Source organism: Falco rusticolus, chromosome 8, assembly GCF_015220075.1.
Source record: "Falco rusticolus isolate bFalRus1 chromosome 8, bFalRus1.pri, whole genome shotgun sequence".
NCBI classification, from domain to species: domain Eukaryota; kingdom Metazoa; phylum Chordata; class Aves; order Falconiformes; family Falconidae; genus Falco; species Falco rusticolus.
In genome coordinates this window covers 21,047,116-21,169,011 of record NC_051194.1, presented here as the reverse complement: position 1 = coordinate 21,169,011, position 121,896 = coordinate 21,047,116, and the positions used below count along the sequence as shown (strand labels likewise).

Here is a 121,896-nt window from a genome sequence, read left to right as displayed (position 1 = left end):
GAAGAGATACCTGTATGTGCTCCCAGAGCAGCCCATGTGTCTACACCTGCTCCGTGGGCAAGGCATCCATTCAAAGCACGGGCAGGCCAGTGCTTTTGGCACCCGGCAGGGTGGCTGAGCTGGCAGCCCACCTGTGGAAAGGCACTGTGGTTTTCTGGTGCTGTCTGTCTATAGGAACGGGGCTTTCATTTAGCAGGTGCTGGTGGAGATCTGTGTCAGCCTGGCCATCTAGGTCTGGGACCATTCCAGCACACAGTGGAACTGTACTTCAGACCAATTCTCTTTACCAACAGATTCAGCTTTATTGTTATTCTTTTTTACATGATTCTTAGTGCACCATTTCAAATAAACTATCAAACTGTACAAAGAAACAGAGATAAAAGAAGAGGTGACAAAGTTGGGCAGAGGTTTTTAGTGCCATGAACTGTCATGGAAAACAGCAGTCCATAGGCTCTCAAACACTGAAGGTCCAAATAAATCTTATCTTGTTTGTTTAAAAAAATGCTGCAAAATAGAAACAATAAATGACTGTAATTAGCAGCTACAAGATCCTTCAAAACTGGAATTTGATTACTGTGAATGCACCTAGGGGAAAGAAAAGCAATCTGAGATAAAGGACCAAAGCAAACAGCGAAATAAATAAATAAAGTATGGAAGGGCAGTTGTGGCATTGAAATGCAGAGGGATCACTTCTAGCACAGCAGTAAATCATTGGACCACAGACAGCAGAAAGGAACAGAAACACAATTCCCCGCTTAAAACAGTATAGCATGTGCATTGCAAAATGGAGGAAGTACAACATTGATGGGCAGGTGGAATCGCTCCTGCACACAAAGGTTCAGCTGGATCTGAAGCACAGCTCCAATTATGCCTCAAACCCAAAGTGGCGGATGCCATGGGTGCTAAATAAGCAGCCACTTGGCCAGTTTGTCTGAACAAGCAGGAACAGGAGAGCGATGTTTCACAGCAAAGCCAGGTGGGATTTCCATTTGAGTAAAAAAGGAGGGGAAAAAAAAAAGAAAAGATACATAGGCTACTGAATTTTTTAAAAAACATCCTGGTGGGTTGGTCAGACCCTCCATGGTCCCTAGTGTCTTCCCCAGGCAGCTTGCCTTCACTTGCACACTGAGGTTAAAAACCCACATTAAAGTTTCCTTATATATATATATTTATTTATATATATTCATATGTATATATATATATATATATAAAACGGATAAGGTGACAGAGGGCACTTGAGGGCTCTTCTGCCGTGGGCAGATGACCTTCCCACATGCCATGCTGAAGATGCCTCTCGCTCGGTCGGTGACTAGCTCATGACACCCATCCTATCACAGCATGCCGAATGGTGTTCCTTCCAGGGGAGAGACATGCTCCCTGCTGCTCTGTGCCATTCTCTGGGAGCGCTGGTGGTGCCACAGACCATCGTCTTGTCTGAGTTGCCTGCTCTGCCGGTAACTGTGGACATGAACCAGTGGGGACTCCAGGGAGAGAAGGAGGAGGAGAAAGAGGGCTGGTGGAGGAGAAAAGAGCGACCTGGCCCTTGGAGAACCAGCATATCCCTTTGTTGTGCAGTTTGTGGTAGGAGGGAAAGAAAAGCCACTGGTGCTGTTAGGGATGAAGAAGAGATGGCGTGTCTATGATGCTGAAATGCCAGAGCATTGCCAGAGAGTGTCAACTAAAGCTTCTTTGATTTCTTTCACTAGAGCAGTCACTGTATCATACATGTCTACAGTTTTGCTCATGTAATTTCCTAGGTAAAATTGTGCTCATTGATCTAGTCCAGGAGCGCAAAGCATCGCCGGTTCATCCCCCCATGCATGCGTTCCTTGTTAAGTGTTCTGCTCTAAAATGTCCTTTTCTGCCTTACAGCTGATGGACATGTGCCCTTGGCTTAAGGAAGGGCTTGAATGTGTCTTCCGCAAAGCAATGTCGTCAGCTTCCACCTTGAAGAAACTGGTTTCAATTCTCTCCAGGTCATCGGTCCCAACTTTTATCTTCATGCACAGCAGGTTGATGTATGTCTCATAGCGGCTCTTCTGCAGGGAAAGAGGGAACAGAGAGCTTTGGAACAGGGATAACCCACGGTATACATGGAAAGCAAGAGGCAATGCCATCTGCTGCTGCAGCAAAACCCATCCTATATTGTCAGGATCCCACTAATCACAACTAACAAGTACTGTTTAAACACAGCACAGTTCTTGGTCTATGCAAAGCCTGCAAAGACGATCGACCCATTGCTGAAAGGGTTGAGGAGCAAGGGGAAGGTTATGCAAGATTCTTACAGTTGCTCTCACAGGTCTTGACTGCCACTCTGACTGTGTAAGGCAGATACTGGAGGCAAAACAAGACCAAAAATCTGCTCCCTCCTGATTTAGGAGTGCCTCTTGACTGATTCAAATACTTCTTGATGTTGTCTCCACCCAGCGATGCACTTGTTACTGCTGAGCTGTGCTCCCATTGCTCCTCACAGAGCACAGCATAAAGGGAGGCATCTCCTCTCTGCCTGGCCCACACCATTACTTCAGGCTTAGATGGGGCCTCTTTTTACAGACGTGTCTAATATTTGTCCTTTCCCCTAACGTCTCAGAGGCAGCCTATACTCGCTTCTCTGTCAGCATAGAGAAACAAGCATTTCTAGAGCACATCTCACAAGACAGATGAGATGCATTAAGCTCTGGAAGTGCCAACTTCTTGCAGACGTGAAAAGGCAGCCTAGAGAAAATGCTCAGATGGAGACTTCTCTGCAGGCATCCAAAACAAGATGTCTGGAAAACAGGAGGCAGCTGCAAGCAACTATTTGAAGGGTTCACACAAAGACAAGGAACCAGCAGGCAGAAATTGTGGCTTTGGACAGTTAGGCTAGGCGTCACCCGAAAGGGTGGTGCAGCCGTGGTATGCAGGAGGTGGGACATTTCTGACCTTGGAGATAGTTCTGAGACTCAGTCACAAAATGACACATTCAGCTGGGGCTAATACTGGGAGCAATCCGAGCTTCTGCTGGAAGCAGGACCAGAGGCCTCCAGCTGTCCCTTCTCACTGACAACTATGTTGCAGAAATCACACCTTCTGCTCAAATCTCACTGCAACAGATTATCCCGTTTCTCCCACAATTAAACACTTCTTAGACTTTGCAGAGAATTTATAGTTAGCTACATGCATCCTTTGTCTGTTACCAACTGTAATGGTTTTCATGCTTTTTAATGGTTTTTAATTTTTTTATCATTATTTACAGAAATGGTTGCAGCAAAACAAGATTAATTCTCCTAAGGATTCCCTTAGCTTTTTATTACTGTTGCTGAAAAAGACCAATGCACACCAAGAACTGAACCACTTTCTTACTTGGGACCTGAGGAAATGTCAAGTTTCAGCACAGTAAAGGAAGATTTTCTCTCATCAGTTTTCCCCTCCTCTGGTTAGAAATCACAGAGGGGAGGAAATATCTGTTGTTTCTTTTTTTTTTTTAGCTTCAGTGTCAAACAGTGAGGCTTGCTGCTGCCCCAAGATACCCATCCAGCCTGCAAGCCCTTTCAGTCTTTCTCTCTTGTTTCACACTCTCCGAGGCTCACAGCATCTTCTCCAGAGTTCTTAGTTCTCCTCAATCAGCCAAGGTATCATTTATCACAGAAAAGATGAAAGTTCCTTTACCTCAAATATTAGGTAATGTTCCTTGAGCCTGTATTCCTCAGCCTCTTTTGACTTGAGGCTCTTCTCTACAGGATGTAATTTATGCTCTGCTAATTCGTCTGCAATCTGCTTCATTTTATTTTCATGAGACCTCAGCTGTTCCTCCTGCCAAGAGAAGTGTGTCAGGTATTAAAATGCAGGAGTGCAACACCCGAGTGCACCGCCTGCCTGTTGATGTGGGGATCTGTCTCTGCAAGGATGTAAGCATAGCTATTGTGCTGGAGCCAAAAGTGTGCAGTACGTTTGCAGATTCATCTGATAAGGAGTAGCTGAAACACAGGTATTTGAGTAAGATCAAAACTCATCTATTACAAGTGCCAAGAGTAGATTTCTCTGGCACCTGGGCTTCTTTAGCATCATAAACACAAAATGTTCTTTAACATTTAAATACCTTTAACAGCCAGGTACAGCCACCAGTGTCCCCAGAGCTGCTCAGATTGCCCTTTTTTGAGATAAAAGTACCCTCCCCATCTGGGCTCTGAGAAAGGCGACGTCTGGCCACATTTGTTTCAGAAGATAGATAGGAGCTGTATCTCTGCCCTGACTTATCACACTGCCCTCCCCTTTGCTGGGGCCCAGCAGCAGTGTTTCCTATTTTTTGGAGGTGCTGAGGCACGGTGGGCTTTCCCTGGAGAGTGCAAACAGCAGCTACTCTTTGGATGGCAGGTGCTCATTGCTCTTGGTTAACTGAGCCTTAGGCAGCTGTGTTCTGGTGCACCAGCCCCCCCCGTTTCCAGGAAACCTTCCCCGCCAAGTGGCACTCGGACTCCCCCTTTGTCAGTGGCTTTTCGGCTTGAGAAACAACAATGTGCCACCTCCAAGTCCCATGTTATAACCCAAGGATGTAGCCATCTTTTGGGCTCAGTAGCACCAACTTTTGCAACTCTGGCAACAGAAAGGTGCCAAGATGTGATAAGCAAAGAGTAATGGACAAGCCAGAATCAACAGCCCCTCAGGCAGGGGCGTATGCATAGGGCTGCTTTATAACCACTGCAAAGGAAGCACTGACCAGACATCGGGATTTGCCATAGTCTGTCCAAGGTGCCCACCCTACTGCCCTGTTCCTGCCCTGAGCACCTGAACGTGTCCAACAGGCAGGGCCAGGGCAGCGGCAGACAGGCTCAGCCCGAGCTGCTGAGCTATGGGCTGCAGGGCTGGCTGAGCCCCAGGCACCCCTCCATCGCTGCATCTCTCACACGTTACCTGGCACAGCTTGGTCATGGATGAAGGCAGGAGCGGGCGGCAGAACTTCTTCATGGAGCAGATTGCAGCCGGGAAGGCTGGGGCAGAGAAAATGGCAGCAACAAGGTTGATTCGCAGGATCCAGGAGAGCATTTCTTCCTTACTTCTGTCATGGAGGATGGAAGAGGAGAGGGGGTGTCTGTAAATGCTCCTGACCCAGGACCAGATGGCTGAGAACAGCCCTGGAACCACCCGCTCTCAGGTGGCCACCAGTGGCCTTGCTTTGAAGTCATTTCTGTGCCATCCTGGGCTGTGAGCAGAGGGAAACACTGGCTACCTTGGCTTCCCTATGGTGCTCTAACGATTTCAGGGCTGTTGTCTGCCTCTTGAAGCCCTGGCAGTCCTGCCTTCCTCACCAGGTGACTGCATTCCCTGAGGAGCTGGGGAGAGGTAGCATGGTGGCAAGGGCTGAGGATCTCCTGCTCCTTGGAGAGCAAGAGCCACCATCACAGAGGTCCCACAGAGCAGGGTGGACCCCTAATCTGTGTCATTCATGGGACACTGCCCAGGGTCCTCCAACAGATCTGTTCAGGCACTGCTCCCCCCAGCCTTCAAGTGGGCTTTGACTGCACAAATTTGGGTGTCAAGCCATAGCTTGACGTTAGTACCCCAGCCCAACTTACGGACAATGTCGCCTATCTCAGCAGGACACAAGAAACCATCAGACAGAAGATGACTCAGCTACACCTGACACTAGCACAGCAACTTTCCTCTGCAATAGACTAAGGAAGAAAGAAGATACAACCTGGCTGGGGAGACTTCAATGAGCTTTAGACAGTTTCCCCATCAAAAGCCTCTGAGAGGAACCACCAGCTCCTTAGTTCAATGCACCATACAGATTTTCTCCCTTCCCCAGACTGGCAATAGAAGTTAGTAAGTGAGCCCTCTACTCAGCCCTTTAAATGCCAGCCCATCCTGCTCAGCCTACCTCGGTGACAGATGAAAAAGGACCTCCAGGGCTGACACGCAGCTACCAAGTGACAGGTAGAAACTGTGACCCCATGACCGAGCCCTTGGCACAGCCCTACAGCCCTCACCCTCAGCCCTCCTGCCCAGAACCTTCCTCCCCCCCAGTTTGTCCCCTAACATGTGTGTTGGTCTGGCCAGGTTGGAGGGAGGCTGGCAGTGGCTGGAGGTCAGGCTGCCAGCGCAGGTGCTGCATGGAGAGCTGGCACTTACGGGGCCTGGAAGAGGAAGACTCTCCAGTCAGCTGTCTTCAGCTTGAGCACGTTGGACTTCTTGCTGTAGTCAGAGGCTTTTGTGGCTAAGGCGTGGTGCACACGGATGGCATTTTTCAGATCCACTTCAGAGAGGTCTTTGTCAGGTTTATATTCATCCTGAGAAGAGGAACGTTAATTGGATAATGACAACACTAACATTTGTGGGCTACTTTAATGATCCTGCCTTTCTCTCTGTGCTATAATCACAGAGTGCCGAGACCAGGAAAAGCACTGCTTTGTACAGTAAATGCTAGGAGCTGATAATAATAATTAACATCTGGCAACTTCTTCTATCATTAAATTTACTGAGAAGATGTGAAGAAGGAGATGAAAGTTTTAAGCATAATTATCAATAGTTATCTCTAATACAGCACATGCCTGAGGCTTTGGGGGAAGACACAAGACAGGGCCAGGTTTCTTCAGATCTTCACCCACAGCACAGAGCACAAGCCGGGATGCAGCTCCTGGTCAATGGCAGGTATGAGTGAGCGCCTGCCCCGGTGCTGCAGCTTCGGGTGGCAGCGGATCTGGGCTCAGGCTTTGCACCGTCTCGGGCAGCCCTGGCACAGCAGCATTCCTGCAGCCAGTGCACCTCCATGCAGGTGTGGGGCTTGCTGGGCAGTGGCCAGACTGAGTGTGGCCCACCTGAACCATGCTTGGTCTCTCTTTAGTAAGTGTGCCCCCCTGGAATGGTCTCTCATGTAATTCATTAGGCTGGCACTTGCAAACTGCAGCAGAATTCCCTGTATTCCTGCTTGACTTTCTCCCTGAAGGACAATTTCATACAAGCAGGCAATGTAGCAATAACTACATATGTGTATATTTAATAAACAGAGAGAAAATACCAAACATGGTATTCTGAAAGGATGACCTTGGCACAGTAGTTTTTAGGAAAGAAAGGAGTTCAGTGCATCCTATGCTTATCCTTTGCTTTCCCAGTGACTGAGCTCCTGGCCACTTAAAGCAATACTGTCCCTCTCACTCTGCTCCCTTGCCAGCTCAACAGCTGGTCCAGCCAGGTGGTGGGATGGAAGGATGGACAGATGAATGGATGCATGGGTAGGTGGATGTAAGGAAACCTGGCCCTGGCTAAAACAAACCACCATCCCCAGGCCATGTTAGAGGCCATGTCAGGACAGGGTGTCCCTGGAAGGGCCTGCCTTGCCCTGCTGATTACAGTTCAAACCTACAGGACTAATCCACTTTTATGTTTTGCTTTCCTTGACTCCTCCTTGGCTGTCAGCACGGGGATGGCTCTGTCCAATAGTGGTGGTCTATATGTCCCTGCCCTTCCTTAGCTTTCAAGCTTGAGCTTGGTCTGTTCTGCAGATTCGCAAAAACCTGGGTTTTCTTCTTGTGTCCTGGTGGTATAAACCCAGCCATTCAGGAAAAGCCATGCTACAGCCTCCTGGTTGCTAACCCTAGTCAGTAAGGCTGTTCTCTGGTGTAGGGTCTGAAAGGTCTCCCTTCTGTTGCTCTTCAGAACACCAGGGACCAGCACTGCCCAGCCCATGGATGTGGCTCACCCAGACCCTTGCTGCTGATGGGAAATAAGCTTCTGAAGCTTTTCCTTCCTTCCTTTTTTTAAGCAATCATCCCATCCAGGAGAGGGGTTGCCATACTGTGTTCACTGGCATGTGACACCTGGTCTTGTGCAAAGGAATTCCATGGGGCCCAAAGCCCAGAAATGTCTGGCATGGACTCCTGGCTCACCCAACTGCCTTCTTAAGAGTGAACCCCAAAGAAAAGCCCTGGCTTTCCAGCAGAGGAGGGGATCGGTGCCACAGGCACCGCATTCTGGGTAACACCCAGATGGGCTGTGCTGCAGGGCAGAATAAACAGCTTTTCCACAGTGGGGACTTCAATAACCAAAGGAATGGGGTATTCGCCTTTTAACAAAGAAAAAGAAATGCTTTGACTTATGGGGACCTAACATGTTAGCCTACTTGGAAAGTTGCTTGGTGAAGACACTGTTGCTCAGGCCTCATATATTGTAGGGAGACTTCCAATTCTGGCTGGTTTTCCAAGGCTGAAGCTCTTTGGATCTGAATAAATCTGGCTGTGATGCCCACGATCTCTTATTTCAAGACAAGCTTTCTGAAAATGCAGTGCAAACATGTAGGCTTAATGGCATGCAGCAAGGAGAAACTGGTTTGACTAATGCAGATCTTCACCTCAAATGGTATCTCCATCTATTGTCTCCACCAGTTTCAGGCTCACAGGCATCAATGCAGGTGTAAGGACAAGCCAAATCTTTTTCTTTTTCTAACACTGGGCCCAGTAAATCAGCGTAAGGTTGAATCAAGCAGATTGTCTCTCTACCTTCTGCCTTCCAGCTGGTGGAAACAGGCTGTGTTTGCAGGAGTGCATGGTGCTGGAAGCTCACTTTGCACTGGCCGGCTCTGCCAGGAAGCTCCTCTTAATGCCTGTGCTGCAGTAATCACCACACGTACGGCTGCCAATGCTGGGAGACCTCTGTGTGCTCTAAGCAGGCCCCCTCTGCAAACCGCACACATGGCTGGAGCTATCACAGTTCCTGGCACTTACACTGTAGTGCAGGCAGGCCACACCACATAGCCTTCCCCTGGGGAATAACCCCACTACCCTTCAGGAAAGCACATCAGCTCTGCTCCAAAGCCTCCAGCAGGTTCTCTCCATTTTGCCTTACTCCCTTTCTGAGCTTTGATGTAAGTTTGTGTGCATAAACTGCTGCCGAGGAAGAGATATGTCCAAAACCGTAATGGTAACACAGTTGCTTTCAGTGACAAGATTCTGGTTTAAATCTCAAAAAAACTGATTTATACTAAAACACAAGCAGTATCATCTTCGGAGGAACTGCAGGCAATGTTTCGTCCATGCTATAGTACTGCTCACCTTTTTCATGGTGTTATCTTGTCATACGCTTCCTGGCAAAGGGGTTAATTTGGTATCACATGGCTGTTGATTGTTTGTCTTCTGTGTTCTGCACTGTTCAGGCAGGTACTTGCCACTGGTAAACGGGCAAGGTGTGCTGTGCCACACCATACCACCATCACCCTCAGCCCCCAGCCCTTGAATGGTTCATTTTCCCCTTGCTTCTCCAGGTGTAGGATGGTGGGGCTCAGCAAATTTTGGGGTCTGTTTTGGGGATATCTTCCACATTAACTGAGCCCAGGTGTGGACACTTTGTTTCAGAATCCTTCTCAATTAATTTCATTCATTTTCAGCTGTTAATGTTGATGGTGTAGACAGACTGCCCCATTCATGTGCCTCTCCTGTCTGCGCCAAGGCTCTGCTTAAACATGCACAACTAACCCCTTGCCTGGGGCTCCTTTTTGCCACGGCAATGCTCCATGGTGCCTTTGGCTTACCCTCCGGATGCCAGCTCTCCCCTACTGCCCATCCCTGTGGGCAGGTGGTGGGAGATCCACAACTAATATGGGCTCTCCAGCTCAAAGCTCGTTTTGTCAAGAAAAGGCATCCAGCTCTTGTGCCTGCCTTCCTTCATAGGGCACCCCGATAGGGTGAGAGAGCCCAGTGTCCTGTTGTCCTCTTCTCTGGACTCAGCACCAGCCCTGAGCAGTAATGTGAATATGGACATGGAGCTACAGACATTTCTCATGCTCTGGCTTGCATGGGTTTTCCTCCTTTACCTTTTCTTTGGCTCACATCTACCAGCCTGAACAAACCATTTAATAGGGAAAACTAACAACTGTACCCTTTTCAGTCTGGTCATGAACCTGGTGCTCCAAGGAGCACTACCATGGCAAGGGCCTGCCTGCATGGTACAGCACCCATGGCTTGGGGCTGTGCTGGGAACCCCTTCACAGCTGGGGGCTGCAAGAGCAGACCCTGTGGGAAGACCTGCACCTTTTCCAGTACTTCTATATAAAAGCACCTCATGCTTTATAGCTCTCCATCATTCCTCTCAACACCCCTCTGTGTGTGGTGATTAAAGGTTATTATCCCCATTTCACAGAGGTGAAGTAAGTTGCCAAAGGCCATGCAGTGAATCAGTGCCCAGTGCAGATTAGAGCGCAGGAGGGGTGCGCCCTGCTCCCAAGCCTGCATTTCTTCCTCGAGAATGTGCTGCATCCCTTTAGGGGATCAAGAAATTGCTTCAGCAGACTATGCTAGAACACGCTAATCCAGCAATTAACACTGGCGAGTCAATGACATGTGACATCTCTACATCAGCAGGTTTATGGCTGCTGCCTGAATTGCTTCTAACAGACTGACTTCTACTTGTCCACCCAGCCACCTACTCTTCTGCCTATCTTATGTTCACCTCTCTCTGTATCTGCCCATTCCTCCTTCCTGTATATGTATCTCCCCAAGCCTTCACACACACACACATGTGCATGCGCGCCTTCCCTCTCTCTCTTACTCTTATTTCTAGTCAGCTTGCTCCCCAAAACGAAATTGAGAAAAGTTTCCCATTAAAATTATGAGAATTTTCTATTAAAGCCTAGAAACTCAATTTGGTCTGAGCAAAAAACTGGAACAGGCTGAACTTGTGCTCCTTGGCATCAGGTGGGTCTTGAAGCAGGTACTTGCTCCTCTACCTCCACATCAGAAAAACTTTTCCCAGTGATCTGTGTTCAGGCCAGGTTCTACCTTATGTTTATGTGCAGGCATCTTCCGCTGAGAGCTTGGGAGGCTGGCACACCATCTCCTTCCTGCACTGTGTAACTCTCTTGCTCTGCAAACCATTCCATAGGCAAGAAATTGCACTAAGAATCAACAGGGCAGGTGAATGTTTATCCACTCTCTGTTGCGGTGCTGGAAATGTTTGGAAGTGGCAGGGCGAGGACTTTGTCTTCATGGTCTCATCCTTCTGTCCTCTCTCTGCCAGCCTGACAAACACTATCTACAGCCAAGCCCAGCCCAAGAAATCCTCTGAAGAGGACCATTTACAGTCTGGCAGCAGCTCATATCTAAGAAATCCCTCTGCCCAAATCCTTTGCCCAAACATTCCTCAGGTTAATTTTTGCTGTTGTTCCAAATGCTACTTCCTTGGGGCACCCTTGGCAATTCCAGTCCCTCCTGCTAATTACACATCAGTCATGGGTGTTATTTATCCGATATTTTCATAACCTAGCCAAATCTTAGGTGTTTTGCTTCTTCAGTCCTTGGCCATAAAGAAAGCCTTCAGTTAAGATGTTCATGAAGGTCATCTAGATAAGAACACTGGTCTTCTAATTGCCACATCAATCTCATTCTCACTCTTTTTCTGAATTCTAAACACCCAGTACTAACACAACAAAACTATGTTAATATAACAGTCTGGATGGTTACTGCTGCTAGACTTGTACAGCAAAGAAAACCCAACGCCATCAGCAGCAATGACACTCAGTGTTGGCTTCATGGCTCCTTCTACTGCTGTCCAAGCAGCCAAGAACATCTTCAGTAAACTGGATTTTGGTCCAGCACGGGAAGAAAATTCTGTTCTGAAAGTATATTTAATTCCAAATATATACCCCACAACAGACGCACCCCAAGAGACATGCCCTAGAAGTCCTTGGTGAAAAATTCATCTGGATCCAAATGGTTCCTGGGATTTTGATGAAATTGCATATTTTTTTCCATAGAAAAACTGTCATAAAATAAAATGTTGATGGTAGCTCTGCACAAGTTAAATCCTTAGGCATCACCCATGGTCAACATCAGTACCTCTTTGGTGTACTCCATGTGAAGACTCATAATGAGACAAGAGACTGGGTTGTAGGAAAAGTGCCACTGACTTGAAGAACGCCACACTTAGAGGGCTGCAGAAGATCTGTGCTCTCCAGTACGCTGCAGCTTCCCTCAGCTGCAGGGAAGAGTGGTAAGGCTGTAAAAATACCACTTGGCTAAAAGCAGCCCATACTGTAAGTTACGATCGGCTGCTGCCAGATTTCTGTTGGCTTTGTGACATGTGCCATAGGATCTGGCAAAACACAAGAATCATTGGGGTGTGCTATGAGCTCTGAGTCATAATTCCGTGCTGCCCTGAGGATCTTTCTGCCTTTCTTATATAATCCAATGTTTGTTTACTGTCATTGCTTTGGAGATAATACTGCAATACATAGGAACATCTATCCACAGGGAGTGCTGTTCCAGCAAGGTGAGTTCAATGGGTTACTGCACAGCATGTGCTACTAAGGTAGTTCAGACCTAGTTCAGTGGGTTATGCTGTTTCATGATGAACAGACGTTTGGCATCTCTGGCTGGCTCATGCTGACATTCAAGTGAGCCCCTATCCAGACTCCTTGGATTTTCCCACAGAAAAGACTATCCATGAAAATATTCCTAGCATCCAAGTGTCCTGAAAGGTAGAGAGCTGAACGCTACAGCATGCAGGGAAGCTCTTCTGTAGTGACTTTGCCTCCCATGAGGACCTGGGACCTATACTTGTGCTGACTAGAGGTGACTATGAAACAAACCAAGACGGAGACAGAAAGTGTCACTTGGCAACCCATGGAAGGACACAACAAGGTCCTGAAGGAGAAGATAAACTTTAAGCATTTAAGTCCATACCAGATTCATGAAGCTCCTCATAATCAGAACTATGCCAGCAAATAAAACAATAGGCAGGATAAGACTGGTCTGATGATCTGCCTCTTCATATTGCATGTCTCACGAACATCCTATTTCACCTATTCCATATCATCTGTTCAATCACCCTCCCCAATAGCTCCTACTTGCTGGAACACTTTTGTTGAAATCTTGCCTCAGCGTTCCCTCTTTCATACTTCTTCCTGTATGGTCCTCTTTTCCAGCTATGAATAGCATCCTTAGCATGACCACCACTACCACCAAAGTTGACAGTATCCTCCAGTTCTGTATGCTGGTCTCTGGAGGAGTGCTGTAGATGTCCATGCATGAATTAGGGCATGGATTCACCTCTACTTGCATCTATGGGTCTCCTGCTTAGGAGAGCATGACTGCTTTGGAGACAGAATGAAACAGCAAATGGAATAGTCCACCACAGTTACCTTTTGTAAATAAAGGACAGTCCCTTTAAGCACAGCATAAAATTTCTTCCAACCTCTTCTTCCTCTGGGAGCTAAAAAAGGAAGAACATTTAATGATACATGTCTGCTTCTGCCAGTGCTGCCTGACCTTCATATTTCTGGCCAAAACTAACCCTTCTTCTGACCCACTGCAGGCATGCACTGATGCTCGGACCTCACACACCTCCAGGCTATTGCCTACGAGTGGCTTGTCTGCAGGGGCACATGTCTGAGAGACACAGGCTGGGAGATGCAGCCTCCCAACAGGAACACAGGCAGGTCAAAACCAAAGAAGAGCTGGTATAGGGGTACCAGTGGACATGTGCAGAAAGTCTCTGCTCCTCCAAACCCGTTTCATTTTCCTTGGACTAAATGCTTGAGGAGCAGAGACATTTCCTGAGCTCCTTTGCTTCAGATGAGTTAGGCAGACATACCCTGGATAAGGCAGCTTCTGTTCCACTTAGAAGGGAGCATTACCACTAGCCATCTTGATGGACTCGGGGACAAAGAGCTTGCTGGAAGCTGGAGAGGGGTGGGAGGTGAGGGGGGAGCCATCTGCATCACCACAAGACAGCCGATCCTCCAGGCATGGGCTATTAAGAAAGTGCTGGAAGCAAACAAGGCCTTTGGTGGTAATCTCTACTCAAGACTTTTAATTGGTTGCAGTGACTGGGCCAATTGTATCAATTAGCAAAAGGGGTTATCCAAAGTTTCATTAATCTCTGCTCATTAACAGTTCCCAGATACATTTTCCTTTACCATTCCTGTAATCCCATATGCTGGCAGCAGAGCTATGAGGCATCCTGTTGCCCAGCCAGCATATGGCAGCTGTGTCCAGCACATGGCAGCATATGGACAGGAACAAAGCTTTGAGGACCAGACTGTCCCCAAGGTCAGGGCTGGGGTGGACAGCTGCTGTGGAACCAGCCTCACCCCACTGCTCAGAGTGTGGAAGTCAGGATTATGCCCATGCACAGGATGGAAGACCAGATCTATCTGTGTGGGACAGGCACTGTTAGGTTCCTTGGCAGTGAGAAGGGAAGACTGAGGCCTCCTGAAAACATTCATGTCTACAAATACCTCACAACACCCTCCTTTCCCTGTGTCCTGGCACTCGGGGATCTGGGAATCTCTCTTGTGTTCCCTGGGAAGCAGTGGGGAAACGCCTTCAGCAGGAGAGCCAGGAAGGTGGCTAGGGCAAAGCTCTGGGACCACCTGGGGCACACCTCCTCCTACCCCATTAACACGTACTTCTCTTCCCATCCATGTCTGCATGGGTTTTACGCGTGAGGACACCGTGCTTGTAGGTGACTGCGTTCAGTGCTTGGGGGATGTCCAGGAAGGGGTTGCTGCTGTCAACAATCCTTGTCATTTTCTTCGCACTGGCTCCAAATTTGTCATCTACCAGCTCGGAGAGTGATTTCCTCAACTCGTCCTCATCACTTGGAAACAAAGTCAGAGAAGAGATTGAGTGGAGGACACGTGGGTTGGGTCACAGTGTGCCCTATCTGCTTTGGTTCTAAAGAGAGTTACTTATTAGGAGACTAGTGAGAGAAAGAAAATGAAAGGAGATGCAGGGACTGTAACACACAGAGTGTGCCAGTGGCGGTGATCTGGACATAGCTGGGAGGAGCACAGGTGACAGGTAACTGTCCCAGTGGTCCCACTGCAAGGTCACTCAAAACAGGTAAGGGAGTGGGTACCTGAACACCATGAAACTGCAGGCACACCACTGCTGAGGACTACAAGCATCTCACAGGGTGAGTCTCCAATTCTGTACCCTAAAATCAGAGCTTAATGATGTCTTTTGCTGAAGACCAGGTACCACCGGGGTGTCTCACTCCCTGAGAGGCAGTCCCTGGGGAGATAGTTAGTAGATACTAAACGAGCTTGAAGAATATCCTCTGCATCTCTGAGGAACAAAAGCTCTTCAGACATTAGGGAAATAGGCCACTTGATCAAAAAATCACAAACCCTGGAACAGGTTACACATCAGCTCCCCATTTGTGTCCTCAGGATGGGCCAGCAGAGAGTGAGAAATGCTGCTCATTTCCATAAAAACTGCTTCTCCCCACAGATCTCCTGGGCCTGGACAGAGAGGGCTGAGCAACTTAGGGAAGCATCCGATGATTCCACCAAGCCTGCCTCTTCCTGTTTGGTGTAAAATCTACTCTGGCACATAGGAACTACACCCTGTATGGGAAGTTACATTTCCCAGTGTCCCTGGGACACTAAGGAGGGAGAGAGCAAACAGGGAATTTCTGCCCTGTGTGATATGTGCTAACGTCTAAATGGTATGAGTGGTCACCTTAGGCTGCAGATTAGACTGGGACCAAACCTCAGCTGAGGAGTGACCCAGGAATGATCCACCAGCTGGGACGTGTACAGTAAAATGCCACACTTCCTCTCCTGAAGCAAGTAGATGGCCAAAGTATTAGACACCTCTTGGAGGAGAAGGATGATTTCTCAGCCCTCAGCACCCACAGGAGTCCTGGGGCTCAGGCAGAGACCAGACACTATGCCTGGGTGGGAAGTTAGTGGGGCTCAGTTCTCTGAGCTGTACTGGAGGGACTCCTCTGAGCTCCTGCTTGCTGCTGGGATGATGGTTGTCCACCTGCCTGTCCAACTGGGCTTTGTGAGCAAGGGCACTTCAGTCCCCAGGATGGACAAGGGCAGAAGGCAGAGGCAAGCAGGGAGAACAGGGTCTTGCCTGTGCATGGTTACGACTCAGCACCACTTGGTGCCTTCTGAAAGAGAACCAGGTACCCCACGTCTGGGAGCATCTGTCCCATGGCAGAGCAGCCCCTCCTTGCAGCTTGTCCCTCTGCCAACAAGCAGGACAGCCTGCAGCACAGCAGGTCCCAGGCTGGCATGAGGTGAATGAGGAGGTGCAAGGATACCAGCAGGCTGGGTGGAGAAGGGCTGATGCAGGGCTAGATGCTGCCGACTGGAACCACACCGCTGCCACAGGATGCGGGGGTGCTGGCATCCCTTGGCTGTGCCCGAGCCAGGGAGTGTGCACTGGCAGGCATTGTGTAACCACTGCCCGCACCCAGCCAGCAGATGCACTTCTGCTGAACTCTTACATAAACCATCCCACCGGCACCTTCTGCCGAGCCACAGAGCTCCCTCTCACGACTACCGCCCCGCCAACCCGGCCTCGGCTGCAGGGCTGGCGTGGCTGCTCTCCTCTCCCACAGCGGCCGCGCAAGATTATTTTTAAAGTGAAACTGATGCTACGTGACCTGCTAGGAAACCACTGCCCTGCCAGGGCCACTGGCTGGCTGCATCCCTGCCAAAGGAGAGACCAGCCCGCAGCAAGCACTGCTGCCGTGGGGGCACGGCTGGCAATGGAGGCTGCTGCTCTGCAAAGCTTGACACGGATAGCTGGGGAGGAAGGAAGGGTCAAACTGTCTCCAGACACATTTCTGGCTAGGACAACATGAGGAGAAGAGCAGGTGACCGAACTAATGGCCCAGAAGGTTCTGCTCAGTCCCATGACCCTCTGGAGACAAGACAGGTCTGAGGCTAAGAAGGGGCAGAGAGGAGAGATGGGCCCTGGGGTCTGTCACGGGCTTTCCCATGGCAGCGGTGGGGGGGCGCTGGGGCTGGGGCTGGGGAGAACAGCACACCCCTCCCTGAGGGCCCTGTGCTCAGGGCAGGCGGTGGGTGGCACAGCAGGAGGAGGACTGAGGAAGGTGCTGTATCAACTTGTCATGGAAGCCAGCTGTCCCCAGACTTGTTTCGGGGTTAACAAATGATCTGGAGGAGGAGACAGAGTGCACTTCACGTTGAGTTTGTGGATGACATGCAAGTGAGAGGTGCAGGGCCAGCGCTCGGAGGGGCAGAGCTTTACCCCAGTGCCGCACTAGGCTGGGGGGGCTGCGGGGGGGCGGCCGGGCTGCCCGGCTGAGGAGCAGCTCTGCAGAAAAGGCCCTGGGGCTCCTGGTGAAGACGAGGTTGAAGAGGAGCCAGCCTGTGTGTCCTGGCAGAAACAGAGACCAAGCGCATCCCAGGCTGTGTAACAGCGGCACAGCGAGGAGGCTGGGAGAAGTGACCATCCTTCTCTGCTCTGCACTCACTACATTATGTCTTGATACAGCAAACAGTACTGGGTGCCCCGTACAGGAAAGGGCATCAGCAAGGTGGAGAGAGTTCAGCAGAGGCTGCCAAGATGCCTGAGGGCTGGAGCGCTTGCAATATAAGAAGGGACTGGACTTGTTCAACCCAGAGAAGAGATGGCTTTGGGGAACCTCATGGCAGCCTTCCAATATGTGTGAGGAGGTTATCCAGGGGACAAAGCCAGGCTCTTCAGTATGGTGCATGGCAGGAGGACAAGAGACAGTGGCCATAAGTCAAAACAACAGCAGTTTCAAATGGGTAAGAAAAAAAATGTCAGTCTCAGAATAATTAAGCACTGGTTCATCGATCCAGAGGGGCTGTGGGTTCTCTATCCTTGCAGGTTTTCAGGATCAAACTGAACAACAACCTGAGCACCCTGGTCTGAATTCAATGCTGACCACACTTTGAGGAGGAAGCTGGGCTGGAGATCTCGCAAGGTCCCTTCCTGCCTAAGTGATTCTGATACTATTTCCAGAAGAAACTATGTGGAAGAGATGGAAAGTCTCAATGGCCAAAATAACCCCAGATCATCAGCTCCTTATGCAAAGACCTCTGAAACACCTGGACAGGGACCAGTATTTTATAGATGTTTAATAGCAAACAAAGACGGCATTCCCTTCCTTTAGACATGCCTGTGGAACCTGTGTCCACAGACTGCCACCAACCTCCCAGTTTGCTCTTGTGTCTAAGCCATAAGTAAACCCAGCTTGCCTACAGGAGGGACTTCAGTGCTTAAGGGTTTGGCAGGAAATATTCTGGGAGCTTCTGGGGCTACAAACAGGACTCAAGACCTGTCAGCTACTTTGAAAGACACACTACCTCTCAAATGCTTAACATATACTTACATGGCCCACTCCAGCTTCTCATTCTTGATGGAGTTATATAGTGTCTGAAACAAGAACATGGAATTAGCTGTGTCTCTCATGGAAGACATGTATGGGTTGCGGAGACCATCTCCTCCACACCCTATCTGTGCTCTTGGAGAGATACCTTCCTTGCTGAACTGTCCTGGGGAAGTATTCACCATAAGCAGGACAACTGCTGTCCTGCTGGACCCTTTTTTGTCTATGTGCTACACCAGGTATTGGACTGAACACATAAACAGCTGAGGGGTTGCTCAGAAGCCTGTATATGAAATTTGTAATTCTTGGTGTTGTGCCTAGTCCTGAGTGAATCCTGGTCTAGACAAAGATGGTAGAAGACTGCGGGGTATGCCAAGATACCTCCAATGTCTTGACTAGGGGAAAGTGACAGTGGAGGATTGAATGCTGCCCTGAGAAGCAGGAGAGGGATGAATGATCTTGGGGATCAGCTTTTCCAGTTCCTCCTGTGCAAAATTCCAGAGGCTTCCTTGGGGCACTGGGAAAGAAGCAGGAATGGGCTAGGAAAGCAGAATGTGGAGGTGGCCCTGATCATACTGAGGGGAGGGGTGAGGTCTGCTGGAAGACGGGGGTATCATCTAAAGCATGACATGACCCCCGTGACGTAACACTGGTCATTTGAACCTCCTTCCATACAGAAAAATCCAGGTCAGGCTGCTGGACCTACAGCAGGTGCGGACCACTGTGGTGCTGCTAAACGATATGGAAGGAGAAAATGCTCACTTTGGGGTGCTTAACCAATATTCCACAGTACTGAACAGAGAAAAGTATCAGTGCCAGATGGTCACATCTAGGGGTGAGGGGATAACTGGTGCATTGTCTGGTGCATCACAGAACTACCATGGGAGACAGGGACCCTTGGGACGCTCTGAAGGCAGATCTGCCACTAGTCTGGATAAAACATGACCAGGGAACAGACCTCTGGTGGATCACTGCAAGTTAGCAGAAGCTATCCATGTGCGTGCACTGGAAAATGCTGATTTAAGGGCTCAAAGCATCCCAGCAGGACAAGGTGGCACTACGGTAATAATGACAGCATCCCACTGTCTATCTATATCATGTTACCTTCAGCAAATCCTTTGCAAAGTCCTTCCCATCATTCAGCCCATCCAGGTTTGCTATGAACTGTTGACACGACATCTTTTTGCCAATATTCTGTAAGGCAAAGAAGCAGTTCATTAAACTTCTGGAAAGTTTACACTTTAATCAGTGTCTTATAAAGAACAATTGTACATGTGACGGTGAAGCTTGCATTTGCCCCAAGAATGCAAAGCTGAAAGGTCTTCTGCTCTGATTTTCTATTGGGCTCTTTGCTTTTTTGCTCATCAGCATTCAAATGTTTCAAATTACCTCTTTCTTAATGGTGGATATAAAACGCCTGAAAACAACATCTCCAGTTCTTCCTCCAAACTTTCTAAGTGATCTCACCTCTGGTCTCCAGGTTGGTCCTGGTTACAGGACCTGTGTCTCAAAGCTCAAGACATGCACTCACTGCCTTGAAATTGCAATGCCTGAATGGGTCCCCAAGCCTGCTGTACGTGAAATTGCATGTGTACTGTCAGCCTCTGAAGACAGCCAACGGTGGGCAATAGCTTGTCTTTCACGGAAACTGTTATTTTTTTATTGCCATTATGAAAAGAGATGATCCAGCTACTGGTGCTGCGTGCACTCAAGTGCTGTGGCATGTGAGGGAAATGCACAGACACTGGGAGAATCCCACAACCTGGAGCACACTGATCACCAGCTAATGCCAAGACTATTTGGTGCTAATGCTGCCAGGTCATCTAGATTGCCTGATGTCAGTCTGTGGCATCTGTCTTCCCAAACCCTTTACTCCTCACCATGGTCAGGTGAGACACTTTCCCAGCCTGTGAGGGTCAAGGGGCTGGAGGCTGGAACTCTTTTTCCAAGCCTCCCTCTCCAAGGGACTGGAGCAGAGGAGTGGAGCAGTCAGTGAGAACTGTAGTTTTCTGAAAGAGAAGTCTGACACCACAAAGGAAAAACAGGTGTCTCCAGTGCCATGTCATACTGCAGCCTTCACACAGTGAAATCCCCAAGGACAGACCCCATAGTGACACCGCATGGAGTGGACAGTGGGGTTGGGGAGAGGACAGCATGAGCTGCCACCAGTGTTCTTAAGGATCCTGACACTGGGTGGGCTTTGCATCAAGCCATGCAACCCAGAAGGACCTGGGAGAACGGCCAAGAACAGCAGAGCCAGGACCCTACTTAGCATCTCAATGAGGAAGAAGGGCCTCACTGCATCACTGGATCACTGGGAGGGGATGAAGCTGCAGCAGATGATACAGGAGGTGCCCTGAAGGGGAAGAAGTGTTCTCTGTGCAAGAAAATAACTTCTTGAGACTGAAACCAGAAACCCCTGCCCACAAACATGCACAACAGATGACCTGCAGGCTTCTCCCCCAGTGAAGTGTAGTGAAGGCTTCTCCCCGGCAGAGAGTGAGGGCTCGGGATGGCCCCACACACGCGCTGGCCACCTGTGTGTGCAGACACACTCTTTGGCTACGCAGGGAGCCAGCACTGCACAGCTCTGTCTGATAGTCTTAATTATGCCTCTTGTTGAGATCAAGAAAAAGAGGAATAAAGCACTGCTACAAATCTGGAGTGCCTGGGGACACAACATGAGCCTCAGCCATCTTTGCCTTCTCACAGGGGAGCTTCTGGCTGCTGCCCATAACCAGACCCCATAGCTAGAGGCTACTGCCAGCTAGTGCTCAGTGGGTGCACACAAGCTGAAGAGCTGCAGGGAAACCTGCAAACACGCTAGGTTTTTCAGCAGAGGGAAGAGAGATAGCAGAGGGAAGAGAGATTTGTGTACTTGCTGGCTGGTGAATTACGCAGGGGGGCAGAGAAAAAAAAATCAGCAGCACAATGCCATGTGGATAGAGAAAGGAAGGAGAATGACAAAGTACATTAAGAAATGCAGTAATGAACCTCCACGAGGGAGGGAATTTGAAGGTGAGGCAGGGAGTTTGGAGGTGAGGTAGGTATGTTGCCTGAGACTGAGGCACCATATTACTTTGCAGAGAGAGAAGGTGACTAGTTCTACCCCTGCCTTCAGGCAGAAGAGCAGAGCGCACAGCAGATCTTTCTGCCTGCAGAGATCCTGTTGCAGTGATCCAGCAACGAATGCAGAGACCAACACATTTTAGCAAGAGTGGATACAGGATACAGACAGATAAAGTGCACAAGTTACCAGCCTCACAGATCCTTTTTTGGGTTTCTTGCATATTGTGTCCAGGACATATATTGATCCCAGGGGTTTTTATTCTGTGATCTTCCTCTTTCTCTCATGCAAGAAGATCTCTGAACTCAAACTGAGAAAGCAGCCACATCATGAAAAAGCAGCTAATTGCTGAGCAACTGAGAATGATGAAAACATACCCTTTCTCTGACAGCCAGAAGAGGTGATGGGAAAGCTCCAGTAAGGATGGTAATACTGTGACTCGGCTCATTGGGTAAGTGTGTTGAAGCACTGCAGAATTGGGGGCAGGATTCAGGCTGGCTGTCAGTAGGACTAAGCACAGGATACTGGGTGGCTCAGAGGCAATACAACCCCAAGTCAACAGTATCTTAACACTTCAGCTTGCTGCTTTGAGAAACGGGCTGGAGCCAGCCACTCAAATATAAAGCCTGCATGTGCCTGCAAATCAACACCAGCTGAAAAGAGAAAACAAAAAAACACTCCAGGACACAGACTTTGCAGCTTCACTTGACAAACACTTGCAAAGAAACAGTTCTATGCTCACAAATGCTTCATTATCAACAGCACCAGCACCAGGGACTGCCTGAGCCTTCGCATACTGGAATGGTATTTAGCAAGTATGGGGAATCCCAGGAACAACTCTGGAAAGGGCCACTGTGAGATCACTATGATGATCAGCAAGATCATCACATGTGGACATAATCTTCAGGGGAATGTATCTGCACACCTAAAGGTCAGATGTTGTATGTCCCTTGCAGATATATCCCCAACAGAGGCATTTTTCTTTTTTTGTGGTGCATGAGTCACTTACCAGCAACAGTACAAGCCAGAGAGGCTGCTTCACAGCCACACATACCTATTATTCCTGATATGACCCCCTGGCAGAAAAGAACTTCATCCCATCTTTGCTTGCTCCAGAGCATGCAGCAAAGCATAAGAAATCACTGTCGGACAATCAGCAAGCACCCTGGTGTGCTTGGATGGAGAGTGAGTGAGCGAACAGTGGATTAAATAGATGAGAAGGGATGGATAGCTAAATGGAAGTTAGCTCTGGGGACATGAGAAGGACATGAACCTGTTGAAGCAAGTCCAGAGGGGGCCACGAAGGTGATCAGAGGGCTGGAGCCCCTCTCCTACGCAGACAGGCTGAGAGGGCTGGGGTTCTTCAGCCTGGAGAAGAGAAGGCGCTGGGGAGACCTTATAGCAGCTTCTAGTACCTAAAGGGGCTGACCACAAAGCTGGAGAGGGTCTTTATACAGGGGCATGCAGTGATAGGACAAGGGGTAATGGCTTTAAGCTTGAAGAGGGTAGATTTGGATTATATGTTAGGAGGAAATCCTTTCCTGTGAGGGTAGTGAGGCACTGGCACAGGTCTGGAAGTGTTCCAGAACACATTCCTGGAAGTGCTCAAGGCCAGGCTGGATGGAGCTTTGAGTAATCTGGTCTAGTGCAAGGTGATCCTGCCCATGGCAGAGGGGGTGGAATTAGATGATCTTTAAGGCCCCTTCCAACCCAAACTGTTCTGTGATTCTGCGATTCTATGAATGGGTAAAGACAGTATGAGAACGGATGGACAGAGGCAGGTGGGTGCAGACACTGTATGAGAATGGAGAGATGCAGAGACAAGGCGCATTGACAGTGGTTAGAGTGCATAAAAATAAATTAGGAAGTATGAGACTGATCTGATCGTCAGTAGACAAGGCTGATTTGGCCGTCCCACTGTTTCAACCCACTGTAACTCCCCTGCTTACATTTGGGTTCTGGCATCCTCTGGGCCTCAGCCAGCTGCTGCTGAGCTGACTCACCCAAGATGATTGCAGACCATCTCCTTAAGTGCCCAGGATGGCTCTATCCACCTCCAGAAGACACTGGGCTGTAGCTTGGCATGCCTTAGCTGCTGCCGGGTCCCAGCATTAGGAGGCTAGGCAGGTGAGTACAGAGCTGGGTGATCAGTGGGAAAAGCAGGTGCTGTGCTAAAGCCCGAGGAGGAGAAGCAGGTTCCTGGGAGCCAGAGGCCGTGAAGGGTGGATGGCGGGGGTGCTCTACCCAGCGAGGTATTAAACCACTTGAGCTTCTGGGCTGGAGGCCCCAGGCATGAAACACCTCAGCTGCGAAGTGGTGAGTGGAGTACATCTCCTGTGAGGTCCCCAGCATAAGTATTACTGTGCTTGTACTCAGGCTCTTTTGACCTCCCCCAAATACTCATCTTCAGGGGAAAAAAACCCAAAAGTGAGGGTCACTGGACCAAGATGTCTGGTAGTGGACGTGATCTAGGCTACAGAAACAAAATCACCCTGATGCAGGGAATAAACCCACAAGACTTTGGGTACCAATGACCCCTGGGCCACGCAAAGCTGCTGCAGGCAGACTGGTGCCACTCTGCAGGTGACACCACCAGATGCTTGTGCCTCAGAGCTTTTCAGCTCTGCCAGTGCTACCAACACAGCAGTACTGCTAACACCAAACCATAAGCTTGGTTCAAGGAGAATATCACAGGGTTTGCAAGATTAATAGCGATCAACACGTGGAGTTAGAAGCTGCCAGGGATCCCATTTCAAGCTTTGTTCAGTGGCCATGAGAACCGCTGACCTGCTCTCTGAACAAATGCTAAAGCTTGTCACATTACAATGTGACTCTAGAAGCTGGGCTTTACCCAAGTACCACAACGCAACCATGAGTGCTAGTGATGCGCAGGTGACAATTTGCCACTGCCCTTCCATGGCCAGCAGCTCTGAACAAGGGATAACAGTGATGGTTGAAAAGGAAAATCCCAGAGCTTTGTCTCCAAGGGGCAGAGACGGAGCAGAGGAGTAGGTATTTTGCTGTAAGATCTCCTGGGGTTCAAAAAGCACCAGCAGAGCCAAGGTAGAGAGTTGCAACAACCTGGATTATACCAAAAGGCCTGTAACGTCTGTTGGTGACTGCTGGCTTTTAAACACCAACACCAGGTGATTCTGTGAACATGGAATGCCTCACTTTAAAGACAGTAAGTTTTCTGGACGATTTGGAAACAGAGTCTGGGTGCACTTGTGGTAGAAATTCAACAGTACTAAGGCAAAACTACAGTGTGGCCAGGTGCAAATATGTTTTAAAGCCAGTCTCATCACTTTTAAACCTGGCCTCAGTGTATGTCATGGTCACTACTGGAATGGTGAAGCAGCCTATCGTAGAGACACTGCTGCAGGGAACTGCCCCTTTACAGAGACACATCAGCCACCTTTTCCTAATCAAAAGGGATTTCCCACTCCATGGCAATACACAGTAAAACACCGGAACACGCACACACACAATATTAAAAAAGGAAATAAAATAAAAAGTGATATGCAATATCATGACAGCATCTTTAACAAAAAGGGGTGTGAGATCATGTCACCCATTCTTCTTTACACAAGCAGAATTTCATGTGATGCATATCAGCTGCCAATGGGTTGCTAAGTAGTGAAGGACACTGCACAAACACTTAGAAATCCAGACAAACAAAAATCCTTATTTTTTTAACACAGAAAAAAACAAGTCAAATGCCAGTGCTTTAAAGCAAAACACTAGAATGACTGCACTTACCACCTGGTAAAGGATTAAAGAGCAGAAAGAGAGGTTCCAGGAGCAGAAGGGAGGGGGAAAAAAAAAAAAAAAAAAGAAGGAGAGGGAAAAGAAGAAATTAATGTTACACATGCAGAAAACTAAAGAGAAGATCTTTCAAAGAAAAGCTCAGGCATTTCTACACCTGGTCAAAAGCAAGCTATTTTTAATTTGCCTTGATAGCACGAGACCATTTCTTCTTACCAGGTCTTTTAACCAGCTTGTCAACAAAAAATTGAAAGGTAAAGTTTTGGGAGGTTTAGGGTTTTGGGGCCTTTTCAATAATTTCTACATTCCCAAAGACATATTTTGGAAATATTTTTTTAAATTAAAAATACTACACAAAATAAGACTATTTTGAAGTGAAGTTGCATAGTTTGCTTTCTGCCACAATGCTGCCTTTGCTACTAAAAGAAATGCTTTGACGAAAATACTTCCTTGGCTCCAACCACTGTGGCTGAAGGATGAATGCTTTGAGAGACCCTCCCAGCAGCCGGCCCCACGGCTGTCCCACTGCCTCCAAGAGACACTTGGTGGACATTACTGGCAGCCATGTGGGTGGGAATGGACCCAATGGCCAGTGTGACGCTGGTCACAGGCTGCCTGTTCCCCAAAGGGTGAGGACGTGGCAGCTGTAGCCAGCCTGGTGCAGACCACAGTGCACATCTGGAAAGGATGCTCTTGCAGAAACCAGTAATTCCCTTCACTGACTGAGGTGTTCACACTTCGCCACTGTCATGATGGCAGCATCTGTATGGTAATGATGGGGAGGGTCTCCCAGATGGACTGTCAGGATGGCACAGGTGAAGCTGGTGACCTTGGCACCTTTCCCATCACAGGTAAAGAGCACTCGTGTAGTGTCCTCTCCCCACCCCCATAGTATGCAAAAAAAGAGCTGACTGTAGCCTAATGTCCCCTCTTTAACAGGCTAATGAACAGAAATTCAGGGCAAGCTTCTGTAGATGCACAACAAGTTGTTACTAGCTGGAGGCAGAAGAGGACTCTGACGATACAGCTTGGAAATCATGGGCTTGTGGGGCAGAAGAAGGGTGTGTAGGTTTCACATCCACAGGCTGATACCACAAGCCAGCCCCCTGTGTCCCCTCTATCTTCACACAAGTTCTGGGGAATCTTTGGCTCCAAGTCTGAGCTCTCAGAGGGGCTATGAAAGAAGGTACTTCAGTGACCTGAGAGGTGAGGAGCCCCCTCTACCCCTGGAAAGGAAACACATCCCCCTGAAGCTCACAGCCATGCTCTATGCCTCACCATAAGGCTGGAGAGCAGGGAGGAGATCTGGGGTCAATGGTAACTATCGCCTCCCACAGCATCAAGCAGGGCACAGAATCCATGCGTGCTCCCAGACGTGTGCTATGGCAGGGGTCTGCAAGGGTACATGATGTCCCAGAGCTGCCCTCTATGCCTATCTCCCCCCACAGTTATTTTTCCTCCCACTCTGCTGTGCTCTCTACACTGTGGTTGACCTTTTAGGAACAAATCCAACCTATGCCACCTGAAAGAACCTCTAAAAGGTGGCCAGAGATCTTACAGCCTCTGCTGTTTTCCAGCCACACTCCTGGGCACTGAGCTCTGCTCACACTGCTCTCTGTCCAGAGGTCTCTCTGATAGGACACTCCCCAGCAGCTGGCTGTAATGACTTGGGGGAAAGGAACAGCTGGGACTTACTTCATGTTTTTGGAAGGAAAGATCAAATCGAGACCTGTATGAAACCACTGATCCCTTGCAGCAGTTTCTGGGATGAGGGAAGCCGCAGGTGTCTGCACTGCAAGAAGCAGCATCACAAGTGGTGCTGCTGCTTGCCAGCCCCACAGAGACTGGTGGTGAGGACCTCTCCATGAGAGCTCCCAGGACAGGGCTGATGCAAGCAACAGGTCCTGGGTAGAAAGCTGCACTGCCTCTGCCTGTGTAAGATAACTGATGTCAGCAGGAGATATGCCTTTGGGTCGAGAGTGGAGCGACACTAAAAGGACTGTCCCCAGGTATGGGCCTAGCACCCAAAATTCCCCCTAGAGCTGGTAAGAGGACTCTCTGCCAGCCTATTTCAATTTTCCAGAAACACATCCTGCATAAGGAGACAGAACTCGATACTGAGAAAGAAAAAAAGAAGGATGCATCTCCAACTACTACTTACGTGGCCATGAAGGTCTGTGTTTAGCAGCATCAGGGCACAGGTGAGCGTATGAATCCCATCTGAAACACACAACAGCCAGATGGCTGTGATTACTCCCCTTCCCACGCAGTTTTTGTGTTTGCTGTCTTGGCGGCCCACCCATTGCAAAACCAAGGCTAGTTGCTATGTCTGGGGACCTTAAAGAATACCTGTTTCTTTCAACCGCATAAGATGGTTAAAAAAAAAAAAAAAAGATAGCCTTTTTTCCCTCAGTCTTTACCTTTTCCTGAAATGATCACCAGGGCTTTAGACCAATTTTGTCAACGGCTTTTTAAAGACCAGACTTTCCGCCATATCCATTTTGTGCCGATGCCATTGTAGAATGGGGCAGAGACCCTGGCAAACAGCTAGTTTGCCCCCCGCTGATCACAGTCACCACAGGGATTTGTCCTGAGGTCTTTAGCCATCATTCCCAGGCAGCCTGTAAGTTCTTGAGATGTTCAACAAACATTACTACTACAAATGAGTGCAGCACTTCTGGCTCTTTGACTTAACAAAGCTCACATGAAGCTTTCCTTCCATTTGAGACAGCACAGCACCCTCTTCTGTACCAAGCAGCCTGGTGGCTTGCTGTTATTTCAAAACCATGCTGTGTCCTGAAGCTGTTCAAGGTCAAGAGACTAGTCTCCATGCACCACCCTCACACCAGTGAGATGGAAATGCACTCTGGCACATCAACTGGTCTTTGCAAGGACCTCACAAAAGGGCTAGAGAGCACCAGGGAGGAGGCAGGGGCAGAAATACTACAGCCTTGGTCTTTGGCCCTGCTCTTGGCATGACTTGATGTGCTCACACAGACAGGCTGCTCCACAGACCAAGCCAGATGTGACATGATAGCCCTGGCTTATTTCCCTCATGCATGCTGCACACGGTGAATTGGTGACCTAGGGTTGGGCTGTGACATACCCCCAGGCTTGGCTGGGGAAGTGGCACTGGTCTCTCCTTGTGGGGACAGATGTGCAGCCACAGAGCACCAGCCACGGCCTGTTCCCATCCTGGTCAGCCACTAAACAAAGGCACCATTTGCGTGGAATAGTGGAACAGTGACAAGCCCTGAGCACCCTATGCTCAAGACCAAGCTCTAAACACTGCCAGCTAAAGGCAGCCAAACGCACAAGCCCAGGATGATGGCAACTGAGCACATGAGCTTCTCCCTTTCCTGAAAGAACTGTGGTCCGAGGAAGGAAGGGTTCCTCGTGGGAACATGATATATTTCTCTTTGAGGGCTGACAGTCCTGAGGACATGGTATGACGGACATCTCCCTTCAAGAGATAGTAACTTTCTAAGAAAGATGCTTCCTGTGCTTTCAAAAGCAGCAGCTTCAGGCTTAGGACAATGTCCCTTCTCAGTGCACATTTTTGAGGCTCTGTGGGAGGTTCTGCCCTGACATCTTCACCTGGCTTTACTGTTATCACTTTGGTCAGGTAAATCATGTCCCACATGGCCCCAAGGTGGAGCTGGTGTCCCAAAAGCCTCTATTCTCTCACTGGCACTTGGCTCAGTTGCATTCACTTTTTCTCTCGGCTCACAGGGTATCTCAACACAACCATATAGTTCTTCCATGTCTGGGCTTCATCAGTACAGGAAAGCACTAATAGCATGTCCAAGACACCACCCCCTGAGAGGAAAACCAGCCACTGCACGCAGCAGTCAGCAAGGCAGTTTCTGCCGCCTTCATTTGCAGCATCCCATCATGCAAGGCTGAAGTGACCCTTGGTGTTGCAACAGCCATGTCTCCATCAGTGGAGGAGTCAGTGGATCAGCAGGTAGTGATGCCCTAAAACGTTTTAGAGGGCTGTAAGACCTTCTCAGCTGCCTGATCATCTTCAGACAAAACTGCTTTGATTCTATCATGCCTCTGTGCCCACAGGCCATCACAGCCAGAGCAGATAACACACAGTTGCTCGAATTTCATCTTGGTGGAACACCTTTTGTAAGTTTAGGCTGGTGCAACGAGGAATTGCTTCCTGAAGAAAGAGCTTGCAATAGCTTTCTTAAATTATCATGCATCTAGTGCATGCTTTTGCAGCATCTGCCTGCCCAGCAGGTGCCATTCAGGCCCGGCTCTGGGTGGTTGGTTTTACACTCAGGTTCTGTGGCACACGTGCACTGTGAGCGTGCAATGGACACTAGAGCCAGGGAAAGAAAGTGGTACCTTCCGACGTGCTCTCTTCTGGGTTGCACTGGCAGTATCGCCGAGAGAAATGAATTAGCACCCGCTCCCGTTCCTGTGTCTCTCCCATCAGTGGGAATGCTTTCAAGAACGTCCTGCAAAGTGAAAATGATAGTTAAACATGTCATGAATCTATCTGCTGGGCAGCATCCATGCTAAGGAGGGAGACGGAAAGGAGGTCTCGAGAGCAGCTAGGAAGGCCTTTGTCCTCCCCCCAGCCCATTCAGCCCTGGGCCCCTGCAGGTACAATGCAAAGGGTGTCTATGGAGCCAGCTCTGAGCTGTGTAGGGAAATGTGCTGTCAGCTGAGATCTGACCCACCTGTGGCTTGATGGCACCAGGATGGGTCGTCTGTCCCAAGGGAAGAAGTTGCTCCCACTTGCTCTGATTTTGTACAGGATGGGATTCCTGGGAAAGCTGCTCTCCACCATGGGGAAGCAGGCTGGGGGCCCTCTTGTCGAAGCCCACTTTTCATGGCAGTACTTTGTGCGAAACATGACACCAAAGCAAAGATTAAATGACAACCTGGAGCTGCCTCCAGCCCTTGTTCCTATCAGACAGGCAGCCCCCGGTGGCACCAGGAAGCCTGGGGGAGAAACCCACCACACTGCTCCGCTCTGCCCAGCCCGAGCCCTGCGCGGGAGCACCAGAGACCAGCTCACCTGAGTGCTTTGTCAAGGGTCAGGCCGGTGAAGTCAAAGAAGCTGAGATACTCCTCTGCTACCAACTTGCTAAATTCGTTACTGTAATTAAAGAGGGAGTAGTCAGCCCTTTCATTGGGGAAGAAGACTGTCTACAAGAAGAGCAGCAGACTGCTGTCTCCTGGCCAGCCCAACTCCCAGCAAGATGCCACAGATGTGATCCCAGACCCAGGGGGACTTTCTCCCAGCTTGAAACACTGCTGGAGGACCCCTGACCTACAAGGGGTCCTAATGTGCCCACAGCCTAGCAACTTGTCTGCCAGCCTTAAACACCTGAGAATGAGAGGTGCCTGCCCCCAGTGCATCCCTCCGCTGTGCTGCTGGCCAGGCAGAGCCTCCTCCCCAGTCAGCCGGGAGGAGGTGGCCATGAGGATGCGGCCATGAGGATGCTCTGTGCTCATCGATCACCTTCTCTCTTACCTAGTCCTCTCCCATTGCTGGACACATCCCCTCCTCCTACTGCAATATTATTGCTCTCCACTTCACATTGGCCCCCATCCCACCCTCTCACCGCAACACCTTGCCAGCATGCCAGATGGATGCCGCTGGGGACTGGAGCAGGGTAGCCCAGGTGAGCTTCTGGCCCTGCTCATCCATGGATGCTTCTCCAGAAACCATTCCCCTGCCACAGTTTTGAAGGATGGTCGAAGAAGTGTGGCCTTTAAAGCTAGAATGGGTGCTAGTTACGTTCCTCTGTCTACACAACTCAGGCAGCAGAAGTGCAAGAATAATCAATGAATGCTGGCAAGAAACAGGAGGTGACCTCAATGCACTCAGCCTTTGCCATACACAATTCCTTTTCCTCCTCCTCACCAAACAGAAAGCATATCGCTAAGCATTGCACATCCAGTTTCATGCAAGGACATGTTACAAGCAGAACTCATTGCTTTTCCTGCAGCCTTGTTTCATCTTCTCCTGTGAGGCGAATGCTGTAAAGCCTCTGGCATGGGTGCTGATTGGAAGCATAACACACTGCAGGATCAGGCAAAGCAGCATGTCAGCTCCAGGGGAGAGGTCCAGGCTGAGTTTTGAGGGGTGGGACATAAGTATTGGTGCTGGAATTTGTGCAGCAGACTGTTTCAAAGCCATATGAAACCACAAGGCCTCACACTCATAAAATAATCTTATAATTTGGGATTGCTAGCTCCGGGAAAGAGCGTGTCTTCAAGGGTCCATGGCCCCCCAGGTTACTCTGTCTGAAGCAGTGCCACAACAACTGGCATGCAGATTCCTGGCAGCGCCCCAGGGAGTCTTCTCCAGTTGTCCTGGAACTTCACAGCAAGGTGATGTGAGATGGGGAAGACGACCACGTGTTTGTGAAAGATGTCACCACATCTTCATCCCTGTGCAAAAGAACGAGCAGAACCAAGCAAACCCCAGGCCCCACTGGGAACCTCTCAGCTCTATGCCTGCAGAAGACTTCATGCATTGGCTGTGCGAGGGCTGGGAACTAGCCAGTGCTCTCCCTTCCGCAGGTCAGGTCCCACCTCACACATGCAGCTGTAGTCCCACAGAAGAAAAGGTTGGATTATTTCTGTTCTGGCACCTACTTACCAGGTCTCCTGGGAACCAACATGAGCACTGTGGGCACTGGGCACACAGCAACCACTGCCATGCACTGCAGCGATCCAGAGGGCAGAGCGGTGGCTGTCTCCCCCCACTTAACCTCAAGTTGAACTCGAAGGACTGGCCTTGACCAAGGTTCGCTAAAGCCAAAACACTTGGTGGGGCTATAGCCCAGCACATGTCTTGGGTGGGCTGGGTTGCCCTTCAGGTCTCTCCATGGCCTACACCCTAATTTACACTCCTAACTAGGTCTATAGTCAGGCAGGAAAAAGCAGGTGGGAGTTCCCCTTCACCCCACTCTTCCATCAGGGCAGCCCAGGAAGGCAGGCAGGCAGGCATCGCTGCCTGACCCCCAGCTCACTGGGTCGTGCTGAAGGCCAGGAGTCCACAGGGAACCTGTGAGCCCCAGGACGTGAGGTCCATGCCAGCTGCTGCAACGCCAGCAGTTCCCAGCCTGGGTGCCCATCTCGCCTTCCTGTGTGCCTCACTGGGTCCCGCTCAGCTTGGAAAAGGTCCAAGCAGGGACACCAGCCCTGCCAAGGGAATGAGACAGTGCTGCAGGATACGTGGAGACAGCCAGCCCCCAGGAAGCAACAAATTCCTATGCCGAGCCAGGGGCTCAGTGGCATTGATGGGACCCTTCTCCCTGAGCTCCAGAGCCAGTTAAGACGCCCCAGGCGTGCCTGTGACGCAGAACTCTGGCACTGGCCAAGGCAAGACCATGGCCTACACTAAGGTGGGCTTAGGTGTTTGCTCTTTTCTCCTCATTCAAGAACTGGCCTCCTCTCCCTCTGCGCCAGTCCCAGCCCCTCCTGCAGAACAGGTAACACCTCCACCACGCAGCTCAGACACAACAGAGATGTCCCCACATGAACAGCAAAGTGATTCCCACAGGGACATGCCTGGCATTCTCTGGCTGGTGGCCCTGCCACACAGGCAGCCTCTGCAGACCTCCTCTCACCTTACACCCCAGCCTGATGCTCCCCTGCTCTGCCTGGCTTGGAAAGGTCCAGGCACCAAGAGTGCTCACTGATCTGCTGGGTCACAAGCCACCCCAGGGGTAACACAGGAGCCCTGGCCTTTTCCCACAGTTTCATTCCTGCACAGCTGGACGTGGACAGAGGCGTGCTGTTTTATAGCCGGGATCACACTATCCTACAGACCTAAGCCTGTATTTTCAGGGATCCTTTTTGTGCCACAGTCACCTGGGTCAAAAAAAGATTGTCCACAAGAAGTTTGGCTAAGTAAAATTCACCTGATCTAGAAAGGAGGTAAATGCACTGTGTGCCCATGCCATGCTGCCCGTGGGACAGACCCCTGGTTCTCAGCGCACTGCGATGCTGAAACTGTGCTCTGCTGCTTGCTCCATCACTGCCTGTGGGGTTTTGTCCACACAGTGCTCCCTTGGGAAACCCTGCAAGGAGCACCTGGCACTGCCGGTGCTTCATGGCCTGGCAGCTGAAACAGCTCAGCCTCCATCCAGCAAGAGACATGAGACCGCAAGTAGTGATGGAGCTGAGACAATGCCACAGACCAGTCCAGGAACAAGAATCTTCCATGGAGAGTTCAGCTGCCAAAACACATGCTCTTCAGAGAGATGAAGGTGATTTCTGGATTTGAGGTTAATTTCACAGAATTTTGTCAGCTGCACTTTCTCGTTCATCAAGCCTTTTCTATTTGTTTGACAAGGATGAGTGGTTTTGGGTTTGGTTTGGTTTAGGCTTTGTTTTCTTTTTATTTTTTTCCTGAGAAAATTGCCAGTGTTCACAAAGGAAAAAAAGGGGTTAAAATGAACTAAAAAGCTTTAAAATTAGATTTTACTTTTTGCACAATCATCCTAGCCAGCCCACCTCCTACATGGAGCTGGCCTGAAAGCATCACTTAAATCCTATTCCCACCACTGTAAGTTGGTCTTACACTGTCTTAAGTGAGCAAGACCAACTTAAAACACAACTATCCTCATCCTTCTTCCCTTCCTGCTCTGCAAATCCACCTGCTTGGTCAAAGAACCTGCAGCTCTATTCAGGTTTTGTGCTGGAAAATTACGTGGATGACAAAACCCCAGCTGATCAAAACAAAAGTTTTCTTTTAATGGCTGTGTCAATTCCCAAATGTGGGTCACCAAACAGCTTCCCAAGGCACAAGGATTGCAAGTGTGAGCGAGGGCTGCAGAAACGAGCAAAGGGACACACTCAGATGCACCCCCAGAGACCCACTTCTGGGCACATCCCCCACCCAGTGAGCTGTCGTGGCAAATTTGCGAGAAAGGAGAAGGATGTTAGACCTGAGGCAGCAGCAGCCAGCAATGCACCTGCTACAAGAACCACAGCAAAAAAGAATGGGGATGCTGCCAGGTGATAAAAAGAGCCTCTCTAGGAAACCATTCACGGGCTCCTTCTGTCCCAGGACTAAGTTGGGAGTCACAATCTTTGGTACTGAAAGGCTGCGTATTTGTCAAAGATCAGTTGTGTTCTGCTGATCTGGACAGGAGTGAGACATTTTAAGGACATAAAAAAAACAACAGCAACACAGGTTATATCTGATCCAGAAGAAGGATGATGGGGATTGGTGCCCTCACACTCACTGGCATCCTAAAAAATCTGCTACTGCTACACTCATTAGTCTCTCTCAGAAATCCCCTCTCACTTTTGATTAAATACTTTTTACTTCCTTTTTGTCTTATTCAGACAAATCTACCAGTGAGGTGCTTGGACCTCTGGTGTATACCTGGCTGTCCATCAAACCCTTCATGCCATCTATACAGACTGGGTCAGGAGGCACAGCAGCAAGATTTTGGGGTGCAGACACGAAAAACCTGGGGACTGGCAGGGAGTCCAGTGCAGATCCAGGTCTGGATTCCAAACCCTTCAGCCTGGGGACTGCTTTTGAGGGGGGTCTTTCTGGGCCCTTACCAAACACAGGAAGCTCTTGATCTGGTGGCAGCCTGTGGCCATTGATGCCCAATACAGGCGGGCTGCTTGTAGAATTCAGGCTGCAAGGGCATTGGGCTTGGACCAGTTTCAACTGGAAGGATCTCCAACAGCCCCGACTCCATCCAGCAAGCCCTTGTAACAGCAGGCTTGTCCCTCTCTGCCTCTGTTCTGTCCTACCAGCACAACCAGTGCTCCCCCCAGACCCTACCCAACACAGCTCTGTTTCTGCTGGCCATGCCCAATGCTGCCATCTCCATCAACCCACCTGCAGGGCTGGCTGCCACCCAAAGCCCCACTTACTTCTTCCCAAGTTGGCGTGCTACATCACAGCGCTTGAACCCCTCAAGGTTGTAGAGGCGCTTAGCCAGCCTCTTGGCGGCCTCGCTATCTGCCCTGCAGCCGTTTGCCAGGGTGTCTGTGCTGCCCTGGTCCAGCTGCTCCGTGCTGCCCATGTCAGAGTCTGAGTCGGAGAGCGCGTCTTTCAAGCTGGCATCACTATACAGAAAGAGGAAACAACTGAATGAGAAGCAACGTGACTTGGAGAAACCCACATAAAATGCCACACAACAATATGTTTGTGAAGTGGACAGTGGACAAACCCTCTTTCATTTCAGGTCAAATGAAATAGTACAATTTATTTCAAATTCGTAGAAAAAGACTGGAGAGAAGGTGACTTCTCCCTGAGAAATGAGGATGCATCTGCTTAAAGCAAGCAGACCCATCACCTTTTTAAGCTTCCTCTCTTTCCACTAGTAGGGAAAAGGCTACCAAGCTCTTTCAGAGCTTTGAACACTCAGGAAACCTAAGGGATAGATGGCATGCTTTTCAGTTCAGGTTATTGGCTGAGGATGAGAAACTGCACTTACATAAATCGTGCCAATGGGACTGGCACCACATCTGCTGTCACTGGGGGGCTGCTCCTCTCCTAGCTGCCTACTGGCATTGTGGCCAGCCGTTGTACAGACAACATGCTGAGCAGCCCCACTGGCACCACATAGGTGGGGCTGTGTCCCTTGATTTTATTGCCCAAGGCCAGTCAAGGCACCTGTTAATGTGGTTTTGGGCAGTGGACTCACTGAAGGCCTGATAGTTAGCTGGACGCACGGCCTCGGTCCAGCTCTCCCACGCCCTCACTGCTCAGATGAATGGTGATTCCCTCCAGAGCAAATGTGGACACCAAGTGCCCAGCCTTGCTTTTCTGGGTTCCTGCAGGACCCTGCAACTCACCTGCAGTTTGGGGTCTTGGGTCTGAGAACAGGGAGGACTCAGGCACAAATCCACTGGGGACTGGCTGGTTTAACACCATGAGCACTTGGGTCCCCAAGCACCAGCCCTAATGTATGGGTAGGAAATTTCTTCCTGTCGGTGTTTGGCTTCTCTGCCATGACAGCACATGAGAGGAGGCATCAAGGGGGAAAAAAAAAAAAAAAAAGCAGCTCCATCTCTATCATGTCCCCTGAGCCTTGCTCCTGGAATGGAACCCCATAAGACAAGGAACCTTGCCCAAGAAATCGCCAGCCTGTCTTACCTGATGGAGTTTATGATCTTGGTGGCATCTTCCTCTGACCCTTCCACGTGGAACCCATTTGGGATACTCTTCAAGGACAACCGGCTCAGCACGTTCTCTGACCTGCTGCTGGTAATTGAGTGCCTGAGCGGGCTCCCAAAATCTCCCTCCACTGCCTTTGCTGCCGCCTGCTCTTGCTTATCAGCAGCCATGTGGTGAAGGGCTTCTCTCTGCTGGGCTACCAGTTTCTGCTCCAAGAGCTCTGGGCTTTCCTTGACCCTTTGCTGGATCAATGGGGTGAGTGGGGCTTCAAAACTGACACAGCTGTCTGTCTCATCTGTGAGAGAGAGGACGTCCAAAGAGTCCAAGCTGCTGTAGTATGTACCCTTCATAAGGTCAGACTCAACGATCTTCTCAAAAGTCGAGCTGAACCCATCCCTGATGTCTTTGAATTGAAAATGTTCCTTGTCATCCTCACTGTAGATCAGCTTGGCATCTCCAGAAGCAAACCTGGACCAAAACAGGAAATGTAGAAAATACTGTCAATGTAATTGTTTGCACTGTTCCACCTGGAGCTAGGAGGCAAGCGAAGAGACAGAAATCAATGCTGCGATTACAGGCCCTTGGCATCTGTCTGTGGTATAACCTCCTTGGTTCCGAATTTTATTACAAGCTTCCAGAGCTGAAAAAGGCAGTTTTATGATGAGCAATCCCAGAGGCCTGGCCAACCCTTAATTTGGGCATGCCCCAGTAAATGCCAGATCTCTGAACTGGAGATATTTGCACCTGACATCTACTACTGGATCCACTGCCAGAATGGATTTAATCTGCAGGTTATCTCTCCCTTCAAGTGCTCCAATTATAGCTACTTCAAAAGCATGAAAATCCTCTAAGATCGAGGTCAATTCATGTAACTTTGGATGTTGACAGCAAATGTCCTCGGTCACTCTTATAGCAAAGAAAAAGCAGCAGCTTTTAGGGAGCAATTCATATGCTGCAACTTCAGCCTTTTTTCTTACATGAGGCATCCTAGAAGCGCACAGCACCCTACAAACAGTTTTATCTCTCCTGAGAGGTATGTAAAAGGTGATGGACATACACCGAGGCAGGGGAGGCTCCTCACTGCTCTACAGCTAGCCTGGGGGATTCAGGCACAGCATTACAGGCTGTGAAATGCATGAACATATGCACCCGGCTTCCAGGGAAGCATGGATGACCCTCAGCAATCTCAGCTCTGTTTGGCTTTGAATGCAGGGGCATTCAATCCAGTGTACTTCTCAATATGAACCTACACTGGGAGAATTAATCTGAGTCAAACTCAGCAATACCCAGTGTGCTGGGAGCCCTGGAGAGCTAGGAGGGCTCAGTCCCTCCTGGAATAGATCAGGCTGCAAGAACCTGCCTGAAATATCATGGTTTCCCAGATGAAACCTACCTACCACCCCACTTCCATCAGACACTGCTGTCATTTGCTTTGTCAGAACCAGACATTTTGTGCTGGGATACAGGTAAAAGCTAGTGGAACAGTAAGTTGGTTTTTTCTCCACCTGTGACAGAGTTAACTTTCTTCATAGCAGCACGTATGATGCTGTGGTTTGGATTTGTGACTAAAACAGCGTTGATAATGTATCCATGTTTTATCTGTGGCTGAATACGCCTGCGTATTCTCTATTTTTCTTTCTCTATTTTTCACTCCCTGGCAAGCAGGCTGGGGGTAGGCAAGAGGGTGGGAGGGGACACAGATGGGACAGATGACCTGAATTGACCAAAGACATATTCCATGCCATATAATGTCATTCACAGGAAAAAAAAACATCAAACCCACTAAACTTCACAGCCTTAATTACACCCAGCAGTGGGAACTAGGGACCTGCCTCGGCAGCTCATCCCATTGCTAAACTTCTTGTGACAGCCCCCACTGTCAGTGAACTGCCATCTCACCTACAGAGGGTCTGTGTCCTCTCTACACCAAGGAAAAACCCTGTGCCTTTGTGATTTCCTCTGGTCTTCCAAGAGAGCAATCACACCACCCCTTTGCCTGCATTTCTCCATTCCCATTGCCAGCATGTCTTTGTGCAGGAGCACCCATGCAGGAGGGCATGCCCTGGCTGATCCCTGTGAGGTCTGGTACGCAGCATGTGTTTCCAGAGGTGTTGCACCCTGCACCTCCTGAGTATTTACTTAGCAAGTCCCACACTGCCATAATCCCAAACCAGACAGTTCCCACTCTCTCACCACACCAAACAGAATCATTTCCATTAACTGTTCACATCACAGAGTTTGTATTTTCCAGCCCTTTACTTATGCCTTGAGCCCAAACTTGTACAGCAGCAAAAAAGTGAGAAAACCTGTGACTGTACAAACGCCCCAGCAAAGGCTGTGTGGGACAGACTGCAGCGATCAGGGCTGGAGCCGTCATCCCGGGTGGCTCAGTGGGCACCAAGTCAGGCACGCCACATCTCTCCTTGTGTGGTCCCAGAGAAGACGAAGGACAAAGAGGCTTTCTGCAGCTTACACCATCCCAGGAGCACCGTCTGCATCTAATTCAAGCAAAGCCAGGCTGAGGTGGAAGACAGCAAAAGACCTTGCTCGTGTGAATGAACCTGACATAGTGTCCCCACAGAGAAGCCTTGCATATTTATTGCACAGCAGGGAAGGCAACTGCTTTACATAAATAAGGAGCTGTGTATTTATTTGCATTGCAATCACAAGGTTTTATAAGCTTATTGAAGTAACACTGTATCTAATCACCTGTGCTGCTTTTCCCAGTCATCTCTGAAATGCTGTTTTATTGCTCATGGCAAGGCATGCAGAGCAATGCATTTGGTTATTATTGCAGCTGAACCATACTGGGTTTTTATGCACCGAGTTGTTTATATTTCACTTCTCACTGGTTAATTAGTTGTAATAAAGTACAACCTAGTTTGCGGTGTTGGTGGAGTGGGGAGTCCTGACAGAGAAGGACATGATGGCAATCAGGACTTCCTTACCTATGCACTGCAGGCTTTCTGCAAAGTTTTTCCTGAAACTTTAACAGAATTTGAATTGCTTGACAGCTATATGTTGCCACAGGAGGAAATGTGTGGGCAAAGGCAGCAGTCCCAAACCTACAGGTACTACACATGTCCACAAGCCAAAGGTGGGGATTCCTCTATTAAAAAGTTTGACCTTTTTGATGAGTTGATGGGGCTGAAAGCAAAGAATATCATTCACTGGTGATGCTCTCAGTCTGACTGCAGAGCTGTGACCTCCCTGAGATCAGCAGGGACAATGCTGGGGGCTTCTGGGAAGGTGAAAGACCTCTAGGGAACACAGCCAGGATGATAAGAAAAGGGGTTTTTGACAAACAACATATTGGCATGCCAGCGCACGCATGGTATAAACTAGAAAGGGGGTAAAAGGGACTCAGTTAATGCAAACTGCAGGACAAGCTCTAAAGCTTTGGCTTTATTTCCCTGACTCTTTTTAACAACAGTTTCTCGCACAGAAGCACAAATCTACCTCCAGTGGGACAATCGTGGTTTCTTTCTCCAGCTCCACCATGGAGTTGATGACCTTGGGTGACTCTTTCCCCTTTCATTCTCCATTGGTTCAATGGGAAGAGCAAGACTCAACATCTTGTAAAGTACTTTAGGATCCAGGGACCAACTGCATCATACAAGCACCAACATGCAGATGGTAAGTGATTCCCTTGTTCCCTTCCCGCCTCCTCCCCCCCCCCCCCCCAGCAGTGAATAGTTGTCTGCTCATCAGTAAACCATTAGTCCCAGAGACAGAGAAACCCCAGGTTTTCTTATATCCAGAATGGGTTGTAACAGAAATGGCAACATACCAAAGGGAAGTAAAGAACAAACTGGGGAAACTCAGAGATGATGCAGGATGGCAGTGACTTCCCGGTGCGTTGGTCCATCTGTCAGCTTTGTTACTCCTGACCCACACTGATCCAGGAGTCAGACAGTCACCTATGGTCTGGAAAGACCAGGTCCATGCTGTATTTGGCCCGGCCACCTGTTTCTGCCATTTACCCTGAAGATAGGTGGTCAAAGTACTAAGGAGCTCAAAAACAATGAGCTAACCTGATCCCCAGGCAATAAGCAGTTTCCCAGATTTCAGCTGTGTCCCTGAAGTTTTCCAGCTGCTCTTCTGCCTTTGAATACAGTGTGTGACTTGTCCCTTGTGCATCCAGCTCCCCCAAAAAATCATTTGCTATGCAAGTAAGTTTACAACATAAGATCATGGCCCATGCATGTAGAGTCCAGTCATGTTGCACCATCTCCAGATTGTCAGCCTGCCACTTCTCCCAATTCATACTCCAGTACCTTAAAATAACTGCACTTTCAGTCATTGTAGCGGCATTCACTGGCCACCCTTAGCTTCCTCGTGAACTCACTATCTCTGCCAGGGAGCCATATACCAAGCAAATACAATTCCCTTGCAACCCGAGAGACCTGCAGACATCCAAGACCTGACTGCATAGCTTATGGGGCTGGCGGGACCTGCCTGGGGGTAGACTCCCCTAGCTCTCTGGACATCAGCAGCCTGCACTGGACACTCTTCCTTTTCAATACTTTCAATTGAGCTTGTTGAAACAGTGCTGCTCCTTCTTGCTGGGGGCCTCGAGTACAGCAAACCACCAGCTTTTTATAGGGGAGCCTGTTCAACACTTGAGAGGCAAAGAACTAGGGATGCCTGTCGTCAGCCTACACACTGTGCAGCTTCCCAGCTCTGCTGACGCTCCTGCCTACACTCCAGACAGCACTGAACAAATGGCTCAGCCTGAAACCTGCACTGGACTGAAACCAGGAGGAGATTCACTGACCTCTCTTAGCAACTTGTCCCTTTCACAACTTCTCCTCTTAAGAAGGCCATGCTCCTCCATGACAACCCCTGCTGCTCTTCTCTAGCCCCCACCTGCATGCAGCACCTCTCCCATGCCTGGGTAGGTACATAGGCAGGGCCACAGGATTCACAGCAGCCATCGTCCCCAGGTGGCTACAATATAGGCCCCTGCATGATTTCTGGTGGCAGAGGAAAGATTTGTACTGTTCCCACAGGAATGGCACGGGAAGCACTCCACCTGGTCCCAGTGACCAGGCATTTCCCCTCAGTCCCTAACCTGCAGAGCCCCGGGGAGGTCTAGGCACTTGCAGAGGCATAACACCAGCTGTGGACACCCCGCCAATGTAAGTGTCTCCCAGCCTGAGGAGCCCTCCTGCGCCCGGACAGAGGGCAAGGGGCTGAGGCGCACTGCGCACAGGCTGGCTTGTCTCAGGCACCTGAGAAGATGGCAGTCATCTCCCGTCTCACACTGCTGTCCCCGTGTCACCCAGGCACTGGCAACACCTGACACAGGTGCAGCTGGGAGCAAAGCTCCGTGCCTTGCCCTCCTTCACTAACGGCAGGGACCTTCGGACACAAAGTCGTTGCTAACCCAGGGGCTGTCAGAGCGAGCCCAGCTGCCGGAGCTTCCAGGGCGCAGCAGCCCCCCGCCGGCCAGCCCGGCGCTCCCTGCCCTGGCTGCTCCAGGTCACCCTGCCCGGTGCTGCAGAGTCCCACCCGCGAGTGCGGCACCCCCGAGGCGAGCCCGCCCGGAACTCTGGGCCCCCCGGCGCTTCCCCGCCGCTGCAGTGACGGGGGGTCGCAGCGGGGGAAGGGGGCGCGCAGCCCAGCGGGAATGGGAACCCGCAGCCACCCGCTGGCGAGTGACACGCGGCGCGTGGGGCCCGAGCGCGACACGCGTTACCCGGCCACGCCGCGGCGTCGGACTCACCCCAGCTGCGCCTCCGGCTCGTCCGCACTCGGAGCTCCCGGGGGTCCCCGGCCGCCGTGCCACCGCTCCTGGCCGAGAGGCTCGCCGGGCCGCTCCTGCCCGTGGGGGCTCCTCCGCCCCCCGCCGGCACCGCCCGCGGCCGGCGCGCCCGCCCCCGCCGCCCGCTCGCCGCGCCCCTGGTCCGCGGCTCCCGGCTCGCCGGCCGGCGGGTCCTCACGGCCCCCCTCCGCCCCGGGCGGGGGACCGGCGCCGTCCCAGGGCCCGGCGCGGCGCGGGGAGGGCGGCGGGCAGCAGCTGCTCCCGCTCATAGTGCGCTGTCGGCCCCGCGCTCAGCTCCGGCTCGGCGCCACCTACAACGGAGAAGAAACCACGTCAGGGGCGCCCCGAGGGCCGGCAGCGGGGCGCGGGCCGGCCCGCAGCAGCTCGGCCGCGACCAGCGGAGCTCAGGAAAGTCCCCCCGCCCCCCGCGACCCCCAGCGCAGAAGCAAGGAAGGACCCCGCCGGGTCCGCTGCCTGCGCGAGGGCTGGCGCTCGCTGCTCGGCGGGATCCGCGGAGGAAACCCGCCGCCGTGGTGCGGGGACACCGGGGGCCTCGGCACCCGCCTTCCCCCCGCAAGCCCCAAGCGCGGGGCCCTCCCCGGCTGCGGCTGGCAGCTGCCCCGGGCTGGGGGCAGAAGCATGGCACGGCTGCTCTTCCCAGGCTGGCTGCTGAGGTGCCGTTCCCACGTACTCCCTGCCCACCACAAACAGGGGAAATAGGACATAGGTGTGATTCTTATTTTATTTAACACTTCTAAGAAGCTGTGATGTGCCAACCTGTGTGATTCTCCCTGCTGACTTCGCATTTCTGCAGAGCTCCTTGCCTGCCAGAGTAACGGGCAACTGTCTTTTCCCCACACACCGGTACTGCTGAAGGGTGTCATAAGTTGCCAGCTAAGGGTGGCAAAAGTGTCCTTACTGAAGATACTCTGGGATCTCTCTGTGCGGCAAGGGAAGGATGCTGTATTGCACCAAATAAGACAAGTAGCTTTTTCATTAAAAGGCACCTTATCGGTGGACATGCCCATCAATGAAAAGTCTGCAAGTCTTACAAGCACTACCCTTAACTGTAGCCCCACAGTGCCGTGCAACCTTTTCTCCACTGTAACCCCTGCAGCTGCAATCAAGTGCCACCAGAAATGCTCTCTTCTGGAAACAGGAGGTTCTGTATGGTGCCCAGACTGAGCTGTGATAACAGCTGACTTTGTTTTCAAACAATATCTCTTTTCACCTGCACAGGAAGCGTGGCTAATCAATGACAGCAGGCAGGTAGGACCCCTGCGTTCTCCCTCTAATTCTGTTCCTAACTCACATCTCAAGCAGATCATTTAAATGCCCTTCCTCAGCTTCCCTCACTGTAAACCAGGGATTATACATCACCTCTGAGAAGCCATGAGGGTGCCCAGGTGTCAGCAACGGGCTCTGGGTGCTCTGGCTTGCTGAGCTGCAGCTTTTGTTAGCAGCAAAGCCACTAATTGCTTGGACAGTGCAGGGAGCTGCTAATTTCTTGGTAACAAGAGGTGCTGGGCTGCATCTGCTCTCACAACCCCTCACCCTGTGGAGATACCAGCAGCCCCTCCCTGCTGCTGATTCTTCTGCACCTGGTCAAGGAGCAAGGGAGAGGTGGGATTTAACCCTGAACACCCCTATGTGGCCTGGGTAAGGGCAGATCCACTTGGGTACGTGCTGAGCTGCTGGCTAAATGGGACAGATCCCGAGGGGAACCCCAGTCCCCAGCTGGTTTTGCTCCAGTCCCACAACCCAGACAATTCAGGACCCAGGATCTAGCCCGCTCTCCACATCCTGCTTCCTGCAGCTGGGGGACGTGGTGGGCTGGGGAGTTCAGAACCCAGCGGGGGATGGGTCTGGGGAGAAATGCTCCTCAAGGTTTGCACATGCCACAGTCATGAGATGGGGCAGGTACATCCTCAAGGCAATGCTGGCGGTTTTACCTCTTTTCCACGTGCATCTCCTGCTGTCACAGAGCACGAAGCATCGCTGCGCCTATCGCACTAGGCACAGCCAGGCGCTTCCGATCCCTGCACAATCCCTGCCTGTAACAAGGGATCAAAGAAAGTGAGACCCAGGCTGGAGAGGAGACCCCCTTGATCTCCGGCCACCCTGCTGCTGCTCCATATCGGACTGTTTCCCAGACCCACCCCATGGCCAATTTTTTGCAGAGAGCTGTCAGTGGTCTTCCCTCTGCACACCTTGGTCCTCCCTGGTTTTCAGCCATGGCAGTGCAACAGCCAAGTGTGGGAGTAATCCTTAGGAAGGGTTTCTAACTTCTTTCTTTATGAAGTTCCCCCCTGACCAATTAAAGGAGAGCAAAGGGACTATGTGGTTGCAGGTTTCAGGAGAAACTTAACAATGAGCCCACTGAATGTCCAATTTCACCCACCAGATCCATAGGGGAGACACCTGTGTCACAGATGGATGCCCCTCAACAGCCCTCCCCAGCCCCACCACAAACCAAGAGCCAGGTTAGAGGTCTTTGAGCTCATCGTAAGCAAATCTGAACTATCAAAACCATTGATAGCAACATTTTCCTTGCAGAGCGCATTGTACAGCGCAGACTGGCAGGGACAGTGGGGCTCTCCGTGAGGTGACCCCAAGCTGGAGAAGCAATACTGGCCACAGATGATGTGTCACCTACAGACAACTGCCTGCCTTGCTATAGAGCTGATAGAGACAGACAGACGGGGCACCATTGCCTGGGTGCTATTAAGCATCTGCCTCCAGCTGGGTGGGTACGGCCCCGGGTGTGCCACCTGCTTTCCAGTGGCTGGAAAGAGTCCCTGGAAGAGCTTGACAGCAGCTGTCTTTATCAAGTCCCTGTGAAGGCATCTGCTTACGCCCTCTCCTAGGCTCATCCTTATGGGCCTTTGACCACTCTCTCAGCCAGCCTGCCTCTCCCTGACAAGAGAAAGGCCAGCCTAGACTTCTGGGACACCAGCACATCAGCCTTCTGTGGCCCAGAACCTCACCCACAGGAGCTGAGCCTTCCCAAGGGAGGTCAAAGCAAGCCCCTGGGACAGCCCTCGGGTTCACATGTGGGCTGAGTCTCCTCTAGCTTGTCCTTCCACCACCCCAAATGAAGATGAAAAACCTGAAAATCTCTGTTCCACCAAATCCAGCACAGAAAATCAGTCCCAGGCTTTTGGTCTTCCCATGTGCCAACAGCAGGGCCAAGCCAATGCAGCATTTTCAAGGATTTTACCTGCAAAACTACCAAGACTCTCCTGAACATGAGCACACTGTAACCTCGAGTAATACTGAAAACCTAACATTTTCCAATTTCCAAGTCCAATTTTTTTAAAACCAGCCAAAAGGTTTGGGCTGAAATTCCCCAGCTCCTTGCCATCCATCCAAAAACTCCAGTAGGAACCAGACACCACTCAAGCTAAATTCCAGTCCATTAGCTAAAGCTTGGCCCAGCTATATGCAACCAGAAAACAGGAAACTAAATGCGGTTAGAAGATGGGCCTGAGTAAGAAATGTTGGCAAACTTTAGTAAGTGTGAAGTCCCATCCATCCCTCCTAACTTTAACCACTTTTATTATTATTAAAAAACCACACCAATATTTTTGTTATTATGTATAAACTACTGCATTACACCTACTCTGTTTTACCCTCTGTGAAGTCTAACTGGGATGTTTATGGTCTGGAGTCAGTAGTTAAACCCTTAGGCATGCTCTGCCTTGGCCTGGATTCCTGCTGGAGAAGAGACATGAGGGGAGCCCTGGGAGGATGCATGCACATCAGACTATTGCTGAGCCAGGAAGATCATCAGCTCCCAGCCTCCAGAGTACTGGTCTGAGCAGAGCGAGGAGGGGAGATCCAGGCCTCTCACAGCCTCCTGGTCCCTCTGAGCTTTGTATATCTCCTGTTGGATCCCTCCTCCATCGCACACATGTGGATGGAGGCTGTCATGTGCACCTGAAGTCTGCAGGCAAGCTAAGTGTCTATCAACCAGGCCAAATTACCCAACAAGTCATTAGCTACTTGATTTATGCTTGCAGTGGCAGTCACTTGAAGCACATCCAGGTTATGGGTGGTTGAGGCTTCCCAGAAGCTCCAGAGAAACTGGGAGGTTGGGTCATAATGGGCTGGGGCTCTGCTCCTAGCTGCTCACGGTGATGCCTTGCACTAGTCATGCAGCTGAGCCACATCCAGCTGTGCAGCCCAGCCAGCTTGTCCCATAGTAGCTGCAGAGCATCCCTCCCACTCTGCAGCCCATGGGGCAGCCATATGCAGAGGGCTTATCTGTGAACTGCCACCTTCCCCAGCTGTGCAGGGAACGTACATGGACAAAGGGAAGAGGAGACAGGTTGTCTTGTCACAACTTGGACTAGAAGGAAGACAGCCAGAGGCAGAGCAGCTGGTTGCAACTGTCCACATCTGCCTCCAGCACATAGCTGGAAGGTTACCAACACTGGACATTGTTCCAAGACAGACTCTCTACACCCTTCTGTAAGCTCAGAGAAAGTACCAAAGTGCAGCTCAGCCTCTGGACCAAAGGAGCCACAGCTTCAGCCAGGCCATCAGGAGAGGACATGCTGCAGCACTGTGGGAAGGGCCAGGTGGGCTGATACTCCAAGGTTCTCCTCTGGGGCTCCCTTCCATTGCCCCAGAGTGGTACAGCCTGGCAGACAGGAGCCTGAATTGGACTGTAGGCTGACAGTCCCTGCTTGTTTCTTTTTGTTTCTGCTGCAAAGTGCTCTCTGGCACAGGTACGGGCTGGAAGGTGGAATGTGGGTTCCCACCAATGGATTTTCACATGACCATAGGTCCTGCACTTTCTGCAGACTCAAGCATCCTCTCAAGTGACTGCTGCTTCCCTAGGTTCTGTGGTTAGAGTGGGCATCCCTTGCATGTCCATGGCTCCCAGCCTCCCACAAATGTGACATTGGTTAGTATACAAAAAACAGGTCTGGTAAGAAAATGGAATGATGTGGCTTATGTCCTAGCCAGGACTGCTCACACCGATGGCTACTGTGGCCCTGCTGAGTTGTAGACAGTTATTAAGTTGCAGTTCCACATCTTGGACCAGACTAGCTCTGTGAGACCCACTGTTCTGGTTTCAGCTGGGATAGAGTTAATTTTCTTCTTAGTAGCTGGTGCAGTGCTGTGTTTTGGATTTGGTGTGAGAACAATGTTGATAGCACACTGATGTTTTTAGTTGTTGCTGGGTATTGTTTATTTTAAATCAAGAACATTTCATTTCCTTGGGTCCTGCCAGCGAGAGGGCTGGAGGGGCACAGGACACTGGGAGGGGACACAGCCAGGACAGGTGACCCAAACTGGCCAAAGAGGTATTCCATGCCATATGACATAATGCTGAATATATAAACTGGGGGAAAAAGAAGGAAGCTGGGGGACATCCAGCATTATGGCATTTGCCTTCCCATGTAACCATACATGTGATGGAGCCCTGCTTTCCTGGAGATGGCTGAACACCAGCCTGCCGATGGAAGTGGTGAATGAATTCCTTACTTTGCTTTGCTTGTGTGCGCTGCTTTCGCTTTACCTATTAAATTGTTATTATCTCAACCCTTGAGTTTTACATTCCTTTCCGATTCTCCTCCCCATCCCTCGGGGTGAGGGGGGGTGAGCAAGCCTCTGTGTGGTACTTGGTTGCTGGCTGGGGTTAAACCACGGCACCCACTTAAGCAGAAGAACATGGATTCATGCTGGAAAGAGGCTATTACTGCTGTAGGAAAGGTTAAGTGAATCCAAGGCATCCATGATTCAGTGCTAACCACAGCCTTTCCATCTCCTCCCCAGTGCTGGGGCTTGGTGCTTCCACCGCAAGATGGGAGAGAGGCAGAAGGGACTGAGGATCCCATCCCCTGCAGCACTCTGATGCTGCCCTTTCTTGCAGGGCAGATCTAAGCAAGCCAGCTGCTATTAGCTTCATTTACCAGAAACCCGGCAACATAAGCCCACCAACTGCCATGTGCCCAGTGCCACAGGAGAGCAATGCAGGACAGCCACCAACTCCTGCTCCAGCCTTGCTCTGCCCCTGGGGTCCTACATGGCCCCTGGACCACAAGATGGGGCAGGGCTGGTTAGGGGGCACAGAGAGCAGAAGTGCCCCACTGGTTACTTTGGGATGATGGCTGGATTGGCAGTAGGGCTAGCAAAGCCGGGTTGGCATCCACTGCAGGAAAGCACCGGTCCCAAAGAGGCTGGGCAGAGATGCAGCAAAGTTTGCCCTGATTGTGTGAGGGGCTGGACACCACACAGCAGCTCTTTCAGGAACTGCCTCTGCAAGTCTCCCAGCTTTTGTTGAAGCTGAATGGCTGGTGGGAAATGATTTATTTTTAATTTTCTTCCCTGCATTAGGAACTGGAAAGACTCCCACTTCAGTTTTGTGTAACCACTTGGCTGCTGCAACACAGGAAGGCTTGGAGAAGAATCCTGCTGCTTAGTCGAGCACAAGCTTTTCCTCAAGCTCACACTGAGCTGGGATGCTTTGTGCTGCAACCTTGCTTTGCCTTGCTGCTCTGCATCCCATTCCCTCGGGCTTGGTGGAATTGGGGTAGCAGCTTCTTCATGAGGGCTTTGCCCTCACCCTGGCACTGAAAAGATGCAAAGAAGTCCAGGGGGTGAGCAGGAGACACAGGGATATCAGGGAGGAGAAAGGCACATTCTGATGTGGTTTCCGTGGTGGTGGAGGTGAAGGAGAAAACAAGCAGATCCTGTGCTCATCTGACAACCTCAGAGTTGAGTTAAGAAAGTGGGGGGGAGGGGGAGAAGGCTCGGGCTGTCAAGAGGGGGAATGGGTTGCAAAGTGGGTTGCCTTGCTCTGGGATACACTGGAGTGCAGATCCCAGGGGAAGGAGGGCACCACGACCTTGCACCTGCTTGTGTGTAGCCTGCAAGTTTGGAAGATGCAGAGCAGAGCAGGACTGACCTCTCTGGGACCTTCAGCAAAATTGTAGAAGGAGGCCTGACCCAGAGCATCACCACACTCTGCTGGACCTGAGGTGGTGGCAGTGCCAACAAGGGGTGTTGTAGCCCTTGCCCTGGGCCTGGTGCTAACAGGGATGAGCCAGTTCTTGTGAGTGGGCTCGAAGCAGCAGCTTTGCCCACAGTTTCTTCTGGTGCATGGGGGTGAGGGCTGTCAAGAAGAGAAGACAGAAGATGCCTGTGCCACCACTCAGGTGCCACGAGCCCCTTGGCCTCACAAATCCACACTGGCACCTGGAGGCACATGTAATCCTATAACCAGCTTCAGTTCGTATATTTCTTCCTCATACCCCACAGCATAGGGCTTGCTCAGTGTAATGTGAATGTAGCATAGACATACCCAGACAGGAGCATCTCAGGATTTCCATCCTCTGGGTGACTCCCAGTACCACACATTCAGACAACCAGGTAAGAAACACTTAATCCTGCTCTTTCTAAGTTATTTTCATCCCTGGGGCAGGAGGCACCCGCCTCCCTCCTTGCTTGCTGACCACCATGAAATGCAGTGCTTTCTGTGCCCCAGGACCCCATTCTAGGCCATTGCAAAGTGGCCACAGATTTCTCAAGATGTTGGTTTCTTAAAAACACCTTCCATCCTCTTTTTGCAAGAGTGAAAAGCAATTTTAGGTCACAGCTTTTATGGAGGGAAGAGTTCTTCAGCAGAATTCAGAAAGATGCAACAGGCAGATGTTTCCTGCTTGGCCCTTTCCTTGATGCAAACTGTGCCGTGCAGACATGGAGCCACCACTGACACATGCGGCTACAGCTGGGCCTTGTCCCTGTCTGCCTTACGCCCAGCCTGCTGCAATTGCCTTCTGCTTTTCTTAGAGGGGGAAATACTAATGAGCTGAATCACTTTTTCTGGGCATCTGGCTTGGGTTTTATAAGAGCTTAAAAATTCCCTTGGTCACTCTTGTTGGAGAGAGCCCTTGAACTCTTTGGGCTAAAACGCCTACACTAATGTCCTTCACTGCGATAAGCCATGTGCTCTGAGTTCCCATCCCCTCTGAGCAGGAGCAAGACATGCCGCACAGCTGTTTGATGTACACACTGTTGATCCCATCCATGTTGTGGCCGGTGAACAGGAACGGCTGTGTTTTTATGGCCCAACTCACCAATTAATTTATAAAATGCAGGTGCAACACATCACCCTGGGAGGAAGGTGTATGCATGGGCACAGTGAGGAGCCAAACCCATAGAGAGATGGAGAGATCATGGTTCTTCCTTTTGAAGCATGTCTCCTCCCTCTTATGTCTCTGCATTGACTTCTGCCCTTTCAACATGGCTGACAATAAAAACTTTTTACCATTCTCGTTGTGAAAATCCTCTTTTGTTTCTCTCATGGGCTGAAGGCTTGTTTTTATATTATTTTGGTTTTATATGATTTTGAAGACCTCAATCATATCACTTCTCACCCTCTCCTCTCCAGACTGTAGTCCCTGCCACCTTAGCTTTTTCTCATAAGACAGCTTCTCCACCCTCTTGAGAATTTTGACTACCTTTCTTTGGATTTCCCCTGACTCTATTACTTCTATTACTCTGTTACAGTCTAGAGATGGGGAAAGCAGCACTGCATAGTGAAGTCAAGATGTAGGCACACCAAGGATTTATACAACACCAAACTGTTCTGTACAGCAGCCTCTGTTCTATACACGAATCCTTCCCTGATGACATCAAGCTCTAACTCATCTGCAACAGCTCTTCTGAAGACTGGGGTCTCAGGAGCAGGGCTGGGCTGGGGTCTCAGCCAGACACTGATTATTTCAAAGGTGCTACTGCAAGTCAGGATAGAGAGGAAAGTGGGCAGAGCTTGAGGGATTCAGTACTTCCCCACTCTGTTCTCCCCTTAACATTCCTCTGACCATGCTACCTTGGAGACTACTCTGTGAAGCCCTTCCCTGTGCTCCCAGAACCAGCTGGACCCACCAGAAGAGGTCCTCCAACATCTAGTGGAGGGCATCTGTGACTGCATTACCCATTCTGTGTAACAGCTAGGAGCTGATGTGTGCAACTGTTCATAACCCACACCATGTCCTGGTTCAGGTGTGGCGCCCATGGGTACATGGAGGTGCCCTTCCCTCTGAAGATCCAGATGGGACCCATCTGCCTGGGTCATTCTAGGAGAGATCCTGACAGTTTTGGTTAGTCTCAGCTTGTGACTTGAGAAACCCATACCATTCTTCAGTTCCCTGCTTTGCAACAGCCTTTCTGAGACAAGGCAAAGCATTCAATCTTGTAGTTCTCTAGCTCCTGGAAACCTGGTAGAAGTGTACTGCTCTGTGCCCTGTGGGGGGAGGGCTGGCAGGAGCGACAGAGATGCTCCAGATGGGGAAGGACTGGACACCCATCCTGGGGTCAGATCTGCGTACTGTCTGCTCCAGCCCACATCCCCAGGCAGTGAGGACTCGGGCTGGACAAGGGCCAGTGTGGTGCTGTGGGAACCCCAGACCAGGCTTCAGGGAGCCACCTGTGAGAGTCACCAGGGCCAGCCTGCCATGCCAGGGCCAGGGTGTCAGCTCTCCTGACTGGGTGTCACTGCACGCCAGCACGCGCCTGGCCTGAAAGAAACCTTGGGTCAGCAAGGAAATCCGAGCACTCACTGATGCTAGTGTTTTGCTTTAGAGAGCCCCTGGGGCACTGCTAGTCAGTGCTCATGGGCAGTATGCTGTCCCCGTGGTTTCCAGCAATCACCGACAGGTTCTATATCCTGCACTTCCAATGTAGAAAAAAGACCATGGATAAAACATACACCACAGGCTAAAATAAACCAGCTACATGCTAAAAAAAGAGCCTCTGGGTAATCAAAAATCACTGTGCATTGAACATACTTTTTCTTGAAGCCAAATCCTACAGCTCCTTATTTTGAGTTTTTATTAGAGTCCCCAGAGCAATTAGTACACGTTCAGATCCAAATGACTCCTACAAAACTTCATCTTGGGGAAACAATGACAGTTTTTTGCCTATAGAAAACAATAAACTGAGTCTTAAAATTCTTAACAGCTTTCTGTTTGCGCTCTTATGCGGTTACTTAAAGGGGGAAAATAAAAGAATATACTTAGTATTTTTCACATGTTCCTTTCTTTGTACTGACACCCTGGCTACACAGCACTTAGTGCACTGAACCTTCCTCTAGCCCTGTGTGTGCATCATGCAAAATGGACCTTTTCATGGGGGAAACAGAGTCACAGTCTGAAGCCTACAGTGGTGAAAGCCTGGACTGCACCATCACTTTGCATCTTGGTGAAGTGGTAGGAGTTGCCTAAGCTTCCACGAAAAAATGGGCCAAAGCATAGGGACAGTGAGTTTATGAGTTCCCCAGAAGAAGCGTAAGCTTGAGACAGAAGGTCCGGGAAGCTGATGAACACAGACCTGAACATCCCTCTATTCTAGACAGTATGTCAGGGCTGTATTCTTCCTGGAACAGGCTGCTTTAAAACCCCACCCAGGGCTTCCAAGTTTGCCTATGGAAGGACAAAGGTCCTATCAGTGATAGAGCAGCCAGCAGGGTCTGTCGGACCCTTAGATCCCTGCTCCTGCAAAAGCAAGCCTTGACCCCCTTGGAGAGCTCAGAGGGCTCCCCATGGGCTCCGCCTGCAGGAAACCACTGCAATTCACAGGAATCCTGTGGCTCAGGAGTCTCCAGAGAGGGAAGAGCAAAGGAGGGCAAATTTTTACTGCATCTTAGGTGAAGGAGGAAGAGGGCATCTCCCACAGGGCTGTCGATCCTGCCTTCGTAAGACAATGCTCCCGCTAAGTGGATCTGGCCAAGGTAGTGGTTTGCTGCAGGAGCTCAAGGCATAGGCCAGCACAGATGTAAAGCCTGTGGGTGTAAAGGCGGGTCACAGGGACATCAAAAGACTCCTGCATGTGCAAGGGTCCCTGCCACCCCTTCCCTGGCATGGGAGCAAAGGCAGGGGAAAAAGGGCAGAGGCTGTCTGTGCCCCGGCACCCAACCTTCAGGCAGCTCCTGCAGCTCAGAAGACAGCTTGAGAGCAGGGTGCCTACCTGGGAAACAGGTGGGTCCCAGTGGCTCCAACTCTGCCTTAATGTAGAACTAAGTTTGTTATCAGTCCATGCTGTTCAGGATAGGAGTTTTCATAGGGTAATTCCAGACAAACCTTATTCCTCTTTGATTGTGAACAGCAGAGTTTCTTAGCTCAGCTCAGAGCTGGCTCCATCCTCACCTCTGCCTATTTGCTCTGGTGCTCACCTTCTCTTCAGGGGGAGCTTTATACCTTGGATGACTGTAAACTGGGCTTGTGTCCTGATTGTCTGTAGGTTTTATTATAAAATCAGGCTGCTTATGGGGCCTTTCCACTCAGTTCTGTGCAGCATTGTAATTGAATTCATTAAAACCCAGCTTTCCCCACAGCTAGGGTTACCTTCCATAAAAGTCCACGAGAGCTGTAACTGCGTCTCATAACCCATAAATGGAAACAGCCTTCTTCCCCACTTTTTCTTTCCCTTTGCATTGATCCTCCTTCCCTACATTCTCCCCGTACCCAAAATAATAAAACAGGTCTGGCAGCTGACTCAGACCCCAGAAAAGGAAAATTCCTGCCATGCCATCTACACTAAACCTATGCAACGCCTCACTGCAAGACCTTAACAAGATTTCAGGAGGCAGCAGGCAAGCCTACTTGCCCACTAGGAGAAGCATGATGGAGACCAGTATTACAGAATAAGATGGAGTTTTGAAGGGGAGGTAAACTTCTCTTCACACTCCAACACATCAATAAACCTCTCATGTGGGGGGATACAGAAGAAATCCTTTCCTGACAGAGGACTAGTAAGACACCAGATCTTTGCAGTGCTGCTCTGTCCAAAGAAGTTGGTAGACAAGTTGGTTGAAGGCAAATGGACTCCAGCCCAAGGGATACAGAGTCCAGCAGCGCTGGGAATCCAGACGCATAGAAATGAGCAGAGATCGCCTGACTGAGAGCAGAGGTCACCCTTCAGCTGCCAGGGTTGTTAGCTCTCCACAGACAGGCTTCTGCTTTTACAGCACAGCTAATGAGTAAGGAACACACCTTTCTGAAACTGCAAGTCATCCTTTTTCTTCCCACAGACAGTTCAAAGCAGATCCAGATTACACTGCTGTGTTTTCAACTGGAGAAAACAGGTGCTTCAGGAATAATCAGTGAGATTTTATGAGTGAGTTTCTCCATTTTGGAATGGCTGTTGTTGGGAGGACCCTGAAAGCAACAGCCCCCAGGAACATCACTTTCCAACATGACAAAAAATTATTTCCCTAAGCATGGACACCTTTGAGCAGCATGAAATGTTGAAGCTGACTTGTTTTGAGAACTAAGCAAGTTGGCCAGAAAGCATACTGAAAACCTGATGGAGCCATTTTGCAGCTCCTGTGCAGAGGTTTCATCTGCCCTTAATGGATGTGCTGGATAACCATGCCAATAGGAGTATGATTTTACTGATGAAGGAGTGTAGCTCTAACAGGCATGCTCCTACACTGACGTAAAGGTGCTTTATAGGGACAGGGCCATTTCTTCTCCAAAAGGGAATTATAAGAAGAGCAAGAAGCACCATCAGGGTGATGTAATTGCATCAGGACAGTGCACTGTTTTGGCTAAAGCTGCTCTGGGACCCAGAGCCTCTTCTAGCTTCCCAATGTGCAAGACGCCCTGCACTAGGTCTTGTGACAAGGCTTCAGTGTTGCTACACCAGACAGCAGTAGGTAATTTTGCCTTTTAGTGGGCTTTGTTAAAGTACAGAATTCTCACGGCTCTCCTCTTGCTCCTTAGACATCATCGTATTTATGAATCAGACAATGATTTTGGGAACTGATGAATTACATCCTGGGCTGAGTCTTCACCAATGCACAGAGAAGCCAGAGGGGCCTGCCAGAAGTAAGTGTGTTGTAAAGATGAAATAAAGGTTCAGGCAATTAATGCTGTTCAGCCTGGTTCATTGGATGACACAGTGACATAGTGGCACAAGAGGAGTGGCAATTAGGCTTGCTGTGGGAGCATGGAGCCTGAGAAAACTGTGCAAGCTACACATTGTATGTCTAAGACTGGGAATCTCTGATTTTTGTAGTGTGCAAAATTAAAGGGACAGTGTCACCAAGGTGCACTCCTTACAGTTTGCTGTTATACGTATAGTGGATTCTCTACCATTCTGTTTGTGCTTACAAAAAACACCTAGTCATTAAAGCACACGTTTCTGCTACAGGATCGTTCCCTACATCTACCAGGAGCTGCTGCAATTTTGTGGCCACTTTTGTTCTCTCTTAGTCTGATGGCAGTAATAGTAACACATCTGCATTTTAGGTGTTGCTATCATGCTGTTACTTTGTTGTGATATTGCACATCCAAGTCTCCTGCACTTCACCTGGGGTTCTTACTCTGCTCCTGGACCTCAGGCAGCTCTGGTCCAAGACTCCCACCAAGCAATGCAGAGCCACCTCCTCTCAACATTATCACAGTCCTCACACCAGGTGCACATGGGAAATCCAAGCACTCTGAGGCCACATCTGAACACCCAGCTCTCCCCCTTCTTACACACAAAAATGAGAAGACTGTGGAGGAAGCTGGGAGAACACCAGAGCTCACAGTGGCAAAAAGAGGCAGCTCCAAAAGCTTGGGATAAAAATGTCTTGCTCTTTTAAAACAGTCTTGTGATTTGTGTGGTGAGGGATAATGCCCATCCTAGTGTCCCCTGTTGTGGAATGCTGCGTCAGAGGCAGGTCCAGCTGTATGTGCACTGAACAAACTTGCACAGCACCCAGGTGCTGTGGATAGCGTGGACACTGGTAAGCACCTGCAGGAGCAGGCACCATCCCTGACAGAAGTGATGCAAGACAGGCTCCATGGCTGTGGTGGGCACGGATGCTGCTCAGGAAGCTGACAGCTGCCTGTGAGGAGCAGACAACAACAAGGACCACCCAATGAAGGGGCGCAAATGAAAAGGTCATGCTTTATTATGAAGCACATTCATAAATAGTTCATAAAGGGTTAATAAATGATTTGGAGATGCCTTAGTGCCTTGCAGACAGGCACTTCTAATCACCTCAGAAATACTCCCTGCAACAGGGATGTACAGCGTCTTAAAACCACTCGTTACTTGCCTTAATCCTTTCAAAACAACTCCTAATGAGATGGAGCCTAAAACTGAGGGCTGGACTGACAAGTGGGATGATTTTCTGGTTTTAAAGACAGTTGTGAGCTGTCCTTTCCTGCACTGCTGGGCTCAAGACATCTGCTGGGCAGATGAAGCTGTCCTTTGCCCCAGCTCCTGGCAGGCTCCTTGGCCAGGAGGCACAAGGGAGGCTGATGAGCCTGCAGGTTTAATGGTGAGCAGGAACAGCAGGTCTGGGAGAGAAGAGGCTTCATCTTTCAGGGTGGGAAGGAGCAGAGTGGCAAGGCAACATGATGCAGGGGCTGCAGAAGGCATCTTACAGTAGCAATGGCTCTTCTGCAGGAGCCCCACTGCTCCCAGCTCCATGAGCAGACACCAGCATGGGTTCACAGATGTACTGGGCAGGTGGGGCTGGAGAGCAAAGGACACGGCAGACCAGCAGAGTCAAGCCTTCAGGCTTATGACCCTCAGCCCACCCCATCACAGCACAGCTCAGAACAGCCCAGCACAGCTCAGAACAGCCTGGCCAAGCTCAGCACAGCCCCGTTCAGCCGTGCCCAGAACAGCCCAGTCCAGCCCAGCTCAGCCAATCCCAGCTCAGCCCATCCCACCCTAGCACAGCTCAGGATAGCACAGCACAGCTCAGCCCACCCTATCCTAGCACAGCTCAGCACAGCCTAGCCCAGCGCAGCCCAGAACAGCCTAGCACAGCCCAGAACAGCCCAGCACAGCTCAGCCCACCCCATCCTAGCACAGCTCAGAACAGCACAGCACAGCCCTCCAAAGTCCAGGCAGGGGGGTGGCTGAGGGTCTCTCAGCCCAGCAGCCCCCACAGCCCATCCCAGTTCAGTGAACCAGGCTGGCCATGGACAAGGACACCCTGTTGCTGCTGCCATGTCTGTGACTGGCTCCATGTGTGGTGGGGGCTGCCCGGGCTGAAGGAACCAGTGTGGCTGAGCAGGGGCCGGAGTGGCACAGAGCCAGCTGGGCTGTCCCCTACACGGCCACCCAGCCGAGGCCACTGGAGGGCTACAACAGGGCCTTGGGCCAGCAGCACCTGGCACCCATCCCGCCAGCCCTGAGGAAGGAACCATTGAAGGAAACCACCTCAGCTGCTGCGGTAAGTGGAATCTCTCTACTTCTGGGTGGAAAAACAGCCCTGTGATTATCTGCTGCCTCAGTTTTCACACCTATGCAATGGAGAAAGCTGCCTCTTGAGACCTGGGGAAGAAAGAGAGCTTTAACGGTGAAAGAATACCAGGAGACCTGGATAAATAGCTTTGAAAGGACACAGGATGTCCTTTCCTCGAAAGGCAGGTTAATGTTCCCAGATGCTGGCAACCAGCTCCTACCTTGGCAAGCCAGAGACTCTGGTGAGGGGTGGTTTGAATAGCTGCCCTTGCCTGGTGTTGCTAACTTATGAGATAAAACCTAAACACTCATTAAAGCAGCACTTGGCAGAAACCCCATCCTCAATTACAAAAATAATTTCTTTTTTTTTTCTGAGTCTGAAGCCTTTGGGCCTCATAATCTAATTAAATAAAGCTTTCCCAGTTTTCCCTTGCCTGCTCCCCTAGCTTCTGTTGTACCAGCAAAGACAAATATATATTTTTAATTTAGCAAAATCCCCCTGCATTGTGTATCCCCTTCTGACCAGAAACCACCTCTGTTCCCTGCATGCTTGTGTCATGCTTGGGCAGGCTGTGTCGTAGGTTGCTTTTGTTCCTAGAAAGTGCCCAGAACACCGGGCCTCCATCCACTTCCACTGCCGGGGCACCCAGTGCCCTTTGGAGCAGCAAACATGCGGAGCCTGGTACAAGCAGACCCCCACCTGAGGTGGGCTCTGGGCTGGGAGCAGGGCCTCATGCTGCGCTGGGTACAAATCTCAACCAATTCTGCCAGATCCATCTGCCAGGATGTGTGGGAAGAAATGATGCTGCTTCAGGATATGCAACAGGGAGAGGCTGCAGGTGAACTGGGGAAAGTGCCATCCTCCCTTTCATCAGCCAACATCAAGTGGCCACACACAGAGTGGACAGAGACCTCTGCGAGTGGGATGGGGGCTTGCTGTGAAGGATGCTATCCAGGAGGATACCTGGAGCCAGCAGGTCCTGCTTGATATAGAGCAGCACATGGATATTTCACCAAGCTGTCCTTGGACTATCCAGTTTCAGGTCAGGTGCTGGAGGACAGCTTGGTGAGACCAAGTACCAGTACCACAGTGAGCTTCCTCTCCACCTTTATGAGGCTCTTTCCCAGAACCATGTGACATTTTTTTCAAAGACTGTTCATTGGCCAAAAATTGCAGTTATAGGTCAGCTAAATTTTACTCAGATTTGTGATGCGTTTGTGCTGAAAGCACTGAGGAGCTGGGTTTAAAAAAACAACCCCAAAGTTTAAAAAAAAAAAAAAAAAAAGGTCGAAAGAACTGAGTTTTATGCTTTGACTTTGGAGCATGTAAGCACTGAGCCTCACATGGACCCTGTCCCAGCACATTCTTGGAAGAGGCATTTCACTGCTGAAAGGGATGCAAGGAGGATGTTTTCACCCTCAGAAAATCTGGCAAGGAGGTGTCTACATGGCAGAGACTGTCAACTAGCAGAGCAAGCAGCAACCTCAAGAGAAGTGGCCATTTACAGGAGTAGATCGCCCACTCCAGTAACTGCTCGTGTACAACCTCCACCTCAGCAAGGAATCACTCTGCCAACAGCCAGCACTCTGATGGCAGTAGCAACAGCCCCCTCCTAGCCCAGAGAGCATCCTTCTGGCAACACCATCAACCTGTGCGAGTCAGCAGGGCTACACGCAGATATGTGAGCCGAGCAGGCCTTTTCATTTCCTTCTGGTAACAAGGACCAACTCCAGCTTTGGGCAGAACCACTGACACCGCCTGGGGCAACTCCACAGATGGTGAAAGCACTGCGGACTTCAAAGGAGGCTTTTTGTTTCAGTGCCTTTAAACCTGACATGCTCAGCACCGTGTGCCTCATGACAAGCATAGCACATAGATCGTGGCATGGGCTGCAGCTTATGGCAACACTGGATGGAGGGATCTTCATCAGTGAGAAATTCCATGGAGGAAAGGGACAAAGAGGTGTTGGATGATGGGATGGAGTGAAGAAAAGGGATTGGGGCTATAGGCTGAAGTCAAGAAGAGCAATACGGGGTATCACAGCATGGGCAATGAACTTTGAGCAGCATCAGAGGGGAGAGCAGAAAGCCAAGACACCTGTAAAGGCTTCACACTCAGACCTGGGTGCAACCATGAAGAGAAATAATGTGGATACCTCCTGCCAAGTGCCAAGTGTTCAACACCATGTGAAAAGCCATGCGATAGGTCACATAGTGGTCTTCATTTCAGTTACCCTGTAGGTTGGATCGGAGGAGCGTGTCCTCACCTTGGACACCACATATGCTGGTGTAAAACTGCTCAACTCCCTCTGGCCACCTGCTTTGCAGCTCTAATGGGTGGCCTCAGCAAAGAGCACCCTTTCTCCATCCACCCAGTCTCCATGAACCAGTGCTGCTTTCCATCACCACCATCTTCCCACTGCACCTACAAACAGGACTGCACCATCTGGATACTGAAGGGGCCTGACGGTCCAAGAGAGGATCTTGCTGGCAAAACTCTTGCTCCTCTGGCCAGCGCTGCCGCTGCCACCTTGGCAAAGTCACTTGACCATTCCAAGCCACAGTTTCCCCAGAGAAGAATACAGCCGTGTCCTGGGGTGGGCCAAAAGCAGTAATGCCCTGAGATAGGAGAGAACTTAGTATTGATTGAGAACTGTGTGGCTTCCAGCCTTATGGATCCAAGGGGATCTCCAGGGAAAACCACCCACTTCAACTCTACTTGTGCCTAACTTTTAGGGGGAAAGAAGAGACAAAATGAGTACCATCCATTTTGTGAATCAGCCATCTCTCAGACTTCCCCTCTGGGCTTGGCTGCCCACTTTCAGACTTTATCCATTGTTTGCTTGGACTCTTGTACAGGAAAAATCACATTAAAGAAAATCCTAGCTGAATCACACCCTTCGGAGCAGCTGCAATGGACAATTTGACAAGGACATGGGGATTTAGCATACTTGTAATACGAAAATATCTGATGATAATATGCTACACTTCTGGCTAAAAACATTACCTACTGGCATGGGGGGAATTTAAACCGTAATACTAGCTACTATAATGCAGGCCTGAAACTCCATGCAAATATTAACCTGATCCAACAGCTACAAAGCTCTGTTTATCCTAGTAATTAATTCTCTCTTATGTTTAGTGATACAATTAGAGAAACACTGCCATTCTGATGGGCTTGTTTCCACCAGTGCCTTTTACTATATTTACATCCCCACAATGGGCTTGGTCTTACAGAAAAGGGTGAAATTGCATTTATGGAGACAATGCCACATGCATACCCAAAGCATTTTATAGATGTAAAGTTGGGCTCCAAATTGCACATTTATTGTTTGAGCACACAATGAGCTCGGATTAAATATTGACTAAAGCCAGCCTAACACCCAAAATAATGAAGATGAGCACAATAGTGTGATTTACTCCCAGCCACTAGAGAAATACACATCTGTAACATATAACATGCCCTTCCCACAGATATACTCTTTGTATTCTAGCTAGCCTCAGGCAGGAAAATTTCGTTCTCATAAATTATGGATTTTCTTTCCCAACTGCCAACACATTCATATTACCAGTTGCAAAGGAAACAAATACAATAACAAAAACCCAGTGCCACATCCCTGATACAGTGATGAGCAGGTGACTGGCTCCTCGTATCCTCAAAGTTGAGGCAGGAAAATGGAAGATAAACATGGCTAAAATCAGAGAATCCTTTCCCTTTTGTCCCCCAAGACGTGGGAGCCAGCAAAGAGGTGTGGGCATGGCAGGTATCTTTTTGGAAAGAACTCCCAGCCCTAGCTGTGCTTGGAAAACTATCTGTCCTTCTCACGCCTTCCTCCTCCCCAGACTTGTAGAAGAAATTCAGGCAGACACAGATGCTAATATAACAATTACAATAATAACACAGTGCTGAACGGGGGCTACACACACCCATCACAGCAGCTCGACCTCTAAATCCTCTAATACGGTACTGCTTCATTCAGGATTAAAAGAAATTGTAACCTAGCAGAGACAAAAAGACACAGGAGGCAAGGCAAGCTCTCACTCGGCAGTGAAGCCCCACTCCAGTCCAGATGCAGTCATATCACTTCAGCTTCTCTGTACCATCTCCATGACAACCATGTAATTTGAATGCAATAACCACTGTCGAATTGATCTTTAAATGTAGCTTTGTTATAAAACATAATACTGAGTGTGTCTGGCTCAGGATAAAGAAAAGTAGCCCATTCCAATAAGGACTGTGATTTAAGAGCCCTCCTTTAATTTTTAGCTGCTGAACAGTCTTGCTCTTTCAATAATTGCATGGATGAACAGATTTTAAAATCAGTAACAGCAAACACCATTTGTGTGTGTGTGTGTGTACGGCATGCTGTAGTATAAATGACACACCACACTGAGAGCTGGAAAAATGTGTCAATGTATATTCAGAGAATGGGCATCTTTCCACATGCATGCATAGGCACACACACACACGCACACATACACACACACGTATCAGGAAGATTCAATCTCTAGCAACTGAAGCATACAGCTGCTGCATCAAATAATCGTAGTAAGAATCCAAACGGTATAACTAAGCAAAATATGATGGAGGATCAATGTACCGCATGACAATGAGAGCAGGGGAGCTCGCATTTGCACTTACCCAAGCAATGAGCTGTTTATTTTTTGGTCCCTTCACAAATGCAGCTCCCTTTTCTCTTCAACAATCCATGCAAAATAATCTGCAGTCCCACCGACGGAGGAGTGGCCCCGTCCCTCCCCCTCCACTGCCTTCCTAGACCTCCCCGTTATTGGCTTCCTTCTCCCTTCCCTCCTGCTCTGCCTCGCTCTTGCTGGCGATGGTTACACCTCCCAGCCTTCCCCCAAGGTGTCAAGAGACTGCTGGGGATCCAGCAAAGGCAGGGTGGGAGGGGACGTGGAGAGGAGGCGGCGGCAGAGAATGATGGTGAATAGACCCAGTGAAAGGATGCAATAAAGCCCTTGCTAGCAAAGCCCCTTGAGGAGTACAGGCAGGAGCAGACCTGGCACTTGCCTGGGAGGCTCCACTCCTGCTCTGGCTGCAGGGAAGCTGCCAACAATATCCCCCGGGGTGCTGGGGCTCGTTGCCCCACACACACTTGCAAAGCTCTGGGGGACAGCTCTGCCTCCTGCCACCAAATTGTTGCTTTTTCAAGCTGAGACTGGCTTGAAGTTTTGGGTTGAAAGGCTGCCAAATACTTACACCATTGTTAACAACTGACACGCTTCCGTACGCACACGTACAGCACTGGAAATACCTCAAGGACCCACCCTGGTTCAGACCCCAGCACTGCAGGTCAGCTTGCTCTGTGCCTCTGGGCACTCCCACCTGCTGCAACCCCATCTCATTGCATCACATCACATCCCACCCCCCACGACCAAAGCTGCAGCAGTGCTGCCCATGTGCCTGCTTGCCCAGCTGGCTCCAGAGTCACCTCCACCATGCTGGGCTGGACCACGCGCCTGCTTACCATCACTGGGACCTTCCTTGGCAAGCCTGATGCATCTCACTCCTGACAGGTCTTGGATGCAAAGGCAACAGTTTTGTCTGTCTAAAGTCTAGCACAGGCATCTGGCTCACTGAGACGGCTGGAGACACGGTAGAGGGTGGAGATGCACAGGGACACAAAACCTTCCCTGTTTTAGGGCCTGTCTTACTTGCAGATACAGCGTTGTAGGGAGAACACTACCTCTTGGCCATTTGGTGGCTATAATGTAACAGGGGTTTCTATGGGCGCGCAGGTGAGAGGTGGTGGGTGCTCTTTGGTTCAAGTTGCCCAGCTGGAGCACAAGCCTGCAGTTCCTCAGCCTGAGCCAGCCATGGCAGTGCCCAGCTGCCAGGATCCTTCACCTGGAGCTGGCCCACACCTCTGCACTGGGATCACCCACATCTTGACAACCCACACGACCCAGGATGCTCACCCATTTGCCTGACTGCTTCACAGGGATGCATGCTGCCTGCCTGCCCTCAGCCTTGTGTCTCATGGTGCCCAGACTGTCCTCCCTTCTGACAGCCCGCAGGGGACCAAGGGATCCCTCAGCAGCACACACAGGGAGCAGTCCCAAGCTGGACCTTTAGGCCGAGGAAGAAGGGTTTGGTGGCTGCCAGACGCATGTTCCAAGACAGACAATGGCTTCCTGATTGCTTGGAGAAACCCTCTCCCTAGACTTCTGTGCCTCTTTGAAAGCTTGTTCCAGAGGATGCACACTGCTGAGTGAGCGGACAAATCCCCAATACCTCAAATTAAAAACATCATTACAATGTATAGCCATACATCCAAACACTGAAGTACAGCCATTAGATTAAATAATGTCCTAGAGTAGCTCAGCAGAACACGGCCGTATATTCTTCCAGAAGGGATACCCCACAGCACAGCACACGGGGTTGTTTGCCAGGGATAGTATTGGTAATGAACCATGTAATGAGCCACCCCGCAGCTATACTCAGGAGTTATCCAACAAACCCAAGTGTGAATGAAGGTTACTGTGCTGGAGAGACATGAAATGGATCTTGTGGCCAGGGACAAGGGCAGTAAGCAGCTGGACGAATCCAATGTGGGACTGCTAGCCTCCCTCAGGGTTCCTTCATCCAAGAGACAGGATCTGCATTACACCATCACAAAAGTCTGTCCTATTCCTCTCTCTGATCAATTCTAATGTATTTGTAATCAACCAATTACCAGGTTAGGGTGCTTTAACAACAACAGAACAAAAAAAAAACAAAAAAAAAGCACAATCAATATTCATCAGTCCATTGTACTGTTCAGGTCTGAAGGCAAGTAACAAAATCCAATTTCTGCACAGCCAGCCCTAGGAAGTGACATTTTGCAGCGTGAGAAAATGAGGTTCTAGTTTCTAAGAATACATCCACTAGTGGGTTCCAAATAACTGGGTTATCAATCATTCTGCTTCTGGGAATGAGCAGATCAACAGCTGGATTCAGAGAAAAACCTCCTGTCATCCTTCAAGCAGGGTGGTGTGCTTGTCCTTAACATTTATGAGACACTCCTAACAGTAACAGTACTAAGATTTTCCCTGGATTGCTGGTAGATTGGTGTTAGATGCCTTGCACATGTCATAATGTTTTTGTTGTTTTTTTTTTAATTAAGAAATCTCCTAAACTATTACAATTTTGGGCATGCTGTTTAACGCTGGGATGTGCATGTGAGCGTGCAGATGCCGTTTGCCACCTGTGACATGAGTTCTGTGGGGAAGCAGGAGCAACATAGGGAGAGGCCACCTTTCTTCCACACTGACATCAAGGGGGGCACCCCCCAAGCAAATGAAAGCACACATCTGGGGGTCTTCCGGGCACCACACCTAAACTCTGCAGACCTCATGACAGGCACAAAAGTTAACAGGAGCTACACTGTACAGACCATGGAAACACCCCAGCTAGGCTGATGGGAGAGGCAGATCCCTGGAAAAAGATGGGAGCTTGTGGTCCTGAGATTGTTCATGGTCAGGTACCCCTGTGGAATCCACTGATAAACCTGAGCTCCAAAGTTGCTGCAAGGCTGGCTGCCATGCAGCCCCAGCTCTGCTCCTGCATTGCTCCAAGTGGAGAAGGCAGGACCATCTACCCTACAATACCACAAGGTTTATAAACCTCACCTGACAATTTTAAAAGTATCTTAACTGCAGCTTAATGCCTAAGTTTGAAATGCTCCATCCCCATAACAAGTGGGTTTCCAACCATGCCCACCATGATCTCCAGTGCTCTCTGGAAGTCCCAAGATGAAACTGCACAGCATGAATCTCTTGTGCGAGGATTACTCACCCCTCTCACTCAGGCAAAAGAAATCTTGATGGGCTCCGGAGGTTTTTGATCCCCTGCCCCTTGTAGGCATTTCTGCCTGGGAAATCCCAGCCTGGAATATGGGAGACATCATCCCTGGCATTTCAGGTTTTGGCAAAAGGCAAGACTGATGCTGCTGGATGATGACTCTGTTCACTCTCCATCTTCATGCATATCATGAGTCACCATCTTCCCTCTGCTCGTGGGGGTTCCTGAATGTATGAATTTGCATTTGTCTTCCTGAGAGCCCATCATTGACGTAAAATCAGCTCCCCAAGCAGACACGACCACTCTCAGCATCTGACTTGTCCTGATTTTACTAACTTTTCTTGTATGAAAACTGTATCCTCAGCAACTAATTTGAGCAAACTCTGGGAGGTCCAGTAGGGAGCCTGCTGTTCTTCTGGCTACAAGGGATCTGCAGTGTCTCTTCCATATTTTGTCATATTCCAGTGCAGTGAGTCTCCCCCTCTCTGCCATTCACCATCTCACCTAAACAAACGTCATCCTACTTTGTCTGCCTAACCTGTCCCCAGGTTATATGTGATATATGAAATATATACATGAATATCAACATGAAAGATATACATGAAATATCAACACCCTAAAAGGATTTCTCTCCCATGTCTTATGAAACTGTTCAATGTAGTTTTTCTAGTCCTAAATTTGTGCAAGCATTTCTGTTTACTAGGTGCCATTTAACATGGTGCCTGGTTACTACTGGAACAAGAAGTTTTCCATTATCTCTATAAGATACAAACCCATCAGAGTGCTTTTCTCCAGAGCTATGGATCTTTAGCTGGACACTTTTTTTGCACTATCAGATCAGACTCTTTTAGCACCTTGATCTAAAAATGACACACAACATTTATTTTATTCCTGACATGTATGTGTATAAATACAGCACACTTTCTTATAGTCCTTAATGCTGGTAAACATAATTTTCATTGACTGGTCTTTCAAAGTAGCCTTCCAGGTTTCTGCATTATGTAACAGTTAATTCATAGCTTTTGTTACCAAATCCCTTCTTTTTCTAGTTGGCTTTTTCACTACTGTTATTATTTCTGCTTTTCTCTTCCTTAACAATGATAGATCCTTAGCTAAGAGTATGTTTGATGATTGCAAAATAGTGTGCATGCTGTGGAAGACACAGCGTCTATCAAAGTTTTCTTAAACAACCCTCATTTATAACACACGTTTTGTCTCAGTTTTTCCTCCAAATATTTCGTGCTTGTAATTGTTCTCAGCTTAGGAAAATTGACCACTTTAAAGTGCCTTGCATATATATCATCAATTTAGGATTACATTCTACTTGTTAGCAAGTGCAATTAGTTCATTTAAGCAACCACTAATTCTGAGTTCCGTAATCAATTCACCTTTATCTGTCAGACTGAGGTCTGATACAGAATTACACCAAATTCACTGCAATACCTTTGGTAACAGAATATTATCATCCATCATTTTTAGAAACTCTGGGGCTGTGTTACTGGCAGCAGCACGAGTCCTTCAGCATCTATCCCTAAGACTGAAAAGCTGTTCTGGGAACATGGATTTTCTTTCACTTTGTTATGAAGCTGTACAGGGAAGCTATTTGTCAAGCCCCCTAGTTCAGCCTGGTAATCTGCAAGGACACTTCCACGCTGGGGAAGATCAGCTTGAGCCTGAACGGAGGAGCAGCCCTTGGCCATACGTTAGGACAAGCATGGGGACAATGTCCCAGGACAGGCTGAGGACTTGGAGGCAGAAAGGCTATGATGCTGTTATCAATCCACTCCCTTCACCCAAGGGAACGCCACTCCCAGAGGTGCCCACAGCTCCACCAGTGCCGGCTGGGATGTCCCTAAGGCACTGTGTCACACGAGTGCCACCCCAAGGAGGCAAAGCTCTGCTGCGTCCCCAGTGAGCCCTGCAGAGCAGCACCTCCCCAGCTTGCTGGGATCTCCAGCGGGCTCTCCACCAGCTGCACGCCAGGTGTGACAGGCAGAGAATGGCCTTCTCTGGACACTGCTCGGCTCTTGGATTCCTACGAAGGTCTCATCTCCAGCTTTCTGTCCTGTCACCCCTGCATGATTTGGGTATCCTATGATTCAGGCCTCTATCAATGTGTCTCAATATTGCCTAGGATGTCCTGTTTATTTTTGGAAATGAGAATTTCTGATGTTCGTCTATTGCCCAGGCATGTGGCATCGATGCATAGGACAACTGCACAACCTCCTTTTTACCCACTTCTCCACATTTCATGCTCAGATGGCAGTAAGGGTACTACTGATAACTTTGTTCATACAGAACTTATCGTTGACTGTGATGGCCAAATCTGACTCATGGTTCGGAGCAGTCACTCTCCTTCTTTAACCACAGGCATGTGCCAGGTCCACCTCTGCTAGGGGCTTCCGCAAGCCTCAGCACCCTGAACGCTGTGTTTGTCTCCAGAGCTTCCTCACAGCCTGTCGCTGCAGACTCTGTATCCTGCTTCATGCATGAAACAGCCCCCCCGATCAGGCAGTGTACCCAGAGACAGACATGCTCCGACTGGATCATCTGGACTTGCTGTGAGCTGCCCGGGACCCAGCGCTGGCTGCTCAGCATGTGTGACTACAGTGCAGGGAGGAGCCTGGGGAGCAGCAGCTGCAAAGAGATGTAATTTATGCATCCTCACATCAGTCAGGTTGTGTAGGGTCCTAACATCTCTGGGAGGTTTTCTCTTGCCAAACTGCAGCAATTTCACCTCACCCAGCCTGGGCCCTTGCTCCTTTTGAGATGTCTCACATGCTGGGCTGACAGCCCTGCACGTGGCATGGCAGCACATATTTGAAGAGGGTTTTGCTCAGAGCTTATACTTGACTGGAGCTTGGACACAACCTGAAACTGGGAGAAGGGCATATGGAGTGATTATGCTGCCTGTGTGCAGGCTCTGGAGCACTGATGAGAAGGGACAGAGGATGAAGAATTTGCTGTTGCCTGAGACAATCCAAGGCACGAAAACAGAGAATGCTTCAGTGGTAAGAGGGAAGAGAGCCCTGGCCCTGGCTTTTCCAGGCCAAGGACTACTCAGCCAGTAGGATTAGGTATAGTGACCAAAGATGTTGAAAATTTTGGCCAAGGTAAGCTACACTGCCCATGTACCAGGGAGCATGGCCTCTCTAACCGTAGATGTTGGCCTGGTCATCACACTCCCCTTTAAGGCACATTGCCAGTCTGGATCCAACCTACAGGCCACAGTCAGGTGCTCTGGCTCTGCTTTTTCAAAGGCTTTGGATAGGGGAAGGGGGATTAAAGACAAATTTTGAAATTATAAATGTGATTTGTATTATATTGTCTATAGCTATAGGTTTTCAGATGATGACAAGGGACATTTAAATGATCTGATGTTTCATTTAAGCTCCAGAGTTAGGGCCTGGCTGGGAGACATGGGGAACAGAAGCACAGAGGGCAGGGGGCTCCCATGTCTGGGGAGGTGTTGGGTTGCACTGAGACAACTGGCAATGATGCAGCCTGCAGCTACACAAACCTCTACAAGGAAGACCTAGCATCTTCTCTGCTCGGAGTGTTCCTGGGTTGCTAAAAGTGGATTCAATGAGAGAGACATTTTGGGCTGCTGCTGGAGAGATGACACAGATGCCAATGAATTACCATTAGCTATGTGTGCCCTTAGGACTATTGTAGCTACAGCATTTAATCTTTTGAAATGACCACTGGGACAGGGAGCACGAAACTGAATGACTGAAGCCATTACGGACACCTAACAGCACTGTAGCTAATGGCACTGGAAGGGGCAAAGAACAAATTATTCAGTGGCTGGTCTGAGAGGCTAAACCAGAATTATTTCTGATAAAGCAATTAGTTATAGTCCAGAGTTTCATCTCTTTTGAGCTAGAAGTAAGAGGAAGATAGTGATCCACAAGTAGGGAGATGAAGACTGGTTGAACAGTTTAGGAAAAAAAATCAATTTCAGTAAACTATCAGAACAAGACTATTTGCAACAGAGAGCTACAATTGTATCCTTTATGACACAATTTTTCCCCCTGCTGACAAAACATGTTTCATTTGCAAAGAAACATTGCTTCAATTTTTGTTTTCATTCATTTCACTTCCAGATATATTGCTTACATTCTAGCAAAGCTGAATTTATGTGAGGCATCGGGAAGGGACAATTCACTGTATGGGGACTGGGAGGGAAGCTGAGCTAGGTCTGGAAAGGCTCTTACTGTCCCTCATGCATTAACACATCTGCTGCTCCCATCACTGACAGCATCAAGGGCACAGCCATAATCAGGCTTCCTTTCTCCATCCTTCCAGCCATTTATAGATGACCTCACCAGGGCTCACATTTTTCAAAAATCGCGATCTGGCATTCCTGAGGCTACTCCACACCATGAGCATGTGTCTGTAGCACAGAGGACGGGAACTGTGTTTTCAATGGGAGAGTTTATCGTTCCTCAGCCACAGGTTGGATTGGGACTGCGATGCAGTTAAGTAGTTCCCCAGCCTGCACCACCATTTAACTCAGTTTCCATTCCTAAACCACTGCTGACGTCTGTCTAAATCATCATTATCTCTACAACCATGCTGAGTGTTAGCTTTTGCTGAGTATGGCGTGGAAGATTTGAAGCTTTTGAAAGGATGTTGAGCTTAAAGAAGCTGCTGCTCCAAGTGGCTCTGGGTGTTTGTTGCATTTCACTGGCTGTTTTTTCCCAGTGCGCACACAAGCACACACCCCCCATGCACATGCACTCTCTTTCATGTGAGTTGCCTAAGTGAATACTTGCTGTCAGATCTTCCAAGCCACAGCACATTTTTAATCAGTCAGATAATTCAATCATTCATTTCAGACCTGCTCTGCACAGCTGTCATTTTCAAGCATCAAAGCTTCTCTGTCAAAAATCACACAGGCTGGGGATTCATTCAGGCATCACTGTTTCAAAATGCTGGGGGTGGGGGGGAGGGGGGGAGTGGAGGGGGTGCAGAGGAAAAGAACTAACAGAATAGTTTAAATGAACTGATTATAAAAACTTCCGAAGCTACCAAAGAACCATCCTCAGCAGAGAACACTGACATGGCACTGTTACGACCCAGGCTTCTGCACAATTTGTAAAATTTTTGCAAACATCACTCCTAAAGTGTAGAGTGAGGAGAAGCAGGGGGGTGTCAGATGAAGCTTCCTGCCTGAGATGCTCAAAGCCACTGAATGGGATTTGGATGTCTGGTTCTCATTAAAATTAATGGAAATTGGGTGCCCAGATCTACAGGCAGCTTTCAAAAGCTTCGTCTCCATTTATAATTAATGTTCCCAACAGAGTGACTAAATATTTATACAACAGGTCATGTTATATGCAAAATAGAAGAGGTGCCTATTAGTATATCAGGGACCAAGCGGATGAAAATCTGATGGTTCAGTCTGCATTGTCCGTTGTTTAAAGCTCTTCTACTTGCAAATCTCCAGCAGCTCCCACTAGGTGAGCAGCTGGAGTGATATCTCCAGCAGCGATGATGTTCTCAGGGTACAATACAGCAAATTAAAATGACAGTTTTAGAGCTTTCCTGAGTTTTTTTCCTCTCCCGCCCCACACCTCTGACTTCCTTCAGCAACCTCAGTTTCCAGTATGAAGAACACACAGTATCACTTTAGGAGGAGAGCAGTGAAGCTTAATTCATGAACACTCCTCTGCCTTGGTCAAAGATGTTTTAGATGGCAGATGCCAAGTAAAATACTGACACTAACCTACCTCCAGACATTAGCAAAGCCATGGCTGGATCTGTACAATTGCATTTGCTCTGTAGCAAAGAGTAACTCAGTGCGCAAAGCTGGTGGGTTGAACCCTGAGAGCGTCTGAGTCTATGATCTGTGGGTGAAAGTCTGGCACTCCTGCAGGGGAAGTCCAAAGCAACCAAGTCCTGTCCTGGTTTGTCTGTGCCTTGGGGGAATCCCTTCCTTGGCTGGGCCACACTAATCCAGAGAGGGTGTTCACAGAAACTTGAGTCCTGTGTACCAGGTAGCCTTGGGTTCCCACCCAGAAGAGCTCCCAAGCTTGGCTTTACACAGCCAGTTGGGGTGGGCTTGACTGTAGTATTTACAGTGCTTTAATGGAGGAGATCCACCTCCTTTAACCTTTGAGAATTTGCCTTTTAATATATTTCTTCCATGTCTCATCGAAAGCCACCAGACAGAGAAGCTCTGCTGGCTCAGGGAATATGGAGTCCCCTGCAGTGTCCTCCCATGCTTTGGCATCTCAAGGTTTGTCAAGCCCAGATGAACATACTGAGGGGTACCTCAGAGCTCATGTGGGATTCCTCTGTAGGTCCCCAACTTCTAGGATGCAAACTCTAGCTCCAGCTTCCTTGAAAGGACGCAAAGCTCAGCTGAAAGATGAGTGGTCTGGTCAAGCCCAGATGAACATACTGAGGGGTACCTCAGAGCTCATGTGGGATTCCTCTGTAGGTCCCCAACTTCTAGGATGCAAACTCTAGCTCCAGCTTCCTTGAAAGGACGCAAAGCTCAGCTGAAAGATGAGCGGTCTGGTCTTGTGTCCATGGTCAAATCCCCTCTGTTATAAAGGTGTATCTTGTGCTCCTAGCCACTAGCTTCTTGTCAGCTTGCTCTTCTTCGCTCCTACAATAGAAATCACCAGTAACTAATGTTGCCTTTCTATGTGACCTTGGATGCATTACACAGATCTTTCTTTCATTCTCCTGACCACCACAATATGGGCTGTGGTTAGTGTCAAGGCTGGCTTAACACAGGTGTAGAAAGCTGCATGCAGTCACTCAAAAGGTGAAACTGAATGTGAGCTACAGCCACATCACCTGAACCTCACAACCCTTCGGGCAGTGCAAAGGGGAAAGAAGGCATCGTTCCTCTCTAACACCAGGGCCAGTCTGCTTGGCATGGGACATTTGCTGCTCTGAGACTTTGATCCCAATTAAAACAATCGGCTTTGCAAGACAAAAATTCGAATTCAAGACTTAGAGCTGTTGTCCCCAGACAAGATGTCAGAAGAGCATCAAAGACACATCAAGAATAAAACAGCTTAATTTTCCTTGTGAATACCTGTCTGCTTATTTTTTAATTAAACAACAGCTGGGTGTAGACTTGTGAGACAGCAGAGGGATCCCAAGACAGAGGAGATTAGGCAACCTATGTAATGCAGGGATGTAAACCCTTCCTACCATTGCCAGTGTGGCAGCTGATGCTGGCAGAACACTCTCCATCACTGAACTCATCACTACAACAAGCTTCTGAAAAGGGTCTCTTAGCTTTCGAGCATTTAATCCCAGAATCAATTATGTACCCCAATTCACAGTCAACTCGCCACCTTGTAAAAGAGATAGCGGTCATGGGCAGGGATTTTAGGAGCAGGTTGGAGAAGCCTCTGCTGGCAGCAGCCTACATAAAACTGGTTCCATCTTCAGGTATGAGCGTGGACGAGGCCACCTCTCAAAATCTATCACTTGTTGATATACATGTCAGTGAAAGTCTGAAACTCTATGTCTTCTTACCACACAGACCCAGGAACAAGGTAAGCTTCCCCATGTGGGGATCCCTCAGGGCTTGGCCACGCAGGGAGGGCTGTGCACCCTTGCTGCCAAGGAGCCAAGCCTGCACGCTTCTGATGTCTGTGGTTACAAAGGAAAGACTGGGACTGAGGACCTGTACTGCTCAGCCCCAGTAATGCACCTTCTCAGACACTGAGCCACTGACCCAACCACCACCCTAAGCCACAGATGCGCCCCCCCCCCCCCCCTTGCCACCGAGGACCGCCATGCTGGACACCATGCGGGGAATACAACTGTGCTCCCAAAGAGAGCGGTGCAGGTTGCTGCACTGTCAGACTGCCCTAGATTGGAGCAAATAAGCTCATTCCTAAAGGAAGACAATTGTTCTATTTTAAAACTAAGTGGTTCAAGGAGAAAAATGCAGGCAAGAGGGCCTGATGCTCTGAGCTTGGGGTGGGAAACAGGAGGTGTGCAGGGCAGAGCAACTAACTGCACAGCTGCTTTGCTGGATAGTTAAAGTGCTGGATGAAAAACAGGAGTCAGGCTGCTACTGTGTCTGCAGCCCAGCCAAATCGGTGCTGCTGGAGACAGCAGAGACCTTGGCAGGAGAAGGGGGTGCCCCTCCTCAGGGTACAAAGCTTCAAGGCTGGGCACCCTTAAAAACCAGAGGGGGAAAAGCTGCTGGTGGAACAAAGAGGCTCTGTCACCTCTTGCCTGTCCTCCCTCCCCTCGCAAGTTCAGGTTTTGTGGCCATAAAGTAGATCCCTAGAGCCCTTTGGGTCAGCCCATCAAGCCAGTGCCACTCCACAGGCTGGGCAGAGAGCTGGTGGTGTACAGCCCAGCCATGCAGAGAGGCAGCCCCCACCACAGGGATGGCTCGCAAGGAAGCTTCTCTGGGGAAAATAGCTGCTGCTTTGGCAAACTGTCTCCCAGAGCAAAGACCAACAAACTAGAGCAGACAACAACAGAGTCATTAATAAGGCCAAGCCTGGCATCTTCCCGGACACCCCCCCACCACTGTGATCAGTGATTTCACCAAGCAAGCACAGAAGAGGCCTCTTCAGCAGAGTTTTGTCTTTGCTGCTTAAAATTCAATAGCTCCACTTCCCAAGTGGGCAGGAAAGAAACAGTTTTTGTACGTTAACAGCCTGCCCCCCTCGTCCCCATTTGTATGGAGGAAGCTCCCTGGTTTGAACTTGGCAGACGTGCCCCTGGCCTGCAGGGGAAGGACACCAGGAGGCTGGAAGGATGTGTCAGCAACTCCCTAGCCCTGCTGGACCACCGCAGCCCCAGCCCTGGCAGAAACGGGTCCATTTGAACATCCTTCAGCTGGAGGTCAGACAGATGCACTAGGTGCTCCAGCAGCCTGGGTCCCACCAGGGATGCCAGTGAACAGCTCCCCCCGAGGTGGGCACCCTTGCTGACTCTCCCTGTGTCCTTTCTGCTCAGGCTCAGGGACAGAGCTGTACCACTGGCAGGGTCCGACGTGGCGCTGGCCTCATGCATCCACACCAAGAGATAACATGCACGCGGTGAGCGGAGCCATGGCTTACCTTCAGACAGCGTCACAAGATGATGACGTAAACCCCATTTTTGGGGGACCCTGTGACCTGCTAACAGTGGTGGAAGCACTCAGATGACCCCTCATACAGGAGCTGAATATTATTCATGTAAAATTTTGCTTTAAAACCAAGGCTGGCTGCCCTGTCTTGTCTGAGAGCTATTCGCTGCCATTTTAGGTCAGAGTTAAGGTTACTAAGAACATAAATGACACATTTTCTCTCACAGACAGCCAAGACTCCTCTTTTGCCCAATGAGCACCCAGAATGAGTGGGAGGATGCGATAAGTGCCCTGCAAAGCTTTTTTCACCTTAAAGTAGTTTTGCAGTTGACAATCTACAGCTGTAACTTAGCACGTGTCTGGGAAAAGAGAAGTCCTCAGGCCTTGCTTGTGTAACCCGGCCTTGTACCCACAGCTCTCAGCTGCCAACCTGCAATAATGCTGTTGGGTCAGCCAAGCTGTTAAGGCCCAGCTTCCCTCCCAGCAAGCCAGGGTCACTTCCCCGGGATGGTCACCTCCATCGGTTTGGGATGCTGCAGTCTGGCAGAGGCAGAGCCGGCTGTTCCCTCTGTGCTGGATCACTGATGAGCAGGGCACAGATGAGTAACTGTACCAAGAAGGGTCAGGGCTGAAGCACTGGGGCCAGAGGAGAGCACACCATTCACCCACATCACGTGTCCTGCAGAGCTGGCAGCAGCAAGAGCATCAGTGAACAGGCAGAGCAAAGGGGAGCGTTTGCCATCTGAGTGCTGGGCACCCTCCTAGCAGTATGGCTCCAAAGGGAGGAATGAAACATGGGAACAAGTGACCTGGTCTGGCCATAGACGTTGCACTCCGCGAGGGATGTGCCTTCTTTGCACAGATAGGAGGGATCTTCTGCTTTCAAATCCTTTCTGACTACCATCCCCTCCCTCCCCATGGTCTGCAGCCCCTCCATCCACCTCTCTTGCTGCAGTAATCATGTGAGCCTTATCTTAGCCACACATAATCTCAGTCCTTTGTCCCTCTGGACAGGGCTTGGAGAACTCCCCAAACTTAATGAAGCAGGTCCACCCCCTCATTAACTAACGAGGCCTGTCTTCTTTCATTAGGTTGTGCTGACTCTGCTCACACATCACACTTGCTGCTCTAGATGCAGGGACACTGGGGCATTTCCAGCTGGGACACAGACAAAAGGAAGAGATAGCAGAGCCTTGGTTACCACCAGAGCAATTCAGGACAAATAATTAGAGGCTTTCAAGGCTAATTGGATCTGTACTGTCAATCCAGGACAGGAGATGCCTTAACCCACACTGCCTGCCTGAGATTGCTAAGCGGGCCATAAATAAACTGCAGCACTGAACCAAAGCTCATCGGCCTTCAGCTTCCACCCTGCATGCTCCCTCCAAGCCCCACTATGGCACAGCCTACCTGGGGGGCAGTCCAGCTCCCTTGCCTTTTCCAGGACTGCAGCCTTGCAGCCACACCAGGACACTTGGAGCCCACCTCAGGCAGCTCAAGGACCCTTCAGGCATGCAGAATTCAGCGCGACCCAGAAGCTACTGCTTTCAAAGTCAAAGGGTAAATGGACTAGTGGTTAGGAAGAGCCAGGGTGAGAGATCAGTATTAGCAGAGGCTGGCAAGCCAAAGAGAAGCTATTTTCAGAGGAAGGCTTGTGAGTTGGAAGGTGGTTCCCTGCAGTACCTAGGCTTCAACCTGCCTTTTGTTTTCAGTTACAAGAGAAGACTCCTGTCCTGTCCCCAACTGACTGTCAGCCCTGAAAAGTCCTTCTTCCCTTCCCTGGCTCAGATGTCTCTTCCAATCCTGGGAGTGCTGGCACTTCAAGACAAGATATGCCTAAAACAAGAACAACCACCTTTACGTGACTGCCAGCCAGCACAAGGACATCCAGACCCTTAAAGCAAGCTGGAAGCCTTCCCTCTGAGGACCTTCAGCATCTAATCATCTTTAAGGAGGCAGGCTCAAAACTGTGCACTGGGGCCCCAAGCCTTTGACCTGTCTGCAAGGCTGATTGCTGTGCAAGGGCCCAGAGGCTTCCTGCAGGAAACACAGCAAAGGAAAATGGCTTGTACTGCTTGGGACCGTGACCTGCAGGTCTTCTACCTCTGCCACAGGAAAGCCAGGCGCAGGATGCGCAGAAAGGCAAAGTCACAACAAAAGACAGTCCAACACTCTGGGCCAGGCAAAAATAGATTAACCTACTTGAAAGTAGGACGATGTCACTAAAGAGTAGGACATCTGGTCACCACAGCAGGAGGAGCAAATACAGAGGAGGCAGCTTGCCCATGCACATGCTAACCTGATAGGAGACAGCTAAAGTGCAGATATGTAGTATGTTCAGGCAAGCAGCTGGGATGAATGGTCCTCAAAGCAGAGCAGCTCTCTGTCTCTCTGAGATGACTGCTAGACTCACTGCTGACAGTCAGTCTACCTGCCTAACAGAAGAAATGTTCTGCCCCCAGGAGCCTGTGGGATGCATGTGCCCAAACCTAATGGCTGGTCCCCGTCTTCCTGATTTGCTAAACCCAGGGTTTTGCAAGAAATGATCACCAAGAGAGAAAACTTAAGAAGATTCCTGATGTGCCTGACCGCTGAAGTGCCAGAATGAGTTTAATGCTTGTAACCTGCTTCGAGGCTCCCTACTGCCGAGGCCATCTCCTCTGCTGGCCTCAGCCCACCTACCTCTGCTCGACTCCTTGCACCTCAGCACCTTTCCCCCAGCTCGCTTTTCAGCCCACTACAGAGAGCACTGTTCAAAGAGGACATGAGAAAAAAAAAGTTATTAAGGATCATCACTGAGCTTGTATTTAGCATCTTCAAAAGCTCCACAGACCACCAGCCAGTCAGCAGGCTCCAGCTGAGGCAGGCGTGATGAGTCCCCCAAAAAGAAACAAGAAAATAAATTCTGCAGATAGCATGTTCATCAAAGGAGCCTCACTGCTGTTTGTAGAGAGGAGTTAAGGCTACACCACTGCCTGCCTGCTCCAGGGCCGAGTTTCCTACCCAGCCTTGGCAGGACAGGCAGTTTTCTTGGCTTAGGACCCTGTGCTGGAACGGAAACACAGAGCACCAGATCTCAGGCCACCATTCAAAATCCTGTTCCTTGTTGTTGCTGCTCTCAAAGGAGGCAGTAGGAAACCATCCAGGTCCATTTGCAGAAAGCTGTGAGTCCCTCCAAAGAAAGGCTTCCCTGCCAGGTGTGGTTTGTTTTCTTAAACTCTGACTTGCAAAAAGCAGTCTGTGGGAGCCATGAGCTCAGGTGTGAACCTCAGCAGCCCCTAAACTGAGGTGAGTGTTTCTGGTCTAACCTAACATCTGAGTCCACCAGCTGAGAAAAGCCGTCAAGATTGTTTTGCGGGTATCCCCATGTCAGCTTCCTTCTAACTTCGAAGTTATCAGCCACCCACAATGGTCTTTTAACTGCCTTGAATGGAATTCAGCTGCTCAGCCACTCCCTCCAGGCTAGGGAAATGTGCACACCAGTCTAGGATGAAGTTGAGAGGTGGAGAAAGATTTTTGTCTTTCCTAGGGCTGTTAACAGTGGCTGCTTGCTAGCACTTGTCATCAAGACATTTGGGACAGGAGCGATGACCCTTATGGATCAGGCAGGGCATCCAGGCAGCAGTAAAGCAGGAAGGTGGCCCACCTGCCCTGTGCTGGAGAGATACCATGGTCCTTCCCCAGGGACAGCAGCCCAGGATGGCAAGCAGCGCTGCTGGATGGGGAAAGCTCAGGAGTGACAGGAAACACTGGGACAGAGGAGACCACCAGCTCCAGCCCTGGGCTGCCCGGGTCCCTTTTGTGGTGCCAACAATGGTGATGATGCCTTTGACTTCACGACAGTGAAATTCAGTTTGCCAACAGCAGGGTGCAGGCTGAAGCTGCTCTGGGCTGCAGAAGCCAACCATAGGTGCACAAGCTGACTGCTCAAGGCCACCCCCTCACACACCACCTCTGCCAGCCTGGGCAACAGCCCCAGAACTGCCGCCTCCCTCATACTAAACCTAGAAACCATTACTCCCCTTTTCCTGCCATAAGGAAGGCAATTTTTGCCAGGCAGAAAGAACCAGAAGTACTCACTTTGGGACATTTTATTGTTTTTTACTCTGGAGTGTCTTTCATCCTACACAAAGTCGTTGCTAACTGAGGAATCGTATCAAATCCACAGGCAAATTCTGCTGTCCTCCTATGACCACTGCCCAGAGGTACTGACATGGAACTTGAGGCTGAAGCACCAGAAGACTGCTCCTCATAACAAGGCTTCCCATCCCACAGAAAAAGCAAGCATCCTATTCCTGCAACTTTGCCAAGAGGCTACTAACTTTGCTTGCCAAGAAAGACCTGAAACCTTCCCAGTGCAATTCTTGTCCACCAGACCAAGGTGACCCACAAGTCAGCTTGAATGAGGTTTTCCACATGACACCTTTTTAATTCTGCTTCTCAGTCTTCCCTCTAAGTTAGGGAATTACAGTGAGCCCAGTGCCTCTCGCCCATGTCTGAGCAAAGGAGCACTGCTTACAGCCTGGCAGGGATGCTGCCTCTGCCTTACATACCACTGAGTGGTGGTTGAAAGGATGTTTCTGCCACCCGGATGAGCCTGCTCCATTACACAGAAGAAAGCCAGAGAGGCACTGGACCAGGAAAGAGCTGGCCAGGAACCTGACAGCAGAAAAATCCTTGCAGCAAACCCTCTTCCAGGCCTCAAATCTTCCAAAACCCGTACAGCGAGTCCTTCCCTGAGCAGCCTGAGAAGCACTGCAGCCCTTTGAGATAGCATGACACCACTTGAGCACAAGCTTAATCCCCCAGTATTCCTTCCCGGAGACTCTCAGGAAAGGACAGCCACCTTCTAACTCGGTGAATGTCACTTCACTGGACACCACTTGTAAGAGGATGGTGCTCCCGGGGGTGGTCGCTCCAGCTTCTGCCACTGTCCGGCTTATGGAGAGGCATACGTGCAGCGCCTGCACAGCCCACCCTGCACCCTGCTGCTGATACAGGGGATGGCACAGCCCTCTGGAACAGGGATAACACAGCCACGGGGGCACCCATCCCTCCGGCACGGGGGCGGGGGGCTGAGCCCACCGCTCGCCCCCAGGAGCCCTGCCCACCCCCACTCCCGGAGATGTTCCCCGCGGTGTGTGCCTGCGTGGGGGGTGCGCGCACTCACCTCGCACCTCCGCGCCCTGCTCGCCTCCGTTTCCACGTCCCCGCCACGCCGGGCGCCGGCCCCCGGGACACGCGTGGGGCCATGGGCAAGCGGCTCCGCTCCGCTCGGTGCATCCCCTGGGGGACCCGGGACTGGGATCCCTCCCGGTTGCAGTGCGAGATCTGAACGCCAGGGGGCGCCAAAGAGTACAGCCGCTGCTGTCGCGTCCTTTGGCTCCCCCTGGCGTTCGCAGCTGGCGCTGCTCCCAGCTCCGCGGGGCGGGGGCAGAGGGACGCAGAGCCAAGCGACAAAGGTGTGGGCAGGCCGTGGGCTTGCCTTCCTCTCCCCCTCCGGCCATCCCAGGACCTGTGCTCTGTTGTGGCAGTAGAATGCTATGTGGGGACCCCAAAAAGGACTGGCTGCTGGCTCTGTGGATGTTTTCTCGGTGGGCTGAGGGTATTGGGAATGAGGCACTGTTTTCCACCCCCACGCTGGCAGCATCAGGATGGCTGCTCCAAGCAGGCTGTTAATTGGGGTCTCCCATGCTAAGGGTGTGCCCACAGGGACCCCCCTCCGCCTGGGGCACAGCTGCAGCTCTGGTACCCCTGGCTGCCTCATCCCCACCACGGCACTCTTGGGGCAGGGGCAGCCTGAGCAGCTTCTCAGGGCCTTGTTAGTCATGCGGGAGCAGTGGTAGAAGGCAGGCAGGGAAGTGGGATTTGTGCATGTCCCTGGTGCAAGAAAGGCCCTGGAGAGCTCTGCAATTGGTGGGGTACCAGGCTGCGGTCCCCTACATTGATGCTCAACCTCCCACACCCCTCGCCTACCTCACAGGGCCAGGGGAGAGGAGGTGGCATGTGCAGGAGGATACAGCCCCTTCCTTCCAGGCAGCAGCTGCCCTCTGCCCTGCGCATGAAGCCCCCATGACTGGTGGACCAGACATGTGCTCAGCATCTACCTTCTGGGCTGGAGCGTTGCTAAGAGACAGGATCCCACGGGAGGCTGTGGTGCCAGCCACTGAGCCCGGCACATCAGCAGAAGGGGATGCAGCCACCAGGGAACCTCGGAATGAGGGAAGGCCGATGTGGGAGATTACGCAAAATGCAGCAAGGTACCATGAGAGACACCCCCACACCTCACAGAGAAACCTCTAATGTGGGGAGAAAGGAGGCAAAACCAGGAGGAAGAAAGAGTTCAGCATCAGCAGGATGAACTAGTCTGGAGAGAGGTCTCCAGAGGATTTCAGGTCAGGGAGATCACACTGAAGCGATACATTTCCGTTAGCAGCCCGTTCCCTCTCCCTGGACCGTGGAGGGGGGTCTCGCTTGGCTTGTCAGGGCAAGCAGCTGGCATGTGCAAGCCACAGTGGGGGGGGCTGAACAGGCAGCCTGGCAAGAGGAGGGCAGGAGGACAGGGCAAGGCTGGGAGCTGAGCACTTCAGTGGCCAAGCTGCTGCTTGGGTCACTGCCCGGGGCATTCGGGTTGGGTTGAGAAATAGTCACTTTGCTCTTTTCTCTCCCCTTCTTTGATGTGGCAAGGAATTCATGGGCTGTGGGGGTCTAAAACCCAATGCAGGGGATGGTGAGAAAGATGACCGGAGGTGATGCAAGACCCAGCTTCCAGGACTTTCTCCAGTGCAAGTTAGTTGGACAACTGTCCCAGAGACTAGACTGGGGCAGTGGGGTGTCCCTGTCTGACACATGCTCTGGCATTGTACAAGGTGAGTAGCTGCCCCTCAAGCCCACAGTCGGCATTTTTCTACCTATGTACAAGTCCTTTTCATGCTTTTCACAGCAATTCACACAAGCCAAAGCTTTCTTTGCTTTTTTAGGTGACCAACATTCCTATCATGTGATTTAAAATTGGAAATGAAATCATATATTGTGAAGTTGGCAGCACCACAGACATCCCAGAGGAGAGCAGAAAGCAGCCCAGAACAAAATAGGCTAACAGCCCTGCCCTGCACCCTTTGCCATTGCCTTGCTGAGCCTCCCATGCAGTTGCAGGCACTGAATTTAAAGTCCTGGGCTGCAGTGACAGACCATATTAGGGGACGGCTACTCTGTGAAGACAATTAATTGGGTTCTCCCAGGCCTCTGCAACCTCAAGTGGGTGCCTTGAGTGGTCCTCAATGGTGCTGCAGGCTGGGGTGTCAGTGGGTGCCACAGCCTGGCTTGGTTGCTAGTGCTGAGCTGCCCATGTGGCTGTGTGGTGCAGCATGGAGCGCGACAGCGTTGCAGTGGCAGCTGGTGGAGGGATGCACAGCCCATCTGCCACCAAGCCAAGCTGAGCCCCACACTCTGCAGGGACCCCACCCTCTTTGCACGAGCTTGGTGAAAGAGATGGTCCCTGGCATCTTTACTACCCTTGCTCTGATGCAGGTACCTGTTGAATGATCCTCAAAGCAGAGGATCAAACCACAAGAATCCTTCCCTAGTTCACTGAATCTTGACCCCAAACTTTGATATTTTTGATGTGGTCATTAGTGGTAATTTAAAACTATGGGCTCCTTTAACATCAGACTGCTCCAGAGTGGTGTCCAGATAAAGTAAAAAGCTTTGCTTTGCTTGTAATTCTTCCCAGGTGATAGCTCCTTCCCCTCCTTGTTACCCTTCTTCTTCTGTGCCCTTCATCCCCATAGGCCATGTTTTCCTTTTCCTGGGTGCTCCTCTCCCCCGCCCTATTGCCCTTGGAAGTATCCAGCATTTTGCAGGGCATTGCTCCTGGAAGCACAGGAGTCCCTGTTTGCAGAAGTCTCCAACTGAGGCCCAGTCAGGTTAACAATTAGCTTCAAAAGTTTTTTCCAGCTAGGGAGATCTGAGAGACAAAAGACTCTTGCTGGCAAAATGAAAGCTGCTAGATCAGCACAGGAGCAATACTTGCTTTCCCTTGTTTGCTGGGAAATGTAAACAGCAGCTGTCCATCTCAGGAACCTCTTGCCATCCAGACTGCTTGAGAGCTCACTTTTCTGGACTGACAACTCAAGTAATGTGACCTGGCTTTACAAGGGTGCAAACCCAGGTACCCCAGAGGATGCACTAGATGCCACAAGCTGCTGTTTGGAAGCAATGCTTCCCCTCCCAGCACTGCTGTAAGTTCATGGCACAAGCATGGGAAGGTCCCAGCCTGACCCAGAGGCAAGCAGACCTGTCCCACCTGCTGGGCACAACACTGGTCCCTGGCTCCTGCCCCACACTGCCCAGCTCTGATGCATGTTTTCAGCGTCACCTTCCCCACAGCTCCCATCCACTCCTTTCTGGTGTGTAAGACCCCGGGTGGGAAGAGCTAACAGCACACATCAGTAGGGCACAGCCCTGCTGAGAGACGCTGAGCACAGCCAGCACCATTGGCAGCCCTGTGTGCTGCATTACCTGACAGGAGAGGAGCCTCTGGCATACCCAAGATACTGACGATCTGGCTTTCTCTGGCGAAATACCACTGAACACACCAAGCCGGAGGGACCAAAGAGGTTCCATCCTGGCTGGATGGGTGGGATGCTCCATCCCCCAAACTGTGCTGCATGAGAAACACACCCAGCTGTCCCCATCACCCCCAGCCTCATTTTAAGAAGCTGGGGCATCTCAGTTCCACTCATTTGGAAAAAGGGTGCTTCAAATCTCCCAAGTGACTCCCCTCTTCCCAGAAACATGCACTGAACTGCACTTTGAGGACTCTCAGTCACTGCCAGAGACAGCCCTGTTCTTGGGTTCCCTCCTTCCCTACCGTGACTCGAAGTATATGGCAAGCGGGGCCATTTGCCAATGTTTGTGTCTCGACAAACAGTCTGTCAGCATTTTAGTGTATGGCTTCAGCTGGGATCAGCTATGCGTTCTCTCCCCATTAAATGGCAGAGCTGTGTGCAAACACCCTAGCATCAAACCATCTGGGGCATGCTCGGGGCCAACTGCTGATCTCCCAGTAGTATGTGTCAGGCACCTTCTCGCACCAAGGCGAAGGATGACTGTGGGATGGGTACTCCCATGCCACTGCCTGCACAGGTAGCCAACCCCCATCCTGCCCTTGAGGGTCTCCTCTGCCACCAGTCACCTCTCCCACTAGGACTGCCTACCTGGATCCACTCTGCTCCAGCCTCGCTCACAGAGGACCTGGCATGAGTAAGCTGCAGTAGACAGCAGTCCTGAATAGAGCAGACTATTGAACGGTAGCAGAGGCCAGTGGAAACAAATTCTGGTTGCTGATAACAGACAAGTCCCCCACTCCTACTAGCATGATAGCAAGCTTTCATGACCCTCATTCATGGAGCTGTTGAGCATTCATCTCCCTCCCTGGCTTGCTGGGGAGCTGTGGCATGGGGGACTGGGAACAGGGCAGACTATGTCCTAAGATTACACCCTGACAGAACAGAGTCTTGCTTACACAGGTACTGTTCAAGCTCAGTGGTAAGATACCTTGGATGTACAGGCTAGATTCTGTCCAGACCAAAAGGCTCTGGAAATGGTTTCTGGCCCAGGGAACCAGAATTCAGGTGCCTTTAACTTCAGCCTGACCTCTGCTATGTCCTCCAGCCTCAGCAGTTTGCACCAAGAGCAGAATCTGGCTTTTTTCCCAAGGTTACATTCTGGCTTGGCGTAGCTGTTACAGGAGAAGAGCAAACTGAAAGAGTAGACACGTAGGACATGATGCATCCCACCTATTTTCAGCTGGAGGAGACACCGCCTCTTGCAGCAGCCAAGGGTCTTCTAAGTTAACCCAGCGGACCCAAAGACACTGCATCCATTTACACCAGAGCTGAGTTTGTCCCCAGTAAGCTGTTAGCATGTTCACCTGCCTTTCCTAGTGCACTGGCTCATCAACGCTCATCTGTGACGGCTTTAAATGGTACCAAGATGGTCACCTCTGAGAAGATTTCCACATCCTTGTCAGACACTGGGAAGACCCGACTTCCCCAGACCCATTTCCTCTGTACAGCACTTAGCATAGCAAGGGCCTCATCTCTGTTACTTAACACAAAATAAGGATACTTACTAGCTAAGGCCAACAGTGGAGCTGGTGATTTATTTTACATCTCCAAACCTCCTCTTGCTTGGAGGGGACTGACTCTGGTTCACCACAGAGTGGAAGGATTCAAAGCCGCAAGGGTAGGTGACACTCAAAATGTCACTGGTGGTACCCAGTAGGTAAGTCACCCCTTGCAAGACAAACCTGAAAGCTTCTTTCTGCTGTGGTCTATCCTCCCCTGGAGTTCAGGAAAGTCAGTGATCAGCCCCAGGCACTGATTCCGCAAACGGCACAGCAGGTAGCGTTGCTGGCAGACCAGCCAAGCCCACCAGTCCCACTGCATCTAGGCTCAGAAACCTTCCAAGATGTGTTCAGCAGAGCTTGGGCAAGCTGCTGCCTCCACATAAAGCTGGAGATGGAACAAGTGAGCTTCAGAAGAGCACGCACATAGAAAGTGATGGCCACAGACTGCAGTGAGATGTATCTCCACTGTGGTTTACACTGTGGATTTGTAGGTAGCGTTGCCTGAAAGCTGGTGTGACCAAGACCAGGTCTGCACCAGATCCCAGTGGCTGGGCTGAGCTGCAGATGCGCTGATGCCACAGGCACCACTGAAAGCAAGGTGCACATCTCCTTGCTGGGCAGACCCCAGACTCATGCTTGGTACTGAGGGGCACGATTTCCGTCTAGAGGAAGGCCTAGGTTTTAATGTGGTAGTATTGCTGATGATGTGTTCATATACCAGCTCTATTTCTTTACAAAATTACACACTAATGTTTCCCGAGGATACAAGGACAGAGTAATCAGCATCACCACAAAGAGAGGCCATCAAGAACTGCAGATGACAAACACACAACTCAAAGATCAGGGTTACAGCAATTATTTCACATCTGCCACTGAAGGAAATACATGTTGCACCTATGATTATCACTACACCACAGCAAAATCCATGATCAAAACAAGAGTAAAAATTGAGCCAGAGCAAACACAGAGCAGCCATGGCTAGCACCCCTTCACAGAAGCCTGATCGGTTTGCCATTCCTCCCCCAGCCCCAAGCTGAGCACTCCATGGGGGCGTCGATGCCTGATTCCACGAGTCAGCTTGTGGTAAAACAGCAGCAGTGGCTTGCCTCTATATCTGCTGCTCTTCAGAGGGTCATGAGCATCCCTAAAAATCCAGTTCCTCGCGCTTGCCAGGAACAGCAGCTAGCAAATGGATCAAGCCCAGCCCATGCAGGGTCCCAGCTGGGGAAGGCAGCGCTGCAAAGATGCATGGAGGCCAGCTCTGGTATTGGGATGCACGGAGCAGCAGCTGCCTGTCCCTTAGTGTGGGCTGGCTGGGAAACACTGCATGTGTCACCCAGGTGTCCCCCGCATGGCAGGGATCTGCTTCTTGGGCTGCGACTGGGCTGCATCAGGCCTCAGCAGTGAGCATGGAGTCTGCGTGTCCATGCTCAGGCGTTCATCGACATGACAGTTTGATCACACCTGTCCAGAGGCGAATGAGCACAGAGATGAGATGTGTTCATGGGGGGATGCATGTAGCCAGGGCGTTCCCTGACCCTGCACAGGGAGGGAAGGGCAGGAATAGGGTCTGTGGGGCGGGGCGGGGAAGAGGAGCTGCATGAGACTAAATCAGTTTGGGATTAGAAGGTCGCGCTGGCAACCTGCCATGTGACAGCCAGGCTTGCACAGCCAGAACCCCAGCTGTCAGCCTGGTGGCAGCAATTAAATGAGGTATCGATTGAGGAATTGTTGTCTGCAGGGTTTAAAGATAAGATCGATTGAGACCAAAAGGTTTAGGCTCCGTTTACTAATCAGTCGAGTGTGCTTGCAAGAGAAACCTTTGGAGACACGGAGAGCTGAGCTGTGTACGGGCAGTACTGCCAATGTGCTGGGGTTACCCCCTCTCTGGCATCCAGTCTTCACCACTCCCGACTCTCTGGTGCCAGAGGGTGCATGGGTACTGTTGTGCTCACGCCAGGGATTTAAATCAGCAAGGAGGCAATCTGCTGGGCAGAGTGGGTGGGGGCAGCGGGGTGGCGTATTTTGTATGTGCTGGGGTGACAAGCTGCTTTTCTCCCAGCGCAGGGATGTGGGAAAGAAGGGTTGTGCATGTGTCTGTGCATGGGGAGGAGTAAACCAAGAGAAGGGCTGCTCCCTTTGCATTGCAAATTGTTTGGGGGTGAATTGATCCGTTTCTTAGGCTCTGGCATTAGTTACAGCCTGAACACATTTCTCTTCCCCCTGCTCCTTGTGCAGCAAGCCCAGAGACACAAAGGAGACAAATGTGGCACAGACTTTTTGTGGCTTATGTGCTGATTCTGCCTACACTCCATGGAGCTAAATTGGAGGAGAGCAAGGCAATGGCTTTATGCCCACTCTGCTTTGTTCCCTCAATTCCAGACAATGTCCAGGACATGGTCAAATGGGGACAAGCAGGCAGTGGCCTTGCTTGGATGTGGTTTGGGTGCCCTTTGAGACTCTATCCTTACTTGTTGTGGTGGTGGTGGGGGTCTGTGGATTCAAAACGGAGTGGTTTCTAAACCAGCTGGGGAGCTGGGCTAGGTCATGTCTCCCAGGGGACATCTTGGTGTCAGCTCTGCATTAGGAAGAGGCGTTGACATGGCTCTGCCTTACTGGGGCAGCCAGAGGATTCCTCTTTTCATCTCAGCTTACCAGGAAAGTTCAAGGAGCTGTAGCAATGGGTCCTGTGACCCACAGCCAGCCTGGGGGCAGTGCTTCATGGCCAGCATAGCCATGGGTCATGCATTGGCTCAGACCTGCTCCCCACCATGTGACAGGACATGCCAGAGCACTGTCAACCACATAACCTAATGTGAGCCCCAGGGGAAAACACCCGCCAGTTTGCATTCCTTGCACTGGCCAGTCCTCCCAAAACATGACAGAGGGGAGCAGGGCCCAGATGCCACTGCAGCTGGCAGAAGTGCAACACATCCTGCTGGAAAGCTTGTCCTTCGGCTGGGACTGCCCTCCCTCTGTGCCAAGCTTGGGGACTGCTATTAGCAACTGCAACCTGACCCAGCCTGCCATAAAACACAGCAGGACAGGAGAGAGCAGCGTTTGAGCAGGCTGAGTAACCGTAGTCACCAGGAGACAGAACGTGCCTCCGGGGGTGGCAGGGATGAAAGGAGGGGATGGAAGAGAAAACAGAGATCAAGGACACTGTGACGCCATGTGGCTGTTCCGGGTGTCTCATGCTTTTGCAGCAGGGCTAGGCAGATTTATAGCTTTGTCTTGAGGGTCTGGAGCCAGCCTCCAGTTATTTCACATTTAGGAGGCAGTTTCCTTTGCTTTTCCTCTGTCTCTGGCTTGCAAAGCTGCATGCCCCACGCTGGACCAGATCCATGTCCTTGTTCTCTGCATATAGCATCAGTGCCTGGGACAGATACTGCATCCCTGCCAGTGCAGGACAGAACTGACTAGGGTCTAAGGGATTGTTGTTTCCTTGCTGTTGTTACACAGCTCCGTGCCACTGCAGCATCCAGGAACTGAATTTAACAGTCCTTCTCTAGGGGAGATGCGGATCGGGCAGCAGGCCCTGGGCTGCCAAAGCCATAATGTTCTTCCTATGTGGATTTTGCTTTCCTTATTCTTCCCCAACAGTCAGGCTGACCACCCTGCTCATGGCCACCTGTCCATGCTAAGAGGGAACAGGAGACCCTGTGGCTTCTGTGGGCTGAAGAGCCAGCAAGCCTCCTCTAGGCTTTCCAAAAGCCATTCCAGCCCACGCCACCTCCTACATATGGCTGTGGTGGATGAGCAGTGCAAGAGTCTCCCTGTCTGTCTCTCTGGACCAGCATGGCTCAGACAGCACATCCAGGCTCCTGGTTCATGCTGTGACTGCACGTTGGGCAGGAGATCAGAGCATTGTTTCCTAAATGCTTCCTGGAGAGGTGGCAAGAACCACTCAAGCTGACCCACTTGTCTGTCAGGTTGCTTGCTTTCCAGTATGGGCCTCTGCCAGGAGTGAGGTTGGTGGTTGACTGATGATGGCTACCTCAGCGCCACTCTGACCCCATAAGCAGTTCTGGGGAACCCATAGCTATCTTCCAGGCCTACTGGCCATGATAAGGTACTGAAAAGTCCCTCCAAGGGAGATGCAGATAAGGAAAAACACATCTGCAGAGACATAGAAAAGTCTCCAGAGATCAAAGTGGCTCTCCTAGCAAACGCAATGGGTCCCCTCCATATGTGAGCATCTCAACTGGTCTGTTGGATCAGAGGTGCCCAGATGGCACCTGCTATAACATTTTGTTTGCCACCTGGCATCAGGCTGATATCTTCCCTAATCAAGTCCATGCTGTGGTTTAAAGCCCAGCCAGGAAGAGAAGTCCAGGCTCCCCGCATATTCCTACAGGTTGGACACTGCTCACAGACAGGAAAACTTGAGATCAAGACAAATCTCCAGGAGCCACGGGGGCATTTGTTTCCTATTTGGCTGCCCTGGGTGAATAAATTCTGCCTGTGCAAGCCAGGGTGTGTTTGCCCGCACACAGGAAGGCTTGACTCTTGCAAGGTGAGGAGAAGTGGCAGGTTGTGTCTGTGCAGCGAGAAACTGTTTCTGCACCACCTTTCTGTCCCGCAGCCCAGGTAGGATGAGGTACAGGACGGATGCAGCAGGGTGCCAGGCTGCCAGAGCATTCAGGAGGCACCCCTGCCTCCATGGGTTACCATGACAAAGGGACAGCAGAGCTACTCCCATCTCTCCTCCATTTCCCTTGTGGCATGAGGCCATGATCCAGCAGCAGAGAGAACAAAGAACAGCTATTGGGAAAGCTGTTCACAGCTGCCCACTGAGGTTGCTGTGAAGCAATGGGGAGTAGGAGTAGGGCTGAACCCCAGCCTGTGCCAAGAGCATCAGCAGAGGCACAGTACTTTCCTAGGCCTCCTCACATGTATCGTCTCAGTGTGGTCATTACTCTTTAGCAGAGACATGCATGTCCACAGACAGATAAATAGAGACAGATAAAGACAGACCCCAGCAGCATGCAGGAGGTTTCTTGTCTGTGCACAGGAAACCTCCATCTTTGAGGCTCAAGGGGGATCTTATCAGTGTATACAAAGACCTGAAGGGAGGGTGCAAAGAGGATTGAGCCAGGCTCTTTTCAGTGGTACCCAGTGAAAGGACAAGAGGCAACAGGCACAAATGGAAACACAGGATGGTCCCTGTGAACACCAGGAAACACTTTTTCATTATGAGGGTGACTGATCACTGGCATGGGTTGCTCAGGGAGGTTTTGGAGTCACCATCCTTGGAGATATTCAAAAGCCATCTAAACACAGACCTGGGCAACTGGCTTTTGGTGGCCCTGCCTGAGCAGGGGGGGTGGACCAGAGAACATCCAGAGTTCCCTTCCAACCCCAGCCAGTCTGTGATACTGTGATCTTGCTGGAGGCTGCATTTCCAGACCCTGGTTCTTCTTTCCAAGTCAAAGCCTTCTTCTAGCTCCCTTCTACCGGTTTACCTAGCTTGGTGGCTGTCACAAATGCCAAACTGAGCTCCATCCATTCCCACCCATGTGAGGCCAGGCAGACACAGTTTGCTCCCACAGGCAAGGGAAGGTGTTTGCCCGCTTGGCTGCAGCCCTGGGAGAGCAGCAGATTCCGTGTATGGGCCAGAGCCATCACATGCAGGAAGCTTCACCTACTCCCTCCATGCCAGCAGGGACACGCAGGCTGGGAGCTCCCACACAGGCCATGAGCTGGCCTCAGCTCCTCCAGCACCAGTATTGGCATAGGCCCAGTCAGGGACATATTAGAGACAGGCTTTGCACAGAAAGAAGGGCTGCGCCAGGGAGAGTGCCCCATGCCAGGCTGTTCCTGCTGCCCGGGCTTCCTCCCCCCCAGACTTCCCTTCCTCAGATCCAGATCACTGCCTCTTGCCCTCCCACTATCAGAGATGGTGAATAATTCACTCCATTTATGTCATTACCTTGAAAGTATTTATAGTGCGTGATCAGTGCCCCTAGAGAATTCTGTCTCCTGAACTCCATAAATTGCGTTGTCTCAATCTCTCCTCCCCATCCACCTGTGCTAATTGCTGCATTGTGTTTGCTGACCTCTTGCATTTTCTCTGGTTTCTTCCATCCTTAGTCTCTGGGGGCAAATGCTCTCTACATATCTCCCCAGGCTCTCCACTGGGGCCACACATCTTTGTTGGTGACCGATCCACAGGTAAGAGGGTCACAGCAGGTGTTGTGAGGCTGTAGGGTCATCTCTGTGCTTGCTGGACATTAAATGTGTTTTTCCTCATGGACACATCCCACCACAGAGGAGCAGCTTAGCCAGAACAGGAAGACATATTTCTTTGCAAAAGCAAGGGCAGCTGGAGTATGTGGTGAACTGATGGTACATATGCAAAGTCTGGATGGGTCATTGCTAACTCCAGTTCTGTCCCTACAGGTTCTGGGAACAGGAGGGACCTAGGCCAATGTGCAGCTCAGCATGAGGATAGATTTCTCACAGCAGTTTCTGTTTTGGGCCATGCTACTGTACAGGGGCATGCACTTTAGAGCTGTCTCACCTTCCAGTGGGAACCATCCATCCCTCATGCCCATGGCAGAACTCACTCAGAAACAGAGCAAGTGTGTCCCAGACTCTCAGGGTCTGCTACCAGCATTGTTCCAGAGGAACATGCAGCTCTGAGCCATCCCCCATGGCTCAGGAAACACCACAGCAGCACAAAGCCCCTCTTACAGGAAGCCCATGCTCAGTGATGCCTCACTGCAGCAGAGGTAAGCATAGCAATCTAAACTTGTAGCGTTTCCCTCGTTCATGCTAGACAGCGTATAGGGCATGGTATGATGAGGAGCAGGAGACAAAGGTACCAGGCATGTAGTAGCATTATGCCTGTTTTCCTCAGTGATGCAGTTAGTTTTTGGTTGTAGATTGATTGTATTAAGTCTTTATTTCTTTATCCTTGGCTCTTACCACCACTGGTCTCTCATGGCATGGGGTCCCTTGGATAAGACCTTCAGGAAGAAGCCTGCTCCTCCCCAGGTCAATGTGAACATGGCTGCCTTCAGAGTTGCTCAGGGTCACTTCATCCCTCTCACCTAAGAGAGGCTCACAAGCCAAGCTGCACTGAGTCTGGCAGGTCTGAACACTGTTGGTGGGGCAGGATACAAAGCTGGCTCAACTGGACAGCCACTGGGTCTCTGGGGCAATCACAGGGTCCCAAGGGAGAGTTCCGCTGGCCCTGGGGCTGCTGAAACTGGAGAGGGGCTTTCCTGCAGGGTGGGTTTGGCACAGCACTGTGCAGCAGACAGAGCACAGATCAGGGGAGGATGGGGCTGAGTGGGCCAGGGAGGACCCACAGCGCAGGCTGAGCTCCAGCCTCCTTCTGCTAGCCCCAGCTGGATGGCATCCTGGGAAGCTGCTCTCCTGGGGACCATGCACAAGTGATGCTTGTCCAGCGCTGCCATGCTCCCTTCTCAGAGCTGGTCCCACCGGGCACCGACTGTCCTGCTGCAAGAAGTGGGGAGCACCACCAACCACTTGCAGCCAGCTCCCCCCAGGCCCACAGCAGCTGGCCTGCTCTGCCCTGTGCTGCTTTGTAGGGACCAGGGACGAAGTCAGACAGGCTGTACTGCTGTGTAGATGCTAAACTAGACCAGCATATGGTGCTGTAGGTCCATGGTATAGCTTGCAAGACATCCTACTGACCTGGGCTATGGGAATTACTAGGAGTCAGCCCAGTAGCACTGGGAAAGCTTGTGGGGGCTGTCTCTGGGTTTGCTTGTTTTTTGGGAGGGCAGATTTCTAAATCTTAACAAGTCCTGCCCCCAAACACTGCTAAGCAGAGGATGAAACGTGTGTAGTGTGTTTCTGCAGTAATGCTGCTGTGTTTGGGAGCCCATCCTGGCTACCCACACTGGGCTGTGTATCCCCAGGCTGCGTAGCCCATGGGGGACTGATGGCAAGGAGCTGGTGCACCCAGCCTGTGCCTGGCTGCCTGAACTGTGGGAGATGCTGTGGGCACAGGCCAGTGAGAGAGGACATGAGTGCAGTGAGAAATCTCACTTCCAATGAGGTGCTGCACAGCATTTCCTAGCTGTTTCCATTATAGAGGATTTCTTCCCAAGGAGAAAAAGGAGGAGTCAAGTTTTTCCAGGGACAGCATGCTTCATCCCACGAACCTACTGAAAAAGAGTTTTGCTGAGTGGTTTTCAGCTAGCCACACCCAGAGGATCACTGTACCCTTGCTGTCATGGGGAAACCCAGCTACTTGCCCTCACCTCAGCCACAGTGATGGGCATATTCTCACACTCCTGCCATTTATATTCTTGCCCCACAGATGCAGATTTCAACAACAAGCTCATCTGACCCCTGTCAACAGCCCCTCTGCTTCTGCGGGTGCCCAAGGATGCCTCTGGGTCATCAGAGAAGCCTGTGTGCCTTGGGGACCATGATGGCTCTGAGGTGGTGGTGTGAAAGGGACAGCTGCTGGAGGTAGTGATTAGACCTGGCTCCGCACCCACATCTCCATGGCCAGCACCAAGGGAGATGCCAAGAAGCAGAGACCTCGCCCATGCCAGGCCCTGGGAACACGGCCAGGCATCACACTCACTCCGGCACCACCGAGAGCTTCCCAGGGCAGGGGCTGCGGATGCCTGCCAGAGCTGCCCCTCGCAACACACTGACTCTGGGTTAGGGTCTCACCCCAGGCGGGGACCCCTCACCAGCCCCAGGCCAATGCAAGGCATCGGCACAGCACAAGGCCACCCAAGCCACCCCTCCCTCCCTTCCTTCCTCCCTTCTTCCGCCCTCCCAGCTCACAGCCCTTTCTCCGAGCATCCGAGGGGCACTGATGTGAGATTAACCCCGTGCACTCTGCAGCCTTGCCGTTATTACAGCCCTCTAAGCGGGAGGAGTGCAGGGGTTGGGTCAGCCTTTTCCACGGGGTACAGCTGTGGGCAGCACTGGGGTGATACCGGGACAGCTCTGAGAGCCCTCTGCTCTCTGCTGTCTCCTCTCCAGCAGCCCTCTCCTTGCTGCTCTGGTCCCAGGACTGCTCCCTGGGCTCGGGGACCGCTGCCCTCCCCATGGAAGCAGCGGCTGCTCTGGTCCCTGCACCCTGGCAGAGGGTGCACCAGCGCTGGCCAAAGCCCGGGCAGCTCAGCTCCTTTGGGTGCTCAACTCCATTGGGGCTTTGCCCACGTGTAGTGATTTAAGGCTCTGGCTGGAGCCTTCAGCATTTTCTCGTCGACAGTGCAGATGCCACATCTAATGTCATCCTTTGTGTTTCTCAGGCAGGAAGAGCTGTGTGTACAAATAATTAAAGGGAAGAATTGGAGTGATTAGGGCAGATGATTATTGTCAAATTATGATTTATCTCAGAAGGAAATTAGTACCCCCCCCTCCCCCAAAGGGCTCAGCCTAGCACAGTGAATGGGCACTGGTTTTTTGATTAATAGATGCCTTTAGAAGGTCACCTACATCCATTGCAGATTAACTCAGTGGGAAAAGTTCTTTCAGTAATTCAAGCTGTTGTTCTCACAAGCTGTCAGCTAGCTGCGAATGGGGAAGGTCCATCCGTTACAGGGCTGCTGGGTTGGAGGGGATCTTTCTTTCCTCCGGACACATAGATGTGATATATGATGCACAGAGACATGGATGACCGAGAAAACGAGCTGTGGAAAGAAAACAAAAACAGCAGTAAAGGGAAGCGAGGAAGCTGAGTGGGCAGAGAGCTGGCCCAGGCAGCATGGGGCCTGGGACTGGAGGGGCAGAGCTCAGCTTGAGGCTGATGCTGGAGCAGTGGTCCTAGAGCTGGGCTGCTCAGCATGGTGGAGGAAGGGTTTAGATGTCCTCCTTTCGTGACCATGATGAGCTCCTCCTACTGTGGAGACTGTAAGTCATCCTGTGTTTGCTTCATCCATGCCTGTATTTAGATGCATCCATGGAGGTGCTGGGCAGGCTGAAGCCAGTGTCCCAGAGGATCTGACAGTCTCCTGTACATTCCTGGCAAAGATCCCTCAGCATGGGGGCTTGACTCTTCCACACTGTGGACACGTCCCACTTGGCTGCTGAGGAGGAATGACCACACTAGGATCAAACTGCCACTCAGGCAGGAGCTGGTGATGGCGAAGTGGAAATAGGACCTGCAGGGATGGGATGAGGAGAGGCTGGGACTTGCACCACTGTGAAGAGAACAGTACAACAGCATCAATCCACAAACTGATGAGCAGTATCAGAAATGCTCATTCTGGTACAAGCTGTTTTTCATATTGACCTTCTGTAGGTGCTCCATTGTATGTCTTTTGAGCTCCATAACCACTGTGCTTAAAAAAAGACTACAGATGGGATCGCTCCTCTCCTCACGTGCCTGTGTCTGCATGGACACATGCAGGTGATCTCACTGAGGTGATGTTCTGCATGGTGACTTTCTGCCATTAGGTTCTGAACACAGACCAAGGCCCAACATTGCTGATTGTGTTGGAATGATGTGACAATGGCATACCCCCTGCCACAATGCTGGGTGTACAGTTACCCATTTTTAACTTGCATGCATTCAAGGCAAAAGGAGAGGCAGGAGAGCCCAGGTATCCTGCATGTTAACATGGACAACAAAGAGATGAAGAAGACTCTATTCCCTGATAAATAACTGTGATGATTACATTTAGCTTTCTTTTCACAAATGAATGGTATTTCAGCACAGTCATCAAAAAATCCCACTAACAAACGTTTCTTTTGCATCCATCTAGCCTTCATCGTAAATCTATGTGCCAGGCATTAATAATATTTTCAGCAACAGATTGATTGACTAGAACATAGCTTGGTTGTCTCTAAACTCTAAGGGGTTCTCAACTGATTTATCACTTACTGAACTGTACATATTTATATATGTACCATATTCCTTGTTATATAGGTACCCCTCCTCTACCCAAGCTTTCTCCGGCAGATCCATCATGGTGGTGTCAATGGCTACTGTAGATTTGGAAATTTTGTTGCCAAATCTATAAGAGACTTTTCTGGCACAGTACAGAGTCAACATACTTTTAATAAATTAGTTTTAAGGCCAGAAGAATCAATTAGATAATTTTAAGTGTCAGAATCCAGAAGCTTTTATCCAGTTGCCCCTGTACAATGTCCAGCAACGTGAAGAGACTCAAAATTTCCATTCCAGAGATACCTTCTGTTTGAGGCATCAAGAGGTTGCTGGTCTGGCTGATCTTAATGCAAGGCTTTAGATATTGGAGAGGCTTTGGGGTATGTGAGAATCTTGTTTTGATGTATTTTAGTTAGATTGACACTTGCTGGGAAGAACTTAAGCCTGTGTGTGACACTCTTCAGGGGGCTTCAGGCTGGAGAAGAAATAAAACCATCTTCTGATGAAGTTTTCTAATCTAGATTTTGAGGGATTTTTCACAGAGTGCATCTTCTCTGGAACCAAGAGGTAACTCCGGAGTTGGTCCCTGTATCCACCACACTCTAAGGACGCAACAGAATGGAAGAGGAAAGAGAAGTGAGACACTGTCATACCAAAGCAAGGGCCAGTTTGCCCTGTATAGCTAGACTTCCTATGTTGGATCTCCACGACAGCATCAGTCATCATGGGGCTTCAGAAAGCCTATGGCAGGTACAGAAACAGAGACTCCTGCCTTTAGCACATCCTGTGGTCTGATTTTGGCTTTGCATGGAAAGGTTACCTGTGAGCTGATAATGAGAGCTTTAGGCAGTGGCTGCCCAGAGAGCTGAGCACCAGCTGGAAGGGGCATTCTCTGACATGGGCACGGCATCCCCAAGACACTGTGTCTCTACCAGCAGGAAGAAGAGGCAGCTGGAGATCAGGTTGAGTATTTTATTTTTACCCCTTTAATATCCTTTGATCCCTTGGTAGGTGCTGGGGGGACCTGATGGTATACTGCTGTGCCCAGCTCTGGTGGGGAAGCATCCGCTGGTGTATGTACCATTACAGTGATCACTGACGTGATTGACTGGCTGTCTAATGGGTTGTTACAGCACTGCAGAGTCTGTCTTGCTCTACAGGTTAACTGTGAGGAGCTAGAGAGATGAAGCAATGCTCCTCTAAATTGGGCTGTGCATTGGGAGCAGCAAGAAGGATCTCAAAAAAACACCCTACTCTTTGCAAAAATTTCTTGTATGGTCTTTCACAAGGGAGGCCACAAACAAATGGATGAGACGCCAGGAGTCAAAAGGGAGTTTTCAGGAGGGGGTGGGGGTTTCTTTCTTTAAATGGCCTGAGATGTGCAAGGCAGGTTTACTGCTCCTGGAGGCCCTATAAGTGCAGATATGCCCAGTCTTTGCCTTGCTGTCCTTTCTGTGCTGCAAGGAAGAGGATGACTTGGGGCTGTTGCACCCCCGAGCATTAAGTCAGGGGCTAGGTGTTGTCTTCTGCAAAGTGGCAAAGCTCTGCAGAAGACCCATACTGCTTTACACCCCCTGCAGATCTGCTCCTGCTATTTAAAACTACAGTCATTCCTCCCCAGGTACATAAATCTGCTAAGCCGGGTATTTCATATGCACATATGTCCTACATAGGTTCATGCATGTCACCAACACAAGAGCACCTGGGCTAGGCATTCTACGCCTTTAGCTACAAAATCAGCTCTCCTCTCAGCAGATATGTTGTCACAGTGTGCCTGGCTCACGGCATCAGTTGCTGCACTGACCCACGGCACAATGCCCCAGCAGACCAAGAGGCAGGACGTCTCAGCATTGTGGACCTTTTCTTCCCTTCCCAAGTCCTCACATGAGTCCCACCACACAGCAGCACCAATGTGGGAGCCACAAGCTGGTGCAGCCCTTGCCCCAGGTGACCGAACCCACAAACCACACTGGGCAAGGGATGGATGATCTCCCTCCCTCATGACAAGAAGGACTCAGCCACTGGGGGACAGATGAGTTTTGGCTGCAGGATCACTTTGGAAGAGTAGCCCCCTGAATTCACTCCAGTAGTGTGCAGCTGAGAGCAGCCCTCCCTGGAGGAAGGCAGGAGGGATGGATGATGGAGGAACCTGTGCTAAGCCTGGAAGCAGCCCACCTCCGGCTGGCTCCTGGAGGGACATGGAGGACCATGCAGCTCCCGCTGTTGATGCCATGTGTGGCAGAAGCACACTTGCTGTTTGTTCTGGCTTTCAAAACAGCAGGCTTTTGATTCCCTTGGTAGAGCTCATCTGCGCTTCTTTCTGGCCTCCTCCTTTCTCTGTGCCAACCACGTGCCCCTCAGCCCGTGGGCTCTGCTGTCATTGTTGGCTGCTGGTTCCACTGGCCTCAGCTTATTGCATCTGTTTTGATTTGCTAGGTCTTGCATTCAGCCATCCGTTCAGCTTTTATTGTACATTTCTACACGTCAGCTCTGGGTGGTCATCGTCGGCTCCTTTCACTCAAGCCCATGCACCAGCTGCATATTAATTGCTCTCCTTTCTCCTCTCACTTGCTCTCTCCCTGTCTTGCCGCATGACATTTGCGGTTTGCAAACTTTGTGCGAACATATTGCAATCCGAGCCCAGCTCTCCTCTGGGTGAAGATGTGAGGAAAGCTTGGCACACCACCTCTCGCAGAGAGACTGGGGAGCTGAAGATTACACCAGAGGCAAATCTGGCCCCTCTCCTGCAAATCTACATGAGGAAATCCTTCCTCCGGTTGTTCTGCCCGTGGTCAGTGGCGGATTACCCACCGTTGTCTATTGGCTGATGCTTTGTCCAGTCTAACTTCAGTGTCCTGAGCAATGGGGCTCTGACTCTTCCTCTGGCTGATCATTTCCATGCCAAGTCAATTCCAGTTTCTAGACAGACTCCCTTGTGCTAAGCCTAAGGTTCCCTTCCTCTGGTACACCTCTGGTACTGCCCAGTGCTGAGCAGAGTTTCATTTCTTAATATGAGCTGTTGTACTGAGAGGGGAAAACCAAATATTCTTGCTCACATGCATGAATGGGCTCCTTCCACCTGGCCTTGCACTGCTCCTCTGGCCTACAGCACTCTGGAGACTGGGCTGTCTTGACTCATGAGCCTGCCCTGATTCTGAAGTATTGTGTTGCTTAATGACGGATGATAATGACTCTGTATGTAGACTTGTAGCCTGGCCATCCATCTTTAAATTGCAAAATCTTTCCTCCTCAACCATTACCTCCACCCCCATAATCATTCCTGTTGCTCTTCTCCGAATTCCACGTCATTTGTCCTTGTTTGAAGGCACAGCACAATCAAACCATCTGATTGGGAGCCTGGGTGGGGACTGAGGTCTGAGAGGGGTCTACCTCCACTCCTTGGCCCTGAGCTGACCAGAGGTGAAGGCAGGTCCATTGGCCTGGGTGGGTCTGGGCTGCTGTCCAACAGCCCACCCAGCCGTGGGTTGACCTGGGAAGAAAGGCATTTCCCCAAAGCTTGGTGAGGACAGAGGCCGTAGGCTAAGAAATGCTTCCAGCATTTAACCTGCTTTTGTATATGCTCACCTCCCCCCAAGAAATCATTGCACATAAATAGCTCTGTGTTTTTGCAAGGTCTGCCTGCTCACAGGAGCCCTTAGCAGAGGATGCTACACCGGAGCTCACTGAAACAGATAATGGCACAGTCTGCCAGACTAAGGCATGAAAATAAAACCTCCAAGGGAGCCAGTCTTTTGGGAGATCTCTAGTCCAGCTTCCTGCCTAGAACAGGACTGTTGTCAGTCACATACAGTTTTGTTTGGCCAGGTGTTGAAAAATCTGCATCTCCATGGCCTGACCCAGGGCTGCACCACCACCTGAGGAAGAAATTTTTTCAAATGTCTAACCTGAAGATTCAGCCTCTAGCCATTGCCTCTTGTTATCTGATCCACCGCTACTACTACTGGTTAAACATGCTGGCTGGTGCTCTAGGTGCTCTAGGGAAATAACTTTCTGTCTTAAGGCAAAATAAAGCTAGACTGACTCCCCAGCATGTAAAGAACTGCCTCCTCCTGCCCGTATCTAACTTGCTGTTAAGCATCTGAGCCAGCTGGGATCTCAGCCCAAGCTGATACCCGCTGCTGCAACCATGACTGCTACAGACCATGGCATTGCTCCTGTAGCAAGATGGGGCCTGGCAGCTCCACTAAGCCCCAAATTTTTCTTTGCCTGGAGTAAGACTGGCGCGTTTTCATCATAGCAGGAGAACCATGGTATCCAAATTAAGCACAAGCTGTAGTGTTTAAAGTCTGAGCAATAAGCTTTCCTCAGCAGTGGGTGGGTTTTTATCATGGGGGTAGGGAATTCCTTGTCTGTCCTTGATGTCATTGCAAGCAATTTCTGTTCTGTGCCCTTACCTCTGTTCACCTGATGGACACCAGTGGGGTAAGCATATCACAATTAAAGCCACAGTTAGGGAAACTGGTCAAAATATTTGGTAGGAATTTATTTAAATGGAAAGAGTGACACTTTTTAATAAATAAGTGGAAGTTGGCATGAATTCAATATGACATTTGCCACTTTGCAGAATTACGAGTGTTCACTTTTTTCAGAAACCATATTTAAACAGAATGCTGTTGGTCGATGACAAATTTTGAACAGTTTTGAAGAGGGCTGCAGTAAAAATAGACAGCATGTTAGCAAATGAAAATCAGGTCTTTTGTGAACTTTCTGGGAGACCTCTGCAACTTCAGTGTGTTCACAGGCAACCATTCCAACCATTTTTCAACATCACTAAGACAGCTCCCAGCGCAACCCAGGACCTCTGGGCAAAGATGATCTTGTGCCTGCCAATAGGTAAGAAAGCATGTGCATTTTCTCAGTCTCCCCAGCTCCAAATAATGACTTCTAGCACATGGCTTCAATTACCCAGCACAAAGAAGCTTCTTGCCAGCTTTTGCCATGGGCAAGAAGGCCCAGCAGGAGGGGGAATTCTGATGTGTGGTGCTATAAGCAAAGGGGACATGTCTGGAGCCACTTCTGTCTGTACATGCACGCCTGGCCCCAAACAGTAAGTTCCTCTCCTGCACCTCATGCTTCTCTCTTCTGTGTTCTGAATGAAGGACTTTCGTAACCTCCAGCCCCAGGAAGTGGGGTGTCTTAATCTCTGGATTTTATTTAGCTGTATCTATCAATGCCTCTGGAAATGTTTGGGGTAATCCCTTTGCCAAACCTCCTGTCCTTGGGCCCAGTAACATCAAAAGTCTTTCAGCTGCAGATAACTTGGAGATCTTGCTTAGCAGTTGCACTTGGTTTTGACAATTTCTTCCCAGATACAGGCAAACTGGACAGGACTCAAGTGACCCTGCCACAGTGTCAGGTCCTGCCAGAAACAATCTGCTTAACACCGCCTATTGGATCCTCTCCCACTTAGTGTTTGAGCATCTGCAGTCAGGGCATGACTCCTGACTGCCTGCTTGGTGAGGTTCTCAGTGCAGGTTTTTCTTCTGAGAGCTTGCCAATCCCCATCATAAGGCCCCACGGAAACCTGCCTCTGTTGCACACACCGTGTGGGATGCATACAGACTGATACTTTTGCCAACGTCTTCCATTCCATCACTGTATAGTAGAGTCCTGTGGAGGCTAGAAGTTAGTCAATCAGTGACAAATAAAACAAAGGACAATGGCCACAAGTTTTGCTTGAGACATTCTCGTTGGAAAACATCTTCTCCATACGGGTGTTTCTTCCCCAGGACAGGTCACCAAAGAAGTGATGCTTTCAAGAAGCAGTTAGAGCAAACCACAGCCAATCTGGAAAAGCACTGGCCATAGTCCAGCACTGGGCAGATTGGATTAGAAATCTTCTCAGAGATCCTTTCCTACCAACATTTCTTTCTGTCTGTGATGAATATAGGCAGAGAAGACATTGGGTTTCCTTTTGTCAGTAACAAAGCTTGGATGCATCCTTTTCCTTTATTGTGTCCTTGCCTTGGCCCACCCTTGGATTTCAGCTCTGGTAGAAACCTCATTTGTGCAAAGTGCAAAATGTAGAAATTATATACACAAATCACAGGGCACTTGATTTACTCTGATTTAGGCATGTGTTCAGACAATTTGAAAGTGTGTGAGAATCTTTCAACAGTGGGCACAAAAAATGGGCTGGTCCCTGACTCAGAACAAGCTTGACCTGGAAAGGGTGCTGGAGAGTTTCTGGATGTCAAGAACAGAAATACTTAAGAAGCCTTAAGCTACTGGATTTGCTCAACAGAGACCTTTTTCCTCTTGCCCTCTTGAGTGAAGTATGCCCAAACAGCCAGGTCAGGGCCAGAAACAGCACGGGACAACTGCTGGGGGCAAAGGGGAACTGATCCACCCCACACACCATAAAGCCAAGAGGTGTCCCAGCTAGCTTCTCACACCAATAGATCCTTACTGAAATGAGAACTTGACATCTGAGCTCCTTTTACAGCCGAAGAAACAAACACCAGTGTTTTCTTCTCCCTGGGACAAACTGGTCTCTGAGGTGGGAAGTCTCCCTTCCTTACCAAGGAGATCAGATGGATCACTTGCTTAGGCAACCAACATTTCATTTTCTAACGTCAGGAGAAGGATCCACATGGTCAGGGCAGGAAAGCAAGACTCCCCAGCTCTTGGGGAAGAGGGAGGTGTAATCTTCCTTTGACCATGATGTTGCCTGCTGGAGAATAATTTGGATGAGCAGATGGTGGATACTTCCCCCAGCTTCCCTGGGAACTCTGATTGTGTCTTATCAAAGGCCAATGGTCATGCACAGCTTTCCAAATTCACCTTCCATCCAACAGTCCCTTTGTGGTGTGCCGTCTCCTCTACTGACAGTTCAAGGAGTTCTCCTGCTCCCTGCTGACTTTTGTGTTTTTCTGGAGACATTTGCAGCAAGACATGTCAGTGTTGAGGTCCAGGTTTCCGTAGGGGATAGCAGGAGATGAGAGAACGCAGCAACTGATTTATTTCTAGTGTACACCCCCCTCACCGATATGTAGCAAGTCCTGATCCTCTGTGCTCGGAGTTTTATTTGCTGAGATACTGTAAAAAATACTGTGAGAAAAGTCCAGCTCCTGCCTGGAAAGCAACTGTGTAAAAACGGCACCTTCTTACTCAACCCACCAGCTCCCTTGTGCATCAGTCTGAACTGATGTGGTAATGACAGGAATAAAATCTTGCTGCTTTGCGTGACTCACAGATCTGCAGAGCTGGACTGGTTACAGGGGAGGGAGCTAGGAGGATGCATTTTCTGGTGAATCATCAGAAAGAGCAACCTACTTTCAACACATGTGCAGACCCTTGTAAAGTCCATGGAGCAGCCATGCTCTTATGAGTACAGAAAAGTGACCAGTACTTTTCCCTTTTACACCTGTCCTTTCACCTCTTGCTTCCCTCTTGAATATGGAGGAGAGGTGGCATGGGGGGGAAGAGAGGCAGGGAGGCTGTGGGCTGGGACACCCTAGGAAGGACTGGCCCTGCCTGGCTAGCTGATGCATTTAGGCCATGGAGGCAAGTTTTCCTCTACAGCAGGTCCAACAGTTGTGTAGAGGATGAGAAAGGTCTTTCTGCAATGGAACCACACAAAGCCTGATCCTTCCTTTGTACAACTGTGCAGTTAGGAAAGACTCTTTACTGTGTTTTATGTTTTCTTACGTGGCCAGTAAGAGATAATCACCATTGATTGGTCTTGCCACAGAAGTCGTGGCTCTCCTCCAGTAAAATCATGGTGGTTGTTCATAAGTGTGACTGTTCTTTCCAGCTGTCTGAGCTAAGGTATAAAGAGGAACACTAGCTCCTTAGGAAACCATGGGGAAGCATTCCATTTCAGTTGGAAACATCTCCAAGAGATCTGGAGAAAGACTGAAGGGTCCTGTAACCAGACAATTATGTGATAACTAGCATTGTTGAGTTTACTTATTTTCAACTCTGCATCCTAAGACAGCATCTGCAGGAAGATGGCATGACTAGGCCTTTACAGAAGGAATACAGGGTGAAGGGCTGAGCAGGTGTTCAGTGAAGCCATCTTTTATCCCAGAGAACCTTTAGTACTGGTGGTACAAGTGATGGAAAAAAGTCTGAGTCTGTTTCCTACTGAGCTGATGGGCTGGAAAAACATCTGTTAGCTTTAGGCTGCATGCATTTGATGTGGGATCCTTGCAAACAGAAAGTGGGAGGCACCTTGGATGAGAGCAGCTGTGAGAGTTCACAGCTCTGAGTGGCAGAAGAGTGGCAGGAAAGTGGCAAGAGAAAGACAATGGGCTTGAGCAACATCTCCTACGGCCTTGGAGAGCCAGGAGGTGAGCTCCCAGGGGGTTAAGGGGGACAGAGACGAGAGCTGCTGAAAGTCCCTTACAAAAATGATCTTAAGGATACAGGTACAAAGTAAGGCAAGGTAATACAGCAAATAACTAAAGCAGCTGAATCCTGAACTCTTTGCTGATCTGAAACTCAAAAAGGAAAAAAAAGCTGAATAACTACAGCTGTGTAATGGATAAAAGAAGAGTACAAAAGCATGGGTCAGGCTCAGAAAGGCCGAGGCTCAAAAAGAATTACAGCTAGTCAGACCCTCTTGCCTGCCTGGGCACATGCACATCACCCACATTGAGAAGCCCTTGTGGGTGAGCTCACACTCTAAAGCTGTATTCCAGGCTGCTGGCTGGACACAGGGAGAGGATGTGTCTCCCACCCCTGCCAACACAAGGCCAACACTCAGTCCAGAGCTCTTCCAGGACCCCAAAGCTGAGAAGGACCCTGCTTGGTGCAGACCTACATGACAGTATAATCCGGCACAGGAGCTCCAGCGCAAGACAAGGTCTTCCTAGGGCTACCCGGTACACCGCCTGGCAGTGGTTCACTTAAAACCTGACTCAGGCCCCATCTGGATGCTTGGAAATGAGTTTTGGTGGGTGAGACTGGCTGACTGTTGAACGCTTGTGCAGAGATGTGTGTAAGTCAATGCCGACCCAGAAAACTGGCAGGAGAGTAGCAGTGATGCTCCCTTCTGGTGCTGCTTGTATCTCTTTCTGTTTAGTTCAGAATTATGGAGATAAGTCCCATTATATATGAAATAAGGAGATCTGAACCATATGTTGTGCAGGTTCACATCACATCTTGTGGCACAGATCTGCGGGGAAACTTCCGTGAGACTTAAACCAAATCAGTCCACATCCAGGTGGAGATTACATCTTAGGGAGGAGGAAGCTTAAAGATACACAAGGGCAGAGGAGACATGACAGAGTATCTATGCAACAGAGCCAGCATCAAGTGATCTTAAACAGCCCATCTCCCTCCTTGATGTCCCTGCATCTCCACCACCCACTGGAACACAAGCACTGCTAGCTTCTGCTCTGGGCACCAGCAAAATGAGGCACGGGGAAGGTAAATGACCCAACCATTCTTTAGGACATCAAAGTGAAATGGAGGTCACCTGGTCTCCTAAATTGAGGGGTAGCACACTCTAGCCACTAGCTCTTCCCTCCAGCCTCAGGCTACCTGTCCCTTTGCATCAATAGAAGATTTGCAGGGGAAGACAGTCTTGATGGACCTGTTTCTGTATGTGACATCTTTAGAGCCTTGCAAAGGTTTTGTCCCTGGCAGACAGAAAGTGATGCCACAGGCACAGTGGTGCTTTGTGAACTAGAGCTTTGTGGGTACACTGGATCTGGCTGGGATGAAGTTAGTTTTCCTCACAGCAGCCAATATGGTGCTGTGTTTTGGATTTGTGACTGCAACAGTGTTGATGGCACACTGGTGTTCTGGCTATTTCTGAACAGTGTTTGCATTGTGTCGAGGATTTCTTTGTTTCCCATTCTCCCCCCAGGCAGAAAAGAGGTTGGAAGGCAGCAGCTTACCCCAAATGACCAAAGGGATATTCCATACCATATGATGTCAGGAATAAAAGCTCAGGTGAAGGAGGATGAAGTGGGGATGTTCATGATTATGGTGTTTGTGCACAGCTTCATTTTACTTCTTACACTGTCCTTACCTTGACCCACAAGTTTTCTCACTTTTGCTCTTCCCATTTTCTCCCTCATCCTGCTGGCAGAAAGGGAGCAAGCAAGCAGCTGCTGGCCCGGGTCAATCCACCACGGTGGGCTAAAATACCGCCTTCAGGCTGAAACACATCCTTACACAGTGAGACCACAGTGAGGGCTGTCATCCCTCTTTTAGAGATAGGGAGCTATGGGGTGATGATCAAGGGCAGAGCAGACAAGGCAAGCTCCTCAGGTGTCTACTAGACTCATAAACCCCCAGGGACACACCATGTTCCAGCTGTCCATGAAGGCATCATTTGCATCAATACCATGTGTTTATCTAACTGCTGTCAGTTCCTAAGAGCCTGAGCATTATTGAGCTATTGCAGCTCCCAGTAGCGTTGGGGACAGGTGACATGTGAGTGGTATGCATTCCTCCAGATGGGCCTGGGAGCTGCTTTGGCATGAGGGCACAGATCAGCTCTGTTCTCCCCACTTCAAAAATCACCCTGGGCCCTCTTTAAAGACCCTCCTCTGCAGTAAAGAACAATGCTAATGAAAAACAAAAGCAAATGATGTGTTACCTGAGAACATAACTCCCTCAAAGTCATCAGTGCATGGACTTTTGGGTTATGGATTCTCACATGCAAAGTCCAATCGATATCCTATGGATCAATGGAAAGAAGCCAAGCAAGGAGGAAAAACTCCAGAGAATGATTTATCAGCCTTTGTCACTCAAACAATATCTCCCTATATGAACTTCTGTGTGGAGTATTTGTTCAGCTTTAATACAGTGACAGTGCCTGTCTGCTTTTACATGTACCTGGGGAGTTCAGGTCGCTCACATGGGGCAGGAATCTGAGGCTTCCAAGTACCTCAAGAACTGCTCTGGGAATCAGAAAGGGTTTTGTTTTCCAGCTCTTGTGATGTGTTGCAGCTGCCCACCGACTTTTTTGTTTCCATCCTTGGCACAGAGAAGAATTTCATCACCACACTCTTTATCATGGAAACATGTCATTCAGTGGCATTCGTACATACTGTTCACATCAAATCAGAAGGTTGGCTCGAAACCCCTGCAGAGATGGGACCTTTCCAATTGAACCTGCTTCCATAGGTTTGGTGCTGGGCTGAATGCAAAGCCAGAAGGAGACCGATTTTTTTCAGACAGGTTTTGAGAGACGACAGAAGATGCATGGAAGCCTCCCAAGAACCGCCTACCCCATGAGATGTTCACCATTCAGGATGTTGGCAAACTTGTCAGATCAGAAGGTTTTGCAAGACGCCAGCCGCTCAGGGCCAGAAGTGTTAGTGAAGTTTTGGGGACTGTCAGATTTTTGCTGAAGAGCTACCTGAGGCAGCCGTATGGCCAAGAACCAAGAGCTGAATTGAATCTAGGTCTTCCTCAGGATCTGACACCCACTGCTCTCTCTTTCCCTGCTTGGGATTTGGAAAGCCAGACCTGGAACAGGATGTGATTTGTTCATGTTGGTCTGCATGATGCCAGCTGAGGCTACTGGTAAATTCTGCTCTCTGAAAAATTATCTCGTGTAGATGAGGGTCAGACGATTAACTCTGATGAATCTGAAATTGCTGCCAGTGCTAGGTATGAGAAGGAAACATTGGCAGAGCTGCCTCTCTGCCATAAGAAGGATCTCTTTTTCTCCTTGAAAGTGAAGCAGGGGTGCTATAGCAGCCTTAGCTGGACTCCTCAGCAATGATGAGAGAGCAGGGTTTAGTTCCAGTGCTTCTTGCCTTTCCTTCTGAAGTACTTAAACAAATGAAGTATTCTGCCTGGGGAAAGAGTCCTCAGTGGATGGCATTTCACAACGAATCCACTGGCTGCCACGCATGAGACAAGGGCAGTGAGAATTGTTGCATTTGATCAAGGTTCTTTTCATCTGGTCTGCCACCCAAAAAGTGCCCTGGTGCAGGAACTCCCTCTGGGGATATCAGAAGTGAGGGACTGATAAGGCTGGGAAATGTGCCTTATCTGACAGACCCCAAAGCCCACACCTGCCACCAGATCTGTGGAGTCATGGGGTGTCCTCTGGGAGGCCAGAACAAGCGTAAGTGCAGGTGGCTGCTTGGTTGAGGTGGCAGCCCTATGCAGTTGTCCCAGGTGAGGTTTGGGAGGGTGAAGGAGGCTGTTACCTGGCTGTTGCCATGTCTGAAAGGTGCGAAAAGGAGCAGAGAAGAAAAAGATATGCAAGACAACCTGTACAATACCCAGTACGGTGCCATCACTGCTGTGTTCCCACCAGCCTGTGCAGACCTGTGGAAGCCCACACTGTTCTCGGGATGCTTGAACTGCAGCCACACAGTGGCTGCTGGTTGTCCTGCAGCAGCAAGTGTTGGCTCATTGTGACTACCAGGAGCACTACCCCAAAGGGTTTCAGCTGACAAGAAGTTTCTGGAGGGCAGCCACGTGCAATGATACCAGCAGTAGGTGTCACAGGGCCCTGTAGGAAGTCTTAATGCATTGGATGCTTGGAGAACAGGCACAGATGGACAGGTCTGCTTGTGGGACCCTGAGAAGAGTGGGACCACTGGTCTGGGGGAGCATGGGAAGGCAACATGTCCTAACTGCAGCCAAGTGCAGCTGGGCTCTCACAGCTTTTTGTTAAACATCAACCACTTTTTGTGATGGCACCAATCAAATTTCCAGCCGATTGTCTCACTAGGGGGACCCAAAGCAAGAGCAGAGAGACAGATGAATCAACTATAGATTTGCTTGCTGTAGCATGCCTGTTGCCAGTAGATTTCCATGTTTCCGAGAGCAAGCTTAGTTCATTCGCTGAATAGCGGGATGCTCTACCAGATTGTCTACCTTTGGAAATAGACTCATCCAAAACTTCTAGGCTGGGCATCTTTCAAAAAGCCACACTTTATCTCAACTGCAAGTTTACCAAGCATCACATATGAAAGTCAGGGTGAGATTTTGTGCCCTGTTATGCAAGAAGTCTGATGAGACGAGGACAACAAGCTCCCCGAGACTGTGTATAGCTTCTCTAACAGAAAGTTTACCTTTACAGAAATGAGTGGGAAGTTTTCAAAGCAAAATGGAAAAATAACCTACTAGTATGTTAATTTCTAATGGAGCCATGCTTTGTGAAATCAGTATCCTGTCTACAGCCTGTGCTGTGGCTATTACAACCAAACCATCTAGATGAGGAGAGAAATTCATGGAGCAGCCACCCTTCCCCAAGTTCACATGCCAGAAACTTACTGATATTGAAAAGCATAGAGACACTGCTGCTCAAATATCCCTGCAAGTAACCGATCTGTCAGGGAACAAAGAGAAACCTGCTGAAATCATGTCAGAGACAAGCAGAGACAAGGCACTGATGGTGTCACCAGCAGCGATAGGAGAGAGTCATCCAGGAATAACAGTCCTGCTTAGCCTGAGAGAATGGCACACAAAGGACCTGGAGGAAGCTGAAGAGAAAGGGGTGAATGGTCCACAACTTGTAATTCAAAAAATCATACAGAAAGGGAGAGTGTGTCAAAGGAAGAACAGGGAAGCATAAATATTGTGAGGTTCCCAGTGCTGCTCAGTCATTATGATAACTGATACATATTTAGCTCAGCCACAGAGATATGCCTAGAGTCCATATGAATGAGATCCCATAGGTATAGTTCTTGTCTTCCTCTAGCTTTCCTCCTGTTTATGATCTTCACTCATTACAGCAGGGCAACCATAAGCACTGTCAGACCAGAAATAGTAGTTTCTTTAGTTTTGGGAAGAATCTGTTCTTCTTAAGCATGTGTGAAGTAAACACTAATGCATGTGATTGCTCTGTTCCAAGCTGCTGTCCATGCTCTGTCCAGAGCAATGAAGCACAGAAGCTCAGGCAAAGTGGAAAAGGTCAGACTGTGGAGGAGGGAAGGAAAGGAGAGAGGGAGTAAGCTCTGGACTACCCTTGCTTTTGTATGACGACTGTAGTCAGTGTTGGTCTGTCTGAATGGGTCCTCTCTAAACATACAAGATGGACTGAGAAATCTGATAGGCAGGAGGTGAGAGGAGATGTTCCTGATATTAGTTTGAGAATGAACAAGACACCAAGTACTAGAGAGCTGTCGCTTTCCCAACATCCCATTCTGAGCTTAGGGGGTGCAACAAGAGAAACATTCAGGCAATGCCTTACATCATCTGGACGTCCACTATGGAGACAACACAACTGATGGCCAGGTGTATCTTCTTGACTCAGCCACTCATTGCAGTGGAACTGTGCAATCGTTCCCCTGCTAGATTTCCACTCTCACCCTGCCTTTAGTACCTCCTCTAACTACAGTGACTGTTCCCCAAGGTAAGGGAGCTGAGCAACTCAGCCCACACCACCTCCTGCGCTGTTGCTGACACTGCTGAAGTTCCCCTGGGGTTTCCCATATCATATGTGCCAACTGCACTGGCGACAAGCCTGCTCTCTCATTACTTATAGGTATTGTGCTGTCAGAGTGCAGCCTGGATCTCAGCTGAGGCCTTTATGTGATACTAAAAATAATAATGGAACAAATCTTGGAACAGAAAATAATGCAGAGTATGAAAAAATGTTATGGAAAGTGAGAGCTAGTGGAAATGATCTTGAAGGTTCCTTCTTCTAGAAGAAACTATGAACCAGTGCCACTGGGGAGGCAGCATCTTTCATAAGCTTTCTGGAGCAGGGGATGCATCTATCCCAGACTGCTATTGGCTTTATGGAAATGCACAATCATTAATAACAACCGATAATGAGGAATCTGGAGAGCCTCCTTCTGCACAGCTGCGTCTGTGGCACACACACGTCAGCAGTCGCCTGAGACAGGAGAGAAAGCAGTGTTTGACAGATCAGTGAGAGCAAGTCCAGACTGGAGTATCGGCAACTCTTTAATCATTCAGGTGGTAAATCAGGTGGTAAATGGAAAGTGGATGCCGTGGAGCACACCACAAGCACAGACCATCCACTCACCCATGCCTATAATGGTCTGGGCAGCAGGCAGGTCCTCATGGAGTTGCAGCAAGAAGGGAGGGAAGAGCAGTGAGATGCCCATCACTCAGAGCAGCAAGGACGAGAGAGGATGAGGAAGCTACAGCTGTGACCACAGAATGGTCTGGAACAAAGTCCCAGGGTCTGGGAGGGAAAACACTGCTGGACCTTGTGCCTGAGCTACCCCACGACTCTCCCACTGTGGCAGCACCACGGTGACGCCAAAGGATGGAGACGCACTGAGAAGAGACAGTGTGGCCCACAGGAAAGGCAAAACCAGTGCCTTTGGGATGAATTAATACTTCTTCACCGCTTTGCCCAGTGGAAGGTGGTCCTGCTGCCACGGTGGAAACAGAGCAACAGCCACACGAGTGTGCAGTGTTCTGGCACTGTCCCCATAGCAGCCCAGTGCTCCTGGACTGCAGTGGTCCACACTCACTCCACGAGGGTACACTGCCCTGCAGTGCAGGTAGGGTCACAAGCCCAGCGCTGTGCTGGTGGGACCATGGGAAAGCAAGCTTGTGTGCCCACGCTGGAGAGACTGCCAGACCTCTTTGAGTCACCCACTCATGCTGGCTGCAACCATGGCTGGGAGGTCGACTATTACAGACTGCAGCTTTGTCACTCTCCATTATTTAATTGATAATTTATCATGCCATTCCAGACAGAGAAGAGTTCCTGTTCACACCACTGTTTGTTCCCTGTCACATAGTCAATTCCCCAATCCAATACACCAGTTGTACTCTTATTTTATGAACCATACCTTAGGGCCTAATTAATGCAATTAATCAAACTTTTACTTAGGCAGACATATCTTCATTTCTCCGCTGACTGTCTGCTTGGACAGCTGGGTGTGTTGTCTGCATAGTATTCATCATCTTAAGCCATTACAATGCTCTGGAGTGCACTGAAGAGTACAGAGAGGGGAGGGGACTGTTGGTAACCAAGCACTTGTGATTAGGTTTTAAGTACAGACACGGAGGGCAGATTCTTCTCTGTCTGAAGCCGGTCACCATCACGAGAAAATCCCACAGCTAAGCACTAGGGAGCTGGGGTAATGGAGAACTGAGTGGTAACAGAATCAGGCTCTCAAAACCAGGTCCCTGTACCACCTGGAGCATGCCTGCAATCCCCACAGAACATGCTCCGAGCACTTCATCCATCAGCACAGCCTCCATCTGCTTGGGGGAGCCACTGGCCAGCAGTGTGTCTGCAGCCAGACTGCACACGGTGCATGCCGCAGGGCTAGAGACCCTGCTGGGGCCACACAAACCGTCTGGGAAGATGATGTTTTGGTGTCTTCTCCCACTCGTGGCTGCTCCTTGGAGTCAGAAGATGGGCTTAGGGGCATTGCAAGTCTGTTGAGGGACAAAAAACAAGGGTTTACATATCTGCAGGACATGCCCAACAGACATTTATGTGAGGGAGAACATGAAAACTGATGAGTAGCTAGGGATCCTTCAAGCCCTCCAGAGCTCCCTACAGGAGACATCTACATCCCTTGGCTGTAGAAGGAGGTGGAGGTAACGAGCTTACAGAGAGATGGATACTTGGTCCGGTGGTCCCACACAGGGTCCATGTGCTGACTTTCTGGAGCACATGATCTAGTGCTAATCGCAGCTTTAAAAATGGTGTTTCAAAGGCACTTTTGACACCTCACTCACAGCAAACTTGAGCAAATAATCACTTTTCAGGAAAAAATGCTTGGAAATATTTCTTCATTGATACTATTGAAGAACATAGAGAACAGTGGATGTGCAGGTCACTCTCCACAGAAGATGAAAATCTAATTATAATTGGAAGTGTTAGACAGAAACATAACAGTGATTTTGTGACTAAAAGACCCATGAAATAGAGTAAACTGTCAGTTGGGACAATTTTCTAAGAAGCCATTTCACATCTGGTATCCCAAAATATCAGTTCCTAAGGACCCAGGTAACCTTTCCTATACAACCACATGGCTTTATTCCCTTTAATTATCTGTCAGAATCTAGAAAGTGACTCAAAAGAGGCCTTTTGCCACCAAAACCAGTGCTATCCTCCATGCCTTCCTAAAAACAATAGATAGACAAAGCAGTGAAGATAATGTTCTAAAGTGTCTTGGAAATGAAGTGAACACTTGGCTGAGTTGTGACTTGCTGGTATGGTGGACCTTGGTGGAGTCATGGTTAGCAATTAACTATGTCCAGCCTTCAACCTGACATTCAAAGATGATCAGACAAGGTTATCTCCCACGTCTGTAAACACCTAAAAATGTGTTCAGGACTCAGTATTGTGTTGAGCACTTATTAATCGGATACTCTTGAAAGCACCACCAGAAAATACTAACACCAAGGATCACAGAAAGGACTTGAGGATATTTATAGTGTTTCCCCCAAAGTGGCATCCATTCCACTGTCAAAACAAGAGTAAAAAGAGCTCTTCCCATAACTGGCAAGTTTTATAAGGGAGAACCTTAAAAAGCCAAGCAAAGCAGAATCATAACTAAAACCAGTCAAAATACATTGCCTCACCACTTCACAGCATCTCGAGAGCTTTCTGTAAGGCAGGAAACCAGACGGCAGGGCGCTTCAGCACAGGAGCCACCGCTGCCAGCCCAGGACGTCTGCTGTGTTAGTGTCTGGACCTGAGCTAGCAGTGCAGTACTTCTTGACACTTCAGCAGTTATAAATGAGAAAACTTAGGACCCCCTATTGCACTTGGCATGGAAAAGGCCAAGCTGATGTTCACTGATTGTGAAAAAGCTGCTGGTCGGTGCATTAATTGGTTGTGACATAGTTTTGTTCTTTGCAGATCAGGGTAGGCACGCAGGCTGTGTTTGACAACGTCGTGGCTGCCTCAATAAACCTAATGAGCCACTGATGGAAATCCTTCAAAGACTGAAAATATACATCTAGGATTTTTCCCCTAACACCGCAATGGCCACCGTGGCTGGATCAGCCCTGTTGCTCGTGGACAGGAACATCCAGCTGCTCCTGCAATGGAATGTAGGCTCAGCGAGTGGCCCTACCCATCACCGCTTGCTAGTGAACATCTCTGAAATACAGGTATTAGCCAATCAAAACTGGGAGAATGAGGAGAAATGGAAGAACTATGACAGCCCATGGATTAAGAGGAGAGAAGAGAAGGTTCTTAAAACACCACCTGCCAGAGCTTTAAGAAGCTGTTCTGGTTTTGAAAGGTAACTTCCCCACTCTCAGTCCATTGTGGCAAAATGCCAGCATAAGAACCATCTGCAAACTTCCAAAGCCATCGTATGAGTGGCACCATTAATTTCTGGGATGTACTGCAAATAGGTGGTTACCCCTAAGAGGTGACTGAAAGCCCAGCTGCTGTGTAGCTGTGGGATACAGATTAAAAAGCAGCCTGAGCTGATAGGTGAAGCCACACGTACACAAAATTTTACACAGTTCCTAAGAAGCTGAAGCAATTGTTGCTTGCATTCAGCATTAATAAAGCTATTACAACAAGCATTTAGCTAAGCACAGTTTTGAAAGGTATACTTCTGCCTGGAAATTCAGTTTCTGCTCAGACCAAAACCAACATTGTGGCAGCACTATGATACAATAACGATGTCATGCTGCATCATTTTAAAGGAGCTTGAATCAGTCAACATATGGGCTTGGTCCATTGCTGTGCCAACTCCGTGTTATCAGCAACCAGACCCCCATGATGTCATTAGAGCACTCTGACTGAAGTACTAGGATGGAGAGAGGGTATTGCAGCACTCTTCACTGTGGAGGAAAAATGAGGTATTTCCCACCAGTAACGGGGTAGATGTTAAGACTAGTTATGAACCAGGGAACTTAACCATTTCTTAGAATACAGACATGGAGGAACAACCATAACTAGATCTAGGCTTCAGTGAACCCAGTGCTTGCAATTTTAATGAAAACAGGAGCTGGGAGACAAACACTTGATATGGCCAAGTACAGCCCAACACAGATGTCTTACAGGAAGAGAGCAGAAGAATACACACCAAGCTGCTCTCTTGTGTTTGAGGCTACGCTATTTCTGCCTCTTCCTGTTCTTGCCTTTCACCTCGCACCTTCAGTTGGACCTGAAACCTGGTGGAAACAAATTGGTTTCCCCTAGAGATGGTGACTGTGAAAGTTAAGGTCAAACTCCAATTGTGGAGTGCAGAGCTCAAGGCTCTCCCCTTTAGACTATCTTTTTTTCAGGGGTATAAAATTGATCACCTTACCTAGAGCAGAAGTAGAAGTGAAAGTAATGGATCATAGAATCATGAATCATAGAATCATTTTGGTGGGAAAAGACCTTTGAGATCACCAAGTCCAACCATTAACCCAGCACTGCCAAGTCCACCACTAAACCATGTCCCCAAGCACCACATCTACACGATTTTAAAACACCTCCAGGGATGGCAATTCCCCCACCTCCCTGGGCAGCCTGTTCCAATGCTTGACCAGCCTTTCTGTGAAGAATTTTTTTCTAATATCCAATCTAAGCCTCCCCTGGCACAACTCGAGGCCATTTCCTCTTGTCCTATCTCTTGTTACCTGGGAGAAGAGACTGACACACACACACACCCCTGCCTACAGCCTCCTGTCAGGCAGCTGTAGGGAGCCATAAGGTCCCTCCTGAGCCCCCTCCTCTCCAGGTGGAACACCTCCAGTTCGCTCAGCTGCCTCTCTTAAGACTTGTGCTCCAGCCCCTTCTCCAGCTCCGATGCCCATCTCTGGACATGCTCCAGTCCCTCTACGTCCCTCCTGGAGTGAAGGGCCCAAAACTGAACACAGCATTCAAGGTGTGACCACACCAGTGCCAAGCGCAGGGGGACAAAACCTGCCCTAAATAGCTGGCCCAGCTCTTTCCAACACAGGCCAGGACGCTGTCGGCCTTCTTGGCCACCTGGGCACACCGCTGGCTCATGCCCAGCCAGCCCAGCCAGCCCCCCCAGGCCCTTTCCCACCAGGCAGCTTTCCAGCCACCCCTCCCCAAGCCTGCAGCGCTGTGTGTGGGTGCTGTGACCCACGTGCAGGACTCGGCACTGAGCCCTGTTGAACCCCATACACTTGACCTTGGCCCATAGATGAAGAAGGTGAGAAGGAGAACACGCTACCTCTGGGGACATGGCCTAAAAGTCAATAGGAAAAGACTGTTTGGGTCTGGGGATCTCTGTTAGCCTCTCTGGCGGAGCCATAGCCATCTAGACAAAATCCATCTAAGGGTGACATGCCTTCTGTAGACTTTAGAGTATGTTCTTCCATGGGAGGTTTAAGAAGAAGAACAGGTCAGGCTGCTGGGAACTGGGAAGTTTGGGAAAGGAATCTATCTCTTCCTTAGATCCTGGTACCATTAACACAGCATCTTAGCAAAGCACAGTCTTACCCCACAAACATCACACCTCCAAGTAAATATGTGCTTCAGTAGTTTATACTCTTTGCAGTCATCAGGTGCTGAACCGTTGTCACCCCATGGTGACAAAAACCACGTGCCATCTAGCATCTGCCGCCTTTCAGGTAAGGTCCTGAGCACTAAAGGTCCCAGATCCTGTTTGCCTCGTTTGCATTATCCCAAGCCAGATACCAATGTGGGTAGCTTTGCCTAAGTTATTCGTGTGGAATCAGAAATATCACTGTATATCATCAAAGCTCTGATGCCCTTCAAGGCAGAGGCTGGATCCTCCCTGTAGAGTTTTCACTGGTGAGCAAAGTCAGGTTTCACAGGTAGTTCCTAGTCTAACAGATACCTCCTTACAGGCAGACACTCACTGTTATACAAGCACCAGGACTCTCAGGCAGCAGATATTCCCTGCAGGGCTGGGGCAAGGCTGTACCAGGGTATGTGGGAGTCCCTAGAATAACCAGCACCGCCTAACTCAGGAGGTGAGGGGGGCAAATCTCCACGAGTGGAGCTAGATGGAAAGATAGCTTTGCTTTTTCCCTGTTACTGCCAGTAAATGAGCTGTCTTTTCAGCTGCTTATTACCAGGCAAGTGGAAAACATCTGCATAGCGTGAGTAATTACATGATAGCAAAAGCCCAGCCCCACCTTGGGGAAGCCTTGCCATGGCTGCTGGTTACAAAGGGTGGACAGGAATATTTCCAGCTCATGTCTTCAGATGCTCTGGAAGAAATGAGCTGTCCTTTCTGGAAACCACTTTGTGGCAGTCTCATGGCTCCTCAGAGCCACACAGCCACCCTGCTGCTCCTCAGCTTACCCTCCCCAGGGGCCAATAAATCACCATTTGGCAAGAGGGGGGATGCCAAGGACAGCACACATTGGGGCCTGGGCTGGATCTCCACCCCAGCATTGCAGGAGTCGAGCTCCTTACCAAGGATGCAACACCATCACTGCTGGCGGCTCAGGAATGCAGGAGAGGCAGAGCTGCCAGGGCAGCACCTCTTGTGCCTCCCACAGAACTGACCCCAGCCCTGCTTCTGCCCTCATGGGGCAGCAGGGGGACCTGCTGTCACCCGCCGTGAGGGATGCAGCCTCCCCCCTGCAATACTGGAGCTCAGGCTGGTCCAAAAGGCCTTGTTTCCATCGGTTCAGCCAGCTTTGGCTCAGCCCCAGAGGGACCAGGTTTCCGATGACTCACAGCTCTGGCCAGCGTGAGATCATAGGAAAAGTGGCTGGTGTAGTCCTTTCCATGAAAGAATGCATGTAGGCAGGCGCCTGGCAGGACCTGGGTGCAGGCAGGGGCTGTGAAGGCGTCTCCAGGCTGGGCACTTGAAGCAAGCCGAGCGCTGCTGCAGCCTTTTGGCTCGGCTGCCTGCAGCTTCCCTGCAGTGTGGAAGTGGCTCCCCTGGAGCGTGTGGGGAAAGTTGCCCCAGCAGAGCTGCATGCAGGGAAACAGGCAGTGGAGGCAGGGCTGGGGGGCAGCCAAGCGAGAGTGCTGCAACATTGCCCTGGATGAACTGGTAACTCACGGGCTGCCCTCGGGAAAAATGATATGGGGTTAGGGGATCCTGCATCTCTGCCACAAACCACTGACTTTTATGGCCTTCTGGGTCCTGAAGGAGTCAGTCGTTTTGGGGAAGAAAGAGGGAAGCTCCTGCTGCTGCCTGCGTGGCTGAGGGCAGCTGTGGGAAGCATGGTGCATCCCTACCACAGCATCTGAAGTGACAGCAGCATGTGCCAGTGGTGCCTAGGCTAACCCTGGCTGACACCTTTCTCCCTAGGCACTGACAGCAGTGTCACCGTGTCAGGCTGGGATGAAGGACCCCATCAGGATGCAGGGTGTGTTTTTAGCCCATGTTTCCAGGAGTTCGATGTCTGACTGCCTCAGAGGGCTTTGGCCAAGCAGTCTCTTGCTCCCTGAAGAACAGAGCTGAGTGGCTGAGGAGAGCTCATGTGCAGGAACACGCATGATTTATGGACAAGCCTGACCAGTCTCCTCCCTATAGGACACCTCCCTGGTATTGCTGCTCTTCTGAAAACCTTGTGGTTATTTTCTCTCTTCCCCCCACCGTCCCCACCCCCATATCATTTTGCCTGCTAACCTCCCAGACTGGAGGGCTATTCCCGGATGGCAAGAGATGCTTCAAGTACACAAAGCACAGTGCTCACTGGAGGGAGCTGCAGGAACCATGATCTCACTGCTGCCTGGGAGCACATGTACCATGCCAAGAGCCCCAGCCCCACCAACATGGCCTCCTGGGATGCCAGGGCATCTGTGCTGCATGAGCAAGGACTCGGGCCTCCAGGGTCCCTCTGGCTGCGTGGGAATTGCTGTTTTGGCATTGCCCCACGGAGCAGGGTGGGTGCTGGGCCAGGAACGGAGCTGGGAGGGGGTATGGGCAGGGCAGCCAGGCCAGCGGTCACACTCTGCCTGCAGAGCCAGCAAAAGGCAGCGGGGTCGGGGGCCTGGCCCAGAGGACATTGCCTGCCAAGGACTGCGGAGGGCAGCCGGCGCTCGCTCTCCATTAGCATTCAGCGGCACTGCCACCCTGCGAAGGAGAAAGCCACCCTCGTAAACATAAGGAGAGGAGATAGAAGCACTTAGCACACGCTGGTGAGTGAGACAGCGGCACTTCGGCTCAGGTGGCTGGTTCCTTGTCGGGCTTTTGTAGTCTCACTGCAGCCTTCCATGCGGCACAGAAGCAGGTTTGCACCCCATCACTCGGCTATTGCAGAGCTGCTGCTACGCCTGAGTGGCACTGGCAGAAGTTCCCCAAAAGGTTAATTGATGCTGCAGTTCTGCAGCCACCCTGTAGACAGCCGTCTGCCAGCAGCTTCGCCCTGTCAGCTCCTGTGCCAGAGCCTCTCCTCCCTCTGCAGCATCCTTCCCTGAGGTGGACTATCTCCTGGGCAGCCAGTCAGCCCTCGCACCCACAGGAGAAAGCCAGCATCTCTCCCCCAGGCCATGGGGCTGGGAGATGGGGCTCCTTGGGTTCCCGCACTGGGATGTCTCCTGGGACCAAGAGCACAGCCAAGAACAGGAATCATTGTCCCCATATGCACACACACACTCTTCCTGTCCCTGCAGACAGCAGCCTGGCAGGCTCCATGCCCTGCGGTCCTCAGGCAGGAGGAGGGACATGCAGCTCCAAGGCCTTTGGTAATGTTTGTGCTGTCCCTCACCTCACTGCAATGGTCTCCACACCTCACATCCCTCCACCCCCGCATCCCCTGCCTCATAAGCAGTGGCAGTCCCCCTCTAGGATTACAGCTTGATGCTAAAACCTGCAGCAGTACTTTCAGTGGCTGCAGAGCATATCAGCAACAGTATTTAACCCAAAGGAAGACAGAGGATAGGATTTGGTGTGCACTCTGTGCTGGTAATCTCCCTCACTCCAGACCCTTTGCATCCCCTTGGTACCCGGTGAGAGGTGGTGCAGAGATCTCAGGCTATGCCCTGGGGCAGCCTCAAAGGAGGGAAACAGACTGTGCATTTCTACTTGAGCAGCTTGCTGGGGGGCACAACACAAGCTTCTGGCAGGGAAGCCAGCAGTCCTAGGTGGTCATGATATCAGACTGGGCGGCCCTTTCTTGGTTTGTACTGGAGTCACCATCCAGGAGCCCTCTCCTCAGCTGTATTTCTAAAATCTCCATAATGTCAGCTTGTCACCCTGTCTGCAGATTTTAAAATAAAAATGGCCCATCTCTGAGGTGTCATCCATGTTCAGTCAATATTTTAATTGTCCTGGACTCTGCCCCCCTGTTTACTTCCTCAGAGCTGTAAAAGAAATAACACTGGCCTTTTCCCCTCAAATCAGAAAGATCTTCCTTTGTTCTTTCCTTAGGGACTGACGGCTTGCCCATCAGAGGCAGATTGTTACGCTACAAAGTCCAGCAAGCCCCTCCTCACAGCAAACAAGGTTAAAATTCAAAGCCCACCAAGGTCTACGTGATGCTGATCATTTATACAAGCACACTGCCCTGAAAAAGGGCTGCATGAAAGCACTGCACCTCATTGGAGATGTCCCCATCCCCAGGAGCTCACAGCCTTGCCTGGAGACAAAGGCCAGACAGAAGATGAGCCACAGTTTGTGGCAGCCCAAAGCAAAACACCGTTTGATAAAAGCACCCCAGAAATACAGTGGGAAACCATCTTTTGCATCGCTTCAGCCAGTGATCAAAACCAGAATTCAGAAAAAATGACACTTGTGCATCAGCAGCCACTCGTGTGTGTGCTAGCTTCAGGCTTGTGCTGCACAGCAGCGATTGTCACATCCTATGACCCAGCTGCACTTCTCTAGCGAGCTGCTGGGCATGCTGGCATGTGCAGCGGTCACTGTGGCCATGCCAGAGGGTGCTGTGGGGTGCAGGGGTACAATCTGTGGTCCCAAGCACAGGGACACACTGCAAGACCTGAAGGGGAGGCTCCCTCAGCTTTTACATCCACAACAGCTACAGAAGGTGGCAAATTCCCTTGCCCCTCATAGCACATAGAGCTTTCCAGCACAGCACAGCAAAGCTGCGACCCTGGCTGGAGAGTGAGCTTCCTGCATGTGAGCTCCTTGCCACGGGTGCTGCCATCTTGCACTGCCAATGTCCCCATTCAGTGCCAGCCCCTTCTCAAGGACACACCTGGCTCATCCTCTGGCTTGCTCTGTTCTCCCCTGGGCTCCGCAGCAGAGCAGCGCTGGGACAGCCTGGCAACGCTGGCCTATTGGGATAGGAAACTCTGCAAAAGGGGCTTTGTAAATTAAACAAATACCTGTCAAGGAGCCAGTTTCTTCCATCTCCTTTGTACTCTCAGGGCAATCTGGCAGGGACTGGTGCATGCACGGACTGAGGGCTGCAGCTGGCACTGGGAGGAACTTGGTCTCCTACTGAAACACACTCAGCTCTGGAGCAGGACAATGCAGCTATTTAACATACACAAAAATGTTTTGCAGCAAGCAGACCCGATTTATTTGCTAAGGGCAAACAGCAGTGAACAACCTGAAAAACCAAAATCCTCCTGTAGAACTGAGCTCAGCTTCACCTTCCACCATCCACCAGATCACTCAAGGGACCAGGACCTGTTTCAGGTGGCCCGAGAGTGTGAACCTCTCACAGGTCTGTGAAAAGCTTGCACTGGCAAGGTAACAAATGATTGAGACAACCTCAGCTTTAGGAGCCTTGATTTTCCTTGAGAGGGTTCCCAGCCCCTGAAAGCAGAGAGCTCCCTGGTACATAAGATCCCAGGTACAGCCCACAGCTATTTCTGATCCTACCATGGAAAAAACACTGCCAGAGCCTGTGAGCTGGAGGGTCCGCTTTGGATGGGGTAAATTCCTACTGCCTGCCTCCAACACTGCTCAGCTGTGCATCATGGGCCTCGTGCTGGAAAGTGCCTGTCCATTCCTAGCTGCCCTTGACTCCGCCATCTCCAAAGCGCTTGCAATTCCATCCCAAGAGATCTTTTGCCAGCTGTCCAGCACTAGGCACTGCTGCAGGTCTTGGTCCTACCTGGACTTTTCCAACGTGCTGATTTATACAGCGGCTGAGCAGCACAGACACAACATGTTTGTGGAGCACGTGAGAAGACTCTGATCCTTTTTAAAGACAGTAATCAGAAGAACATAGGGTTGTCTCTTGGTCATGATCAGAGGCAGCTTCATTCACAGAAGAACTGGAACAGTGCTGCGTGCTTTTGAAAAATCCCAGCCCTCATAAAGGCCACATTTGGTCTAGAATAGACCCCAGACCTGCTAGTTTCTCATGCTAAATTTCAGTCACAAAACTCCTCTTCATTTAAACAATTGGGAAGTGATCCTCACTCCTCACAATCCTTGGAAAGTCGTTGCTCTCACAATGGGGTCAAAGAACTGATACTTCCTATTGCTTGGGGTCTCCTGGAAGGAGATATTTTCATCCTAGAACATGTTATTCACTTCTATCAGACAGGCTTTGATTTACAGATACTCACAGACTTGGCCCAGGTCAATGGAAGAAGTGTCTTTGTGCAACAGGAAAAGACATTGCAGCATTCAGTACTGGTAGCACTGTGAAGAACCTATCCAGGTAATTCAACAGCAATTGTGTCAGGTGGAATTGCCAATGCAAGTAATCAAGAAAAAGCCTGCAAATGAGGTAGTCTCTTATGGCCATGGGAAGAAGCTAAAGGACAAAGTCCTGGGAAGAGGACTGAGCACATGGGACAGGTTCTGGGAAGCATCCTGGGTTTTGAGTCTAACTGTACTCAAGAAATAGGATCTTGTATTCATCATAATACAATGGATTGACCCAATATATCTTATTAATATTTTCCCTTCCCATAAAAAAATAATTCTTCATAAATATAAATATTATCTTATGTTTCAGGTCAAAAAAGAAAGGAACAACAGTTCATACACTAATGAATGGTTTAGAGCTGCTCCTTAGCCTGTATTAAGTAAAAAAATACACTTGATTGTTCACTATACGAACTCTTCTGTACACACTCTGCAAATGTTCTGCACCTGCAGAAAAGTCCCACTGCATTGTAACAACGTGCACAGACAATACATGAATGCATTTGAAGTGGAAACTGATGTTGAAAGGACTGTTTCAAGGAACTTTACCAGTAATGCGTCCAGAGAAATCAAATGCAAAACAGCACTGCTGTGAGAGAGAAGGGCAGGGATGCCTCCAGTGCTGCGTGGAAGTGCCACATGGAGAAGGGACCGGGCAAGTCAGCCAGAGCAAGCTCTCAGCAAGTC

General features: G+C 50.2%; 1 protein-coding gene across 4 annotated transcripts; it reads right to left on the bottom strand.

Moving 5' to 3' along the window:
• Positions 1-277: 277 nt before the first annotated feature.
• On the bottom strand, positions 278-79,179 carry PSD2 (pleckstrin and Sec7 domain containing 2). Of its 4 annotated transcripts, none has more exons than XM_037397592.1 (16): positions 79,051-79,177; positions 43,761-43,862; positions 41,770-42,119; positions 36,021-36,509; positions 34,793-34,987; positions 29,955-30,035; positions 29,276-29,388; positions 27,081-27,139; positions 19,192-19,281; positions 18,091-18,134; positions 14,375-14,565; positions 13,106-13,176; positions 6,109-6,266; positions 4,891-5,035; positions 3,649-3,792; positions 278-2,039 (listed from the first exon to the last, which is right to left on the bottom strand). In XM_037397592.1, exons 3-16 carry the CDS (start codon positions 42,075-42,077, stop codon positions 1,833-1,835), a joined length of 2,295 nt encoding a protein of 764 aa, XP_037253489.1. In that variant the 5' UTR covers positions 42,078-42,119; positions 43,761-43,862; positions 79,051-79,177; the 3' UTR covers positions 278-1,832. The 4 variants fall into 4 exon arrangements, with proteins under 4 accessions (XP_037253489.1, XP_037253487.1, XP_037253490.1 ...); XM_037397590.1 differs by lacking the exon at positions 79,051-79,177 and adding an exon at positions 61,655-61,782 and having other exon boundaries at positions 19,192-19,282; positions 27,079-27,139; XM_037397593.1 differs by lacking the exon at positions 29,955-30,035 and having other exon boundaries at positions 19,192-19,282; positions 27,079-27,139; positions 79,051-79,179.
• Between the last annotated feature and the right edge of the window lie 42,717 nt (positions 79,180-121,896).

Bases quoted from the DNA above. Each gene is read 5' to 3' on its own strand.
- PSD2 (XM_037397591.1), bottom strand. From the start codon at position 42,077: ATGAGCGGGAGCAGCTGCTGCCCGCCGCCCTCCCCGCGCCGCGCCGGG. The intron at 27,140-29,275 runs GTACCACTTTCT...TGTGTGTTTCAG, and splicing joins AGAAGAGAGCACGTCGGAAG to ATGGGATTCATACGCTCACC. The intron at 2,040-3,648 runs GTAAAGGAACTT...CTTTCCCTGCAG, and splicing joins AACATTACCTAATATTTGAG to AAGAGCCGCTATGAGACATA.